The following is a 144,179-nucleotide window of genomic DNA, read 5'->3' as shown; positions in this document are numbered from 1 at the left end:
TTTGCCATGTTTTTGCTTTGGTGATGCTGTCATGCACTTATAGAAAGTTAGACAAAGACCAACTACATCATTAATTTACATGTATTTTTTCTGGTTATTTTTTATAATATCTCAAGATACATGTATGATGACAAATAAAATACATTTTATGTGTTATACATAAGACCAAAGCAATTGTGAGTAGGCTTAAAAAATTACAGTCAATATTTTACAAAACATATTCTGCCCTTTTTAGTTTAAGAAAATAATGGCTGCATTATTGTCCCCTACCGGTTTCACGGTTTGCGCTCGGTGAGTCTGTCACACTTTTCAGGATCCTGCGATAACTTTGAAAGTGCTTCATATTTTTTCATGAAACTTGAAACATGGATAGATGGCAATATGGTGATTATGCACCTCATTTCATCTTGTTCCTACGTCAAGAATTATGGTTGCTATGGCAACAAATAGACTAGATATATTAACAAATAGATTAGGACTATTGCTGAAAATATTGGATCCTGCGATAACTTAAAAAGTTCTTCATATTTTTTAATGAAACTTGAAACATGGATACATGGCAATATGGACATTATGCACGTCATTTCATTTTGTTCCTATGTCAAAAAATTCTGGTTGCTATGGCAACAAATCTTTAAAAAAAATAATCTGACATTGGTGGAGTCGGAAGGGGACATATATTGCTTGGCAATAGTCTTGTTTGTGAGCAATGTCCTCTCACTTGTAAATTAATGTCAGTGTAGACCTCTTGTAGTTCCTGTTCTATCAGCTAATTATTACAAGTTATGAAAGTTTGATATGATTTAGTTAACTCTTAATTTCTAGATACAGAAGTAAAATAAATATGAGCATCACTCTGTGAAAAGGGGGTCTAATGCATGTGCGTAAAGTGTCGTCCCACATTAGCCTGTGCAGTGCGCACAGGCTAATCAAGGATGACAAGCAGTCAGCACAGGCTAATCAAGAATGACAAGCAGTCAGCACAGGCTAATCAAGAATGACAAGCAGTCAGCACAGGCTAATCAAGAATGACAAGCAGTCTGCACAGGCTAATCAAGGATGAAACTTTCAGCACAGGCTAATCAAGGATGACACTTTCAGCACAGGCTAATCAAGGATGACACTTTCAGCACAGGCTAATCAAGGATGACACTTTCAGCACAGGCTAATCAAGGATGACACTTTCAGCACAGGCGAATCAAGGATGACACTTTCAGCACAGGCGAATCAAGGATGACACTTTCAGTCAACACAGGCTAATCAAGGATGACACTTTCAGCACAGGCGAATCAAGGATGACACTTTCAGTCAACACAGGCTAATCAAGGATGACACTTTCAGTCAGCACAGGCGAATCAAGGATGACACTTTCAGTCAACACAGGCTAATCAAGGATGACACTTTCAGCACAGGCGAATCAAGGATGACACTTTCAGTCAACACAGGCTAATCAAGGATGACACTTTCAGTCAGCACAGGCGAATCAAGGATGACACTTTCAGTCAGCATAGGCGAATCAAGGATGACACTTTCAGTCAGCACAGGCGAATCAAGGATGACACTTTCAGTCAACACAGGCTAATCAAGGATGACACTTTCAGTCAGCACAGGCGAATCAAGGATGACACTTTCAGTCAGCACAGGCTAATCAAGGATGACACTTTCCACTTTTATTGTATTTTTCCTTTACAAAAATCCAGTTTCGGCGAAGTGTTATCCCTGATTAGCCTGTGCACGTGCATTAAACCCCCTTTTCACAGAGCACGACCCATATGTTTGTGATGACGCATTTTGTGTTCAGCAAGCAGTTTGCATAATATGCCCAATAGTTGTGGAAGCACATCACATATGTAACTTCTTGGACAGTAGCAGCAGTTTGTATCAAAAGTCTATTACATATGCAGCCTTTTAATCATGTCTCACGCTACATGTTGCATTGCACAAGCAGTTCGTATTAAAAGTCTGATAGCCTTGGAATCATGTCTCGAGCCACATGTTGCACTGCACAAGCAGTTGGCATTAAAAGTCTTATTGCCTTTGAATCATGTCTTGAGCCACATATTTCAATAAAAAAGTAGTTGGTATTTAGAGTCTACCAATGACTTAACTGTGTCTCATTTTCACATGTTGCACTTTCAAATAATTTGCATTGAACCCCCCCCCCCAGTATTTAAATTGTATCCCTTGTGTTCCATGTTGCAATTGCCTAAAAACTCTAGCAGGGTTTCAACCCTATCTCACCTATTACATGTTGCATACATGTGCCTGTTTTTGCTGCATGGTGCATGTGCCCAGGAGATCAATGAGCTGCAGTTTGAGATCATCTCAAGGGACAACATGCTTGCCACCAGCCAGCAGGTCTGGGCACAGAGATATGACAGGTACGTGCTCAAATGACATCCCTCTTCCCTCCTTACAGTTCCCTTCATTGCTGGTATGTAAATCAGTGGTTTCACATTCATGTGGGATGAGTTGACCCTTTACCACTTTGATACCTATGTTAACGCATTTGTTGTATCTAAGTAAGTTAACTTTTATTTAAGACTGTTCTTACTAAATTAAAGTTTTAAAGGCTTCATTTCCAATCTTTAGATGCTGATGAGCACCAAACAGCATAAAACCTGAACATACTACGTGTTACTCGCAGGCTGCTCTGGTTTTATGCTGTTTGCACATAGCCATTTTCACTTTGCTTCTGGTTGGGAAAGGGTTAATTTCAGCTAGATGAAGTCAATGTACAAATTTTAAAGTCAAGATCTTTGATAATTTTTAAATATTTTTTTTGTTATTTCAGTTTTATTATTTATTGAATTTGTATCTGAGATGAAAAAGCATGAGGCATCAGACTAATCAAACAACAGAATGCATTAAAATTAAAGCAGGTCATAACGGTTTAACTCTGTTCTCTACCGAGATTTATTCAATGTTAAAATTATGTATGAAAGATAAATATGCTTGTTCCTGGGCTTGCAAATCTTATCTGCGCAGCCAAATAACTTTTATTTTTTATTTCCATTTTTGTTTGTTTAGCTAGTTGCTTAATTAGTTGAAGTTAGTCAAAAGTTGTAGATTGGGGAAGGGACTTATATAGTTATTCTTATGTGGTTTTATAGTTATTACAAAGTAACTGTTTTAAATTAACATGAACTTTCAAAAATAAATTCACAAGAGCATTTTTTCACAATAATAACGTATGTGAATACATGTATTAAAATTTTATATTTAGCTGAATTTATTTGGTAACTACTGGCAAGAAATTAGGAATTTGTGTCTTCACTTTATTGCTATCTTTGCTTTTATTTTTTTCCAATAACTTGTTTATTTTTTCTTCTTAATAGGTAGAATGTGCACTGTTGATATGCAATGTCTGATGGGCCTCAAGATAAGATACTTTTCATGTTTGTAGTGCATACAAATCTGGATAACTGATTATTAATTAATATCTAACATGTGTGACTGTTAATTGATACAATCTAGGTTACCAATATTATTTCTTTGCCATGTATAGAGGAAATTAATTACTAACAGTTGCATGTTTTACATATCCATTATAATATCATATTCATGTAAGTAGTGTTTACAAATCTCGATCATTGATTACTAATTAATAACAAATGTGTAAGTCAGACTAGTTATTATTACAATCTAGTTCACCAAAAGTTTTTATTTCCTTTTCAAGTAATTTACTTATTGCAGAAGTTAGTATAGGCTTAAAATGAGTGTCTAGAATTTATTTTTTCATTTACAGGCTTTTTAAAGTTGTCAACAAAATTATTCAGACTTATACTCCAATAATCTTTGAAATTGTAAATTACCATTAATAGCATGTGCATATTAGAATTTTATGTTGTTTTCTGGTAATTTATTTTGTAGGTTCTTGTTTGTTCTGAGTTAAACCCTAAAATTAATTTACTCTTAGCAATTGTACATGAATGTTAATTGTAAAGAATTACTTTTACCTTTTTATTTAAATAATTATGTAATACAGTGTATGATATAAACCATAATAATATTATTGTAAAATGCACCTTTTTTATAATGTATAACATATTATATTAAGTAAAACATTTTGTTTGTATAGTCATGTGTACTCACCCAGCAATTCTAATTTTACGTTTTGGTCAAATTTGAGGTCAAATTTTATTAAATGAAATATTAAATACTTAACTTAATTGTTTGTATTATTATATATCTGTTTATAACCCAACTTCGAAAGTAGTACCATGTGAGTGTTCAATATTTTACCATAATTCACAGGGGTCAAATGTTTTCAACAATACACAATCCAAGTTTGAACGCTCATTTCCAATCATTTCTGAGTGAACTCTGAATGTATCCTTCATGAGAAATTGAAAGATACGTCATTATTATGCCCCCTTCGAAATAGAGGGGGTATATTGTTTTGCACATGTCGGTCCGTCCGTCCACCAGATGGTTTCAGGATGATAACTCAAGAACGCTTAGGCCTAGGATCATGAAACTTCATAGATACATTGATTTGATCATGACTGGCAGATGACCCTTATTGATTTTCAGGTCACTAGGCCAAAGGTCAAGGTCACTGTGACTCGAAACAGTAAAATGGTTTCGGGATGATAACTTAAGAATGCTTACGCCTAGAATCATGAAACTTCATAGGGACATTGATCATGACTGCCAGATAACCCCTATTAATTTTTAGGTAAATAGGTCAAAGGTAGAGGTCACAGTGACAAAAAACGCATATACGCAATGGCTGCCACAAAAACTGACAACCCTTATGGGGGGCATGCATGTTTTACAAACAGCCCTTGTTTTGAAATAAGACCTATCTCAGATATGCAAATAATAAGCCAAACATTTAAAAGTGTTTGAAATAATTTGTGCAAATATTCTCTGAGGACTTTTTACTCTTGAAACATCTTGTTTACAGCTTACTTCACACAACAGCATTAATGCCATGAACACTCGCCCTCTTTCACAGACCGTTGCAATTTCTATAAATGCACATAGATTTAAAAAATTAAATTCATTATTTCTATTCATACAAATATTGCATATCATATTGGACTTTCCTATGGGCTTGTCAAATATTGTAAGTTAGCTGTGTGCTCTTCCAAATAAATGCCTAAATGGAGACGTTTTATTTGCATGTCTTTGTCTTCATAACAACATTATTGTTTGTATAATTATATACTAGTATCATATACATGTATAATAGTAACTGACCTACTATATAATCAACATTGTATTTACAATATATTTAATAGTTATCTAAATCTATTCAAGAACTGTTTAATATAAACAATGTATGCCCCTTAACCTGTATTTCTGCTTGAACATATATAGGTTAGTCTAGCCGCTGGTGGTGGTGATACTAGAGTGGTCTCTCTTGGGCCAGATGACCTTGATTTAGGAGATTTGACCTCTAGCTCTATACCCCGTTACCATGGCAGTTGGAATGTCTCAGAGAGAAAAAACAAGAATGTTTCTTATGAGGTGTATAAAAGGTAAAACGGTTTTATCCCACTTTTACAGCGAATTCAGATGATTAAAGCCCTGTTTATTAAAGTTCTGCTATAAACCACGGCACGAAATGATGTCATTTTTTCGACAAAAGGGTGTCATAAATCCAGCGAAATAATCCAGTTAAACTAATTTTGTTTTAATAAAAAAGGTTTACTGAATACAAAATGGGATAAATAGAATAATGTGTTAGTGTTGATTATAGGTCAGGTTTATCATTCTAAGCACGAAAATGAAAGAGAGAAAGCCAAGGCTCGTGCTTTTTGTTTTCTAAGCCTCGCATGATAAACCTGATCTATAATCAACACTAACCTTTTACTCTCTATGTAATGCTGTGCCTTTCTTTCTTTTTCTTTTTACTTCTATTTCAATGGTGAGCCTTTTTTTTTACACATTTGCCTTCAATTCTAACTTTATACTGGGTGCAACATTACCTTGATTATATTATTACTCTGAATATGTTATATTGAAATAGGTTATTAAAATTTTGAGCTGTCTTTACCATATTTAATTAACATACACAAATCAAACTTCAGACCTGTTACCTACTTTTTAATTAAATAGAAATCTTTGAAAATTCGTCTATTTGATGGAATAAGGCTAATGTCTGCCAATTTGATAAATATTTATTTAATTTCTGAATATCCTGCATACGTACCTTATTTGTTGTGAAACATCTTTATCTCGCACAATGTAGTTTTGAAATATAAGAAATACTTTCGAATTACTCATTGTTAAGTTTGCTCACAATTTTAATAAATTTACAAAAAAGTGTATATACCAGGTGACCATGCAGTGAAAACATTATTTACTACACCAAAGTATCTTTTAAATGTGCATTTAAATTGTTGCTTATGTATCTGTAACCTCCTAACTTGCAGATATTATTTCTCCTTACTGTCTGATTGTATCCATATCAGATATTTATATGCCTTTGTGTTTGATACTTGGAGTATATTTTAATAAATTTTCTGATTGACTTTTTTGCACTTAGTATGTTTAACAAAGTAATATGCAATACCCGTACACAATGTCACAGATATAATATATGATAATAGCAAGACATCTGAATACACATCCTTGTAAATGTTTTGCAGTTTCATAAATATTGCAGTTAAAAAGCACTTAATTGTTCAAATATTTTTTTTCTATTTTAAGCATGCCATTTAATGTCCTACATGTAAGTTGACAGATTGTAGAATCAGCTCTTTGCAACTTACGTCTTATTACATGAACACTATTTATAAACAAGAAAAGACAGGTTGTCCCAAAGATTATACAAAACAAGGTTTCTTTTTTTTCTTTTTATTTTTCTCTGTTTTGATATAAGAGCTAAAAAGTTGCACAATATTAATATTTTCATCTGTGTACATGTTGTTGGAACTCATTTAAAAAAAGAAGACGGTAAATTCAAGTTAGCTGAAGCTGAATTTTAACACTTTGCATGCAGGGAAATTTGTCGTCTGCTAAAATGTCTTCTGCTGAATTTCTAAAATTAGCATTTTCTTCGATTTTTTTCAAAGAATATTATCAGAATAGCAAACAGTTTGGATCCTGATGAGACACCACGTTCTGTGGCGTCTCATCTGGATCCAAACTGTTTGCAAAGGCCTTCAAAATTCGGTTCCCGCACTGAAAGGGTTAAAGATTTCCTGAACTATTCTGAAAATGGAAAACACAGCCACTTATAAAATGGAATAAATAATACAGCTTCAGCTTGAGTATAAGATATCAACCTTATACTGAAAGTAATTGCTACACTACATGATTCACTTTACCCTTTACCACTTAGATATGTATTTTGATGCATTTTAGTCTCATGGAAAGTTAAATTAATTAAAGACCTTTCTAACTAGATTCAGGTTTTAAAGGCTTCATTTGGAAGTCTTAGATACTGATGAGCAGCAAACAGCATAAAACCTGAACAGACTGAGATTTACTCACAGGCTGTTCTGGTTTTATGCTGGTTGCAAAAGCCATTTTCACTTTGCTTCTTATTGGAGAAAGGGTAAACCATTTGCATGCAGGGAAATTTGTTGTCTGCTAAAATGTTGTCTGCTGAATTTCTAAAATTAGCATTTTCTTCGTTTTTTTTTCAAAGAATACTATCAGAATAGCAAACTGTTTGGATCCTGATGAGACGCCACGTTGTGTGGCTTATCATCTGGATCAAAACTGTTTGCAAAGGCCTTCAAAATTTGGTTCCAGCATGCAAAGAATTAAATGTTCGTTTGTATTCAGGATGTGCCAGGAAAACATGACCCTTCAAGACAGTCTACATCTCAGAACAGAACAGCTAAGAAAGGTCACCTCACAGAAAATGGGTAAATGTTTCTGGGTTCTTGCTTTGCTTATCTTGTTATCCCCCGCCATAGGCGGAGGGATATTGTTTTGGCGTTGTCCCTCTTTCCTTCCGCCCGGCACTTTTGTGTCTGGAGCCATATCTTGGAAGTGCTTTGGCGGATTTCATTGAAACTTGGTATGAGTATATAATATGGATAAGAGGATGGTGCACGCCAAATGGCACTGTACAACATCTGTTAATAATTGACTTATGGCCCTTTGTATCTGGAAAAAATGCTTTTTCACGTGTGAAATATAACACTTTTGTGTCCAGAAGCATATTGGCGGGTGGATATGAATTTAAAGAATTTGCTTGTTAAATTTAACTTTCTAAAGGACTACAAATGCGTAAAAATACGTATCTATGTGGTAAAGGGTAAAGGTCATTAACAGTACTGAAGGGCATTGTACACCATTGGATAATAACGGAGTTATGGCCGATTGTATCTTGAAAAAATGCTTTTTTGTGTGTCCGGAGCCATTTCTTGGAAGTGTTTTGACGGATTTCATTGAAACTTGGTACGAGTATATAAATGGATAAGAGGATGATGCATGTTGGGGTTGTCCATCCGTCCAGAAATATTTGTGTCCAAAAGTATATTGGGGGAGGATATCAATTTAACAAATGTGCTTGTTAATCATTATTAACGGTAAACATGGTAAGGGACCAGAATGGCAAAGTATGCTTGGTCCTAACATCAAACAGTTGGCTTGAATTATTGCCTGGTGTCAAAAAGATACGCAATTACATAAAGTACTAAAGAAATGTCTTTCTATTATTATTTGGTTATAAAAAATACTTAAATAGCATAAAGAAGAAAGAAAATAAGTAGCTTTTATTGAAAATTATAATTGAATTAAAAACATAGATACTAATTTGAACAACACCATTGACTTAAAAATATTAACATAAATTAATGAAATAGGTGATTTAAGATGTTTATTTGTAAACCAGTCTAAATTACTTTTGAGAAATTAGGGTCAGGTATTACTTTCAGTATTTTAAACTTTAGATTTTAATACAGTTTCTAAGACGATGAGAAATAAATAATCATTTAGGGTTAAAGAAAGAAAAGGAATTGAATGCTTTTTGAACCCATAAACGATAACCACAAAAGCAATATACATGTAACTCCAATATTTTAAGCTGTGGAGCGAGAGAATGATGAGTTACTGGCCCTGCTGGACATTCAGGAGAGGGCCAAGTACGAGCTGACAAGGAGCAGCTCCACCGAGGAGATGTACAGCTCCTACTCCAGCACTCAGGTATGAAATAGCAAACACATGTGTACAGCTCCTACTCCAGCACTCAGGTATGAAATAGCAAACACATGTGTACAGCTCTTACTCCAGCACTCAGGTATCAAATAGCAAACACATGTGTACAGCTCCTACTCCAGCACTCGGGTATCAAATAGCAAACACATGTGTACAGCTCCTACTCCAGCACTCAGGTATCAAATAGCAAACACATGTGTACAGCTCCTACTCCAGCACTCGGGTTTCAAATAGCAAACACATGTGTACAGCTCCTACTCCAGCACTCGGGTTTCAAATAGCAAACACATGTGTGGCAGGCTTGAGTGGAGACCAGCAAAGATATACATGTACATACAACAAACGCTTTTATGAAGCAAATTAAAAATTTTGTAAGTTTTATTTTACAATTAATGAGCTGTAAATTTAAACTGTTAAAGTAGTTCATATCTGCATTGTAATCAGGATGTTTCAAATTTTATTCCTGCTCTTGGAATTTCTGTTCTTATGTTATCCCCGAAAGACTTCCAAGTACAAGACACGATTCAAACTCGAGATTCTCATGAGACCTTTTCATCTTTCTATGCAATTCAGGTGAATATGCTTTAATACATGTTTAACACTTCCTGGATGCTAGCTGGCAGTGCTAGGCGCGTGCAGGTGTCGTGTGTCCACCCCAGACCCATGTGGCTGTGCCCTGGCAGCGGCCAACCTCAAGAAGGATATCATCAACATGAAGCAGGAGGTAGGATACCTGTAGGCAGGAAATGGATGTAAATGGATCGAGGTCGCTGTGGCTTAATGCATATGGTGTCTGCCTAGCGAACGAGAGGTCACTGTTTCCATTCCCACTGTGGGTGTGTTCTTTAGATTTCCCCATAGACATCAAGTACTGGTTCTAGTCCCAGGAAACGGACTCGAGAGCGTTTCAAATAAGCCTTAGGCTTTTTATGCATATGAGCTAAAATAAAATGGTTTAAAATACTGAAAAACCATTGAATTTTGTGTGGTACGAATTTTCGTGGATTTCGTTGGTCCACTGAATCACGAATTTAAGTACCAACGATTATTTATACATTTTTAATCCAAAATCGGTCATTTCCGAATGTCATTTCCGACATTTTCTTGTGTTGTCAGTTATCCAAGATATTTGTTTTTGTAATAGTTACTTCACTTCAGTAGGTCACATTACACTAAATCAGTTTTTCGTTTTTTAGCTCATCTATTTTTTGAAAAAAAATTATGAGCTATTGTCATCACCTTGGCGTCGGTGTCTGCGTCGGCGTCCGGTTAAGTTTTGCGTTTAGGTCCACTTTTCTCAGAAAGTATCAATGCTATTGCATTCAAACTTGGTACACTTACTAACTATCATGAGGGGACTGGGCAGGCAAAGTTAGATAACTCTGGCATGCATTTTGACAGAATTATGTGCCCTTTTTATACTTAGAAAATTGAAAATTTTGGTTAAGTTTTGTGTTTAGGTCCATTTTATTCCTTAAGTATAAAAGCTAATGCTTTCATACTTGCAACACTTACTAACTATCATAAGGGGACTGTGCAGGCAAAGTTATGTAACTCTGACTGGCATTTTGACAGAATTATGTGCCCTTTTTATAATTAGAAAATTGAAAATTTGGTTAAGTTTTGTGTTTAGGTCCATTTTATTCCTTAAGTATCAAAGCTATTGCTTTCATACTTGCAACACTTATTATCTATCATAAGGGGACTGTGCAGGCAAAGTTATGTAACTCTGACTGGCATTTGGACGGAATTATGGGCCCTTTATACTCAGAAAATTGAAAATTTGGTTAACTTTTGTGTTTTGGTCCACTTTACCCCTAAAGTATCATAGATATTGCTTTCATACTTGGAACACTCGCAAATTATTATAAGGGTACAGTAAAAGGACAAGTTGCATAACTCTGGTTGTCATTTTTACGGAATTATGGCCCTTTTTTGACTTAGTAGCTTTGAATATATGGTTAAATTTTGTGTTTCGATCCACTTTACTTCTAAAGTATCAAGGCTATTGCTTTCAAACTTCAAATACTTTCATGCTATCATGACGTTACTGTACCTGGCAAGTTGAATTTTACCTTGACCTTTGAATGACCTTGACTCTCAAGGTCAAATTATTAAATTTTGCTAAAATTGCCATAACTTCTTTATTTATGATTAGATTTGATTGATACTTTGACAAAACTACTCTTACCTGACATACCACAATAGACTCCACCCAAACCATCCCCCGTGCCCTTCCCCCTCCCCCACCGAATCCCCCCCCTAATTTATTTTTTTATTTTTTTTATTTTTTTTTAAGATCATCTCACAAATGACCACCACACCCTCACACTATACCCCCCCCACCCCACCCACCCCCATTTTTTTTTTGAAACGGTTAAAAAACACAAATATTTATTTTTATTATTTTATGTTTGAAATACTGTCCAACCATCGCACCCAAGAATCCCACTCCCCCCCCCCCCCCCCTCCCCCCCCCCCCGAATTTTTTATTTTTTTGCATTTTTTTTCAGCATTGGTGGAAGATAATGTAATAAATGTCCACACACCCACACTATACACCCCTCTTCACTCCACCCCTCACTCCTTTGTGATTGAAAATGAGAGTCTCTTCACCTTTAAAAAGAAAATAGATGAGCGGTCTGCACCTGCAAGGCGGTGCTCTTGTTTTATTCATCATCGTTAATGTACATTTTATTAATCATGGTGAATAAATATAATAAATAGCATTACCAATTGTGAAGAAAAACAAATTTCTTTTACGTGACGTCGTAAAATTAACAGTTTGAAGATTTATCATAAATGTCAATATGCGCAAATTAAATTTAAAAGAGACATTACGGTTTTCACACATGTATTTTGGGGACCTTATTAATCAAGTGTTTCTACTAGGGGACCAATTGCGCTGGGAAGTGCAAATATTGTCAAAACAACATCCATGGCAATTAGCGAGCTGGGACCCACAAGTGCGCCGCTTTATCGCTTTTATCGACAATTATCAGCAACACTTTCATGCTTCAGTACACATTAACCTCAAGTCTTGCTGTCAACACAGATTAGCAGATTATGCTTCGTTATTACTCTGGTTGTTTTAATAAAAGTATAATTATTATGACAGTCAGTCTTCCCTGAAAATTTGAAAGCCACGAAATTACATGTCAACGAATTAGTTGTTTTTCATTAAACCACGAAATTTCATACCGACGAATTTCTATCTGTTTACAGTAAATGGATGTACAATCTTGTTATGCCTCATCCTTCTTAGGATGGCTTATCCTTCTGTCAGATTTTTGTTTCATGCTTATATAAAAAAATATTGCTGCTAGTGATGAAACTTTGCAGAAATATTGACCTACTTGTAAACTTGTACACCATCATATTTCAGTACAGTCGTATACATCAAAACCAAAGTTATGAACCGTATTTAGCATACACACACAAAACATATGTTGCTATACTTTTCACCTACTCAACCTAATATTGGATCTTGGTCATCATTAATGCAATGTTGTTATTTTTTAAGGCAACATCAATATCACTTCGTCCACTATGTACACCACTTTCGTTCCATAACTTAAAATTTAGCTGCATAAAGCCACTGTTTTGTTATTACTTATTAGAAATTAAATTAAGATAGAAGTGCAACATCTCCATATACAGCATCAGTTTCCACTACTAGTAGTCCATTTAAACTTAACATGTGTTCAGGATCATTGTGTTAGATCACTGACCCAACTGGAGTGCAATTTTGCAGAATTCAGCCCCGTTTTTGTAACTAGACAATTAAGATTAACCTTTGTGTACAACTACACCGTCATCTATTAATTTTCTCCATATATTGAAACAAAACCTTGCACATGTGCTCAGGGCCTTTACCTTAAAAGCAATGACCAAGCTTTACAACTGTTATCAGTTTCTGATCATGCTTAGGCCCACTACTGTACTTATAAAAGGTTAAGGTTTGCATTCATGCTGACATTCAGGTTGAAGTTTTCATGCAACAAATACATATCTCCGCAACTACTACAGATTTTCCATTGAAACCTCACATAAGTCTTTGTTATCATCATGCAATGTCACTGACCAAATGCCCACAATTTTGACCTGCAATGTAGCAGTTTTATGCCCCTTTTTGTGCGTGGAATATTAAGGTTAATATATGCACGCAACTGAATAACAACTGAATGCCTATGTATATTTCTTAAAAAGATGACAACAATGCAGCTTAAGATTTGCTTGGGATTTGAAATTCAGGATGAAGTTTCCATGCATCAAGTACCGGTACATACTTCTGTAACTTCTGCAGCTATTCAATCAAAACTCTACAGATCTGTTAACATTAGTGTTTAACCCTTTTCCACTTAGAAGCAAAGTGTAAATGGCTATGTGCAAACAGCATTAAACCAGAACAGCCTGCAAGTAACTCCTAGTATTTTCAATTTATATGCTGTTTGCTGCCCATCAGTAACTAAGGGTTGAAAATGAAGCCTTAGTAATAAAGGGTTGGAAATGAAGCCTTTAAAACTTGAATCTTGTAAGAAAGGTCTTTTATTATCCCCCGCCATAGGCGGAGGGATATTGTTTTGGCGTTGTCCGTCTTTCCGTCCGTTCGTCTTTCCGTCCGTCTGTCCGGAGCCATATCTTGGAAGTGCTTTGGCAGATTTCATTGAAACTTGGTATGAGTTTATATATGGATAAGAGGATGATGCACGCCAAATGGCATTGTACACCATCTGTTAATAATGGAGTTATGGCCCTTTGTATCTTGAAAAAATGCTTTTTCGAAAGTCAAATATAACACTTTTGTGACCAGAAGAATATTGGCGTGGCATATCAATCCAACGAATTTGCTTGTTAAATTTAACTTTCTAAAGGACTACAAAAGTGTAAAAATTCGTATCTATGTGGTAAAACGTACTGAAGGGGTCATAAATGCATAAGTTTTTAAATGGTCCTGTACATCCTACAGTTGTGCCAGTACAAGACACGTCGTGACGAGGCTTACCACACGGTGGATGCCTACAGACAGGCCTTTGAGGAGCAGCTGCAGAAGAACAAGGCTCTCACCACACAGCTGGCCAACATCGGGTCGGGGAGGTCACCCACTGGGACCATCACAGCAAAGTCTCGCGCTAAACTCGCCCTGCACTGGCTGATTGGCAGTCTCAATGATGAAGGTAGGAACTGTCAGTGGCTGATTGGCAGTCTCAATGATGAAGGTAGGAACTGTCAGTGGCTGATTGGCAGTCTCAATGATGAAGGTAGGAACTGTCAGTTCCTGATTGGAAGTCTCAATGATGAAGGTAGGATCAGCCAGTGGCTAATTGGAAGTCTCAATGATGAAGGTATGAACAGTCAGTGGCTGATTGGCAGTCTCAATGATGAAGGTAGGAACTGTCAGTGAACCAGCTACCTATACCTGTGGTAAAACAAAGTTGAAGGTCTTACTCTTCCATAGCCAATAGCTTTAGATAAGGAAACTTGGCTTCCAAAAATCCATTTGACGACAAGGCTTTCTACATTATCATCCATTAAATATCGAAAATAATAAGAATAAAGACATGAAAAGGTAAATTTGGCTACAGAAAAATTTGAGACAGAGAGAGCCCTGAAGTTGTGAAGGCCATTATCCTGTATTTAGCTTGTCTGCCTAACTGTTGGACATCCTATGTGGAGCATAAGGAGAATATTTTAAAATGTATCAACTTTAAAACTGCACAGGTTAACAGATCTCATTTGTGGAAAGTCCAGTGCACATGACCCATAACTCTTTCCTCCATATGTTCAGAGTTATTGTCCTAAGTAAATTGTTGTGCCCCTATTTGGTCTGGAGCATAACATGTTGATATACATGTAGCTCGCTCACATTCACCAAATACTTGCAATCTGTATTAACATAAATTGTAAACATATACAGTTAAAACTGACCTAGCAGTAAACTAAGAACAACGGTCAACTGCAGACAATGTAGATTTGTGTCCTATAATATTCTTAATTGGTTTTGGTGGTGCATATGCCTTATAAGATATATTATAATTTAATAGTAAGAGAGTGGGGTATTTTATTAAATATTTAAGTCTTTCACTGCTGGAACCAAATTTTGAAGGACTTTGCAAACAGTTTGGATCCAGATGAGACGCCACAGAACGTGGCGTCTCATCAGGATCCAAACTGTTTGCTATTCTGATAGTATTCTTTGAAAAAAATCGAAGAAAATGCTAATTTTAGAAATTCTGCAGACGACATTTTAGCAGATGACAAATTTCCCAGCATGCAAAGGGTTAACTTAAGCCTGATTGCCTATTAAACTAGTGTATTAAGTATAATAGGTTATATGGGCCGTGCTCTGTGAAAAAGGGCGTTGATGCATGTGAGTAAAGTGTTGTCATGGATTAGCCTGTGCAGTCTGCACAGGCTAATCTGGGACAACACTTTCCACTTTTATGATATTTTATTATATATTATTTTTCAAGAAAGTCTCGTCTTAGCAAAAAATCAAGTTTCGGAGGAAAGTGTCCTCCCTGATTAGACCATTAAACCACCCTTTCATAAAGCACGACTCATCAATTCATGCTTAAAGGTACAATTTTGAAGAATGATTATGTGATCTATATATATAGGGAAAGCACATTGTTCATTATAACAGTAAAATGAATGTCAAGTAAATCTTATCTCTGTATTATTGGTCACTCCCACTTGTTATCTTAAATATTAATGACAAAATGTGATCCCTTTACGTACCTTTATAAGCATACCTGAGCACAATGTGCTCATGGTTTTGTGATCTCCTTTTGTCCTTCGTCCGTCGTGCGTTGTGCAGCGTCAACATTTGCTTTGTTAACACTCTATAGGCCACATTTATTGTCCACTCTTCATGAAATTTGGTCAGAAGATTGGTCTTAATGTTACAATGTATCTTGGATGAGTTTGAAAATGGTTACGTTTGCTTGAAAAACATGGCTGCCAAGGGGCGGAGCTTTTTTCCTAATATGGCTATAGTAAAACCTTGTTAACACTCTAGAGGACGCATTTAAGGTCCAATCTTCATGAAACTTGGTCAGAAGATTCATTCCAATAAAATGTTGGACAAGTTCGAAAATGATGCCAGTTGGTTGAAAAACATGTCAGCCAGGGGCAGGGGCATTTTTCCTTATATGGCTATTGTAAAACCTTGTTAACACTTTAGAGGCCAGATTTATTGTCCTATTGGTCAGCAGATTGGTCTCAATGATATCTTGGACGAGTTCGAAAATGGTTACGTTTGCTTGAAAAGCATGGCTTCCAAGGGGCGGGACACTTTTCCTAATATGGCTATATTTTGCTATAGTGAAACCTTGTTAACACTTTAGAGGCCACATTTATTGTCTAATCTTAATGAAACTTGCTCAGAAGATTCATCCCAATAATATGTTCCACAAGTTTGAAAATGGTTCCGGTTGGTTGAAAAACATGGCCGCAAAGGATGCGGAGCATTTTTCCTTATATAGCTATAGTAAAACCTTGTTAACACTCTAGCGGCCACATTTATTGTCCGATCATCATGAAACTTGGTCAGAAGATTTGTCCCAATGATATCTTGGACGAATTCAAAAATGGTTCTGGTCTGTTGAAAAACATGTCCGCCAGGGGGCCATTTGTTGTTCATTCTTCATGAAACTTGGTAAGAACATTTCTTCTATTGATATCTTGGGCTGCAAAGAACAGGTCATTTCTTTTTATTTTAGGTGAGCGACTTTGGGCTTTTCAGGTTCTCTTGTATGTAATTAGTTCTGTCTTTGTGGTGTCTATTATGATTCCCCCCCCCCCCCCCCCCCCCCCACTGCCTGCTGCTCCTCTAGACTGGTCGTCAAAAAGAGGGTGGAAGTCTCTTTGAATTAAATAGAGAATGTCCCAAGGCTCTATTATAAGTTTTAGACTCTACAATTTACTGTATTCAAAAAATTAGTAGTTCATGTCAACAGACTGATCCAACTTTCAAGTCTGTCCCTTCACAAAGAAGTCTTGTTTGAGCCTATCATTTACCAAGGTCCAATCAATTGTGCCACTTTCCTTTTATACTTTGCACTGACGGATGCATGTTTTATTTGATACAGAGTTAACAGAAGAGGAAGGTCCTGGCTGCAACATGACAGAATATGAACTGATAACCTACCTTACTGATATGGTAAATGCTTGCAACTCTGGCTGTTAGATAGATTATTCTCCCCCAATTTGCTGTAAAGGTTTTTAACTATCATCACCATGGAAGTCAGTCTGTCTGTCTCGGTCTGTCTGTCTCGGTCTGTCTGTCTCGGTCTGTCTGTCTCGGTCTGTCTGTCTGTCTGTCTGTCTCGGTCTGTCTGTCTCGGCCTGTCTGTCTCGGTCTGTCTGTCTGTCTGTCTGTCTGTCTGTCTGTCTGTCTGTCTGTCTGTCTGTCTGTCTGTCTGTCTGTCTGTCTGTCTGTCTGTCTGTCTGTCTGTCTGTCTGTCTGTCTGTCTGTCTGTCTGTGTCTGTCTGTCTGTCTGTCTGTCTGTCTGTCTGTCTGTCTGTCTGTCTGTCTTCTGTCTGTCTGTCTGTCTGTCGGATTTCTACTACACTTTTCAGTGTGCATGATTCAAAATTACTGTGATAGTTCATTATGATTTAAAGTGGTGCATGTGCGGTTTGTTTTGTCATGTGTTACAAATCACAACTCTGCTTTTACATATCCTACTTTAATACTGCTAAAGGTATATTTAAAGGTTTTTATTAGCTCGACTATTATATATGAAATAGTGGAGCTATCCTACTCACCCCGGCGTTAGCGTTAGCGTGCAAATGTTAAAGTTTGCATACTACCCCAAATATTTCCAAAGTCCTTTGACATATTGCTTTTGTATTTTGCATACTTCTTTACCAACATACCTAATGTATAAACAAGAGCAGACAACTGTATCAAGCATTTTGACAGAATTATTGCCCATTTTATACTTAAAATATGCATATTATTGATAAATCGATGTTGAAGTTTGGGTACCACCTCAAATATTTATGTCCTTTGACATATTGCTTTCATATTTTGCATACTTCTTTACCAACATGATCCCAATCTATAAACAAGAGCAGACAACTGTATCAAGTATTTTGACAGAATTATGGCCCATTTTATAATTAAATAATTGAACATTTTGCTTAAATTGCCATAACTTCTTTATTAATGATCACATTTGATTCATACTTTGACAAAACAACACTTACCTGACATACCACATGCACTCTACCCAAACCATCCCCCATATGCCCCCCCCCCCCCCCCCCCCCCCAGAATCCCGCCCCCCCCCCCCAAAAAAAAAATAAATAAATAAATATTGTTTTTCCTTTTTTTGAAAGATCATCTATTAAATGACCACACACCCACATTATACCCCCCCCCCCCCCCTCTCCATGGTGGCTTACGTTATACTGTCAAGCACTCGAATAGTCGAGCGCGCTGTCCTCTGACATCTCTTGATTTTACTTTTATTTTAACATGTTTTGGTTGTTTTTTAATGGCATAATCAATAGTAAATTTATTGTTTTGTTGACAGCTGAATGAGAAAAAAGAAGTTTTGGCTCATCAAAAACTAGCTACACAGATACTTGCAGATCGTGTAAAGACTCTTGAAAGTCAGCTGGCAGTGTTTGAAAAAGACGGCAGTAAGGTTGTGTTGTAATGTCTGACATTTCAGTGGAATAAGAAAGTGCAAAATATGGGAGTCAGAAATGTACCAACATGGAGTGTTATCTCATATTGTAAAAGTTATGCAACTATGATACAGCGTAGACACAGAGATAACTTCAAAATACTCAGGGATGTGTTTTGTTTGGATCTTTTCAGAACATTGATGAAAAAACAGCTTGTGGATGAAAACAGGTGTATTTACACTATGAAATACATGTATAGCAATCACACGCAGTATAATGACGAATAGGTTCAGAATCACATACAGCATTATGACGTCATATGTTCAGAATCACATACAGCATTATGACGTCATACGTTCAGATTCAGATACAACATTATAATGTCATATGTTTAGAATCACATACAGCATTATGACGTCATATGTTTAGAATCACATACAGCATTATGACGTCATTTGTTTAGAATCACATACATCATTATGACGTCATATTTTTAGAATCACATACAGCATTATGACGTCATATGTTTAGAATCACATACAGCATTATGACGTCATATGTTCAGAATCACATACAGCATTATGACGTTATCTGTTCATTGACAGTAGGTTGTGCATGTTATTTAATTCATTTAATAAAGAACTGCAAGAAGGTGTAACTTTCTTAGATAAATAGAATTCGTATTACGGTTAGCAAAAATAGATAAAAAGGTTTATTTCCAAAGCCAGCTAATGCTCATGTTTCTCAATTTCAATAAGTTGCTCAATAATCAGGATCGTATTTCAACACTTACTTAGTATTCTTTAAGTTTCCCCGGTTAGTTAAACTCCACAATATGTTATCCAATCATACATTACAAATTTGTATCTGTACATTATTTGAGCCAAATTGAAGAAATTGACTTTAAGAAATGTATTAAACAATATGTGTATTGATATTGTGTAAATAGGATGTGACACGTGGATTTATGAGGATGACATTTCAGCAGGTGTGTGAATGTGAATTTTGATTAATTGTTACTCTGAAGTAAATAAATAGATTTAATTACGATCCATAGCCAGTATATTGTGCCATGACTTTGTGCCAAACAATTTATTAGGATTGTTTTGTCATTACCAGGGAATTGTGCCTTTTGTTTGCATGTAACATTTTAATAGTTGTAAAACATAATTGTCTCATTCGCCATTGTATTTACAATAGTCAATATTAAGTGTTATGAATTAAATATGGATAAAGTTTTTATTTATTTGGTGTACAAGCTCAAACTTAAGTGGCCTATTAGTATACCGGACTATCAATTCACGATTTGAATTTATTGAGCGAGGTTTAAAAAACCGGATTCCCGAACCATGGTGAGCGGTGTGCGTTATGTGCCACTAAAATACATACATGTGTTTTTGACACTTACCTGGCATTTTATTTGCCCCATCATTTTCTAAAGTAAATCGCGCCTTCTTTTGTAGGCAAACAAAATAAATTGACAGAAGTTGCAAAAAAATATGATAACAATCGAATGCCGTCAAAACAATAATAAAAATAACGGCCATGTTCTACCGGGATGTCTTTATCCTGGCAATTTTAAAATAAAGCTTAACTTATATAAGCGGTGTTTATTTTGACAATCCTCGCAGGATGTATGCATAAGGATAATATATATAATATACACACTTTTGAATAACAATAAAATTATACAAAAGATATATCAATAAACATGTTTGTATAGATCCGTGATACTCCAGATTGTTGTCAGGTTCTCTATCTGTGACCGGGTCCGCTACAAAACTTGGTCGCAATGTGACGATGGAGATCATTTAGCCAACAACATTGTAACACCGAAATCTAAGAACTCTTGGTGAACGCTATGCCGACAGACGTCAGGCCGTCATGCACAATGTGACCATGCAGCTATACGCTTAACAGAAACGAGTTGTGGAACCGGTATATTGAATGTGTTGATTAAATGTAACGATGCAGGTAGACGCTAATCAGGCACGCATAATAACACAGACATCTTTTTTGCGCGTTCACTATGTGATGATACAAATAAACGCTAGTAAGTAATGCGTTGTTAAACCCTTTGAAACATGGACTCAATGGAAAGATACAGCTAGACGCTTAACAGTAACACCTTATGCAAGCGCCGTCTTGAATACGTGGACTAAGCTGTGAAACGCATGTCTCACGTGCGTACATGGTTCACCGTAGCGTTGAATATATTCGTGCGCTACGTCGTCCATGCGTGGCGATACCGACGCCTGATATGCGTGCTCTCCGTGTGAAAATCGACAGAGGATGAGTTGTGACATGCATTGTGACTACGTCATCTTGGATGCCCGATTTCCATGTGAAACCCGTATTAGGAAGTTTACTAGTACAGTTATTATATGGTTAACACCAAAATGGACATTTTATTACAGGACATACTCGTTTCTTAATATTTTATCTTTTGCACTGACGTTAACATTACAATACATTATTTTTTAAGCTTTGAAGATAACGTTCATGTAGTTACTTCTGAAAACATGCTTTCGCTTAAATACCGAAGTGTTTACATACAGTCCAGGTTTCGTCAAAATTAATTAGGTTTTATACGTGCATTACGGTGATAAAAAGCCTTTAAGATGAATAGATTGAATTAATTAACTTTCTTTGTAGAGTTACATCAACGTGTGCACATTGAAGTCCATTCAACCGCGTTAGCAAGCAGCTGTGGGATGTGTGTATGATTAGGGAACTGAAAATGAATATTTGATGATAAATGAGCAGTGCTCTGTGAAAAGGGGGGTTTAAAGTATGTGCGTAAAGTGTCGTCCCAGATTACCCTGCTCAGTCCGCACATGCTTGTTGGGGACGACACTTTCCGCCAAAACTGGATTATTGTTAAGAAGAGACTATATTTAAATGAAAAAAGCATAGGCGCGGAAATTGTCGTCCGTGTGCGGACTGCACAGGCTAATCTGGGACGACGCTTTACGCTCATGCATTAAACCCCCTTTTAACACAGCACGGTCCGAATACATTGATCCCAGTGATTTGGAAATCTTTAGAAGTTTTGTCTTTGAAGTTTGAGTTTTACGTCTGAGCGACCTTTCTCTGCAAATAGATATAAACAATGTAAAATATACCGTGAATATACTTACCCATTGATGCAAAACCAAATGTTAACTCGCCCTGTATATTCTCGGAGAAAGCAATACCGAAACTGGAAAATTTCACTGAATGGTATTTGCTACATTTTACAAGTGGGAAGTTTCTTTGTTAAAAAGAGTCGTTATTTAAATGAACTGATGTTCAAGAGGGCTATTTTTTGTTATAAGTACACGCGAATCCCGTCAACAAACGTGTCACAGTTCGACATTTTCTATATGTCCGTTTTTACCTATATTGAATTTGCATGCGCCGTTCCATAGTTAAAGAGCACGCGAACGTATAATTGTCATCGCGCATGCGCCGACTTTTTCGTTTGTCCTCGTTTGTCATTGTCAAGGTGATTTGTCATTGTGTCGTCTGCTGTTGTTGGGTGAATCGGAATACTTCGGATTTATAAATTTAACAATGTATATCTAGGAAGTCGGCCGAGGCTATCCAACTGCTGCACGTGCTTTCGTGTGAGCACTGTTTACCGTATCCGTCCAATTGTTCTTTATTTTTTATGTTTGAATGAAAGAAAGATTGGGAGAAAGATTCCTATTGGGTTGTTCGTTTACCCTTTTCTTCCTTCCCCGCAAAATTCCTTCGTCCCTCACAACCCTTCAGAACTTTCACAAGTTAAGAGGTTTAGAAATCTGTAACTCTTTATATTAACTATAAAGGAGAGTTATTATTTTTAAATAATCGGACACTGTGGTAAGCTATTTTATATTATTCTTTATACTTTATATTATTAATGTATATGTATTGTTTTCCGCAGCGCGTCCCATTAAGTTTTATTGTGATATTGTTATGTGTAATCTTTGTATTGTGTGTTTATGTTAGATTGTTTTTTTTATATATTTCTAACTAGATGATATATCTTTATAGGCCCATTTTATACGGATAAATATAAGTAAGAACCTACGCCAGGACTTAGTTGATCATATAAAACACCCCTGTGACATTGGTGGCCATTGGGATTTCCGTTGGGTTATAGTGTCAGGGAAGGCAAAATCGCCGCCGCCGAGGATCGGGCCGGACAGACGTCGGTCCGGAGGAAGCCTCAAGGCTGAGGCTGAAGAAACCAGGCTACGGTTTTTGTGGCGTTTTTCTGGACTTTGATCTGGGTACCAGCGGATGCAGATCCATAGGCGTACACAGGCTCGGGCCGAAATCGGCGCAAGATAGAAGTCCGTATTCGGAGATACGGAAGAGCGAGATCGGGATTGCACGTAGTCAGGTTCGTCAATCCTTCTTCTTCTTACTCCATTAATGTACAGGTCCCCTCTGGGGCAATTTCGTACATGGGGTATATGTACAGGGACGTGTGCACGGCGCGCAACTATATACAGTGCTGATTAAAAGGTTAAAAACATCTGTTTCTCGGGCCTACCGCTGCGCCGACAGGCCCCTCTTGAAGGCCTCTACGCTGTCAGCTATGGTGCCCGGCGATGGGTGCTGGTTCCACAGTCTGATGGCGGAGGGGAAGAAGGAGTACTTGTAGACGTCTGTCCGACAGAATGGTAGCAAGAAGCGTGAGCAGTTGCCCCTTGTGCTTGTGGTAGTCGGGTGGAAGAAGGTCTCTGGTTGGATGTCAATGAGGAAGTGTGTTATTCTGTACACCATTACAAGTTTGTCGTTGGAGCGTCGTTCGGCAAGGGGCTGCCACCCTAGGTTTGCCACCATTGGGCTGGTGCTGCTTGTAGTGTGGTAGTCTCCCTTGACGAATCTGGCTGCTCGGCGTTGGACAGCTTCCAATTGGTTGATGCTTGTCTTAGTGTGGGGTTCCCAGGCAGTTCCTGCGTACTCTAGGATTGGCCTGACAAGTTTCTGGCTACGTTTTAATCAGACGAGCGTATAATTTTATATATTGTCCGTATTGATTAGCACAGCGGTTGTGCGGCTCCATTATTTGGCTTTTGCGCCTGAAAATATTATCGCGTGATATTATTTCGTGTTGCAACGAAGGTCTGATATAAATATTATAGCAGATTTTCTTTGTATTTGTTGTGCTTGGTAAGAATACCATACACACGTCTTAAATTTTGGTAGTATTTAAAAGTTGTTTCATTGTGGTATTATTGCAGTTAGTTGTTGACTGAACACCATGTAATTGGATTGTTGATACAGTCAGTGTGTTGTGTGTACTTTAATAGGGCACTGCATTTGAAGATAGTTATTTAAGTGGAATTTTGTTTCAGGGATATTATTTAATTTCTATAGATATATAAATTGTTGAGGAATTCTTCAAGGAGTATATTTTATAGTGGTGGCCAGGTCATATTTAATTCTATTTTCAAATTTCAGCAGCAGTAATATTTTTTCCTATTGCAGCTATGTCCTTAGTGTTCACACATGTACTTTGAATTGTTTATATTTATTTATTTAGTGTATTTTGTGTTAAACTGTTTGTACTCTTTGAGTCATTGACGGTATAAACAATGGCAGACAAGAAAGGATCCGATGGATCCGGAGCAGATGCTGATACCTCTTTGTCGGAGGCACAATTAAAGCAGATTTTAGAGGCACTTAAGAAAAGTGGTGATTATGTTGTTTTAACTAAAGAAGAAAATGCTTCTTTACAGAAACCGTCGTTTACGACAAGTACACCTGGATTTGGGACACATGGTCATGCAGGACCTAGGAAGCCACTTACAGAGTTTATTAAAGGGATTAGTTCACCATCACATTCTTTAAATAATTCTCAAAATGGTTCACATTTACAGGTGCCCAGGTATGAAACGCCAAAGCTACCTTATTTTTCAGGTGATCAACAACCTATGAAGGGCGATGAAACATACGAAGTATGGCGGTTTGAAACCAAATGTTTGATTTCAGAGAATTTACCTGAACATGTTGTTTTACAGGTTATCCACAAGTCTTTACGTGGTACTGCCAGACGTGCTCTTATTTCACTTGGTGAACATGCAACCAGTCAACAGATATTAGACAAACTTGAGATTATTTTTGGTGAAGTTTCATCTAATGAATCTGTTATGCAGACTTTTTACAATGCATCTCAGAAAGTTTCAGAGAATGTTACCGCGTATGGATGTCGGCTGGAAGCTCTACTACAAGTTGCAGTAGAAAGCGGTCATGTTTCTTCTGTTGCTAGAAATGATATGTTACGTTCAAAACTTTGGACAGGTTTACATGACGTGAAGCTGAAGATACTAACCAGAAATAAATATGACTCTATTTTTTATTACCATAGGTTATTAAAAGAGTTTCGATCAGTGGAGCAAGAGTTGTCAGCTGCTTGTAGTATTTCAGCAACAGTTAATACAGCTCAACAGTCCACAGCAGTAGACAAGAAAACTGTTGATGAGCTTACCAGTAAAATGGACTTATGAACAAAATGCTTTCTCTTGAAAAACAGATGAAAGAGAAACCAAAGGATGCTGCAGGTTCCAGTAATAATGATTTTATTGTAGGGACAATAACCATAACAGACAAGGTGGGTATACACCAAATCGTGGTAATTACCATGGTGCAAATCGTGGTAGTTACCGTGGTGGAAATCGTGGTAGATACCGTGGTGGAAACAGCCAGCGAGAGGGTAGTTATAATAACACATCTCAAAATAAACAAAAGCCTAGACTCCTCAGTTGTTGGGCAAACTGGGGAAGTCAATATTGGGAATCGCCCTACAGCTATAGCAGACAGAATGGAAGGAAAAGCCAATGAGGGCTCAGCAGTTATTTGTGGTGTTACAACAAATGTACTTGTTGATAGTGGGTCAATGGTGACATTAGTTTCAGAGTCGTTCTACAACTCTCTTGAACCAAAACCAGAATTATGCAGTATGTCATGTTTCAATTTAGATCTTATTGGAGTGTGTGGTACATGTTTACCATATTAAGGTTACATTGAGGGTGACATTTTGATTCCTTCTATTTTAGAAACCAGCATTATTGTACCTATTTTTATTGTTCCAGATACAGAATACCGACAGAGTGTACCCGGTATTATTGGTACTAATGTTTTTGCAACAGGGATAACATTTCAGAAGATCCTTACAGCATTGCTTTAGATGCAATGAATTGTACAAATTATGTTTCAGTGAAGACAAAAAACAAGTTTCCAATAGTCATTCATCCTAATGAAGTTTCAACAATTTCAGGTTTTGTTCGGAAACATAAAGGTGTCAAAACAGGTCTTACAGAGGCAACTGACAAACCTCAATTATCTGGATTGACTGTATGTCCAAGAGTTGTTTCCCTTGATGGTGAAGGTGCTACAGCCAGAGTTCCTGTTCGTGTTTGCAATATTACTTGTAAACCTATAAGAATATTACCAAACACAAATATATGTTCTCTTTCAGAAGTCAAAGTTGTTGACTCATGGAAACCTGAACCAGTGACTACTCCCACACCTGTTAATAAATCTTTTGAAAAATTACAGGAATTAGGTATAAAAGTCCATAAAGAGAACTTAACAGAAGAACAGTACGTTCGAGCACAACAAGTGTTAGGAAATTGGGAGAATATCTTTTCAAAATCATCCACAGATATTGGCAAGACAGACTTAGTTACAAGCACCAAATCAAACTTAATAATGATACACCTTTTAAACAACCATACAAGAGAATACCACCATCCATGTTCGAAGAGGTTAGACAGCACTTGCGGGAGATGATTTGATATCGGAGCCATCAAAGAAAGCAGTTCACCATATTGTAGCAATGTAGTTTTAGTAAGAAAAAAAGATAACAGTTTACGATTTTGTTTAGATTTAAGGGAACTGAATAAAAGAACCATCAAAGATGCAAACAATCTACCGAGAGTTGGAGATATGCTAGATTCACTTGCAAATTCAAAATTCTTTTCAAAATTAGACTTACGCAGCGGATACTTGCAGGTTGAAATAGCAGAGTAAGGCAAAGAAAAGACAGCCTTTGCAGTAGGAGAATTGGGGTTCTACCAATGTGAGCGGATGCCGTTTGGGTTAACAAATGCTTCCAGTACTTTTCAGAGACTCATGGAAATGGGTGATCTGAACCTTAGAGAATGTCTTATTTTTTTTTAGATAATGTCCTTATTTTTTCATAGAATTTCGAAGATCATGTCACCAGTTTAGAAGCTTGTTTTGAACGTCTTCAACTCCATGGTCTTAAACTTAAAGCTTCTAAGTGTGAATTTTTCAGCACTTCAGTTTGTTATCTAGGTCATGTGGTATCCTTTGACGGAATTCATACAGAACCTGAGAAAACAGAGTCTTGACTACTTGGCCAGTTCCACAAGAAATAAATTCCTTGAAAATTTTCCTTGGTTTTACAGGGTATTACAGACGATTTTTAAAGGACTATGCAAAGATTGTCAAACCGCTGAATGACCTACTTGTTGGTCATCCCACCAACAAAGCTTCCTATAAGTCCACGAAGAAGAAAACACCATGGATATGGGGAGATGACCAACAGAAGGCCTTTGAGACTATTATACAAATTCTAACTAATCCACCTGTAACTTGGATATGCTGATTTTTCTAAACCTTTTCTTGTCTCAGTCGATGCGTCTACAGAGGGTCTTGGCGCCGTACTATATCAGGAACAGAACGGTTTGGAGCGTGCCATCAGCTACGCCAGCAGAGGTCTTCGTGCCAGCGAGAGGATCTACCCTGTGCACAAGCTGGAGTTTTTGTGTCTGAAGTGGGCCATCTCAGAAAAGTTCCACGACTACCTGTATGGAAACACCTTCATCGTGAGAACTGACAACAACCCGCTCACCTATGTATCGTCAACAGCCAAATTAGATGCGGCAGGACACAGATGGTTAGCCGCACTGGGCAACTACAACTTCAAGGCCGTGTACAAGGCAGGCGTGTTGAACCGTGATGCAGATGGATTGAGTAGAATACCACAGCAGCAAGAAGAAGAGCTGATGTTAACAGATGTCATCAAAGCCCTGTGCTCCGAGGCCATAGCCAGGTCAGATGGACATCCACTGGCAGAGTCTTTCGTAATTACAGACAATGGTAACCTTGAGACAGACACAGAGGATTCTACCTACCAAGCTACAGACATAAGCGAGGTCAACTGGAAGAAGGAACAAAAGAAAGACCCTACCATTTCCAGGATTCACCTTATCATTGATAACAGACTTCTACTACCGAAGGACCAACTGAAAAAGGAATCCAAGGACATACAGAAGTACCTGAGACATAGGAGCTCTTTTACCATCAAAGACGGTATTTTATACAGAAAGTGTCAGATAGACGGTTAGGATGCGTTACAGCTAGTTCTTCCAGAGAGCTACAGAGACTGGGCCATGAAAGGACTCCATGATGAGGTAGGTAACCAAGGGCGAGATAGGATACTTTGGTTGGTGAAGCAGAGGTTCTTCTGGCCAGGCCTGGAGAAGGATGTAGTGAGGAAGGTTCAAACCTGTCCCAACTGCCTGAGGAGGAAGTCATCTACCAAAGCCCAAGCACACCTGGTACCATTTACAAGTACTCATCCCATGGAGCTGGTATGCATAGACTACCGTTCGCTTGAGAAGTCCAAGGGTGGATACGAGAACATCCTCCTCATCACAGACCACTTCACTCACTACGCCCAAGCTATGCCAACACGCAACCAGACTGCACAGACCACGGCTAAAGTCCTGTTTGAGAATTTCTTCTCCCACTACTCATTTCCAGCAAGACTGCATAGCGACCAGGGAAAAAACTTCGAGAGCAAGGTCATTAAGGAGTTATGTAACATAGCAGAAGTGCAGAAGACTTGGACTACCCCCTACCATCCTATGGGGAATCCAGTCACTGAGCGTTTCAATGCGACACTACTTGGGATGTTAGGCACTTTGAATCCAACCGAGAAGTCAAACTGGAAGGATTATGTCAAGCCCATGGTTCACGCCTACAACTCCACAAGACATGAGTCCACAGGCTTCTCACCACACTATCATTCTTCTCTTTGGATGGCACCCGAGACTGGCCATAGATGCGTTCCTTGGTGTGAAGGACTCTACAGCTCCATCCACCAGCAAGAACAACTATGCAGCCAAGTTGAAGAAAAGACTGGACTTCGCCTACCAAACAGCTAAGCAGAACTCCGAGAAGCAGTCTGGGCGCCACAAGGCAATATATGACAACAAGGTTCGCCATTCCACGCTCGAGATTGGTGACAGGGTACTCATCAAGAATGTGACGCCTAAAGGGAAGCTGGATGACGAGTGGCAGCGAGAACCATACCTTGTGATGGACATCCCAGACCAGAAGATACCAGTCTACAGAGTGAAGAAGGAGAGTGGCAAGGGACCAGTGAAAACCTTACATAGGAATCTTCTACTTCCCCTGCACTCTATATCTTATGAAGACACTATCCCGGATATGACAAAACCACCCATACCAAAATAGAAGAGACCAACACCGGAAGTCGACACGACCAAGGGAATCAACTTTCCATCAGATTCGGAGTCAGACAGTGGTTCTGAGACAAGTGAAGAAGCCCGAGGTATATCATACCACATAGGAGAAGACCGTTACCACAGCCCTGTGTCAATTTTTCCCGACCAGAGTTACCATCTAGCATCTAACGTGCTACTTGTGATGGTAAATCCAATAATAACTCTACTGGTAGGTCCAACTTAGCGTTAAATTTTCAGCGGGACACACCTAGCTCTAATAACTCAAGTTTCTCTAGGTCTCAACCTCACAGTTATACTGATTATAATTTTTCAGGTAATAATATGTCTAATCAGAACCAATCTTTATCCTTAGGTCACAGGCTCCAACGCCGGTGTTACTCCAAAGACCGCACTCTGCAGAGCCGGTGTTTCCACAACGACCACAGGCTGCAGAGCCGGTGTTACCACAACAACCACAGAGGTCAAGGAGAAGCCAGATTGGTATGGAGATTGGGTTCAACCAATTACAGCTCATGTAGAGACTTTCTCCCAGTGTGAAATTTATTATGTGTGACAGAGGAGAATGTCACAGTTTCAATAAGTTGAAAATGTATTTTCATTTGATTGTATTATTGAAAAGTTGTAAAATGTTTTCAGATGTCTTATTTTGTAGGTCTGATCTTTATTAAGTTTCAGATTAAATACAATTATTTTGTTTCAGTTTGAAATTTTAATGTATTGTTTCATTGCAGATGTTTCAAAAGAATATTTGCACATTATGTTTATGTGATATGTTTTTAATATTAGCATTACAATTTATTTCAGAAAAATGAGTATGTACCTTTAAGAATAAGTGAATAACGATCTTTAATTTCAGGTACTATGTGTTACCACATTTAATTTCATGTGTTTGTGTACCAGAGATTTGTGTCATAATCTCAAGTTGATTAGTTAATCATAAAGTCATACTGGGTACTGTATAGTTGTATGTTGTGTAGATATTGTAGGTATTTTATTAGTAAAAGAGTCATGAAATGTCAGGAGACATTTTTTCTCTTAGCAGAGGAGAATGTCACAGTTTGACATTTTCTATATGTCCATTTTTACCTATATTGAATATGCATGCGCCGTTCCATAGTTAAAGTGCACGCGAACGTATAATTGTCATCGCGCATGCGCCGACTTTTCCGTTTGTCCTCGTTTGTCTTTGTCAAGGTGATTGGTCATTGTGTCGTCTGCTGTTGTTGGGTGAATCGGAATACTTCGGATTTATACATTTAACAATGTATATCTATGAAGTCGGCCGAGGCTATCCAACTGCTGCACGTGCTTTCGTGTGAGCACTGTTTACCGTATCCGTCCAATTGTTCTTTATGTTTTATGTTTGAATGAAAGAAAGATTGAGAGAAAGGTTCCTATTGGGTTGTTCGTTCACCCTTTTCTTCCTTCCCCGCAAAATTCCTTCCCCGCAAAATTCCTTCGTCCCTCACAACCCTTCAGAACTTTCACAAGTTAAGAGGTTTAGAAATCTGTAACTCTTTATATTAACTATAGAGCGGGTGCTTCATAATCCGACCATGTTCCTGATTCCAAACACAATATAAATTTCTTATCCAATCATGTGCCGTAAAAGATATCAGGAATCTAACGTAATTAGTTCGACATCACTTCCTTTCTCTTTCTTTTCGGTGCAATTTTGAGGTAAATGTGCAGCCAGTTTTTCTGAAAAATACATTAGCCGATATACACAGCCTTCCGGTAAGTGAAATTATTTGATCGCCATTTTTTTTACACTTATTTGCGTAGGTTATATCAAAACACATAATTTCGTTTCAGTAGCGTTCTATGAAAGATAATAATCTAGTAACATGTTCTGATCATGTGTGACCCTCATGATCAAGATGTAGGGTTGTGTAAAGGAGGAATTGATAGTGTTCGGAATTACATACCACATTCAAGGACTGATCCAAATACCGAACGATTGACTAAATTTGATCCTTTTTTATGTTGCATGTCAAATGACTTATAATAATTGTTTTTGTTTTTCTTTTGCAGTAATGAGCCGTCAAGTTCGAGAGAAGAGGCAGTTATACGACCCCTGTATGACTGATCAAACTGCCGAGGTTGTAAGAAGTGGAAGAATGTCTCTTTGTCAATCCTCTAAAACATATAACCTACTTTTCCCTCTTTATTAACTAAAAAACTTTTTCCAAAATTGACTGAGTATGTTAGTGTAAATGATTGGCCTAATATCTTTTTCTAGGTACAATGGGTTTCCAAGCTGGACTAATGAAACGGGAAATCACTGGACAATCCAAATGTGTGCATTTAGGCCTGTACCATATTGTTAAAGCTCAATAAGAAATACTTTACAACGACGAACGTGAATATAACCATATTTTACGCGAGGATATATTAAACCATCTTCGTTGGTGTTCAAAAACAAGCATGGATGCCTCAAGAAGTATTTTAACCTTTTGTGCGAAACAAGAAATAGCCTTAGACCAGAGCATTGTGTATTTACTAAATAAACAATAGCCAGAATGAAAGCTAGATGTGGTATGGTAACAGAGATTTAACAAGATACATTGTTACCAGACCACATCTAGCGTTGAAATTATGGCTATTATATACGGAACACAGATTTTTTATGGGTTAATTTTATTTTACGAAATAATTAACGAAATATTCGTTGATGTTGAGTGTTAATGGGGCTTTAAAATGATCTGTCTTGTTTTGATGTTTACGCATTGAGTCGCAAAGCACATTAACTTATCGGGATGATATAACTATTGTGATTAGTCTACATTAGCGACACGGTAATTCACATTGACCAAAGTGTGGTGCAACGAAGCACTACAACGAAACGAGCACGTAATTTTTAAAACATGTTGTCACAAGATTTATTATCGAATACCGGGTGAATACAGTTTCATGCTTTTGTACATAATTTCACGAAATTGATGATCGAATCCCGGCTGTATTAAGTTTGAAGAAATAAAAGTGTGCGTTTTGCAACACTGCGTTTTGCAAGATAGAATCCATATTTGAAATATGAAATGAGTAAAATAGACATAAAATAATTCTTTGGAACGAAATCACTTGCATTGAGTATCAAATTAACTGATGTTTGTATTTAAATAGCTAATTTGTATTTAATGCTCATGCCATTTAGCATTAAATATTGGGGACTTAAAATGATACATTCATTCGTTTCAAGTTACCGAAATTATAAACGTAACATCACTAAAATTATGTTTTACACTTCCAGATCTATTGCTCTATATTACTTTTTTTTAACGACATTGTCATTTATCGAACTTACATGTAATCGTTTTTATTACAAAACTTATTTCTAAGTTGGTATTTTTCAAACTGTGTCAATTAAATGGAATCAGCGGGATTTTTATTTTAAAAAGGTCATCATATTCGGAATTACGAACACTTCGGTTCGGAATTACGAACATATGTTCGGAATTAGGAACAGTTCGATGTCCGCATGCTTTATAAATAATTTCTTTTTGGTTGGACCATTATATAATTCTATATTGGACTAAAGTATATCATATGCACATATCTAGTTGATTGTTGTCTCCCTTTTATTGAAAGTGATCGTAATTCCGAACATCATTATAAGTGGCTTAAGTGTTCTGAAATAGGTACACCCGCTCTAAAGGAGATTTATTATTTTAAAATAATCGGACACTGTGGTAAGCTATTTTATATTATTCTTTATACTTTACATTATTAATGTTTATGTATTGTTTTCCGCAGCGCGTCCCATTAAGTTTTATTGTGATATTTGTATGTGTAATCTTTGTATTGTGTGTTTATGTTAGATTGTTTTTATATATTTCTAACTAGATGATATATCTTTATAGGCCCGTTTTATACGGATAAATATAAGTAAGAACCTACGCCAGGACTTAGTTGATCATATAAAACACCCCTGTGACAAAACGGAATAATGTTTTAAGATGTTAACATAATAAAGCAGGTTTTGAATGTCTGAGGTCAACTAGGCAGAAAGGTAAGCAGTATTTAAGCGTCAATTTAAATGCAAGTGTAAAGCAAATAGGAGTGTTAAGCGCGTGTAGATCGCAATCACTACTTTTTTGTTGATCAGGATTTAAATGTACACATAAGAAAGTGATAAAGGTATGTTTCATTTTTATTTTATTATAAAAAAAAAACATTTTCATTAGCTCTGTGTTCGGATTGTTTGTACGTGTAGTATGTAGTGTTTGTAATATCTGCTAAACTGTCACTCGTTTTATTAACAGGTACATGTCATTGAGTTTAATTGTCTATTAAGTATGTTGGGTAACAGAGTGTATCTTCATAGTCACAAAGATTAATGGAAGTTTACGTTGATTATTTAAACCGAATTCTTTGTTGATCGGGATCAGTTTAGTGCGACAATACAATTATATTTATTAAAAGGCCACTTAACAAATAAAATTAAGGTTTGTGAACTGTTATACGACATTTTAATTTTCATTTCTTTCTTCACATTATTCCTATTGACATGGGATTCTACATCAATAACCCAAAGTAAAAGAAAAAAATATAAAAGTTTTAAGTATTCACAGAAATACCAACTTGGCAGTCCGCACACTTTTTCTCCATTTTTTTCATAACGAGTTCATTAACACTTTTGAGCATAAATATTGATAAAACATTTTACACGAATTCATGTTATAAATAATAGTACGAGTTGGATAAAAACACCCAAATATTGTTATTGTCAATGATGCATGATTGATCGGAAATGATTTAAAACAGTTAAGTTTCACCAAACAATATTTAAGTTCTAGTTTCACTTCACGGGATACCCACGTTTGCAGAAATGAATATTCACTAACCTTTGTGGTGTATAAAATTTTAGATTGCGCAAGAACCTAGGAAACATAGCATAGTTAAATACATCCATCATAACTAGTTTACAATTGTGAATACAATTTAATACATCACTTGTACATGAAAGCATAATATTAATATTGCTCAGTTTATATGTTCACCTGCGCAATGATATCCCTGATAACATAGTTTCCGTAGAGTTAGTTCAATTGTGAAAGCGAATGTCTAAACAAATTATAATTATGGAGTTTTAATAATAGACTCAAAGTAATTTCTAACATAGACCTTGGAATTTAAAATACGTTTTCCATAATGTACAAGGAAAGTGAAATTTTGACTTCGGAAATAAATGGACTTGTTCCAACTTTTTGATTTTTGTTCAAATGTTTTTATTTAACAATAACATATTTCAAACAGTCTAAAATAGGTTTAAAAGCTAAATAAACATGTTGATAAAAAAGTCATCTCGCCGCCGGAAATCGAACCTGGAAACTCTCGATGTCCATCGTTACATATCAATGTACAACGCAGAGGTATTTCTTCTTAAGATTGCGTATACGAATCGCTACTAGTATTTTGTTTGTTGTAGACCAAATTATCTTTTTTTTTGCACATACGCAAAGAAGTTTTGGTTTGACTGAAATTAACGAAATAAGGTAACATTACATATTTTAATCCTTTAGTATCAGTGTTTGAATTGAGAATTAAATGTAACAATGACATTGTCAACCGATTGCCTAAATCATCATCCTTCATCATCATTTCCTTGACCGGTTCGGCCGTTTGGGGGCAATGAATGACGACAAAACAAAACTCATCCTCCGGTTAGGTCTGTTGTGTGCCGATAATCCATGGGAAAGGATGTTCAGTCAACTCTTTCAAATTTTACATCCAGCTTATCTTCTGACGGCCTCGACGTCGACCTCCCTCTAGCGTGTCCTAGAGAACAGTCTTGCACAGATAATCGGGCCTAGTGACATGTCCAAACCAAGCCAGCTTTAATCGCTTGACGGTCGCCATTAGGTGCTCTTGTGGGTTAACGAGTGTTGCAGTCATGTTCCGGACGTACTCGTTGGTCTGCTCCGTGCAGGAGATGCGGAGCAGTCTTCGGAAATAGTAATGTTCAAATGCCTGTATCATGTGTCCACGTGGAGCGTCCGGGTCCTGGGGCCGTAGAGTAAGATGGAGGCTACGAGGGACTTGAATAGCCGGTACCTGGTTTGAAAGCTGGTGGATTTGCTTGCCCAAAACCTGCTCAGTGTGGCCATTGCATGGCAATTCTATTCGGACCTCAGCGGTACTGGTACCATCCTTGGGCAGGGTTGTACCCAAGTACTTGAAGCTGGTCACTTCTTTTAGCTTCTCGCCGTTCATGGTGATGCCTGCACTGGTGTTGCTCTTGCTGTTAACCATGATCTTTGACTTCTCTCTGCTGACCTCTATCCCGTATGCTCTCCTGCTCTTTCATAGAGTCTGTTTGGTGAGATCTTGAAGTTCATTAATGGTGCAAACCATGAGGTTAATGTCAACAGCGAATCTCAAGTTGGAGAGGTGTCTTCCACCGATGGAGATAGAAGTGTGGTGGTAATGGAGAGTTTCCTGCATTATCTTCGCAAGAAAACGGTTTAACAAGACATGAGAAAGCAGGTATCCCTGACGGACGCCCACCGATGTTCTGATGAAGTCCCCCTGCTGTCCATTGAGCATTACTGCGCTGCTTGCGTTTCCATATAGCTATGTTTGTACACTATATGTTTTACTCTTTTCCAAAAAATGTAAACATGATCAACATCATTTATTGGTCCCAAAATGAATACTTGTATCATTCAACAACACACAGATCTTCGAACATCCATTCGCCTATTTCTGAATTTTACATACTCCAACTTCCAATCTTGAATGAAAATAATCTGGTCTTTCACATTCATTGAGATTCTGAATCTTATTTCGACTTTTAAAATATTTTTTAAAGCAAAACTTGCTGAACTAAAATTTACATATTAGTATTTTAATTAAAAAGCAAATGTATAAAAACACAACGAGTCTCACCATAGTTAAACCATTTATTAATATCGGTATTGTTTGTAAACTACTCATATTCTGTGTGCACAATTCTGCTCAATGTAAGCGAATGATCAACCTATCGCTAATGGTAAACAAATTTGATTCTATGTAACCTCCACTTGATTTTTGAACCTACCAACTAGGCAGTCAAAGGAAACAACTGGACAATTAGAAACATTTTTCTCTAACAACTTTTTGACCGCGTCAGTATTAAGTATAACTGTAAAGCTAGACACAGTATACTGTACATGTATTACTGCTAGTTCTACGCTTTTTGTTAAAAAAACAACACCAGCAACGCAATAACCAGGCTCAAGTCATCTTCATAAGTATGGATGTTTACAAACTATAATATCACTTGTTTACATCTTATTCAGTAATAACGATCCTGGTCGTATTGAAATGATGATTTGCTTCGTATTTTCTAAAAGATGATTAAACTTTTTAAAAAGCAGTGTATAAATATAAATATACACTTTCAAAAACTAAATTTAAGCGCTGTAAAGTAAACGCCATTACATAGGTAAAGCTTTAAAAAAAAAGATACTCTCCAGAAAATTCAAGGGTTAACTTAATTTATGTCAGTTATACTTGACAAATATCTGCAACACAGTGCATTAGGCTAATTGCATGTGCGCAAAGTGTCGTCACAGATTAGCCTGTGCGGAATGCACAGGGACAACACTTTCCGCTTGTATGATATTTTTCGTTTAAAGAAAGTCCCTTCTTAGCAACAATAGAAGTTTAGGTGGACAGTGTCGTCCCTGATTATCCTGTGCAGATTGCACAGGCTAATTTGGGACGACACTTTACACACATGCAGTAAACCCCCTTTTCACAGAGCACGGTTCATATGTTAAATTCACAACAAAACCGCGATTGAAGCTACAACGCTTTGTGAATAGTATTAACTCATTAGAACTGAGTTTACTCTTATGAACAGATCTCTTCAAAAGCAGTTTTATTGCTGTTTTATTTGCAATACAATTAAATTTCAGTATTACGCTTTTTGTATTTAAATGAGAAATGTGTATTTTCAAAGATGTCCCTTTTGAAGACAACTTTTTTTCTCCTTTTTTGTAATAAAATGCCTGTTATTCATTACATTCAAACACATATTTGCTTGCATACTGAATACTGATTTTTTTTATTTAACGTCATGCCCCAAACAGATTACCTTGCTGTGCACTGACGATGTATCTGTATAAAAAACATGTTTAATTTCGTGAACTGACAACGATCTATCCCTAAACAACTTCCCATAGCGTTTTTTTAATGCACATGAGGTCTTGTTTCCACCCGTAGCTTTAAGATTTATTGCTTATTTTTTCGAATTTCGAATAACAATAAATTTGGCCGCGCTACGCCCTTTTCGTGGTCCAATTTCGATCGACCTTTATCTCTTTGTAAATCGCCTGATATGCACACTATCGATCACATATTCAATCGAAAAACATGGCGTTGTTGGCAAATAGTTTTATGCATAATTTATGCTTTGTATAACTTGATTTTCCACGTTGTCAAAATGTTTCTGTAATTCAATAGAAAGTATTTACGCCTGCTGAAGCGACACAGAGCATCGACTTTGTATGACCGTATGTCTCAAGTTCATCACGGTATTGAAATCAACTTTTTGGGGCTTTAAGTAACCCGTTTTGAATTGACTACTGAGCTATTCAAGCAGTTTAACCCTCGTCTTGTTATTTGGGTCTTCTTTCAAGGTTTATTTATCTTATGACTTAGCCAATTAGGGCAAATATCACTGCAGTTAAGGAATGTCGCCAGATCACCCTGGGTGAAGAGGGTTTGTCGGTAGCAAAATGTCATGTCACCACGAGCTCGCTTTGTCTTGTCTTGCGGACAGCATCAAGTTCACAGGGGGTGGCATTGCATGGTAGTGTCTGGTGAAATGTTTCGCCCCTTTTTTATTGAAGAACAGACATGATGAAAAGTTCACCGGAATCTGATTTGATGATTCAAAGGGTGTTATTGTCCTCAATGTGTTGAACTTTACCAGTGATCGTAAAATTTGTCCAGTCATTGATTTTAAAGTTAACACAACGTACGTCTTCACTCGCTGTTACATAAAAAAATGCAAATAAAACAAAAGCAGGTAGGATTTGCTACTTAATGCAAATCATATGAACTTTGCGCAAAGTAGGGCTCTGTGTCCTACTTAACCCTTTGCATGCTGGGAAATTTGTCGTCTGCTAAAATGTCTTCTGCTGAATTTCTAAAATTAGCATTTTCTTCGATTTTTTTCAAAGAACACTATCAGAATAGCAAACAGTTTGGATCCTGATGAGACGCCACGTTCTGTGGCGTCTCATCTGGATCCAAACTGTTTGCAAAGGCCTTCAAAATCCGGTTCCCGCACTGAAAGGGTTAAATTGCGGGGTTAAGATAACAGTGCCTATTTCGTTAGTAATTGACAAAGGACATGAGTCTAAACGTTCTTTTAGAAGTTCGCAAGGTATATAGAGGATATTTGTCGGATTTGGTGGAATATCGATTTTATTTCACGAGTGATCATAGAAAACAATATTGTCACGAGTGGCGAAGCCACGAGTGAAAATATACATTTTCTATGATCACGAGTGAAATAAATCGATATTCCATCGAATCCAACAAAATTTCTTTTTATTTTATGCTTTTTTTTACCGTTTATTTACATTGTAAATGAGTTTAACTGGATAATTTCGCTGGATTAATGACGTCATTTCGTCGAAAAAATTACGTCATTTTACAGTAAAACAGTGAAAAATATCGATGTTTTCCACTGTTATTTTTCACTGTTTAAAACAATGGAATACCAATTTTATTTCACTGATATTTCTCTATAAACCACCGGAAAGAATAAAATAAATAGGTTTATATGCATGCAAAACACTTGTTTTTATGATGACAATTACCATATATCAAGATGAACATTATATTATGCATCATGTGTTTAATGGCCCTGATTCTATGACTTGACGATGTTCATGCAGTATACGAATTATATGATTTTAATATCGACATTATTTATATAGTGACATAATTATTTTGTAGCGCTTTTATGTTCTAAAAAAGTACACTACTCTTTATTGTGCAAAATCAAATTAATGTTTTCTGGTACGTATTTAGACAAGGACCGAAAATGTAGGTAGTCAATTATAACACAATTGTTCTTATTTAAACTGTTTGCATTGCAGGAATCAATAAATCTGATCTTTGTGCAAATGTAAAATCATTGTACAAACATGGGGCTGAAATTTAGATTTTACGGTTTATGAACATGTTTTTGTGCATTTTCAGAAGCTATATATTGAATCAGTCTGAAGCAGAGGGAAACTATAAAAAAAACTCACTGCTGCATCGGACATCTTTATAGTTGTATGACATGTCCTCTTTACTCAACAAACACGGAATATAGTTTTTGTCGCTACACGTTCAAAATCAGAATGTATACATTACATAACATTTTAATTAACGAAGACATAAAGAATTACATAATTGCTTTACACGTCACATTTTTATTTTAAAATTAATCAGTTCAGATTCGAATTTGTACAATACCTTTTACATCAAAACTAACCAGTTTGTAATTACACGTAACATGTCGTACTGATAAATTTGTAATACAAACATATTTTCCATCTTGCATTTTCAAAGACGTTTTGCATAGTGCAATTTTTTTGTATAGTTTTATATTCTTATGAAAAATCTCAATGCATAATATATTAAAAATATAGTTCTTACTGTAATAAAGTATACTTTATTAGGCCTTGATATAATTATGACAGTTTGTTTCAACAATGATTTTAGTGTGATTAGTGACAATACTACTAAGTAATTCTCTCTTATTTAATGCTTCTATTGAAGAAATATGATTTATCATACCTTGAACTTAATGTTTTCCTGTTATTGTCATACTATTTTGACAAATTGTTCTTTATAAAGCTGGACCTATATAACAGGAACTGTCTAAGTGAAAATACTCAGTGGGGAAGTTTATTTTCCTCCAATTCCCAAATCACGTCCCGGGTTATTCTTTAACTGACAAATGCCAGTTAGTATTGTCCATGTTATTGAGTAAGACCTTGCATTGTATTTTAGCCGTGCTCTGTGGAAAGGGGGTTTAATGCATGTGCGTAAAGCGTCGTCCCAAGTTAGCCTGTTCAGTGCGCACTAATCAGGAACGACACTTTTCGCATAACTGGGTTTTCGCTTAGAAGAGACTCTTTAAACGAATAATATCATAAAGGCGGAAAGTGTCTTCCCTGATAAGCGTTTGCGGACAGCACAGGCTTATCTGGGACGACACTTTACGCACATGTAATAAACCCCCTTTTCACAGAGCACGGCTCATATATACAGAAATCATCATTTTGAATGATAAATAATCATATTATAACGAAAAATTAACTTTCTGAAAAAAATGTATATATTTGATAGTGAATTTCTTTTCAGAAAAGTTAATTTTTCGTTATAATATGATTATTTATCATTCAAAATGACGTTTTCACTAATTAATATCATAGCCACACGCTAACCACCTGTGTTACAGACGTATAAAGCTTGTCAGTTAACAATTTGCATTATGACATTTCTATTGTTAAGAAGTTTGAACCAGTTTCCTTTTGTAATTTTAACAAAGTTGTTTAAATACAATACATTTCTGCCTGAATCTCCTTAAACAGCAATCTTAAATTGTATTTATTTTAACCTGAAGCAATTGTTTGAAAAATTTAAGATATACATGTTTGCTCGCACCTATCATAATACTTTTTGAACCTCCATATTTATGATGCATAATTTAGCTAAGAACTCACGCAAGAGCCAAACAAATGACAAAATATTGTTAGTTTAACCCATTTATGCCTAGTGGACTCTCCCATCCTTCTAAATTGGATCAATTTATTTCCAAAATAAGAGATGTCTCGTATATATTTATTTCTATATTTAGATTTTTTCTGACAGATATTCCTTACAGCAAACAGCGCAGACCCTGATGAGGCGCCGCATCATGCGGCATCTCATCTGGGTCTACGCTGTTTGCCAAGGCCTGTTTTCTAGACACTAGGCATAAATGGCTTAATGTATAAGACATTACATAAAGTCAACAATGCATTCATGACCGTAAGGTCTTTACCAATCGAATGTTCTTGGGTTAATTAAAAACTGTAAGAATAATTCAACACTGTATTTAAATATTTAAAGCTATCAACAACAATGAATATCAGTACGAATTTATGCCCATTTTTGTTTTCTTTATCATAATCATTGAATTTGCAGTGTTAACATTAAGTCCACTGAAATTGCTGTACAAATGTAAGTTATCAATATGTTATTGAACTTAAGCAGGTGAATTTCATAAAGCAGTCATGTAATCATTACATATAGTAAAATCAACGAAATATCATCTATACTCAAACAAGAGTAAATGTTATCTTAAAATTAAGGTTCAAGGTCTTCCACATATACACACACAAAACGGCAACATGACTGCCATCGTCTCAGTTCAACCGCAAACCTCAACTTTGTTTAAGATTAACATGATTTTAAAGTACGGAATACCGTTAGAGCCATCGTGGTTACACATTAAAATCCAGAGGGCGACAATGCGATAGTGCGATAGTACGGTGGCGACAATGTGATAGTACGGTGGCGACAATGCGAAAGTATGGTGGCGACAATGCGATAGTACGGTGGCGACAATGTGATAGTACGGTTGCGCCAATGCGATAGTAAGGTGGCGACAATGTGATAGTACGGTGGCGACAATGCGATAGTACGGTGGCGACAATGCGATAGTACGGTGGCGACAATGCGATGGCGACAATGCGATAGCACGGTGGCGACAATGCAATAGTACGATGGCGACAATGCGATAGTACGGTGGCGACAATGCGACAGTACGTAGGCGACAATGCGATCGGTAGAACGATGGCGACAATGCGGAAATCCAGAGGGCGACAATGCGATCGATAGTACGATGGCGACAATGCGATAATACGATGGCGACTATGCGATAGTATGATGGCGACAATGCGACAACGCGATAGTACGATGACGACAATTCAACATGGCGACAACGCGATAGTACGATGACGACAATGCGACGTGCGACAATACGATGGCGACAGTGCGAAAGTACGATGGCGACTATGCAATAGTCATATCGTACTGTCGCCATCGTATCATCGCATTGTCGCCATCGTACTATCGCGTCATCGTACTATCGCTTCATCGTACTGTCGTCATCGTATTATCGCATTGTGGCAATCGCACTATCAAACTGTCGCCATCGTATTGCCTCTCTGTCGTCATCGTATTATCGAATTGTCGCATTGTCGCCGTCGTACTATTGCACTGGCGCCATCGTATTGTCGCATTGTCGTCATCGTATTATCGCATTGTCGCCATATTACTATCGCGTTAACGTCCCGTCGTCATCGTCTTATCGCATGGTCGCTATCGTACTATCTCAATATTGCCATTGTAATGTCGCACTGTCGTCATCGTATTGTCGCACTGTCGCCATCGTACTATCGCACTATCGCATTGTCGCCCTCTGGATTTTACTGTGTAACCACGATGGCACTTACGGTATTCCGTATAAACGTGATTTAACATTCTCATATATATCCTTACTGTTTTAAGAAAGTTTCCTTGTAAACCAGTCTTAAACATTTAACCATAATGCATGCGGTATTTAATATCAAACAATTTGCACATATTGATTTATATACAAACACGTTCATTTTCTTTAAATAATTGTGTGCAGTTGACTTTAATATACAAATAGCATCAACAGTTGATTAGCCTTTACTAAATCCGAACTGCGCATACGAAATAATCGTGTTTTCATTACAAAAAAGTTTCAAATCGCCTTTTTTATTATAGTAAGTAGGTTTGAAGTGACTACTCGGCCATCCGTGCTCATACAATGAGGGATGTATTTTATAATCATTATAAGTAATCCTCTTAGTTTCACAAAATATAACGACAGCAACAGAACTTTCCATTTTATTCAATGGTTTCGCGTTGCAAAGCATTATAACTTTCAGGTTTTTAAATCGTCAAACGATGCATATAATGGATATTTTAGAGCATGGTAAATGTTCAGTATTACTGTTTTCTAACAAAAATCATAACTAAAACGAAAATTTGCGAATCTGAAACATTAATATATATATTTTCAATTTACAAAAACGTGAAAAGGCCGCTTTAAAATTCGCTCTATATCTCGACTTTACTCACAGGTGGAAGTAACGTAACCAGGATAGTATTTTTCATATATATATTTTTAGGAGCCCAATATATTCAAATAAATATATAAAATCATGTTTAATGAGAAAAAAATTGACAAAGAGCCATGAAAAAAAATCCCCATCCTCTGATATTGGAATCATAACAAGGTCATTAACTAGAATTTATCATAGACCTGTCTTCGCGGGCCGCAAAAATGTCAAAAGTAGCTTTAATCAAAAGCATCCATTGATCCTTCTATGGGCTATTGGACAACCTTTAAAAAAAAGTTCACTTTAAAAAAATCTGTCCAGCCGTTAACTCACAGTCGGTCGAAAACCGAGCAATATTTCGAGTCCGTTTGTCAACCCGAATAAATCTTCTACAGACTTTCAAACAATATTTTTAAGTTTTTGGCCCCTTAATCGATAGCTCGCGTCCTATTCCTTTGAAACAACGAAGCGTGTCAAATAATGCATGCATATGCAACCACTTACCCATAAAAACTAATTCCAAAAGTTTATATTTTCTTTGCAACAACTGTTTTAAGTCTAAATTTGATTTACTTGAAAACGAAAGAAGCCATCGCTCTTGAACCCGGCTTAGCAGTGAATTACACTGACAGAGCCAGGCACATAAATATCCAATCAACAACAACAACGATGTTTTAATAAATGTAAATAAATGAAAAATACTTATCATTCTGATTGTATTGGAATAAGTTTTGAGGGGTAAGTGGTTGCATATGCATGCATTATTTGACACGCCTCGTTGTTTTAAAGGAATAGGACGCAAGCTATCGATTAAGGGGCCAAAAACTCAAAAATATTGTTTGAAAGTCTGTAGAAGATTTATTCGGGTTGACAAACGGACTCGAAATATTGCTCGGTTTTCGACCGACTGTGAGTTAACGGCTGGACAGATTTTTTTAAAGTGAACTTTTTTTGAAAGGTTGTCCAATAGCCCATAGGAGGATCAATGGATGCTTTTGATTAAAGCTACTTTTGACATTTTTGCGGCCCGCGAAGACAGGTCTATGATAAATTCTAGTTAATGACCTTGTTATGATTTCAATATCAGAGGGTGGGGATTTTTTTAATGGCTCTTTGTCTAAAAAAATTTCTCATTAAACATGATTTTATATATTTATTTGAATATATTGGGCTCCTAAAAATATATATATGAAAAATACTATCCTGGGTCCGTTACTTCCACCTGTGACTTTACTCTGTACGAAATTTCTTAGCGAGATAACAAAATTACGGCTCCCGTTAGAAAATTCGTAATTACATGTATATAATATTAATACGAAATATTCGATACTCCTTTTCTTACTGATATGGCTGGAACGTGAGTGGCATTTAAAAAACTAAACAAAAGAAATAAAGGGTGTAATGCGGCGAAAATACCTTTCTCGGCATGGAGGTTGCCATCTTGACTATGATGTGATCTCCTCCTCTGTAACCGATCGTGACCGTAGCCGACGTGATTAAAGTGATTTCGACATCCGGTCTAGGAAGGTTATCACGGTCTGTTCCGGTAGAAGGCCGTGTTTTGAATTTTGATTATAAGTTTTCCAATTGTACGCATAATGTCGGAATTCGGATTATCGTGACTTCGATGACATATTTCTTTTATCAAGCAACGTCGGAATTCGCAAACAGTATATAGGGCGTTTTACTTTAAGTACTAGTCTTATTTATAAGACGCACACAGAATTTAGAGATACTTTGTATATGGGCTAAATTCCAAATATTACCAAGATAAAAAGTAGTTTAATTTTGAAAGCGTCAACAAGTTGGACAACTTTAAATACATATTTTTTGTTGCTGAGTAAGTTGATGTATATGATATTTTACTGGGTCAGGATGAACTTTCCATGTTGTTAAGTGCCAATACATACTTTACTGAAAAGAAAATTACGTGCAATGGTTTGCGTACGTTTTTAGACGCTTTTATTTTAATATAATATTTATAATAATTACCGACTTTGTGTTCTTTTTAGTATTTTACGGAATAATGTGATAAAAGCCAGAAGGTATACATGTTTTGGTTAGTTCTAGATATATAATTTGAAGAGTGCATTTCAAATAATAGTACTTGTTGATAGTGTTTAAACTGTTATACAATACACTGAGTTATAATGGACACCATGTTGTTTCTTATATTAAATGCGTGCATATGTAGTTAAAATAAATGAAATTTTAAGTTAAAGAAGAGCTGAACATTAATTTGAAATTATAATAGTAAATATTTAATATTAATTGAACACTTTCTTTCATTTTATTATGAAATGTTATTGTGTTGGTAATTTTGGTAAAGGGACCTTTTCACAGATTTTGGCATGTATTAAATGCTTTATATTGATAAATGTAAAAAAAAACAATTAAAGAAAGAAAAAAGGTAACCCTCAACTGGGCTCGCACCACTGACATCTAAAGTACACGTCTTACGCTTAGACAACTCGGCCATCCGTGCTCAAATAATGATTGATGTATTTTATACTTTACATAAGCAATCCTCGTAGTGTCATAAAAAAAATACGACAATCACATAACTCTCCAAATTATTCAATCGTTTCGAGTTGCAACGCTTTATAATTTTCAGTTTTTGAATCGTCAAAAGATGCATATAATTGATATTTTAGAGCATGGTAAATGTTCAGTATAACTTTTTCCTCACAAATATCATATCTACAACACAAATTTGTGAACCTGAAACATTTTTTTAATATTGTCTATTTACCAAAACGTGAAATGGTCCCTTCAAACGTTGAGTGTTTATTATAGAGGTAAGCTTGAACGTGAACTTGAAGGTATCTTATAATTGGATACAACGTTACAATAATTGCTATAACCATAAAGGTCTGCATGTACGTTGTCGTTTGGAGAGTGATTATTGTTAAATTTAGTAAACGGTGGCCGATCTCGATTTGGTTTATAAATATGTGTTCTTTATTCACTGATTTGCAAAATGGAACATGCGTTTTACTTTAGGCGTGTAACGACTTATTAGATGGTCAATAAAAATTGAATTGTATTACGAAACTTATCATTTATTGTCAGAAGTATTAAGTTTTTAAATGAGTTCTTCCTTGGCACATTTTTGTTCGAAATAATTTATCAAATCATTGGCAGTTTAAGAAGCACAAGTTTGAAGACATTGACATACCACAATTTTGACCAGAAGTATTTGATTTTAGTGCACTTTTCACTTTGCAAAAAGTATTTGTCACTTTTTCGGCGAAATTAATTCTATTCATTCGCCTTTATTCTTGATAATAAAATACAAACGTCCGAAAACGTAAAGCATACATATCATATATTTACAAAGCGGAAGAATCAATTTGAACAATTTACGCTCATGCAGATAAATTACAAACATTTCAATAGTCGTAATGCTATTTAAAGCCGTAACGATCGTATTGATCAAAGAAAATGTAAATGGCAAAATGGAAACTTACATTCCACACGTGTACGGTAAGCTGATTTATTGAAAGCAGTAGGTACGTTTTGACAAAAACGGAGTTCACAATTAAATAAATTTCAGTACTTAAAAGTCTTCTTTTATTTTCACCATCTTTGCCCCGTGTGGGACATAGGGGTCTAACCAGCTTCCTCCAGGCGTCTCGGTTCTGGGCGAGAATCTCCGGCTCGCCCATGTATTGCCCATCTACTAAGCATCTACCTAAAGGCTACGACACCAGGTGTTCCTAGGCCGCCTTATCTTTCTTTTCCCTAGGGAGTTCCAGATTGCCCTGTTGTATGGGATGCAGGATTGCGAAGGGTGTCGCCTATCCATAGACAATGTCTATGAAGGATCTCTTCTGCAAAAGGCTTCTGCTTAATTCTTCTCCAAAATTCTTCGTTGGAGATCTTGTCGGACAAACGGATCGTTAGGATCTGCCTGAGGCAGGTGTTGATGACCTGTATTCTTATGGTGGTGACAGTGGTTACTAAGGTCTCTGCGCAATAAAGGAGGTTTGGCTTCAAGAAGGTATTGTAGAGCCTTATCTTGTGGATGCTCCCCAAATGTACTTCAGCTGATGGAAGACTGCTAATGCTTTACCGATGCGGGTTCGGACAGCTGCATCCGCTCTACCATGGTTAACCAGAATGCTTCAGAGATAAGTGAAGATGTCCACCTCTTCCTTGCTTAGGTGTCCACTACCATGTTTTTTCTTCATCTGTTGCTAATAGTGAGAGAGAAGATCCAGATCATCGACAAAGTCGAGGTCTTCCAACTGTCTCCAGAGTGCCTTCTGAATTCTATTTCGCTTCTGATCCGCCGAGTTCTTCATGGACCCAGTCTATGGCCAGCAGGAACTGGAAAGGCGAGATTAAGCAGCCCTGCCTCACTCCGGTTCATACTTCGAAGGCTCCATTGTGCTGTCTTCCATGAATGATTCTGTAGGTCATACCTTCAAAGAGTTCTCCTGATGATGTTGGTGATCTTTCTTGGCTTTCTTAGTGTCTCAGAGGTCATCAGAGGGACTCCCGGTCAACGCTGTCAAACGCCTTCTCATAGTCGATGAAGTTGATCTACAGGAGCGAAATTCACTTCGGGGATTGTTCCAGAATAATGCGCCGGGTTGCGATCTGATCCGTGTATGATCGCATGTTTCGGAAGTCGAATATGCGGGACTTCTGCGTTTTTCAGTTGGTTCAGCAGAAGACGATTAAACACGTGAGGTATCCAACTTTCCACTCTATTCTGGAATTTGTTCTTCTTCCCATACTAGTATCTTACTGAAGAGCAGGTAGAGTAGCTCCACAGTGATCTCCACTTCAACCTTAAGTGTTCTTTAGCATAAACCCAATGTATTTGTAGACACTTTCTGAAAGGAGCCAAACATACAAAGAATTATTTGTGCGTTTTTTAGCGGATGTTTGTTTTTATACATTACTGACGAAATACTTTTTTATAACTATCGCTGTGAGTTATTTGCTTTACATGTAAAGTGTTTATACCCTTTTAAATTGATTCGAAAAAAGGTCAATCTACCGGACCACCGCTTATTTAAGCTTATTACTGTTTATACACTGTTCATGTTTCTATGCCCATTTATCATGTGATTGAGAAGTTTAATATTGTGTTCAATTGGTGCACACTACGTGGACGTATACTGCAAACCAATTCTTCTGTGAATAAGTGCTTATCATGCGTGCATTCTGATTTACATTCTAACAAGGTCGATTTCAAATCGCGTCAACGCTAGTTTAGACACGTTCGAGACATTGAATATAATTAGGGGGGTTAGGGCGGGCTATATTTAGGGGACGATTGGGTGGGGTGAAAGGTAATATGGCGGAGGTGTATAGGGGGTCAAAGGCACGGTGGTCGTGTCGATTGGATACGGTAACACAATCATATTTGTTGTTTTCGTATTTGTTGCGAAGCGTATTCGCACCATAGGTGCTCGATGGCAATGTTTTCTTATTTTTATTTTTTAAGGTTACCCGTAGTTTATTATAATGCATACGCATACTTAATCAATAAAAATCTTCCGACAAACGTCTTCTTAAAATAATGATAGTTCGACTATGTACACATATATTAACAAGGTAAGCCACTCTCCATTTTCTCAACCAACGGAAGTGCGTCATTATCCATAATTAAATCGCTATCACCCGCTCGCCAAAAGGAAATGCGCGCGCAGGCCGGGAACCTCGCTCTTTCTCTATCTACTTTCAGTTTCAACAGAAACCTCCACAGACGATGCGATGAATCCCTGTAACTATTGTTTCACTTACTTAATGGGGTAATCAACAAAATATAATGTAAATTGCATACACATAAATCATTCCTTACAAAATGTTTAACTTCGTCTGCCATGGTGATTTCCAGAAAAAAAATCAGCTCAGCGCGGTGCAAATTAAATCTGTCGCCCATAGTGTGTATTGGCTGTTGTTGTAGAGAAAGAGCGAGGTTCCCGGTTAAAAAATTGGTAAGGAATGATTCACTTCCGTTGGTTGAGAAAATGGCGTGTGGCTTATCTTGTCAATATATATGTACATAGTCGTACTATCTTTTTTTAAGAAGACGTTTTGTTGGAAGACTTTTTATTGATTTAGTATGTGTATGCATTATAATAAACAACGGATGACAAATAATAATAATAATAATAATAATAATAATAATAATAATGATAATAATCATAATAATAATAATAATAATAATAATAATAATAAAATAAAATAAAAAGATTGCCATCGAGCGCCCATGTGTTGATTTTTCATTCTATAAATTTGTTTAAATATTTTTTGAAATTCCAAATAGCAACACAACACAACAACACGCATTTATGAATAACATATGAATTATGCTTAACGCTGTATTCCCTACCTTACCTTGATTTTTTTACGGTTGACCTTTTATATTAATGTAATCGTTATATAACAGTTTCTAATTTATATAAACTTGTAAATCACCACATAACAATGCAAGGTATTGCGAGGAGACCGAAAATAATAATATGTCCATAAAAGAAATAAAATACCAATGGGTCCTTATTTCAAACCGATTGCAAGCAAATATGTTGGACAGCAACGCTTTCGGCGACGCATTTCATTGTACGAGTATGGTTACTTCCGAAACTTCGTTAGTGGTTTCTTTGGTGTTGAAGAACGCATCTCATACAAAACTTCCATATTGGACCGTTATCGTCTGGATAAGGGTATATGTTTATTCCAGTTGTTTTATTTTGTCCATGACCGCAACATCAGCCCAGCGATAGTTATTGAATTGTACATCACGTCGACACTCTATCATAGATGTAATTAGACTGTGAGCATGAAGCTGCCTAGGGCAAATAACATGAACTGTGCTCGGCGTAAGTAATTTCGTACACCTCAATCATGCAAGTGTTAACCTTTTTCTCAATAGTGTGGTGGGGAATGTTTCACGTAAATATTATAGTGGACAGGGTTTTAAATGTGTTTAAATGATTTTAGCTCCACTTTGCAATCGTAATGAAATTTTTATACCATATATTCATATTAAAATAACACAATATGTGTTTGAGGGATCGGAAGCTATAAGGATAGGTTTGCTATTTTATATTTAATTGTTGATATCCTTTACCTGTTAAATGAATTTATTGATCTTTTAGTGTTCAATTATTTATAACAATTTGACTTTTCCGTTGTTGTCTATTTGTCTGAGATTATATTAAACAATGTTTGGGCTCTACATTTGTACATATCGTCAGTATTGGGGTTTTCATTTCTGAGTTGATCAAAGGTTTATTGACCGAAAGATCTGAAGCATAGTGCAGACCTTTCCTTCGGGAGAATAAATTCATAGATAGTATTTGAATTACGCATAATTTAATGTTTCATTAAATGTTTATGAACAATGTAATTTTCCGTGTTGTATTCCAGAAATACCTACCAAATATATAGTATACGAGGACGATAATATGAGCCACACGCGATAATATGAGCCACACGCGATAATATGAGCCACACGCGATCATATGAGCCACACGCGATAATATGAGCCACACGCGATAATATGAGCCACACGCGACCAACTTAGCCCCTGACCAGCCTGCGCAATTGAAGTCGAAGTAAAACAATGTTTTTTTTTATTGAAGCATGCTTTATTAAAAACCAATGAAAGTGAATGCAAAAATATCAGCACGTATTTTGAATGTGATTCAAATGTGACTTTGAGATTTTCAAGGACATTTCATCGTTCTCTTCATTATCATCATTGAATGCTTTGTTAAAAAAATTCGACACCTTCAAGTGGTCCGTTAACGTCGTATTTAGAATGTTCTGGTTTAATTATAATGTAACAATACCAAGCAGTGCAAAAACATGGAGATACCTATATACATTTTGATGAAATATATAACGGTTACTTCTTTTAAGAAACTCAATTAATCGTGTAATTTATTCATTAGAAATTACCAATGCATTAAGCTTACTTATCGGTTAATATGGAGTTCTCATGTTTCCTATGTTGTTGTCATGTTGTAATAACGTCGAAATTAAAAAGAGTAAAAGGTAAATCAATTTCAACTCTGATATGTATAATACACTGTTTTTGATAACAATATGCAGTGCGTCACGACGAATAAACTTAAAAGCATACAGTTTCATAAAACTAAATTCACGAGTTCACTAACGAAATACAACGTTTTAGTTCAATACATGCTGGCCAAAGGTTAATGATGACTTATGAAAGATGCGTCTTATGTGAATACATTATCTTTTAATCATATTTGCTGAATGCAACTTAATTTATAAGATTACTTTTTCTAATTTGATAAATAATTAACATCACTATACACACATATAGAAATTTTCGTTATTAAGAGATTTGCCATGACAACATGTCAAACAACATATTCCAAGTTAACCGCTTTTTGTTTTCACGACATCCACACGGATAAAATGAGTCGCGTTCTTGAAAACTTGGCATAATGCTTGTGCGTAAAGTGTCGTTCCAGATTAGCCTGTGCAGTCCGCACAGGCTAATCAGAGATGACACTTTCTGCTGTTATAATATTTTTCGTTTAAATGAAGTCTCTTCTTAGAAAATCAAGTTAAGGCCGAAAGTGTCGTCCCTGATTAGCCTGGGCTAATCTGGGACGACACTTTATGCACATGCATTATGCCCAGTTTTCTCAGAACGCGACTCAAATAAAGTCACAATATTGAACGTTTGACCTCTTATACTTGTCAATGTGGTAGCACTTGCACTCGTTGTCAGAATTTTTTTAAAGATTTGGTATCTTATGTTCGTCTTGCCATTCGTGTCGGATTCAAAATGTATCTGGAAAACTGCAATACTATCGTATTTTAACTTGAAAATTACATGCGTGAAAAGTCGGAGAATACTTTCAAGTGCATTTAGTGTATTTGCATAAAACATTGTTCGCGTTTTATTGGTCAAAATCTGTGTAATAAGCATTCAAATTAAATAACTTATTTTACAAATACCTTAGCTGTTTTAGTTTTACTTACATTTTAAACATATACACGGCCGTGAATGTGACTTTGCATAGGATATACATTTTATTTATAACTGCAGAATAAATAATATGCTTATTTATATTTGAAGGCATATACAATTATATTTTTACGTCGCCTGTTTTCATTTCACAACCGTGTTAAAATATGTGAGAGTTCATTTGAACTGCTTAAAGGGCCCTTTTCACAGATTTTGCCATGTATTTAAGTTTTTCATTAAATGTTATATATTGATAAATATTAACATTGGATATAAAAAGCTCCAGTAAAAAACAGGATTCTATTAAAGAAAGAAAAAAGCAACCCTCAACTGGGCTCGAACCACTGACCACTTGAGTAAAAGGCTACCGCTTAGACCACTCGGCCTTCCGAGCTCATACAATGATTGATGTATTTTATACTTTATATAAGCAATTCTAGAAGCATCACACAATATAACGACAACAACAGAACTCTCCAAATTATTCAATCGTTTCGCGTTGCAACGCTAAATATGATTTTCGGGTTTTTAAATCGTTAAAAGATGCATATAATTGATATTTGAGAGCATGGTTAATGGCCAGTATTACTGTTTCCTCACAAGTATTATAAATAGACAGACAATTTGCGATTCTGAAACAAACAACATTATTTTACCAAAACGTGAAAAGACCCCTTTGATTTTAGTCTGTCTGCTTAAGTATGCACAAAATTGTTATGTCCTCTTTTTATATTTCATTTTTTTATACATGGCTCACACGAGTAGGCGACTCATCTCTAACTCTAGACGTATTTCTTGTTATATTACATGTACAAGGGATCTTCAGCTCATGTTCGTTAGTTTTTTTCTGTTTCACGTTTCGACATTTTCCGGTATACTAAATTGTTTGAACTTCGTTTCGCCGCAAACATTAAGCAAACGTTAAGATGTAACACCAGATATGTAAACAGCGGACAGGAATACAAAAAATACTCTTGTCCGTCTGTTTGAACGGCGACACATTTGGTGTGTTGCTTGATATGATAGATACGAAGAAACGTGTGGACCTTGTCGCCAAAAATGAATGATAACGCACTTTCGCAATTTATGAAGAAGCTAATAAAATAGGTTCATATCTTACATTGCTAAGATAGCTTTTGATACAATCATAAGTAACTCTAATTAAGAAGGAACCTCGTGCGTGCGTTTTAATCGATAACACGGCATCGACGCTTAAAGCCCCATTCGAAAAATATTAAAAACAAAACAAAAACAAAAAACTTGCACTAATGGTTTTATATGGATATCTTACCAACAACAAATAGAAAAACTAACAAAAACACACGCACATATACCGGAATTGCAGATTTTCAAGATTTATTTACATCATTTCCAGAAGATTAATCGATCATGTAGACACATTTTAGTACATGCAATATGAAACAATATAATTAGAGATATATACATGATTATAAAAAGCAATTTAATGATAAGTAAGTAAGGGTACTAAACATTATTAATTATACATACATAAATACTATCATTAAATTATTAGCAGTAGTTAATGCATATTTACCGTACCAAAGTTAATAATTAGAGAAGTAGCCATACTTATCACTACGTAGTGCATAAATTAATTATATTCGTCACACAAAAACTAACTTGGGCGAAACTAATATAGAACACAAAATACTGACTAAACAGGTGACGCTGCGTTATACAAATGCCATTTAACCCATTCATGTCTAGCGTCCTGAAAAAAGGACATTGCAAACAGCGTAGACCCAGATGAGACGCCGCATAATGCGGCGTCTCATCTTGGTCTGCGCTGTTTGCTGAAAGGAATTTCTTTATAAAATATTCTAAATATAGAAATAAATATACTTGACATCCCTAATTTTGGAAATAAATTGATCCAATTTGGAAGGATGGGAGAGTCCACTGGGCATAAATGGGTTAACATTGTTGTATATTTCAGATTTGTATTGAACGTGGTAGATATTAAGATACTTATCAAGTAAAATATCGTGTGTATAACTTCAGAAAAATCCCCTAATCGAAACAAAGTTTGTATAGGTCCCTGCTATAAGGTAGATTGTTTGTCATAAGACATATGTAAGTAAGATCATTTAAGCGTCAGAAACCGTAAATATATATACCGTTCTTGTATGACAATCTCTTTAGCAGTACATATGGATACAAAGCATTATATAAGGTCGCCGTGGTGTAACGGATATGGTGTCCGCCTAGCGACCGAGAGGTCACGGGTTCGATCCCCACCGAGAGAGCGTTCTTTAGATCTCCCCCAAAGACACCAAGTACTGATTCTAGGCCCAGGAAACGGATTTGTTAGTGTGTATATAAGCCTTAGGCTTTCTATGCAATCGAGCTAAAATAAATAGATTTAAACTAAGCATTATATATGTTAGTAGAGCGGTAAAGTTCAACAAAAAAATTGGGTAGATGGCACAAGTGAGTTACATCGTATAATTAAAATTCATAAAGACACACATTTAATACATATTATGGTTAACAGAAGTACTATGTAAGCTGTTAGCGCCCAATTTCGCGGTATATAACATAGTTTTAGGACTTCTTTAAACACTCAGACTTTTACAAAATTGCAGATGAAATTTGTTCTCAAGTATCGCTCTTGACAAAACCCCAAACTTCACGTGCTTAATGCAGAATGGGTGATCAAATCTAGTTTGTGTTTCACAGTAATATTGGTAAATTTGTAAAGGTATTTACAAACCAGTGGGTAGCACTTTTTTTAATTTTTTTCTTGATTTTTTACTGGAGCTTTTACGATCCAATGTTTACATTTATCAATATAAAGCATTTAATGAATAAGTTTAAAAAATGCCAAAATCTGTGAAAAGGCCCCTTTAATTGTAGAGTTTCGATCCATGCGATAGTTGCTCAAACTTCACAAGTAAATCGAGTTATTTTTATTTTTTACCAATCGTTGTTAAGCATAAACAAAACGAGTAAAATAATGTATATGACTTTCATAATAAGCCTTTGAAGTGTATTTGAATAGGTCGGTTAAGTTGGACTTAAACAATCCCAGATAAGATCACAGATGTTGATACCTGCGGGTGTTCAACCTTCGATAAGAACGTCTTTGTGACTGAGATAACGCTTCTGATTTCAGAATATCTTACCATATACTCACAATCAGCTATGTTTTTAAAGATTGTGTTTCATGTGACCAGACCATTTGGCGCTTTTGAAAATCAATCGGAGCAAACCAGCCACACAAATGTAAAATTCGTCGTAATCACAACAAGTTCCAGTTCTTATTTCGTGAATGAAGATCAGGCAATTCAACGCATGACATTGTTACGATAACTGAAAGGGACTTCAATGAATTTAGTCATATAAACGACATTAAACGCAACCGCGATAGCAGGATATACCGCTTGAAATGAAAGAAGACGCCAACCCCGACGTTACGGACGAGAAGCCCGGATCGGTGCTGTACGGCGTCGAGGACGTGCCGTCACCCCCACTGACGGTCTTGTTCGCACTACAGGTCAGTGTCCTTGGAATAGAATGACTCTGTAAATGGGTAAGCCTTTTTTGACTACCAGGCAAGGGGGGTTTATTCAAACGCCAGGACATTCATGGATACGTGTAGTGGTGTTTGTTAAACTCCATGGCATTCGGGGATACGTGTATTCAATAGACGTATCCCGGAAAGTCCTGCAGTATTAAAAACAGTAATCTGGCGGTACAAACAAAGCTAACCCATTTACAATCTTATCATAATCACTTATCGTTTGAAACGTTATACTGGGCCAACGTTGTTTGTGTCTTGGTGTAAACTATGTATTCACATGCATCAGGAATATGTCTACAGATACAGGTCTCGTGACGAATAGTTTGAACCACCACCATATAATGTTGGTTGTTGAGAACCGCAAATATAGCTCATTTTACAAGAAATAATCACGAGCTAATTCCAAGTGCTAGTTTCTATGAAATTTTAAAAGCTTAACGCTAACATAGTAACATTTCGTTAGATAAAACATGAACCAAAATACGTTGTACATGAAATATATAATTAGCAGCTGTTTTAGTACGCATAGTTTAGGGATGTTAAAATATTAATGAAATATAACCGGTTAATTAAGCGACCAACTAAAAAAATCAAAACTTATTATTTATTTTCAAAAATGATTAATTCCACGTTCATGTACTCTCCTTAAAAAAAAAAGTATAAGTACCACTAGCATGAATTACATTATCAGCCACATCATTTTCGTGACATAAACGTATTGATAAGAACACTTTGAATTTAATTGATTTGCAAATGATATTTGATTGTGAAACATAATATAACTCGCAGCTCGGAAATATTTTCAAAAAAATCTTTATTTCAAGATTTTACTTACTTTATTAGTGTTATTTGTACATTAACCCTTACAGTGCGGGAACCGAGTTGTGAAGGCCTTTGCAAACAGTTTGGATCCAGATGAGACGCCACAAAACGTGGCGTCTCATCAGGATCCAAACTGTTTGCTATTCTGATAGTATTCTTTGAAAAAAATCGAAGAAAATGCTAATTTTAGAAATTCTGCAGACGACATTTTAGCAGACGACAAATTTCCCAGCATGCAAAGGGTTAAATGGGTTCATCGTTTGGTTTTCTTTATTTGAAAAATGCCACAGAAGGTGGTTGTGACATCATTACATTACTACTTATAATATCAAACGTAAACAGCTACTAATAAGTTTCAACTGACATAATAATTACGACGCTAACTAATGAATAATGATAATCTTGATTCAGTTGATATTTCTAAACACTTTATTTTCGCAATCGATCAGTCGTGTAAATTGGTTTACAAAACATCAAATAGGCTAACCAAAGTATCAGTCGATTGGTGCGCGAGTTGAATTAACTTGTAAATGATTAGTTCGCTTTAAGCGATCACTTACGATAACTGCCCCCCCCCCCCCCTCCCACTCCACACATTTAAAACATCAAACAAGGCCGAAGACAATATTATAGTTTATACATTTGTTTTCTTTTATTCATATGAATATATGTTTTTATCCAAAATATTTATTGTCGTTTCTTGTGCGTGTTTGACAGAGAAATTAGTCTGTCTTAAAATATTAAGAATAACTATAAAATAAAACAAAACTAATACAAAGTCAAATGAAGGAACGTTAATATTTCTCAGTCTTGTATTTTTTTAATCAGTTATTTCCACTTGAAGTATGGGTTTTATCCCAATTAGGATTCAATTAATGGAAAATGGTGGCGCCATGTTTCACACTGTTGTGTTAGTACACATTTTTCCCATACAAACGTTAAACAGCTGTTACACATCATACAGAAAATGGAATTCCGTTGTTAGGTAAAATTGTAACGGAAGAAAGTATTTTTTTTATATAATTAAGAAAATGTAAAATTAAACACAAATTACTTCTTCTAAAATAGTATGAATTATAATTACACTAACAAATATTTGTTATAAACTATAAACTTAAGTAAATTAAAACAACAAATGCCCTAAATATGTGCATTCTATTAATTATCTATATTAATATATATTAGATAAACATGTACTACTACAAAAAACTAGAACGGTATTGAACACTCAGTCGGGTGATGGAGAAAATATTTCATTCTTGCCCAATATACCGCGTATTAGTACCTATATGCAGTCAGGAATACCATTTCGTATCGTTCCTTTTCGTTTATTGGCCCAAACGGCACATCTATTAAATTGTGGCGTTTACAAACTATAGCAATAATTCTAACAAGCCTCACAAGTAAATACATACTTAAAGCTGTGCATTACAGCTTTACAATGCACAGAGTTCATCAACTAATCCAAAAATAGCAACACATGTGCACATGGTAAGCATTACATAATCTAGGCTTTTAAAACATGCTTGAAACAAAACAGACACCTGTTTACTGCTTTATAACTTTTAATTAACCTTTCAGCTTTAAACTACTATTATAATTGTTTATTGCTTTATTAATTTGTTTTCTCATCGTTTACCTTCACTTTCAAAAGTGTTTCTGGTTACCTGATCGTTCCATAGGTCACCATAGTGTAATAAAAACGTGCTACCATTACACATGCATATATTTAAAAATATGTAAGGCGGGTAACACCAATAGGAAAATTTATGGAAATTACATGAAATAAATCTTTTATGAATTACTCCATAGACGGCGGTTCCAGGGGAGGGGGGGGGGCGGACGCGGCGTACGCCCCCCCCCCCCCCTAAAATCGCCAAAGTAAAGTCAATTCCTTTGATGTTTCACACTTAACTAGATCTAAATCACCTATTTAAACTGTCAAAGCCTTCAAAATCACTAAAATCGTGGAGCTTCCGGGGGGCTTCGTCCCCCTGGATCCCCTAACGATAAACTATGCACTTTTTGGCATTATAAGAAGGTACTTTGATGAAAGCATATAAGGCGTGACATATTCGAGAAGTGGTTATCAAAGCCTTCAAAATCACTCAAATCGTGGAGCTTACGGCGGGGGGGGGGGGGGTAGCTTCGTCTCCCTGGATTTCCTAAACGATAATCTATGCACTTTTTTGGAATTATAAGAAGGTACTTTGATGAAAGTGTATAATGCGTGAAATATTCGAGAAGTGGTTGTCAAAGCCTTCAAAATCACTAAAATCGTGGAGCTTACAGGGGGACTTCGCCCCCTGGAACCCCATAACAGGGCTTTGACCTGCACCCCCAGCAAATCTTTCCATATCCCGCCCCCTATAACCAGAACTCCTGGATCCGCCCTTGTATTTGATATCAAAGTTTCTAAAAGAAATTAAAGAGATCATCGAACCGAACAGCTTTTAATACCTAAATATGTCAAGTATCATTAGGATAAAATACTAGGTCATGTTGTCTGTAAATATTACGTATTTTAATGGTATGGAGTCAATGATCCCGTAGCCTAGATTGGGGACACAATGCTATCTAATTTAATTTGTACTTTGCAAACATTTGTGATAAACGAGCTACTTTATTCCGATCCTTATCTGCATTTTGCGTTTTATCCATTTATAGTGATCGTTTTATCTAAAAAAACTGAATTTGAATTGGCGATACAGGAATTTTCTAATTAAAAACGTTTTGTGTTAAAATTGATGACTGGCCGGGTAGTTTATCTAAAAAAACTGAATTTGAATTGGCGATACAGAAATTTTCTAATTAAAAACGTTTTGTGTTAAAATTGATGACTGGCCGGGTAGTTGATGTATCAGTTTTATTTCTTATCAATAATACTTTTTTGGACACATTGAAGTACGTATGCTGCGGTTTTGTTATACATAGAATTGGATAATTTTTGGTATTTACTTAGAACCATCTATTGTGGATAGAAAAGTAAAAAAAAAATCTGGGGTCACCGTTGTTGTTCAATTATTATTCGCACTGAAATAACAAGACTATTTCAGTAACAAATAAGGTAATAGCATAAAAATTTAGTAAATTAAAGAGATAACTGTTATAAACAACCTCTATTTCTCTCAACATATTTAATACTGATTCAATTTGACTGCAAATTGATTTTAAAAGCAACATCAATCGAATGATTCATGTTTTTTATAAGTTTGTAAAAACAACATAAGCAACATAATTTTACATATGAAAATTAATAAAATTAACTCAAGTCATTTTTATTTTTACATGACTTCCCATATCTCATTTTTGTGCAAATTAAAATAAATGTGTTATGAGTTTTAACTTAAATAAAAAGAAGAACTTGGGTCACCGGGTCGTTTGTTCACTAATGCAGTGTTACTGCGTGCAGTAAAATACAATTAAAAACAAAACATCAGGTCAAAACACATACTAGTACATGTATTGCTGTATTCCAATGAAAAGGTAGATTTAAATGCAAATGAAATAACAGATTATGTGTAGCAAGATCAGAAAAAGTAGGTTAATATGGCATTCAACTGAAAAGTAGACATATACCGTACATTTAAAGGGGCATATTGGCGATATTAATTGTAATTCTTGACATGGCTTGACCAATATATTGCGGTATGCCAATTCAAAAGTAGGTTTAAATGCAAATGAAAACACACATTATGTGTAGCAAAATAAGTAAGAGTAGGATTATATACACCCCCCCCCCTCTCACACAAAAGATATATAGAATACATATAAAGTGGAATATCAACATCATTTAATTGAATTTCTTTAATTGTAACACATATAATAAGTAATATGCATCGATATCATTTAAGTTAGGTTAATTACGCTCGTTTCAAACTTACAACAAGACGTACACAATACACTTAAATGGGCATGGCAACGGTATAAGTTGTAATTCTTGCCAAGACTTGACCAATTCACGGCATTCCATCGGTATGCATAAAAAGTAGTAGCTGATTATTAAAATTGCTATGAAAATATGTATGCAACACATTTTTATGTTCACAGTTCGTGTACGATAAAAACATAATCCTACGCAATTATTGCACTTTAAAAAAAAACTTTTTTATTATGACAAAAAAATTTGCATGTGAAAAGAAATATTACAGAAGGCGATTATGACGTATATGTTAAACACTCATTCGCTTCCAACATGAACTTCGTGATATATAAGACGTTTTTGAAATTATAATAATTTAAATCTTTGACTGTATGTAATGTAATAATACTGAAATTAGTATTGCTTTTTTAACATCTACATTGACTCACATTTTCTTAAGCAATGATTGAAGATATTTGAAGGACGATCGCGGAAGTTTACATTATATTCATTACAAATAGAATATGTTTGACAGTTTGTTATTTTGTTAGAGCCATCTTTTGCTGATATAAAAATGAAATAAAAATCGTGGGTGACTGGTGTGACTGGTGTTGTTATTTTGTATATAACTAAATGGTGTTTCCAATTTCACAATTCGGGCCTTATCAAGTTCCCGTATGCTACACGTGGTTGCATGTCGCGTCTTTAGATGTTCAACGTGTCAAAAAATAGAACGAAACATTTAACAATACCAATGTTTCTTTTAATCAATTTCTAACCCAAAAAACCTAAACAAAATGTTTTTTTCTTATCGAATTGGTCCCATAGAAAAACAATATGTGAACCGAAATCAATAATATTCGCATATATGCACGTGCGGCAAGATGCAACGCCACCCGCACATGGTCCAGACGTCGGGGATAAATTATTTTAATGCATCAGGTATTCTGTGCAGTTAATGATCTCAAACAACACTTCACGGAAGTTGACACCTTAAGCCGTTGTCTGAGAAATGAAAATGATAAAAGTGTTCCGATTTTTTTTAAGCATAACATTAAATGTATATACAGATTTTGATTATTGGCGTCGCTCTGGAGAGCGGCGACTAGTATGTAATGTATTTTTTCGCTTATGGGAGGAGAAGTTATTTTACGGATCAATGTATATATTTTTGTTTTAAGAATATCTTGCATAGTGGTGATTTTTTGTGTAAATTAGTGTAAATAAGTACTGCATTTGTGCCTATTACATTTATTACATCATTTATTGCCAATAATGCAAAGCTACTTGTTTTAATTAATAACTGATTTACAACTGATCACAGGGGAAAGATCACAGGGACTGGGCAAATACGCGAAACTTTCTGGTTTTGCATAAAAACAAAACATGATCAAAATATATTTATTTTGTGGTTTTTCTAAATTGCTTATTTAGTGGGGAATCAATGAAGTACGATATTTGACAACCTATCGCGCAAGCAAGTTTATTGGAAGGCGTAGAGGTACGAAGAAGTACAATTTATTAGTTAGTTAATAGACATATAATAAAGATCGCTATACACAACTTCACCAAATAGCAGTACATAAATGATGTCAGCCGGAAAAGCTCAGTTGAGAGAGCGTTAGACTGAAGTTGTTTACGCAACAATCATCTAAAGGCCCTCGGTTCAATCCCGGGTTCCGGTACGAACGGAAAAGTTCGTCGGCTGACAATCAGGTTAAGATAATAAACAAAATAAAGCTTTATTTTTGTAGACATTTTAAAATCCATTTTACTACAATTGGATATTTTTATTAAAATTAATGGGTGCCGCGTGGTAACAACGTTAATTAAAATTTCTTACATCACTTAAATATCTTATAAAAAAATTACACGTGTATTTATATAAACAAATAAATGCAAACAACACATCTATTATCCATGATTGTTTATGATTGTCTATCATAGGCCCTAAGTAGTATCCCTACCACATATAGAGCGCGAAGCGCGACACGTATTATTGATTGTAACAATGAGTTGCGATAAAGGAAGCAGCCGCTTATCAAGGAGGAGATGTGTCCCAGCAACCCGTTTCCCTAGAGTCAAGCACTCCTCGGATTTTTTTTAAGAACCACATATAAAGCGCGAAGCGCGACACGTATTACTATCCAGGTGGTATGGGCCCTTTAGCATTATCCGACCATTACGTCCATAGTTATCTTCCTTAGAAGTTGAGAAAATTTGAAATCGTTGTTCGAAGTCCAAAATTTTCATCCGATTGTTCCCAAACTTGCACAGGTTTTTTTTATCAATGAGGACCCAGCCCAAACTCTATATGAGCAATATCGGACCATAAGTCCAGACTTATGTCTCTTTGAATTTAAATATAAAAGTGAAAAACTGCTTGGTTAGCTGATTATGTCAACATTTTTCATCAGATTCTTTCCAAACTTACAGTGTGTTCATATCAATGAGCATTTTACCTCATTTAAAATGAGAAACATCGGGACAATAAGTCCAGATTTTTTTCTATTAAATTTGACAAAATAAACAATTTCCACTTGTTTAAAAGATTTCACAACTTTCGTCTGAATCTTTCCAAACTTGTTAAGTGTTTTATATCAGTAGAACCCTATTGAAAATGATGAATATCGGAGTAATAAATCTATTATGATCTTTTACTGAATTTCAAAGTATTGTGAAATGCAGCTTCTTTATGCAATTTACAGTTTTCATTCAATTTTTTTTTCAAACTTTTACAGTGTTTTAATATCAATTAGTACTTAACCCGTATCGTAAATAAGCAACGTAAGAATAAGTTCAGAATCATCTCCCCTTGAAGTTGAGAAAAATATGAAATTACGCTTACAAGATGAAGCAGATGTTTTAAAACCTACACAGTTCTGTTCCATTAATGAAAACTGCACACGGATGCCAGTAAAAAAGGACACCAATGTAAATAAAATGAACTATGAAATATTTGGGGGTTACAGCACAAAATCATAGATAATGGTTATTTGGGGGTTATAACACAACATCATTAATAATGGTCATTTGGGGGTTATAACACAAAAATATAGAAAATGGTTATACCAGTATCTTTTTCTATTTTGTTTAAAATAATCGGCCAATATATTAATATTTACAGTAGAAAAAAATCGTTCCATGTAACTTCATTGAGTGCCTTTTACACTGAAATTCCCGACGCCCTTTGATGCTTTGCATCAATACTTATCTTGTAATGTGTATGTAATCAAATATATTTTTATGACATGGCTCAAGCATATGATGATTCAATACCAATTTGCTTAATTCTAAGGAAAGCTATCCGTTTTAAACAAGTATTTACTTGCAAAACACAAAGATGTTCAGTGTATCGAGTTTTCCGTGAGTAGACTCATGCTCGCCATTATAATCACGTGATAAAAAGGTCTGAGTGGTCATATAGATGATGGTTGATTCGTATTGTGTAGTTTAGGTGGTAAACATTGAATATCAATTTTCATGGCTTCATAATACTTAATTTCTTGATATTATTCCCTTATTTGACATACATCCCGTTTTTAAACGACTATCCGAAAAAGCATACCAATATTGCGCAACCGGTGTAATATTAATATTTTTATTATTATTATTATTATTATTATTATTATTATTATTATTATTATTATTATTATTATCATCGTCGTTAATATTAAAATTATCTACATACAGGTTCTCGTTAACACTTTAAGAAAGTCATGACTGATTAATTCTGCTGATTTTATGTACGCTCTTGTTCGTAAAAAATAGGTTATGACAAGAACGCTTAATATCTCGCACCAGATCTGTTTTGTGTCCATCAACACATTAATCACGTGCGTTTCAATTGCTTGACATACATTACCAGACGTCGATACACAACATTTGATAGATCGTGATTGATGGTGTCGAATTCGGGAAATCAGCACGCTGGATGACGTAGAAAAACGCTATGAGTAATTGTTAGTTAGTCGACTTCGGAGAAACCGCCATAATAATAATGTTTAAACAATCGATTTTTCAATGTGAATATCACATATAATATAGGACGCTGTATTGAGCAACGACTGTGATATGAAAGAAAATCAACTAAATCATCAATATAATGTTTTTATTTATGACCATTTCAAAATAAGCAGAACTAAAGAGCATTACAAACACAAATAACAACGATTAAAACTATTGTCACCCACTTAAAATCGTTGTTTGCTTCAATCTTTTTTTAATAGATTAAACACGAAAATCCCATTTACACTTCATTAAAAGCATGTGTATTTATCATTTTAAACCATTTTGAAAGGTTTACGATCGTCTTAAATTGTTTTGAAATAAATCCACATAACACTTAAGCAGAATGGTGCATGGCCATTTTATATTTTATTTCAGCAAGCAATTATGTGCATTGGCGGCGTCCTGTCCATCCCATTCATCATTTCCGGTCTGATATGCGCAGGCGATATGCCGGAAGTGACGGCAAAACTTCTAAGCGTCACGCTATTTATGTGCGGGGTTGTCACCTTGATACAGACAATGTTTGGTGTCAGGTATGCAGTTTCAACGTTTGCAATCACAAAGTGTGGATCAAAAACAGTATACATTTAGAGTTGATTAATCGCGTCAAATATCACGATACTCTATATTATATATGGGTCGTTCTCTGTGAAAAGGGGTTTAATGCATGTGCGTAAAGTGTCGTCCCAGATTATCAGAGACGGCACTTAAACGTCAAAATTTGATTTTTACTAGACTTTCTCCAAACGAAAATATCATACAAGCGGTAAGTGTCGTCCCTGATTAGCCTGTGCGGACTTCACAGGCTAATATGGGACGTCGCTTTACGCACACGCATTTAACCCCATTTTCACAGAGCACGGCCCATACTTTGAAACGAAGATGGAGTAATGGTTTATTTGGTATAATCATTTTTTTCTGGCACGGCTTCTTGTTTTGGTACATTATTTCCCAGTATGTATTTCAATTTTCACACTATACAGAATAGCCGTACCCCACGCGTTTAACAATTAAACGTCTTTAGAAGAGATTCCATAAGTGTATATTGTACCTTTTCTTTTCAGGCTGGGCATTATCCAGGGAGGTTCCCACACATTCATTGCCCCAATTGTTGCCATGATGTCGGTGGCGAAATGGAAATGTCCCAGCGATGGTAATACACTAATATTAAAAGCAATGCCAGGCTGCATGATCACGTGACTTTGTGGGGTTCACAATTAAACGTTAATGGATGTAAGCACACCGGTATGTGGTGCTTTTCTTTAAAGAACTTGCTAAAAAAAATTCAGCTATTGCATAAAAGACAGTTTTTTTATTCTGCTTATGGCTATGTGAAATACATGTACATCAAAATTACCTTATTTTATTAGCCCGTGTTTTTGGAAAAAAATCGATGCGTAGCGCATTTCCCCATTTATGCATAGTGGACTTTCCGATCTTTCTAAATTGGATCAATTTATTTCCAAAATTAGGGATGTCTAGTGTTTTTAGTTCTATATGTAGAATATTTCTTACAGAAATTCATTTAACCAAATAGCGCAGACCCTGATGAGACGCCGCATCATGCGGCGTCTCATTAGGGCCTACGCTATTTGCCAAGGCCTTTTTTCTAGACGCTAAGCATAAATGGGTAAATGTTTCCATTACTTAAGATACTTGCACAAATAAAGTTCTTAACGGTGTGTTGACATTCTGTTTAGCCCGTGTGTAAACCCCTGTGAACCCCTTTGATTCTGCATCCCGAATACAATCATTGATTGAATGCACATTCACTACAGTACAACTTTATTTATAATCATTTTAATGCTCCCCCCAAAAAATTGTGGGGGGAGCATATAGTCGCCGCTTCGTCTGTCCGTGCGTCCGTGTATCCGTCCGTGTCTCCGTCCGTCCGTGCACAATTTTTGTCCGGGCTATTTCTCAGCAACTAATGACCGGAATTCAATTAAACTTTTATATGGGAAGCTTCACAAGAGGAGATGAGCATATTAAAAGCGGGTTCTGGTCGGATGATTTTTCACAGAGTTATGGCCCTTTGAAATTTTCCATTAACTGTACATATAATGCAATTCTTGTCCGGGCTATTTCTCAGCAACTAATGACCGGAATTTAATTAAACTTTATGGGAAGCTTCACTACCAAGAGGAGATGTGCATATTATCAGCGGGTTCTGGTCGGATGATTTTTCACAGAGTTATGGCCCTTTGAAATTTTCCATTAACTGTACATATAGTGCAATTCTTGTCCGTGCTATTTCTCAGCAACTATTGACCGGAATTCAATTAAACTTTATGGGAAGCTTCACTAACAAGAAGAGATGTGCATATTATCAGCGGGTTCTGGTCGGATGATTTTTCACAGAGTTATGGCCCTTTGAAATTTTCCATTAACTGTACATATAGTGCAATTCTTGTCCGAGCTATTTCTCAGCAACTAATGACCGGAATTCAATGAAACTTTATGGGAAGCTTTACTACCAAGAGTAGATGTGCATATTATCAGCCGGTTCTGGTCGGATGATTTTTCACAGAGTTATAGCCCTTTGAAATTTTCCATTGTACATATAGTGCAATTCTTGTCCGAGCTATTTCTCAGCAACTAATCACGGGAATTCAATGAAACTTTATGGGAAGCTTCACTACCAACAGGAGATATGCATATTATCAGACGATTTTGGTCGGATGATATTTCACAGAGTTATGGCCCTTTGAAATGTTCCATTGTACAAATAGTGCAATTCTTGTCCGAGCTATTTCTCAGCAACTTATAACGGGAATTCAATGAAACTTTATGGAAAGCTTCACTACCAATAGGAAATGTGTATATTATCAGCCGGTTATGGTCGGATGATTTTTCACAGAGTTATGGCCCTTTGAAATTTTCTATAAACTGTACATATAGTGCAATTCTTGTCCGGGCTATTTCTCTCCAACTACTGACTGGACTTCAATGAAGCTTTATGGGAAGCTTAACTACCTTGAGGAGATGCGCATGTTATTAGTGGGTTCTGGTTAGATGATTTATTTAGAGAGTTATGACCCTTTGAAATTTGTAAGTTGCTAAACCATCCATCGTATTATTTTTTCCAAAGTTATGCCCCTCAAGACGTCTCCTTTTATCTGAATATATAGTGCAATATTGTGACAAAAAAAAAACCCAACCTTTGGGGAGCATCACCCGTCTCCGACGGTTTCTTGTTTTTGAATTATTTCCCCTTTTATATAATTTCAAAGTTAATTTGTTTCCGGAGCATATCTCTAAATCTACTGAAGGGCTTGACTTGAAACTTGAAATATAAACAGATGGTAAGTAGGAGAGGTGAAGTGACTAAGAACCATAACTCTATCTACCTTAGTTTTTGAATTATCTCCCTTTATTCAAGTTTAAAGTAATTTTTGTCCAGAGCATAACTCTTAATCTACTGAAGGGATTTACTTGAAACTTTAAATATAAATAGATGGCAAGTTGGAAAAGTGCAGTGACAAAGAACCATAACTCTATAAATTTTAGTTTTTATGCTCCCCCAAATTTTTTTGGGGAAGCATATAGTCACCGCTTCGTCTATCCGTGTCCTTCCGTCCGTGCACAATTTTTGTCCGGGCTATTTCTCAGCAACTAATGACCGGAATTCAATGAAACTGTATGGGAAGGTTCACTACTAAGAGGAGATGTGCATATTATCAGCGGGTTCTGGTCAGATGATTTTTCACAGAGTTATGGCCCTTTGAAATTTTCCATTTACTGTACATATAGTGCAATTCTTGCCCCCCCCCCCCAACTACTGACTGGAATTCAATGAAGCTTTATGGGAAGCTTAACTACCTTGAGGAGATGCGCATGTTATTTGTGGGTTCTGGTTAGATGATTTATTTAGAGAGTTATGGCCCTTTGAAATTTTTAAGTTGCTAAACCATCTATCGTATTATTTTGTACAAAGATATGCACCTCAAGACGTTTCCTTTTATCTGAATATATAGTGCAATATTGTGACAAAAAAAAACTTTGGGAAGCATCACCCGTCTCCGACGGTTTCTTGTTAAAGTCGGTTTATAAGCAGGCCACTTTTTATTACGTAACTTTACTTGTTTTACTGGGAAAGGATTTATCTTCATGGCCCTTATGCACACACAGCGGAGTTGACAAGTGTTTGCGAGCACCAGCTTTATCTTATTCTGCGTCGTAAATATAATTCAATTGAAGAAAAAACATAGCATAAATGCCTCCAAACTTAATGTCAATCGAGATACTAGTATTTAAAACATCAACCAAAGAGTGTATTCTTCCGTCCATGTTCCTTCTATATAACACTGTATTTTATAATATTGTACTCCACTTATATAATTCATTATTTAGACTTAGGAGATTCTTAATGTGAAACTAGTCATATGTCGCGGCTCTGTTTCTTTTCAGAGATACTGGCAAATGCTACGGTTGCAGACCGCGAGGAGATGTGGCAATCTAGAATGAGAGAGGTTGGAGACTAATTGCATTCAGCTCGCTAAATTACAGCTTTATTGTTCTCAAGACATAACTCGATTCAAAACGCATACATTAACCCATTTATGCCTAGTGAACTCGCCCAACCTCTGTAATTGGATCAATTCATTTTCTGAAATTAGGGATGTCTAGTAGATCTATATTTATTTCTATGTTTAGAATATTTCTTTCAGAAATTCCTTTAAGCATACAGCGCACATCCTGATGAGACGCCGCATAATGCGGCGTCTCATCTGGGTCTACGCTGTTTGCCAAGGCCTTTTTTCTAGACGCTAGGCATAAATGGGCTAACTTTATTTCCTTATGTCATCCTGTAACACAGTTTGAATATTCAGGATATTTTGGTAGTGACCGTGCAAGGAATACACTGACTATGTGACCCATTTAAACCTCACACACTATGCAGATTTTACGCATACCTTATTTCTCGTTTATGGAAAATCGCGCATTTTCACTGGATCTTAAATCTGTTGATTTCTTTAATGTCTGCTATATAATGCCTCGGACGTTGACGTATATTGAACATTGGATTTCGTGGTTGAGTGGACCCACGTTCATCCAATGAAAAATAGTCTAACGAACAATACTAGTTTTTACATAACTGTGATTGACTGCTTTGTTTGAAATCAGTTTTAACATAAGAAACATAGCAAATCCATAAGTTTCTGGTAGTAACTATCGACATCGCGCATCGTTTTTTATATTTTATTTATGTTTGACCTTACACGCATTGCAAATTAAACCGGCTTCATAGTCCCCCGTCTGACATTTGAGCGTCGGTATACATGTATGTAAAAACGGGGCTTAATGTATGTGCGTACAGTTTCGTCCCAGTTAAGCCTGTGCAGTTCGCATACTCCACAGGCTAATCAGGGACGACACTGTACGCACGTACATTAAGCCATGTAGTCACAGAGCATGGCTCATTTGCATTATTTTGTATCGTCAACTGCAGATCCAGGGCAACCTTGTAGTCGCTTCGCTGACACAGCTTATACTCGGCTGCACGGGCATCCTGGGCTTCCTTATTCAGTTTATCGGACCGCTCACCATCGCTCCCACCATCTCCCTCATCGGCCTCTCGCTCACCGGCGTCGTTGTCGGCTTCACTAGAATCCACTGGGGAATCTCCTGTCTGTATGTAGAGCCCGTATTATTTACATCACTGAGACTGCATTAACTGTTCAACAGTTAATTGTTTATTTCGAATAATTTCGAGTTTATGTCGAATTATCTTGATAGCTTTGGAAGAAAATTATTTATGTTTACATTATTATTAAATATTGTTTTAACCAGCGTTGTGAGTTTGCACATTTAAACTCGAACTTTATAACAAATATAATATAATAACGACTATAAAACGTAGAGCTTATTGACAAATGTGTGTACATTTTCGCTGCCTTTGAGGAAGTTCTGCGCCTGTGGTTGCATTATATTAGGACACGGGTTGTGTCCCAGCACTTTTAGCTTCTCATGAAAGTTGGGACACATTTAAAATTAGATTTATAAGCTTTTAAGTTTTTATGGAGCGATGTTTAATATTTTAGTTTTATTTTAAGTCGGTACATGTGTAACAAAGATTAGTGTCGTCTTGTTACTCAGAGAAGCCGGAGTGCCAAATGGAAACTTGAGCGCTCTGGTAAAGTTAACAAAAACATTATGTTAATGTTAACAACACATTACAGTATAATATTTACAGCGGGATGGCCTTGACCCTGCTCTTCACATTGTATCTCGGGAAGGTCAAGGTACCTGTTCCAGGATGGAGCCGAAAACGGAGGTGCCACATCATCCCATACCCACTATTTCAGCTTTTCCCGGTATGATAACTCAGTATTCCCAATTTGACGCAAATCGGTTAAGTTATGACAAACTAACTATTATTTATGCTGTCCGCATCGTTTTTAAATAGCTTTTTATGACGCAATATGATAAGATAAATTTAGAACAGAAATTCACCCGATATTTTTGTGTATATCATCATATTCAAAAGAATTTGCTAAAATAAGCACCGTGCATTTTTTTTCTTGATTTGGGGAAAGAACCTGGTCTTCAATTTTGGGGAAAAAATTTATCAACAAAACTAAGAATGGGAAAACATTAAGCATTGTAAGCTTGAAATTTGGGGGAAAATTGCATCACATCGGAAAAGAGGCCTTTCTCTTTTTGGGAAGGGGCATTTCTCTTGTGGAAGGGGCATCTCTTTTGTTTAAGGAGCATTTCTCTTGGGGAAGGGACATTTCTCTTGGGGAAGGGGCATTTCTTTTGGGGAAGGGGCTTTTCTCTTGGGGAAGGGGAATTTCTTTTTGGGGAAGGGGCATTTCTCTTGGGGAAGGGCATTTCTCTTGTGGAAAGGCATTTATCTTGGGGAAGGGACATTTCTCTTGGGGAAAGGGGCATTTCTCTTGGGAAGGGCATTTCTCTTGGGGAAGGGGCATTTCTCTTGGGGAAGGGGCATTTTTCTTTGGGGAAGAGACATTTCTCTTGGGGAAGGGGCATTTCTCTTGGGGAAGGGCATTTCTCTTGGGGAAGGGGCATTTCTCTTGGGGAAGGGGCATTTCTTTTAGGGAAGGGCATTTCTCTTGGGAAAGGGACATTTCTCTTGTGGAAGGGGGCATTTCTCTTAGGGAAGGGGCATTTCTCTTGGGGAAGGGACCTTTACAATGCCACGGCTAAAGAGGAAAAAAGACGAGCTGGGTAACTAAAACAAAGATCATATTGCACGGTGGCATCTATTCATATCGATATAAGAAACATATAACTCACGGATATATACTGACTTCAAACATTAAACGTTTGGTGAATAAGCGATATTTCATTCATGCATATAATTTCTCGCCCGATTTATTATAGTAACGTATTGTTGGTGTCATATATGCTTTTCTTATGAATGTTAATTTCATTCCACAGTGCGTATGAATATAAATATTACCCCCTTTCAATCAATCACTTATTGAAAACAGATATTTGTAATATCTATTAACGATAAGAAATATATAGTTACTTCTTTGAATTCTGTGCTCAGTGAGTGACACGCGGATTTAGCCGATTGATGTGTTCATTAATGAACACTGCTACGTCGTGTAAATTATATTTTACTTGCTTCGCACTCAGGTTTAACGGGAACCTGTTTCCGATTGTCTAGTATCCAAACTCTAGCTGATACTAAGTATCTGCCTCTATCCCCACTCTAGGTGATACTAAGTATCTGCCTATATCCCCACTCTAGGTGATACTAAGTATCTGCCTTTATCCCCACTCTATGTGATACTAAGTATCTGCCTCTATCCCCACTCTAGGTGATACTAAGTATCTGCCTATATCCCCACTCTAGGTGATACTAAGTATCTGCCTCTATCTCCACTCTAGGTGATACTAAGTATCTGCCTCTATCCCCACTCTAGGTGATACTAAGTATCTGCCTCTATCTCCACTATAGGTGATACTAAGTATCTGCCTATATCCCCACTCTAGGTGATACTAAGTATCTGCCTCTATCCCCACTCTAGGTGATACTAAGTATCTGCCTCTATCACCACTCTAGCTGATACTAAGTATCTGCCTATATCCCCACTCTAGGTGATACTAAGTATCTGCCTCTATCCCCACTCTAGCTGATACTAAGTATCTGCCTATATCACCACTCTAGCTGATACTAAGTATCTGGCTCTATCTCCACTCTAGGTGATACTAAGTATCTGCCTCTATCCCCACTCTAGCTGATACTAAGTATCTGCCTATATCACCACTCTAGCTGATACTAAGTATCTGGCTCTATCTCCACTCTAGGTGATACTAAGTATCTGCCTATATCCCCACTCTAGGTGATACTAAGTATCTGCCTATATCACCACTCTAGGTGATACTAAGTATCTGCCTCTATCCCCACTCTAGGTGATACTAAGTATCTGCCTCTATCTACACACTAGGTGCTACTAAGTATCTGCCTATATCCCCACTCTAGGTGATACTAAGTATCTGCCTATATCCCCACTCTAGGTGATACTAAGTATCTGCCTATATCCCCACTCTAGCTGATACTAAGTATCTGCCTCTATCCCCACTCTAGGTGATACTAAGTATCTGCCTCTATCCCCACTCTAGGTGATACTAAGTATCTGCCTCTATCCCCACTCTAGGTGATACTAAGTATCTGCCTCTATCCCCACTCTAGGTGATACTAAGTATCTGCCTCTATCCCCACTCTAGGTGATACTAAGTATCTGCCTAAATCACCACTCTAGGTGATACTAAGTATCTGTCTATATCACCACTCTAGGTGATACTAAGTATCTGCCTATATCCCCACTCTAGGTGATACTAAGTATCTGCCTCTATACCCACTCTAGGTGATACTAAGTATCTGCCTATATCCACACTCTAGGTGATACTAAGTATCTGTCTATATCACCACTCTAGGTGATACTAAGTATCTGCCTATATCCCCACTCTAGGTGATACTAAGTATCTGCCTCTATCCCCACTCTAGGTGATACTAAGTATCTGCCTCTATCCCCACCCTAGGTGATACTAAGTATCTGCCTATATCCCCACTCTAGGTGATACTAAGTATCTGCCTATATCCCCACTCTAGGTGATACTAAGTATCTGCCTCTATCTCCACTCTAGGTGATACTAAGTATCTGCCTCTATCCCCACTCTAGGTGATACTAAGTATCTGCCTCTATCTCCACTATAGGTGATACTAAGTATCTGCCTATATCCCCACTCTAGGTGATACTAAGTATCTGCCTCTATCCCCACTCTAGGTGATACTAAGTATCTGCCTCTATCACCACTCTAGCTGATACTAAGTATCTGCCTATATCCCCACTCTAGGTGATACTAAGTATCTGCCTCTATCCCCACTCTAGCTGATACTAAGTATCTGCCTATATCACCACTCTAGCTGATACTAAGTATCTGGCTCTATCTCCACTCTAGGTGATACTAAGTATCTGCCTCTATCCCCACTCTAGCTGATACTAAGTATCTGCCTATATCACCACTCTAGCTGATACTAAGTATCTGGCTCTATCTCCACTCTAGGTGATACTAAGTATCTGCCTATATCCCCACTCTAGGTGATACTAAGTATCTGCCTATATCACCACTCTAGGTGATACTAAGTATCTGCCTCTATCCCCACTCTAGGTGATACTAAGTATCTGCCTCTATCTACACTCTAGGTGCTACTAAGTATCTGCCTATATCCCCACTCTAGGTGATACTAAGTATCTGCCTATATCCCCACTCTAGGTGATACTAAGTATCTGCCTATATCCCCACTCTAGCTGATACTAAGTATCTGCCTCTATCCCCACTCTAGGTGATACTAAGTATCTGCCTTTATCCCCACTCTAGGTGATACTAAGTATCTGCCTCTATCCCCACTCTAGGTGATACTAAGTATCTGCTTCTATCCCCACTCTAGGTGATACTAAGTATCTGCCTCTATCCCCACTCTAGGTGATACTAAGTATCTGCCTAAATCACCACTCTAGGTGATACTAAGTATCTGTCTATATCACCACTCTAGGTGATACTAAGTATCTGCCTATATCCCCACTCTAGGTGATACTAAGTATCTGCCTCTATACCCACTCTAGGTGATACTAAGTATCTGCCTATATCCACACTCTAGGTGATACTAAGTATCTGTCTATATCACCACTCTAGGTGATACTAAGTATCTGCCTATATCCCCACTCTAGGTGATACTAAGTATCTGCCTCTATCCCCACTCTAGGTGATACTAAGTATCTGCCTCTATCCCCACTCTAGGTGATACTAAGTATCTGCCTATATCCCCACTCTAGGTGATACTAAGTATCTGCCTCTATCTACACTCTAGGTGATACTAAGTATCTGCCTCTATCTACACTCTAGGTGATACTAAGTATCTGCCTCTATCCCCACTCTAGGTGATACTAAGTATCTGCCTATATCCCCACTCTAGGTGATACTAAGTATCTGCCTCTATCCCCACTCTAGGTGATACTAAGTATCTGCCTCTATCCCCACTCTAGGTGATACTAAGTATCTGCCTATATCCCCACTCTAGGTGATACTAAGTATCTGCCTATATCCCCACTCTAGGTGATACTAAGTATCTGCCTATATCCCCACTCTAGGTGATACTAAGTATCTGCCTATATCCCCACTCTATGTGATACTAAGTATCTGCATCTATCCCCACTCTAGGTGATACTAAGTATCTGCCTCTATCCACACTCTAGGTGATACTAAGTATCTGCCTCTATCCCCACTCTAGGTGATACTAAGTATCTGCCTCTATCCCCACTCTAGCTGATACTAAGTATCTGCCTATATCTCCACTCTAGGTGATACTAAGTATCTGCCTCTATCACCACTCTAGCTGATACTAAGTATCTGCCTATATCCCCACTCTAGGTGATACTAAGTATCTGCCTATATCACCACTCTAGCTGATACTAAGTATCTGCCTATATCACCACTCTAGCTGATACTAAGTATCTGCCTATATCACCACTCTAGGTGATACTAAGTATCTGGCTCTATCCCCACTCTAGGTGATACTAAGTATCTGCCTCTATCCCCACTCTAGGTGATACTAAGTATCTGGCTCTATTTACACTCTAGGTGATACTAAGTATCTGCCTCTATCCCCACTCTAGGTGATACTAAGTATCTGCCTCTATCCCCACTCTAGGTGATACTAAGTATCTGCCTCTATCCCCACTCTAGGTGATACTAAGTATCTGCCTCTATCCCCACTCTAGGTGATACTAAGTATCTGCCTATATCCCCACTCTATGTGATACTAAGTATCTGGCTCTATCCCCACTCTAGGTGATACTAAGTATCTGCCTCTATCCCCACTCTAGGTGATACTAAGTATCTGCCTCTATCCCCACTCTAGGTGATACTAAGTATCTGCCTCTATCCCCACTCTATGTGATACTAAGTATCTGCCTCTATCCCCACTCTAGGTGATACTAAGTATCTGCCTCTATCCCCACTATAGGTGATACTAAGTATCTGCCTCTATCCACACTCTATGTGATACTAAGTATCTGCCTATATCCCCACTCTAGGTGATACTAAGTATCTGACTCTATCCCCACTCTAGGTGATACTAAGTATCTGCCTCTCTCCCCACTCTAGGTGATACTAAGTATCTGCCTCTATCCCCACTCTAGGTGATACTAAGTATCTGCCTATATCCCCACTCTAGGTGATACTAAGTATCTGCCTCTATCCCCACTCTAGGTGATACTAAGTATCTGTCTATATCCCCACTCTAGGTGATACTAAGTATCTGCCTCTATCTACACTCTAGGTGATACTTAGTATCTGCCTATATCCCCACTCTAGGAGATACTAAGTGTCTGCCTCTATCTACACTCTAGGTGATACTAAGTATCTGCCTATATCCCCACTCTAGGTGATACTAAGTATCTGCCTCCTTCTACACTCTAGGTGATACTAAGTATCTGGCTCTATCTCCACTCTATGTGATACTAAGTATCTGCCTCTATCTACACTCTAGGTTATACTAAGTATCTGCCTCTATCTCCACTCTAGGTGATACTAAGTATCTGCCTATATCCCCACTCTAGGTGATACTAAGTATCTGCCTCTATCCCCACTCTAGGTGATACTAAGTATCTGGCTCTATCCCCACTCTAGGTGATACTAAGTATCTGCCTCTATCACCACTCTATGTGATACTAAGTATCTGCCTCTATCCCCACTCTAGGTGATACTAAGTATCTGCCTCTATCCCCACTCTAGGTGATACTAAGTATCTGCCTCTATCCCCACTCTAGGTGATACTAAGTATCTGCCTCTATCCCCACTCTAGGTGATACTAAGTATCTGCCTATATCCCCACTCTAGGTGATACTAAGTATCTGCCTCTATCCCCACTCTAGGTGATACTAAGTATCTGCCTCTATCCCCACTCTAGGTGATACTATATATCTGCCTATATCCCCACTCTAGGTGATACTAAGTATCTGCCTCTATCCCCACTCTAGGTTATACTAAGTATCTGCCTCTATCACCACTCTAGGTGATACTAAGTATCTGCCTCTATCCCCACTCTAGGTGATACACAGTATCTGCCTCTATCCCCACTCTAGGTGATACTAAGTATCTGCCTCTATCCCCACTCTAGGTGATACTAAGTATCTGCCTATATCCCCACTCTAGGTGATACTAAGTATCTGCCTCTATCTACACTCTAGGTGATACTAAGTATCTGCCTATATCCCCACTCTATGTGATACTAAGTATCTGCCTCTATCTACACTCTAGGTGATACTAAGTATCTGCCTATATCCCCACTCTAGGTGATACTAAGTATCTGCCTCTATCTACACTCTAGGTGATACTAAGTATCTGCCTCTATCTACACTCTAGGTAATACTAAGTATCTGGCTCTATCTCCACTCTATGTGATACTAAGTATCTGCCTCTATCTACACTCTAGGTTATACTAAGTATCTGCCTCTATCTCCACTCTAGGTGATACTAAGTATCTGCCCATATCCCCACTCTAGGTGATACTAAGTATCTGCCTCTATCACCACTCTATGTTATACTAAGTATCTGCCTATATCCCCACTCTAGGTGATACTAAGTATCTGCCTCTATCCCCACTCTAGGTGATACTAAGTATCTGCCTCTATCACCACTCTAGGTGATACTTAGTATCTGCCTCTATCCCCACTCTAGGTTATACTAAGTATCTGCCTCTATCTCCACTCTAGGTTATACTAAGTATCTGCCTCTATCCACACTCTAGGTTATACTAAGTATCTGCCTCTATCCCCACTCTATGTGATACTAAGTATCTGCCTCTATCCCCACTCTAGGTGATACTAAGTATCTGCTTATATCCCCACTCTAGGTGATACTAGGTATCTGCCTCTATCACCACTCTAGGTGATTCTAAGAAACTGCCTCTATCCCCACTCTATGTTATACTAAGTATCTGCCTCTATCCCCACTCTAGGTGATACTAAGTATCTGCCTCTATCCCCACTCTAGGTGATACTAAGTATCTGCCTCTATCCCCACTCTAGGTGATACTAAGTATCTGCCTCTATCCCAACTCTAGGTGATACTAAGTATCTGCCTCTATCCCCACTCTAGGTGATACTAAGTATCTGCCTCTATCCCCACTCTAGGTGATACTAAGTATCTGCCTATATCACCACTCTAGGTGATACTAAGTATCTGCCTCTATCACCACTCTATATGATACTAAGTATCTGCCTCTATCCCCACTCTAGGTGATACTAAGTATCTGCCTCTATCCCCACTCTAGGTGATACTAAGTATCTGCCTATATCCCCACTCTAGGTGATACTAAGTATCTGCCTCTATCCCCACTCTAGGTGATACTAAGTATCTGCCTCTATCCCCACTCTAGGTGATACTAAGTATCTGCCTCTATCACCACTCTATGTGATACTAAGTATCTGCCTCTATCCACACTCTAGGTGATACTAAGTATCTGCATCACGTGGCTGTTCTGCCACATCCTGACGGTGACGGACGTGTTGCCTAACAACGCCACACTTCCGGCTTACAAGGCGCGGACGGACGCGCGTCTGGGCGTCTTGCAGCGAGCGCCTTGGTTTACATGGCCATATCCATGTAAGGTTGCAGTTCGCACAGGCTAATCAGGGACGACACTTTTCGCCTAAACTTAATTCTTGCTAAGATTAGACTTTCTTTAAACGAAATATCATAAAACCGGAAAGTGTCGTCCCTGATTAGCCTGTTTGGACTGCACAGGCTAATCTTGGACGACACTTTACGCGAATGCATTAAATCCCCTTTTTAAAGAGCACGATCCATTTATATAAACGCCAAGATGCAACTATACTCGTTTACATCATCCTTTAAATTCAACTGTCGAACTTCAGCTGTTGTTTTTCCATCAGTACAGCATACACAAGTTTTAATATAAAATGAAACTTAATCACCAGCCCTGGTATACAATAATGCATAATTTTACGATATGCCCATGCAATGTAATTGGCGGTTTAAAAGCTAAAGCATGGCTTTAGTGTAAACTAGATTGGCAAGAAGTTTGCTTAAGAAAGATTTTTTGTAGACAACAAAAAAGTGTATATACAGGGAACGGACTCAAGTGAGACTCGATAAATAGGTTAAAACTTCCGTTTGTTTTTAGTTATGTTCGGAACTCCGACTGTTAGTGCCGGCGGTTTCGTCGGCATGCTCGCCGCCACGATAAGTTCCATCATCGAGTCTGTAGGAGACTACTATTCATGTGCCCGGATATCCGGCGCTCCGCCCCCGCCGACACACGCCATCAACAGGGGCATCGCTATGGAGGGGCTCGGCAGCATCGTTTCCGGTCTGGTGGGAGCCGGTCACGGTACCACGTCTTACAGCGGAAACATCGGGGCCATCGGTATTACAAAGGTAGCATGAATAGCGTGTTTATTAACCCTTTTCCACTAAGATACGTATTTTGACGTGTTTGTATTCCGCTAAAATGTTAAATTAAATTTAAGACCTTTCTTACAAGATTCAAGTTTTAAAGGCTTCATTTCCAACCCTTAGATACTGATGAGAAGCAAACAGCATAAAACATGACCAGACTGCGAGTTATTCGCAGGCTGTTCTGGTTTTATGCTGTTTGCACAAAGCCATTTTCACTTTTCTTCTGAGTGGGAAAGGGTTAAATTTAAAGGATGTGAATGCGAATACTGCACCATGTTAACGAATTCATAATGTAGAGCGAAATGTGCCTTCGTTTCTCTATTATTCATGAATTCGAGTTGTCTCTCTTGTCTTCTTATTTTCAATTCAACAAAAAAAAACAACAACAATGATGTATAAATGGCGTCTAATATGCATATCATCATTAACAATTTTTTATATTCTTGTGTTATGACTAAACCGCTGGTAAGCTACCACACATGAATAAATCCACTTGCAGTCTGGGCTGGTATTCACCAATTTGCATGCGGGAAAATATTTTCTTCATTACAAAATTCCTTACAACTTCGCGTCCCTGTGCTTGTTTATGTAAATCGTAAAAAACATGTACCGGGTAGTACTGATTTGAGTTTAGAAGCTTCACCTTTTTTACCACTTTCTTCAAATATGCGTTATACATTCCTAAAACTCTATCCAAACGAATCTGCGGGTTTAAGTTTTAAAGAATAGAGTGAGGAATTCTTATTTCTAATAGTTTCCACATCAACAACTTAAACATATTTCGTCTTAAGTATTTAAAGGAATACGTTGTTTCGCGTTGTCGTTTTGGTGACCTTCTTCAAACCATCAAACACGCCAAAAAGATAATACAATAATCAACCACCATATACGATCTCTCTTCAAACTAGTTTGAACATACTATTTCCCTTACAAGTTGTGGAGATATATTCAATCTTATATAATTTATGGGCCGTGCTCTGTGAAAAGGGGGTTTAATGAATGTGCAAAAAGTGTCGTCCCAGATTAGCCTGTGCAGTCCGCATAGGCTAATCAGGGACGACTCTTTTCGTCAAAACTATATTTTTGCCACGAAAAGACTTTCTTGAAACGAAAACTATCATAAAAGCGAAAAGTGTCGTCCCTGATTAGCCTATGCGGACTGCAAAGGCTAATCTGGGACGTCACTTTACGCACATTCATTAAACCCCATTTTCACATTGCACGGCCAACATATAATTCCCAGGTCGCCAGCCGAGTGGTGTTTTTCACAGCCGGACTGATCCTGCTACTCTGCGGCGTGGTAGGCAAGTTCGGGGCGGTGCTTACTCTCATTCCAGACCCCGTTATCGGCGGAACTCTCGCCGTATTGTTTGGCATGGTGGCGGCCGTGGGCATATCCATCCTGAAGTTCGTTGACCTCGACTCCACTCGCAACCTGACAATCATCGGCATATCGCTGCTGCTTGGACTGATGATCCCGCAGTACGTCAACGACCCCGCAAACGCCGGCATTATCGACACAGGTGAGCTCATGAGCGGACCCGTGGTCTAGAGGTAGTCCAAAATCTATGGGGCCGCAGGTTCGATGATCCGCTCAATTCTATTCCTCATAACGTGTAATGCAAACGCGAAGTTAAACAGATGAGTGTTGCACCAGGAAATTGACCCTTAGTCCTATGTCCAAAGATTTTTGTTCACAGATGTTAAAATATTGTGAAGTACGTTTGTAGCGCCGTTAAATGTCGCAACGACGTTATATGTCGCAAGCTACGAGATTTGTCGCAACGTTGACGATAAATGTCGCAAGGAACGATAAATGTCGCAAATCCTACTGACGATATATGTCGCAACTTTAACGATAAATGTCGCAAAAATTTCAACTGCCGATATATGTCGCAACATTAACGATAATTGTCGCACACCTTTGTAAGTCATGTTAAAAACGAAAACTTGAAGTAAAATGACTAAAACTTTAAGGTTAGATTTAGATTACCCGACGAAGGTTAGATTTAGATTACCCGACGAGGTTCTTTGAGCCGACTTCCACCATAATGGTAAGTTTTTAGTTAGTATTGTCCGAAAGGGTAAATTGTGGTCAGTATTTTACATAATTGTCAGTTGCGGTCAGTATCGTCCGAAATGGTCAGTTGTGGTCAATATTGACCCAATCAATTCTTATAATTCTTGGCTTGAGTAGCCAGTTGTTGATTTCCCTGTGCTAAATGGACTGCTGTTATCAAGATTGGCCAAATGTTGTAAAATGTGATAAAACTGTAACATTATTACAGCAACAAAAAATACGATAAAATTGTATTGAATATTGTATGTCATCACCGCCAGCGCTCAGGTTATCACCGCCAGCGTTAAGGTCATCACCGCCAGCGCTCAGGTCATCACCGCCAGCGCTCAGGTCATCACCACCATCGCTCAGGTCATCACCGCCGACGTTCAGGTCATCATCGCCCGTAGGTGGATCAGTTTCCCACGTTACTTGTGCTGATGTGTCTACAATTCTTTCTAATACATGTCTATTATAACCAAGGGCAACGTAATGCTCACCGGCGCCCTCTGGGTAATGTCCAAGTATTATTAGAGGGTAACGGCTTGACAGACATGAACTCCCATCCGGACTTATCAATGTAGTGGAACTATTCCTAGTCGACACTATTAAAATCTGCATATTATACAGTTGCGACATCGCTTGCAATGTAATTTGGTCACCGTATTCATATTCTGTAGACATCCGCGACAAATAATTTCGTGGTTGCTCAAGTATTGAGTTCCACCAGTTTGCTCCACAAATCCTATTACCAAGTACGGGTGTTTGCCTCAAAAAGGTTTCTACGTCTTGTCTAAGCGTTTCTTCCGACCTATGTATTCCATACTGGCGTAGGTGATATGAAACAGCTCCAAACTGACAGTTTCCGATCCCAATAGGATCCATTACGACGGGCAATCCGAATTCCGATCTCAAGTTTTCAAGCAGAGACGATTTTGTTGTAGCTATGCAATATTGTTTTCGATGTAACTGTTTCTTGTTGGATGCACCAGTTGATGTACACGCATATTGTGTGAAGTTGCTTACGTGGTACCATTTTTTTTCCGAACGGGCAGATTGTCCTGCTCGAGCAGATTCGGGGACACGAAATTTAATTTTGGGCATGTTTGTTTTCATAGATCGCTTCTGTATCACCCCATCTACTGCCCATATTCTCCTATTTAATAAACCTTTTTTCTTATAGCGTAACAGCACTGAGTCTCCAATATTATAAATCGGTGTTTTGTTTGCCTTCTCTTGAGCTCTGGCGTTTCGCCTATTACACTGTTGTGTTGCGACTTTTGCGGCATCTCTTAGTTTCTTTATTAGCAGTTTGCGATTTAGCTTTGAATTGTCATTATAAGGATCCCTTCCATAGTAAACTTCATGCGGTGACTTCCATGCTAGCCATCTTTTGGGTCATTGTTTAATATACGTTGATACTCTGGTAGCTGTTTTGCCCAGTTTATACCAAAGCTATTCGCATGCGTCAAATCGTATGCAATCTTTTGCTTCAATGTTTTATGCATCCTTTTTAACTTTCCCCTGACTTTGAGGCTGATAAGGGCGACTTTTGATATTCTTTATATTGAGAACTTTAAACAACCGTTTTTTTTCCCCATCGAATTCACGTCCTCTATCATGCTGAATTTGTTTTGGTCTACAAAATTCTGCAAATATGCGACTCAAATGTTTAGTGATTACATCGGCTGATATATAGCTCGTAACCACACAAACCGACTAAATATATCCATTACGCTTAGAATGAAATTACACTTTTCTTTATTGTATATAACTGCATGTCTCTGCATATCGACGAGATCGATTTGAAGCATATCGTGCACAGAACTGCTGCACTCATGCTTTAGAGAGGCTTTTTTCGAAAACTTTGCATTTCTCTTCTGATAATCCGGCAGTTTAGAAATAACTTGTTTTATCTTTGCCTCTGAAACTCCAGTATACCGGTATCTTCGTTTTAACAGATGATATAACCTTCTCACACCAATGCCTTTACTTTTATGGTAATTATGAGTTATAACTTTGCTGCATTTTGATTCACACAAAAGCTCTATTCCCTTATACTACAGTCGATTATTTTCAATCGAATAAAACTCTTTGTTTCTGTCAAATCTTCGCAGTGTAGATCGTTCTAAGGGTGTCCTTTCTGCAACCGGTACATGATAGGTCCCTTCCGATACCGCTTCGGACATGATCCTATACTCTGTATCGGACATTAGCCCGCACGTCCTCCAGCCTTTTGCTAGCGTTATCACAATCGGCAACAGCAAACATATCAACCTGAAATAAAGCATTAATATTATGTAAGTTAACAACAATAAAATAAAACTCTGTTAACGGTTCTATTATCTTATTGCTTTTACTAATATGTTTTATCAACGTTAAACTGTTGTTATATTTTTAGAATACCTTTTTTCGAAAAATCGCAAAATACGGGAATTTCAATCTTTATTAAAAGACCTAAATCAACAAGCAATAGAAATCACTGTTTACCAAGCTTGACATAAAAGTACACTGCTGACATTATTCCAATTAAAACGTAATGGTTACGACGACATTTCCCCTGACCTGCACCGGCCGATTATATGAGACCTTAATTGTGCGTTCCCTGATTCCATAGCAAGCGAAACGTACTTTCCCCATGCGATCGCACATGTAATAAGCATTTGGTCATACGATGGATGGACAAAGTGTCAAGTAAATTCGTTAAGTACTTTGATAATGATTGAAACACTCTAGATGCTTTGGGGCTGACCCTCGTACCCCCTTATCTCAACATTTTACAGTATTGTTTAAATTAATGTATCGCGAGCCACGCGCACTGAGTTAAAGGGCGAATACTCTTATGATTTTGTCGGAGCAGAAGTCAAAATCTGCCTCCGGGGTGAATACTATCGATTGTTTCCATTGGCTTATTTAATACAGAGCGCGTGATAACGAATTGCGACGGCACGTGCGCTTCATTAAATTAGCCAATTAAAAAACTCGAAGTATTCAGTCCGGTGGCAGCATTTTGAGTTGACGTCATAGATGTCGCAAAATTTCCGCTAGAAAATTGAATAATAACAATATATGCATTCATTAATTAAAATATATTTCGCAATAGAAAAGTAATATTTCACCGTGGAGTAGGCAGGCGATGCAAAGACGTTCCTTTTCTGAATTTAAGATTTCTAATTTTCGCATTTAAACTTTATTAGAGTATGCTGAATCCAAATAGGAAATAGATAATGAAATCGGTCCTGGTCTCAATGCTTTAAGGAAAATACTAGTTGCGACAATAATACGTTTTTCTTATACATATACTGTTCATGTTAAATGCATTTTATAATAATAGTTAAACCATTTAGTAAATAGACAGTATTTATGTACCAATTTGAATATTTCGTTTAAAGACTATTGGCAAAGTCTTTATGATACAAGAAAATGAACAACCAATAATATTGCACCCGTGTTCTACGTTTTCAAGGAATTTAATGTTCGCCTCCGACAACAACAAGTAATTGAAAGCGTCATGTTTTTTCATAATCGCCTTTCAAAATTAAAATATCTTCTTTACTTAAAAAAAGTCAAAATTCGCCAACAAATTTCATGCAAATCACGTTTACTTTATGTATATGACTTTGCAAAGCTTTTTATGAAATCAAGGTATATAAAGGTATGCAATAGTTACCATGGTTTATTCACACGAGCAATCGTGGTATATTCATGCCCAACTTAAATCAAACATAAACAATAATTACCTAAAAATCAGCATCGCTGTCTTCATGGTTCTTTCTCTAGTAAGCGTGCCAAAATGAAATCCCAGATAATTCAACTGTTGGATAAGAATACTTTTTCCAACAAAATTTTATAATCGCGAATCGTGTTTGCATCTTGTAGAAACATGTCTTAACTAAATGTCAACCAGATGGACGATCTCATTTTGCTGCCATTTATTTAAGTAAATTGATTTGTCTGTTAAAATGATTGTTAGCAATAAGACTTTCGTACTGTGGCTATCATCTTAACATCTGTAAATTTGTAATATCATTTTTGTGACATCAAAGCAGGTGCGGATCCAGGGTTTTCGAATACGGGGAGGGGCGTAGGTCAAGTTTTACATGGGGCGGGTACTTTAATGAAATTTTTTTTACCCTAAAACGTTTGATAGTAGTTTATGCTATCCAATTCCATCGCCGAAGGCATTTTTTTTTTTGGTAAAGCAACCTTTGGCATTCGATTTTAAGGTCCAAATATGCACATTTTAATTAAAAAAAAATCTTGGCTGATTTAAGAGGGGGGGGGGGGGGGTACGCACGCCGCTTCCGCCCTCCTTAAACCGCCCTTGCAAAGAGCCGAAACGTTCAGGGGAGCACAAAAACGAAATATTTGTTTGAAAACTGTGAAGATTTGAATATAATCTGGTGAAATTAACATATTCAATAAATGCCATAAATATATTCCGATTTCTATGAAGAATTGTCGTTTGTATCTTATTTTTGTCAATGACAACAGTAATGTATGTGTCGTTAAAGAGACTTTTTTTCAGCTACTGAACTTATCTTATCGCCGTACAACAATATTGAATTGACACAGACCTTAGTGCAAAGTTCTTCAAATTTAGGTTGGAAAATCGTACAGCTTGTTCAGTTAACTGGTAATGACGACCGACACGGAGTCCTTGTCATTTGAGACTGATTACTGACGTTAGGTGTAAAGCCGTTCACACAGTAAAGTTAGCTGTAATCGGCGATAATTTGATAATGGGTGTAGTATCTAATGCATTGCGCAGCTGCACCCGCACGACCAACCGTTTCAGAAGCGAACCAGTATTTCCTGGCAGTTTTCATAGAAAGGCATTGTCCTTTGCCGGCCCCACAATGAGCCAAAGAGCTGAGCAGGTACCGGTGCGATTGACGATTCTACCCAAAAATATTCGCCGTTTATCGCTTATTCAAAGATGGCAAAGTTGTCGGTCTCCAGCAGATAAACTGAGGGATTCACATTTTGTTTTACCCAGACGGTTCCTGTAAGACTGACCTTATAAAACCAAACTTATCGATACGGCCTCAAACCCAAAGAAAACTTACGGGCACCTCTTTTTTCCGATTTCCGATTATTTCAAAACAATAATTTTTATCATTTTGAATAAAACTTAACGTTTTTGGTCTAAAATGAATAAATATGACCGCTTCGGTCGATCTTCACCGCAGCTGACATTTGTGGACAATACTGACCACAACTGATTATTTCGGACAATACTCACTAAAAACTGAGCATTCTGGTGGAAATCGACCCAAAAAACCCCGTCGGGTAATCTAGATCTAACCTTAAAGTCATTTTTACTTCACCATTTCATTTTTAACATGACTTACAAAGGTGTGCGACATTTGTCGTTAATGTTGCGACATATATCGGCAGTTCAAATTTTTGCGACATTTATCGTTAAAGTTGCGACATATATCGTCAGTAGGATTTGCGACATATATCGGTCCTTGCCACATTTATCGTCAACGTTGCGACACATCTCGTAGCCTGCGACATATAACGGCGATGCGACATTTAACGGCGCTACAACGTTGTTTAATGTCTTTATATCTTCGTCACAGTCATTAATGTGTTTGAAATGCAACCCATACTCAGTCTATCACTTGATCATATCACTTGTCATGAGCTACGTGCCACAGAACGTTTTGTGCTTTCTATCAATTGTTTTGCTGTGATCCATCATACAAAATGCACTCTCTTTAGACCCGCTGGGTTTGATCAAACTTTCATGAAAAGTGTTGGATGTGATATGCTGACAAGATAATAACCTGTACTTACCTTTTGATATATGACGGCTACAAATTGACCGTATAATGCTGTGGTCAGGGTGGGTCGACTTTCACTAACTACACCTGCTACCTGTCCAACCACCACACATGAATGATATCAAAATCTTTAATTTGTTTATGGCATTTGTTGCTTTTATCTTAAAGGGGTCGTCCAACAGATTTTGGCATGTATTGAAGCTTGTCATTAAATGCTTTAAATGCTTTATATTTATAAATTTAAACATTTGAACTAAAAATCTCCAGTAAAAAAAAACAAGAATACAATTTAAAATGATAAATGATATACTGCCTGATATATTACAAAAAGATCAGGCAGTAACCTGTTTTTCTGTTTTTAGCGATTTTTCATTATTTCTTAAAAATCGGGGACGTAGAGATATGATAAACAGAAAAACAGGTTAGTGCCTGATCTTTTGTAATATATCAGGCTCGGCACGAATAAAATAACGGCTCGGCAAGCCTCGTCGATATATTATTCTAAGCCTTGACTGATACATTACAAAAAGATCGGACAGTAACCTGTTATTCTCTATGAAGCAGGTGCCCGTAAAGCAAAGCAATTTTTTAAATATCAGCAATGCATCAGACGTATTTTGGCCATAAACGGTCTCATCGTAAAGAATATAAGTGTATTTATTTGTTTTATACCAAGATGGTCACGTATTTGCGCAATTTTCATTTATTTTCCCTTACAAAGTCAAAACTATTTACATTCTAACTTGATTTTTGGGCTGAAGCTGGCAAAAACAGATAGTTTCTATAATTCTATTTGCACACCATTGAAAATTCGGCAAAATTAATATATTTTCCTCGGACAAAAGGAAAAAAGATGTCCCAATGAACTGAATTTTCGGTACCAGGTAGCTGATGATTTATCTATTTCAACACTCGAATGTATTAATAAAGAACTCCCAACTACTTACGATATAAGTTTGATATGTCCACTATTAATTTGTCACACAGTTTTTTAAAAACGTTCGCGATAAAAAATGTTAAACTTTATTCTTTTCACGAGCACTACCTTTAGTGTGATGTTTAATTTCGCTTCGCTGGTTATCTATTTTCCTTGGGGATGATAGACAGTGTATAAGCAATCCTCGTAGTTTCCTAAAATATCATATCGCATCGATACGACGCTTTATCTGTTGGACGGCCCCTGTAATTGTAATTTGGCAAAAATAGAGCCGTTAATGTGATACAAAAATAAAAGGCATTGCTTGATATATGTTTATCTATTCTAATGTAGTTAATTGATACGATACAACTTTATTGTCATTGTTTGTTTTTGTCTTACTTATTCCGAGGTATATTAACCCATTTATGCCTAGCGTCCTGAAAAAAGGACATTGCAAACAGCGTAGACCCAGATGAGACGCCGCATAATGCGGCGTCTCATCTTTGTTCTGCGCTGTTTGCTTAAAGGAATTTCTTTATGAAATATTCTAAATATAGAAATAAATATACTTGACACCTCTAATTTTGGAAATAAATTGGTCCAATTTAGAAGGGTGGGAGAGTCCACTGGGCATAAATGGGTTAATTATTGTCAATCCATGTTCAACCGTACAAATGTGTCATACCATTATCGTGACATATTGTTTATTACTCGATTATATCCATAACTGATACTTAGGATGATACTTTAGGTGCTTATGGTGATGACCATGACGATCATTATGATGATGCTGCTGCTACTAATGATGGCGATTAAGAAGGATTTATATGATGATTAAGATGTTGATGATTATGATGAAGATGATGAATTTCATTGAAATACCCCGGTAATGCATGATTATTTTGATATGATAAAGAGATTTAAGATGAAGCTGGTGATTATTTGATTGCCTTGCTCGTACTAGTGTGTTTGCAGTAGCCATTGTTATCTTACAGGGTACAGCGAGTTGGACCAGGTGATATCGGTCCTGCTAGGTACAGCGATGTTTGTCGGTGGCGGGGTAGGCTGCTTTCTGGACAACACTGTGCCGGGTAAGCGAGCCAAGGAATTCTATGTGAAGTTTTTCAACGACGGACAAACATTTTCTGTAGTAAACTTTATGCAATGTTGTGTGTCGAATGTTGTATTCTCTAATTACTTTTATGTATCAGTATTGAGACTACAGCATTGTTAAGTGTTTGATAAACATGCCATTGTTTAAATATAATGCTAAAATGAAATCAACAGATTTTGAATATGCATAGTATAATGAAATTATAAAGTTTAATTCAATTATCGGATGTATTTACACGAACTGTAATTTATTATTCAATTTTGAAAGTGTTTATCAACGGTTTTAATTTTTATGTATTTTATCTTTGATCAATTCAATAACACAAATGTCATGCATGAGAAAAGGCAATTCACAGAAATATACGAATATCATCAATAAACCACTATATACCAAATCTTTTACATTCGACAGTATACCTTATACAAAGTTTGTTTTCAGGCACCCCGGCAGAACGTGGCATCCTTACCTGGCGTCGTAACCTCGCGGCGGAAAACTCGATCCATAATAAGGACTCGACGATGTACGATCTTCCGTTAGTTTCCGACCGTTTCCGGAGGACTCCGTTTTGCTCTTACGTGCCCGTTTCACCTTCGTTCAGCAAAGAAGTGCACTTGAATTGCCGAAAGTGTTGCAAGCGCAATAATACCTTAAAGAGTTCTGATAAAAATGGTACCAGTGTAGATAACCATGCTTTCGATAATGATATATCGATGAATGATTTAGCAAATGTGACTCATACTGGCACGCAAATGTGACAGGGCAAGTAAAGTCAAACGTTAACAATGAAGTGAGTAATATTTTACTTGAACTATTTATGGCAGTTCAACATCCACGAATGTCGTTACTTTCGCATTATAAGATTGTATATGCTTACAGTTCAACGTTAGCAAATCTAAACGGATGATATGCTTTTATGACCGAATATTGTTTCAACAAGAGCTGTCAGAGGACAGCGCGCTCGACTATTCGAGTGCTTGACAGTATAACGTAAGCCTTTATGGCGAAATTGTTTATATTCAATAATTTATTAGACGATCTTTAAAAAATATAAAAAAAAAATAAAAATATTATTTTTTTTTGGGGGGGGGGGGATGGGGGGTAGGGGGGTTGAGAGTGGGTTATAATGTGGGGTGTGGTCATTTATTAGATGATCTTTCAAAAATAAAAAAGGAAAAAAAAAAAAATTATGGGGGTGGGAGGTGGGGGGGGGGGGCAGGGAATCTTGGGCGGGGGGGGGGGGGTATTGTTTGGGTGGAATCCATTGTGGTATTCAGGTAAGTGTTGTTTTGTCAAAGTATTAATAAAATCAGCAGGGAGTGATATTTTGACACATCTTGAAAAAAAAGACTTTTTTTTCAAGATGTGTCAAAATCTCACTCCCTGCCATATTTACAAATGCTTTTGAAAATTCTCAAAAAACATTACGATACATTAAGATTCATTCACTAAGTCAAAATTCGAATATCATGGTTTTAATTGGAACCAAAACCCAGCGTATTAATGATACATTGAGAAGTGTTTTAGATTTTGACAAATTTCGAGAGTACACCAGAAAAACATATCGTCTAAAATCTTCGTTAGGACTGCGAAAACGGCTCATACAGACACCATGTTTGATAATATAAATTCATTTTTGCAAGAAATTCAATTTCCACAGACAAACTTTGCAATTAATTTGAGAAAAACAACTGAAACAAGTAAGAAAAACTTACCTTCACAAAAAGACAAGCGTGTATCCGAAACATTAACATTCGAAATATATTCACTGTTGAACTGTGTCCTACTGTATTCATCATATATTTAAACTGATGTTAATTTAAACCATAATAAATCAAGAGGAAATACGGAAAATTATCGATTATCGGACTTAGTTATATTGGGTTTGAGTAATCTTCAAAATGAAACAACAGTTAATTGCAAAATAAATGGTTGACAAAATACGCGAAACGGTAGTCACCACTTTAAGTCATTTTACTTGGAAACGACGTTAGCGCAAAATGGGTCAAAGTCTCGTTCCCTGCCACAGATATATAATTATGATTGCCCCTATCTTCTGTTTAGCCCATTACATCCGGTATCCGTACAATAAAAAATTCGTTTTTGAATATTAAAATGTATGTGACTATTAGTTCAATTACGTGTTATATGTCACATACTGTATATAATGTAAATTAGTACATGTAGTTTTGTATGTATATCATTATTTAAGAGTGACCTATATGTTGCACATTAGTATATATGGAAATAAAAATATTCGAAAATAAAATTCAACTATTTCGAAACATAATGATAAAGGTCTTTTGATCGAAGACTGAACAGATGGAGTTGGGAGGCTTTGTTACCATTGTGTCTTGTCGTTCATTCTGAACCAAAGGCTATTATTTACGTGGAATGGTGGGGGTAAGTCATAGGGTGTACAAGGTGGCGCATGGTCCGGGGATTATTACTGCATTCGTGGTGGCCACTAACACGCTTTACATGGTCCCAAATATGTCTGTTCTAAAAAAAACAAAACATTTCAAACAAACCCTTAAGTTTCTTTTTTCGACGTCTTGCATTTTCACGAACTTAAGTCTAACCATCTCATATATTTTCTTCTTTTGTACGGGCATGTATGCACACATACAGACGATGAATTAGAACTATTTTTTAAGATGAAGAAAAAAAATGCAATATGTTACGCAGAACATTTAATAAATCAATATTTAAGCAAACGTAAGGAAGCGTTCATTAGTGCTCAGTGCACTTGTAGTTTTAGAATAGTTTAGTTTAAAACTATTTATTTTAGCTCTATGACATAGAAAGCTAAGGCTTATTTATAAAGCTCTCCATGTCGTTTCCTGGGACTAGATCCAGTACTTGGTATCTATGGTGGAGATCTAACGAACACTCCAACAGTGGGGATCGAACTCATGGCCTCCCGGTCGCTAGGCGGACACCATATCCATTACACTACGGCGACCTAATTTTGACGGAAAAAATACGCCACGGCATAATTTTAGAAAAAGTGTTCAATGCTAATAGTACTTAATTGCATTTTATAAGAAAACACAACAACAGCATAGGGTTGGATATAAAAATCAAATGGTGTCTTGCAACTGAATTCAAATTAATAAATAAATAACAACTCAATAAAACCAAATGATCTTTGTATGAATCCTGTGACCGCTTTACTCAGACATGTGCGTACCTAAGAATACAACGTTCATTAATAACGAGTAATTAAATAAACAATACATGATCTATTATATAAGATTTAGAGTGCACATTGTCATATGTATAGGCTTTTAATTTGCAATATGATGTTTAATGCTTCATAAACATGTCATCTTATGTTATTTTACGTCCTGTTGGTTTCCAGTCCTACGCTGTGATTGCAATATAGGTGTGTCCTTTTGATAGCATTTTTGACAGATTTATTATCCATTGAGATTTAGTAGTAAGATGCTTTTATAATATCATTTACTCAAAATTATCTAATAAAAAATATGGAACCCTCATGTGAAAGCTATTTCTATCATTTATTACTTGGTTTGCAATTCTAATAAAAACTTGTATTTAATCTTGAATACATGTTCTAAAGTTTGATAAGTCTACACATAACTTCCTGGTTTCCCAAACGTACACTTGGAATAAAGAAACCAGACCAACTTTCATTAAAATATTCGTTTCTTCAAATTTTCAAACGTTTTATGGCTCCGTCTGTATTATTACGGAATACCGTTAGTGCCATCGTGGTAACACATTAAAAACCAGAGGGCGACAATGCGAAAGTACGATGGCGACAATGCAAGAGTACGATGGCGGCAATGCGATAGTACGATGGCGACAATGCGATAGTACGATGGCGACAATGCGATAGTACGATGGCGACAACGCGATAGTACGATGGCGACAACGCGATAGTACGATGACGATAATGCGACAGTGCGACAATACGATGGCGACAGTGCGATACTGCGATGTCGCCATAATACTTTCGCGTTATCGTACTGTCGTCATCGTATTATCGCATTGTCGCCATCATACTATCGCAATGTCACCGTCGTATTGTCGCACTGTCGTCATCGTATTATCACATTGTCGCCATCGTACTATCGCATTGTCGCATCGTCGCCATCGTACTATTGCACTGTCACCATCGTATTGTCGCACTGTCGTAATCGTATTATCGCACTATCCCATTGTCGAATTGTCGCCATCATACTATCGCACTGTCGCCATCTTATTGTCGCACTGTCGTAATCGTGTTATCGCATTGTCGCCGTCGTACTATCGCGCTATCGTACTGTCGTCATTGTATTATCGCCTTGTCGCCATCGTACTATCGCACTGTCGCCATCGTATTGTCGCACTGCCGTCATCGTACTATCGCACTGTCGCGATCGTACTATCGCACTATTGCATTGTCGCCCTCTGGATTTTAATGTGTAACCACGATGGCCCTGATGGTATTCCGTAGTATTATATACAGTCTTTAAGACCAGATATATTTTTCACAAAATCTTCATCGTCATTGGCGTCGCACTGAAGTGCGGCGACTAGTATGTAATACGTTTTTTTCGCTTATGGGAGGAGAAGTTATTTTACGGATCAATGTGTATATTTCTGTTGTCAGAATATATTGCATAGTGGTGATTTTTGTGTGTAAAGTATTGTACATAAGTACTGCATTTGTGCCTATTACATTTGCTACAACATTTATTGCCAATAATGCAAAGCTAATTGTTTTAATTAATAACTGATCACAGGGACTGGGCAATAATAAAAGATCATAGAGACTGGGCAAATACGCGAACCGGTGAAACTTTCTGGTTTTGTATAAAAACAAAACTTCTTTGTTCCACTATCCTAGCAACCACCTTGTTACTAATAAAGGCGCTATAGAGCGCGAAGCGCGACTCGTATTATTAATTAACGAAGGATTTTACGGGAACACCATTCACACATCCAACGTGCAAAGTAGTGTGAGCGACGTTAACCAATTCGCCGAGCCAAAGCTGCCTAAAACTATGAAAGGCAAAACGGGTCAGCACAACATGGGGCCAACAAACGCAGACATTAGTGCAATGCTTGGCACAATTGACTTGAAACTAAACGACATGGACTCACGATTAAAGACACTCGAAGGGCTGGAGAAAAATTGATAATTTCGATAAGGATCTCAAACAACTATGGGCACACATGGACACAGTAACCAAAGATACCAGGGACAAAGTGGACAGTGTGTAAATAAAATTGACTCTGTAGGCGTTGATATTGACGGAGCTAGAAGAAAGATATCAGACTTGAAAAAGGGCAACATTAAATTACGAGAGGACATGAACTACGTGCAATCCCAAAGCATGCTGAATAACTTCATATTTGGAAACATCCCTGAAGAACCAAATGAAACCCCTATCAAATACGAACAATTAGTGAGAGACTTCATGTCGGAGAAACTCAAACTGTCCAGGGAAGCGGTGGCTGCTATGAAATTCAAAAGGATGCATAGGATGGGCCATAAAAACACAACCGGCAGAGGAACCACCGGAAACGGCGGCGAGGAGAGGCACCGAAGCATTGTTGGCAAATTTTCATTCGTCGGCGACAGAGAGCAAGTTCGCGGAAGTAGCAAGAACTTCCGAGGAACGCCGTTCTATGTTACGGAACAATTCCCACCGGAAGTCGCGGCAAAAAGACGGCGTCTCTTCAGAACAGTTAAAGAGTAAAAGCAGGCGGAAAACGGGCGTGGGTGTCATCTGACACTTTGTACGTTGACGGCAGGCCAATAAAAGACGCGTAGGAGGGACTGGATGGACTTAAGTGTGTAGTCTGGAACTGCAACGGATTGAGCGCAGCCAAACGAGAGGATCCAGATTTCCTTGCCATTATATCACAGTATGACCTAACTATTTTTTTAGAATCATGGACATGTAAAGCAAGCAAACTCGAACTATCAGGATACGATTGCAACAATTTTTATAGGAAATATAGACATAGGCAAGCTAAGCGCAACAGTGGCGGTATATTAGTATATACACGCAATAGCATAACTAGTGGCATATCGGTTGTTAAAAAATTCATGATACAATAATATGGCTTAAACTAGATAAATCGTTTTTTAACAATAAAGAAGGTATATTTATTGCAGCGGTATATATATGGGGTAGTGATTCTCCGATGGCCAACTAGATAGATACGGACCTGTTCGAAAGTCTCGGTAACGATATTAACCATTTCCAATCGTTTGGCACAGTTATGTTTTCTGGGAATTTTAACGCTAGAACAGCATGTAAAAGTGATGCTATTCTTTCCGATGCATATGTTTACGATATTGACCCCGACTTCTATTTAGCTGATAGCACGTAACCAAGATTTTCAATGGACAAGGGAAGTAACTCTCAAGGAAATAGTTTACTTGATTTATGCAAGGCCACGACACTGAAAATCGCTAACGGTAGACTGGGCTCTGATTTAAGCATTGGTAAATATACATGTTTTAATACTCATGGCGCAAGTGTCATCGATTACCTGTTAATAAGTGAACATCATTTTAATACCGTAGATAACTTCGTTGTAAACGATTTTAACAATTTCAGTGATCATGCCCCGTTGTCTTTCAATGTAATATGCAACATGCGAGTTACAGTAGAAGAACCATATATATGCGAGTACGTTAAATGGCGGGATGATGAAAAACAGCATTTCCGAGAGGGATAAATAAACAGGGCTCCGGATTTTAACGATCTAATCCAAAGCCATATCGAACAAAGCGACACAAATACTGACACCATTGTAAACAATTTCACCAATATTGTAAGAGATGTTGCTGACCCATTATTTATTAAGCACGTCGTTAAAAAATATCAACAATTTGAACGACACACTATATCGGATAGCGATAAATGGTTTGATCAAGAATGTAGAGAAGCGAAACGATCATATAAAGATGCATTGTATATATATATAACAACTCACATAGTGATACAGATAGAGTAAAAATGTGTCAATTAAAACGTACTTTTAAATTAATCACAAAAAATAAGCGTAAGGCGTACAATCTCAGACGCTGTAAACAATTCGAGGATCTTAAACGGCACAAACCCAAAGACTTTTGGAACTACTTAAGATCACACAATCCATCAGGTTTTACTAGCAACACGTCACTTAATGACTTTAAGAATCATTTACAGCAAAAGTTTTCAAATGAAAATTTTAATGATAATGCCAACGCAGAAGATTTTAATTCAAACCATGACTTCGAAAATTTTGACAACGTATATGGGGACCTTGATAACCAAATAACGTATAGTGAAGTAATTAAAGCTATTGCCGTCTGAAAGACATGTAAATCACCTGGCGTAGATAAATTGCTTAACGAATATTTTATAGAAGCCTGTGATATTTTGGCGGGTTACATTACAACGATTTTTAACATGATTTTAAATACAGGCGAATTCCCGTTATCTTGGACTGAAGGGATTATAATCACTATACATAAGAAGGGTGATAAATCCGACCCTAGTAATTATAGAGGCATCACCTTATTAAGTCACTTCGCAAAGCTGTTTACATGTGTACTCAACCAGCGAATAACAACATGGTGTAAACAAGAGCACCGCCTTGCGGGTGCAGACCGCTCATCTATTTTCTTTTTAAAGGTGAAGGGACTCTCATTTTCAATCACAAAGGAGGGAGGGGTGGAGTGAAGAGGGGTGTATAGCATGGGAATGTGGACATTTATAACATTATTTTCCAAAAATGGGAAAAAAAATGCTAAAAAAAAAATCGGGGGGGGGGGGGGTTTAACCATGAAAAAAAATGAAATTTGGGGTGGAGGTGGGGTGTGGGATATAGTGTGAGGGTGTGGTGGTCATTTGTGAGATGATCTTAAACAAAAAATTAGGGGGGGGGATTCGGGTGGGGGGAGGGGGGGTGGGGGGATTCTTGGGTGCGATGGTTGGACGGTATTTCAAACATAAAATAAATATTTGTGTTTTTTATCGGTTTCAAAAAAAATAATTTGGGGTGGGGGGGTGGGGGGGGTGGGGTATAGTGTGAGGGTGTGGTGGTCATTTGTGAGATGATCTTAAAAACAAAAAAACAAAAAAAAAGGAGGGGGGATTCGGGGGGGGGGGGGAGGGCACGGGGGATGGTTTGGGTGGAGTCTATTGTGGTATGTAAGGTAAGAGTAGTTTTGTCAAAGTATCAATCAAATCTAATCACAAATAAAGACGTTATGGCAATTTAAGCAAAATTTAATAATTTGACCTTGAGAGTCAAGGTCATTCAAAGGTCAAGGTAAAATTCAACTTGCCAGGTACAGTAACCTCATGATAGCATGAAAGTATTTGAAGTTTGAAAGCAATAGCCTTGATAGTTAAGAAGTAAAGTGGATCGAAACACAAAATTTAACCATATATTCAAAGTTACTAAGTCAAAAAAGGGCCATAATTCCGTAAAAATGACAACCAGAGTTATGCAACTTGTCCTTTTACTGTACCCTTATGATAGTTTGCGAGTGTTCCAAGTATGAAAGCAATATCTATGATACTTTAGGGGTAAAGTGGACCAAAACACAAAACTTAACCAAATTTTCAATTTTCTAAGTATAAAGGGCCCATAATTCTGCCCAAATGCCAGTCAGAGTTACATAACTTTGCATGCACAGTCCCCTTATGATAGTTAATAAGTGTTGCAAGTATGAAAGCAATAGCTTTGATACTGTAGGAATAAAGTGGACCTAAACACAAAACTTAACCAAATTTTCAATTTTCTAAGTATATAAAAAGGGCCCATAATTCTGTCAAAATGCCAGTCAGAGTTACATTACTTTGCCTGCACAGTCCCCTTATGATAGTTAGTAAGTGTTGCAAGTATGAAAGCAATAGCTTTGATACTGTAGGAATAAAATGGACCTAAACACAAAAGTTAACCAAAATTTTCAATTTTCTAAGTATAAAAAGGGCACATAATTCTGTCAAATTGCACGCCAGAGTTATCTAACTTTGCCTGTGCAGTCCTCTTATGATGGTAAGTAAGTGTACCAAGTTTGAATGCAATAGCATTGATACTTTCTGAGAAAAGTGGACCTAAACGCAAAACTTAACCGGACGCCAACGCCGACGCCGACGCAGACGCCGACGCCGACGCCAAGGTGATGACAAAAGCTCATTTTTTTTTCAAAAAATAGATGAGCTAAAAAAACGATGTTATATCTGACGCGCAGTTTGGGTTTAGAAAATGCAGGTCAACAATAGATGCGGTTTTAATACTCCATTCAATTATTCAAAAATATGTTAATATGAATAAACGATTGTATTGTTGTTTCATAGATATGAAACGTTGTTTTGATTCTATATATTTAAATGCACTGTGGTAAAAGTTATACAAGTCCAATTTGGACGGCAAAATGTTGCGCATAATACGCAGTATGTACCAGTCGGTCAAAGCATGTGTTAGACATTGTAACACATATTCGGAGTATTTTTATATAGCAATCGGACTAAGACAGGGGGAGATAACATCGCCGATCCTTTTTTCTCTTTTCGTGGACGATCTTGAAATGTTTTTACAAAATAGACATAATGCTGGAATAAATATACAAGACATATGTTTAATTCTACTTCTGTTTGCAGACGATATGGTTGTCATAGGTGAAACGCCGGAAGACCTACAACAGTCTATCGACCGTTTATATGAATATTGTAATACCTAGGGTTTGCAAGTAAACATTCAATTTTTTTTATATTGTTTTCCGCAAACGCGGAGCTATCAAACGTAATGAGCGGTGGGTATATGGTAACGAAAACATAGACATTGTTAACGATTTTATTTATCTGGATGTAACCCTTAATTATACAGGGAACTTAAATCTCAATACAAATACTTTGCGTGGTAAGGGCTTAAAAGCACTCAACGTATTGTTATCCAACCTGAAAACTTATGATTGTAAACCAAAGGTAGCTTTGCAGTTATTCGATGCTTTTGTATCTTCAAATATTACATACACGTGTGAAATATGGGGTTTCTCAAAGTATAGCGAGTTGGAAAAATTGCACCTTAAATTCTGCAGAGCTGTTCTTGGTGTCAGAAAATCAACCTCAAGTGTAGCCGTTTACGGTGAACATGGTGGATACCCGTTGTATATTAACAGATATGTACGTATCGTAAAATATTGGTTTAAAATAACTAGAAGCGAAAACATTATATTACGATATATTGGAAGATGGTCTAATTGCCGTAAATAATAATACATTGAATTGGTTGGGGAAGGTTAGGGACTTACTATCTAAGTACGGATTTAATTATGTTTGGTCTAAAAACTCACAAATCAACGAGGTTAATTTTTGTCTTTGTTTAAACAAAGAGTTATCGACGAATACTTACAAGAGTGGAATCGAGATGTTAATGATAATAGGGTACCAATTGTATACAAAGCAATTAAAACATCATTCTCGTTCGAACCATATTTAGAGACGATTGTTTCAAGAAATTTAAGACCAGCGATTACGAAAATACGAATCTGTGATCATAACCTGAGAATTAAGACTGGAAGATATGATAGATGAGAACGAAACTTGCGACTCTGCCAATTATGTGACAGTAATGAAATAGAAGATGAATACCACTTTTTGTTGAAATGTTCTAAATTTGCCCAAATTAGAGAAAACTACATTAGAACCTATTATAGAGTCAGACCTAGTATGTTCAAACTCACACTATTATTAACTACAGAAAATAAAAATGAAATGCTAAAGTTAGGAAAATTCATTTCAGAAGCACTCAAGATTCGCAATCGTTATACCAATAATAATGTATTTGTTTTAGAGTTTAAAATGAAAATTGAATACAATATGACATCATGTGAAATGCTATATTTGAACATGTATTGTTTTAGTATATGATGATATAGATGTTGCATTCATATTAATTATATGTATTATCCGGTACTGTTTCGATACCTGATTTTGTGAGTGTGATTCGAATGTAAAATGTGTGCTCCTTCGAAAGTATAATTATTGTTATATTTTGAAATTAAAATTATTTTTATATTTTACTGATTATAGACTATGCCGATGTGTTATGATACAAGTTCAACTATAATTGTGCCGTTGCTTCTTAAATTGTATGTGGTTTGGATGCGCACTGTTATATTCTATGCTCCTTCAAATTACAATTAATGTTTTACCTTAATGATTACAAAAAAGTAAAAAGCATTCATATGTAGCAATATACACTGTTAACATGTGATTTAAAACGAGTTTTGTTCAAGTATCTGTAAAGTTCACCCATAACTATTATATAACATTTCTGCTAAATCCACTTACTATATTCATGTATTTTGTATTATTGTTTTTGTTTAACACTAGAAACTGTTAAGTTTATGTGTAATAAAATTATGTTTTTTTCTGTTCTGTTCTGTTATATAAAGGATTGTTATTTATTGATTAATTAAATAGCTCTTACTTATTTGATAATTCAAAGACGGATTTTCTCTAATACAATTTAAAAATATAAGGTTTAAATTACTGGCATTCGACAAGCAGAACTAGTTACTGATGTTTATATCAACTTTTCTTTATATTATAAATTATAATAATAAATCGGAAACCGTTGAAGTGATTGTATATTAACTCAAAATGACTTAACACCAAAACTAGTGTGGAAACGTCTAAAAATATTGCTTTTCCACTAAAAACACAGTCTTAATTAATTATACCGGTCGGACACGCAAATAACAATCACCAAGCGGAGTTGTCGTACCTTGTTCTCACATGCAATCTCTGTCATCACAAGAAAATCCAACCAGATATGGTAGGATTTTTTTTGTTTGTTTAAGTATTATGTTATGAAATGTTGTATCATTTTCATTTATACGTTGAAAATAGTGTATAAGTTTAGGTTCATGATAATTTTTTTTATATCTAAAATAAGAAAAGTAAAAATTAAAACGGTTACTGTAAGCTATCTACACGTGGTTGGTTATGAAGGCAGGGATATTGGTAGCGGCGATACTTTTCTCTGAGTTAAACACGCGCCGGGAACAATAATTTGGTTGATTTGAAGACTTTTCGCTTTGTTCGCCGGATTTCTTCATCTAATCTAATTGGTCGGGAAGACAAAACAAACATTTTATTATTTTTGGCCTAAAATAAATAAGCCATAACCTTTTTAAATTAAATAGGAGTAAATGTCGCCTCATTAACCATGTGACTGAATATGCACAATAAAACATGCCACTCCAATACAGTTATGTCATTATTTTTTGACGTTCATTGATAGCCGGCCGAAACACATTATAATGATTAATGACATGTCTACAATTATAATGTGTCTACATGCCGAGAGTTTTGTATACAACTTGAGAGTCTTTTATTTAAAACAAGGCAGATACATATTTTTCACGCTTAATTTCTCGATATATTAGTTATTTCCTAAAATTGTCCGCAAAATTACAGAACCGATGCAATATTTTCGTCAAAATAATATCGCAACATTAAACTTGCAAAATTGTTAACGAACAAGACGTTTGTTTGAAAACGTTTACATTTTTATAAACCACAAAGTCATCATTTGGCTAGAAGTATTGTATCAAAATAAACAATATTTTATATTTTCGGCAACTCTTGTGTTCTGAAAACGGATAGAAATAGTGAATTTGCATCATTTTAATAATAATTTAACATGTAGTAATCCATGTCTTAGGTTGTTATTTTTGGCTTATATCATTCAGTTTTTCATATTTTGTCTATATTTTTAGTTTGCTCATATGTTCAATTCCAATTCTTAAGCAATTATGTGCTTTAAAATCGTTTACTTAAAACTTATATTACTAGCAAAGATCTTGTATCGACTCCATGTTATCACATTTTCAAAACGGTATTATGAGGTGTATTGCAAAACAATTCATTCATCATAATGCATTTCATTTCCTCGTAAGTGATTTACAGGAACAGAATACCAAAAAACAAACGGTAAATCATTTCAACGAAGTGACCAATCTTACATATGTGGCAACTCGAAGATGACAAATTAATGGATATGAATATCCATTCATCGGTGTGGTAATTGAAAACATTCATTCGCCCTAATTATTATTGCATTACCTTGGCAATTTGATTGTTCGCTTTTTTCCCAATTTGACAGAAACAATATAAATTACAATGACATTTATTTCGGCCACGAACGTCAGTCAATTATTGTTTACATTTATGTGCCCACTTACTCACGCCAACCCATCGGCATCACTGGTATATAAACAACGCAATCAAACGAGCACTCTTTATTAATAAACGAATTCTTTTTAAGTACACCCAGAAATTTTATTTTGTCCAAATTTGGGGTGCAGCTGGAGTAACCAATCAAGGTAAAATGTTCTTTATCATTACAGATTACTTTTTATATAAACTAAAATTGTTTTCTATCATTGTTTATCTTCTCAAATCACTATAATACATGAGAAGCAAATCGTCATCTTTAAGCAAAGTTTTTACAAGTTTGGTAACTCCCATATGTAAAGCATATTAGTTGACACGAAACAGCGAGTAATTAACTACAAGATGGTCAATGTGTATATAATCAATAATAATTTAAGCGAGATTATACGATTTTGTCAAATATTTATTTATTGATATAAAATGTGTAAACAAACTTATTAAACATATATTTCAATATAAATTAAAATAAAAGTTAAGAAGAACATGTGTCGAAAAATGCGAAATAAGCCAGATATTAAATTCTGAAATCGAAAATGTCTGTACAGTCGAATTCGCCAGCATGTAAATCATGCATGTACGATGTGAATCTAAATTTAGTTTAACGGTTCATTTTAAAATCCTGCAACGATATCTATTCATACGGCACACGAACACTAACTAAAAAAGAAATGCTTCGGTTATTGTAGAAAACATATACGAAATTTCTTCGTCACAATCGGCTCGGGGCGCTAATTTGTGTATGCTGCATTTTATGAAATTCATCTTCAATGTATAATTTTCCTTGCCTTTTTTGTGTTATTGTAACATATTTTATCAATATATTATAATTTAACACATATAAAAAATCGTATGATCTCGCTTTAAATCATGCACATCGATATGACTAGGGTGATATTTAATTCATATACTGAAGTATGATAACAGCTCATCAAAATTTAAGATTTATCTGTGTTATTTAATTCCAGCATCATGTTCAGCCAACTCCTCATCAGGGCATGCCTCCTCTTGGCCATCATGACCGCAGTCACGCACGCTTTCATCATCTACCGGTCGGCCCCAAGCTACCCGCCATATTATGTCCGCCCATCCGTGTACCATACAGGATTCGGTGGTCCCGTAGTCTACTACGGAGATGGTTATGATTCGTATGACTCCTTCAACTTTAATTCGTAACCGGACAGCTGATGTAAGTGTAATGGCTTTGTTTCGTAATGCTTGGCTATCTTATTACATTATTGCTAACCATTTTAATACTAGATATTGGTTATGCTAAAGTGTTCGTGACTGTTTTGCGTTCTTAAAAAACAAAAATAAGTTTTAAAATAATTTATCGAATAATTAATTAATGCACATCACCTTTAGCAAAATATGGTGCTAATACGCACAGTATACACAAGATATATGCATACAAGTAGAGAGACCGCTGATTTACTTTTTGATCTTTCTTTCGTTAAATAGGGTTGAATTAATCCGAATAGTTTAATTTTAATTTATTTCAGGTTTTTGCCATTACTCCAGCCATATGCAGAACAACTGATTCAAATTGTTGCTTCTACAATTATTTGTGCAGACAGAATTGGAATGCTTTAGTTGACATGATAAGTGTACAGAACTCGACTAAATGGGAATCAAATATGTTTGATAGATCTGGACGAATCTCAAGTGTTATCTTAAGACAATATTTTTATTTAATATACCCTATTTTCTGCGTTTTTTTAATTGGTCTTGATAATAAGGCTGTTGCTTTTTTGTGAAACATAAGCATGAATGAATTCTGCATGAACTGATAGCCATGCAAAGGATATATGTTTTACGTGTATATTTGATAGAATTTGTTTGTTTAAAAACTTCAACCAGCGCTCATTCTAAAATATTATTTTTATAAATTGTATCACATTCCATATGAATTGCCATATTTTTTACTGTTTTCGATTTCATAATTTCGAGGTAATTATGAAAAATCACACTGAATAGCACGAATATATTTCTTCCTTGCTTATTATATTTATATATGATTTCCAGTGACGAGTTTTCCTAGTAAATAAGTAAATAATTCAAATAAGCGGTCACACATCCTCTGTTGATATTCATACACGCCTGTTTTTATTAACATGTTTGACACGCGCGATTACGCGTCAACGGGGCTGATGTATCAGGTTGAATATAAACCATTTTATTAACATATTTAATCATCTTATTATCTGCTTGCTAACATGCCATATATTTGTTTTGAACGCATTACTTCCATTGACACTGTTATTTATGTTTCCACGAAATAAATGTTTATTATAAAACTGTCTTCTATCATTTAATGTCGTGGATCGTAAATTGGATCCGGTAAACGCTTGGTAAATGTTGAATGTCAGACAAGCTGTTTCTTGTCCTAGCCTATTTTGAGCAATATTTTTTAATATTTGCTGGTTTTAATATATTATTCAAAATATGTGCATTTAACACTGGTAAATCGAGATACAAAGGAAAAGTGTGAGTAAATCGCCGTCATATGCCAGAATTATTATTTAGTGAGATAAAAGTTCTAAATAAACATTCACAACACAAACTTAACTAATTATTTAAAAACATTGAGCACATTTTTATTCAAAGTTATTTTAACAAATGATCCCTTGTAGGACTATATCAGCGGCGGCTTTCAAAAATGGGTCGTATGACATATGCGTCTAGCGTAGCTCCATATTCGCGAAGTATTGCACGGCTCAATACTGTGCGCTATAAAGACACGCACTATTTCGTGATCGAATTAGCGGACATTATGACTCAGATGCAGACGCATAGAGCTACAACTGGAGAATATGGCATAAGACCCATTTTCGCACGACGCGGCTCTTGTGGTTAAATAGCGGACTGCGAGAATATCTATATACCATTCGGCACTTCGTTTATCAATTTAGTGTGTCATTAAAGTTTTCATCTTAAAGCATTTATCATATTATTTTTTTCAATAATTGTATATTATATGTAAAGAACGACGTTTGCAACGTGTGCATTTCTATAAGGCTTTTACTTTTATGCCGTTGATTAATCGCATCACAGAACCAACTTGAAGATTAAATATTATTATTCAGTCAAACAAATGTGAACGGAACAGATAATACATGTACATTGTATATTGAAATATTAAGGGCATGTACACGAAAGTTGCCATTGACATTGAAACATGAATTTAAATGAGCTTATTAAAATGACACGACTCTCATCCGCCATGAAAATGACATGGGGCTGTCAGCCGCTAACTATAAACAAGGTGTTTAAAGAAGCAGTTCGGACGAATTGACTAAATTATCCCTGATGACCTCATTCGTCATGACGTCATCACAAAAATAGTCGGTAACAAACATCAAAGCGTCAAAGAAAAATAACATTCGTTATGGGTCTTTTATTTAAATAATGTTCATGTTTTGTTCACCAATGTTCCTTGTTTTGTTCTTAAGGATAAAGAAAGAACAGATGTTTTTGTTGCACCACACTTAAGCATATGTCGTTAACGTTTCGTTGTTGAAAAGATACGTGCATGTACCGTAGACTGGGACATTAACAAGCAATGAATAATTGTATCGAATTTTCTGGAATAAGTAGCTGCTGATGTTAGCCGTCTCTACAGCGTTATGTTACACATCGAACATTTGCTACTACGCGTGATTCCAAGAATTGGTTCTCTTTCTATTAAACTTGACAGTCAGAAGTTGTAAAAATGCGTTAAACGCTCTTATTGTTATTGTCAAAGATGCATAGGATCCATTTAAATATGGGCGTTGCTCTGTCAAATGGGGGGGGGGGGGGGGGGTTAACGCATGTGCGTGAAGTGTCGTCCCTGATTAGCCTGTGCATTCCACTTTAACAGCACTTCATTTCAAGGAAGACTCTACTTCACGAAAAATCGAGTTTAGGCCGAAGTGTCGTCTTTGATGAGCCTGTGCAGACTGCAAATGCATTAAACACCCTTTTCATACAGCCCGACCCATATGTTATTGGACAAATTACAGTTGGCTGTATTTAATATTTACAAAACATACACAATATAATAAAAGACCGAATGTTAGTGGTTAATCGTTGATCGAACTATTTAAGCCATAAAGTTTCCTATCACACAGATTCAGTAATCAACACCTTGGTTAATGAGATTCATTGAGCAACCACGATAACACGTTCATTGCTTCCCATTGAATAATACATTGTCCAACAGAATGACGGCGCGTCATTGACGTAAAGCGTTACGTTAGGTCGCCTGCACGTTGACAATCGCAGAAGATATTTCATTCAACATTAGGTAATTTAACAAGGTTGAAGAAACATATGAATTTTGTTTTCAGTCTGATATTTTGTTGAGTTTTCATTTCAAACAATACGGAAATCGCGAAAGGATTAGCTATTTGAACCGTCATGTACATATCGTGTGTACTTTTTAATAGTATGAAGACCTTCGGGACTGTTCTAACGCTCTGTGTTATGTGCGTTTGCGTAAATGGATTTTTATTCGGGCGACAACATCCTCTCTTTGGAAATGATCCGGATATGCTGACTGCCGCCCTACTGTTCGGCCTTGGTAAGAATCTTACAAAAAAATCAGACCGCATGTCAATTCTCAGAAGCCATGGCATGCTTCGATAATGTGAATACAAGTCTGTACTGTTGATGTTAATAAATCTAAATAACTAATAGCCTACATTGTTACACGCACTATTCATATATTTTGTTTTTAAAACATCCGATTATTGTAACATGTCCGTAATAAGCATACAGTTAAGAATGTTAGTTTTGTTTTTCACCCATACCAAGATTTTATGGTTGCTTTTCGCGTCACGGCTTGAAGCAACCGGGCACATACAATACTGGTATACGATTTGTTGTCAAGTATGTTTTCTGTTAAAGTATGCGTATTATAAGTTTTAACAAGTTTTATTTTAACGTCATTCTCTCATTTTTATGCGCATGATATTTTGATAAAGGGGATAAATGTTTGGTGTAACATTGTGTGCGCCTGCAAGATTGTAATATTGTTGAATATAACCTCACTTTTTTGCATTTCACTGCGTTCTTTAGTATATTGTCTGGTTTGTTGTAGCAGAACAGTTTTCTTTGTATGATATGAATACGTATGTAAGTGATAGTAATATAATGACCACTAATATCTTCATATTGCGAAACGTTGTTCAACTATTTCATCACTATTTTTCAATGCACGATTCCGCGCTATAGAAGAATCAATAACTCAATAATAAAACGTCGAGGTGACGGACGCCAATGTTAAGTATAGCAAATATTCATTAGACCGCGTGGGTGATGCCCGTCAATACGTATGTCTGACATCCATGTCATTGTTGAACGAATTAGTGTTTTCTTCCCCTTGACATGACAATTATTTGACTGATGTTCACTAAAATAACATACGTTCTGAAACAATTATTGACATGTGATCATTAGTTTTAGTCATACTAAGTGTCGAGTATCGCATGCGTCATGGTCACATAGGCCTGCTATTAAAATTGGTAATACGTATTTTCGATACTTCCATATTTACGTATTTCAAGTCTTTGAACATTGAACAGGTGTTTTACCTTTTGCCTTGAGTGAATTGCACATCAATCGCTAAAGCTCATGTCGTATACCCGTAAAACACCACTTTATTGTATTCATAAAAAAGAAAACAAGAACATTTATTTCAGTCGGAATGGCCATTCTAGCAACGAATGTTTGAAAATAAATCAAAGTGTTAACTTTAAAGACAAATGTGTTATTTTTAGATGGAAACGAGCTAATGGCCCTGCAGTCTCTTTCGCAGCCGGACGCGCGTGCACGAAGCCAGTTTCAGAGGGACATTTCTGTTCTCTCAATGCTGGGTCTCATTGACGGAGCGGACGCTCCGGACAACAAAGGACCCGGCGCGGCAGGAAGGGGAGGCGGGAAGAACGCGGCTGGTGCAGCGGCCGGCGGTGAAGGTGGTCCTGGTGGTGAAGGCGGTGAAGGCGGTGCCGCAGTTAAGAAAGCGGCGCCTAAAGAACGCGCAAGAGGAGCAGCTAGGGGCGGGGCAGCTCAACCCGCACCAACAACTCCAGCCCCGCCCCGCAGAACCAGACAGCCAAGACACTAATTTAGACCATTTTTTCTTAATAAGTATGTTTAAGTCTGTAGTGCACAATTAATTTAATTATCGATGATAATTTTATAATGTATGCGGTTTCTATCGTAAGCTCTTTTGCTGACATTTCGTTGACACAACATCAACTAAAAATCCAACTGTTTAGACAACATTTTATGTTACTTGTGCAAATTGCTACTAGGATATGTCACGTTTTCCTCAGAAAGGTCGGGGCTTGTGTGGAGCAAATGTATTAAATGTGTGTAGATGACAGCCATGATTCATCATTTGCATAAAGCACGGCCATTTCATCCCTAAATACGACCGCACTTACCTGACTGTAAATTTAACAAAAGTAATAAATAATGAGCTACTGACGCATTTAAAAAATGATATCTTGCGTAATAATGTTATTATAATTGTTAAAGTAATGCATATACATGTATATGTCCATAAAACAACTATCCTGTTATTTATATATAACTTCATGTTCATATATTACTTTCTTTTTTTTATGTTACAAAGGACCATCGAGAAGTAAGAGAGGGATGCATTCGTCAAAATACCTGGGCATGTTTCCTGGTTCAGATGCTTGATATTGGCGTCTTAAAATAACCTGGCAAGATATGATATTATAAGGCGGAAAAGTTGTTGTCTCCACTACCTTCTCAGACAATTAGCGTAGGTAGCTTGGCCAACCTTTTTCGATAGACATTTTTACTATACACGTGCTATTTATGTTGTAGTATTTTTGTCATGTGAATGTTAAGTTTATAACCGTTAATAATATTTTTTTTCAACTCAAAGACAAGGTTTTAATTGTAATTTCATCTTCGAATCTAGTTGACGATTTAAAAAAAAAACAATTTCATCGAAGAGTTAAATAACATGTGGATTTATATATTTTATTTTTATAACTCTCAAAAGAACATCAAATAGTACATTTTAGGCTTACCAAAACATATTGATTAATCCATAAAGTTACAAGGGCTTGTTAATTAACAGTTTGGCGAAATGACAATAACAAAACAATAGTTATCGCTTCAAAAAGCACCATATTTAAACAAAACGCTCCTGACAAAGAAGCATGTTTTAAATGTACGATAGTTAATTTAGAATCATCAATGGAAACCGTTAAACGTTTTAAGCGTTTGTAACTTTTTCCATCGATAGCTAAGCAAAAAAAGTGTTTTGTTAAAATAGAGTTTCAATATCGATTCAGATTCCTAGATCGACTGTAGCGAGTTAACTTTTGTTTCTAAAGGTCTTCGTTTCGATCCCCAAATGCAGACACATTCCATGTTATAGTAATTTCAAACTATTCCAAAATATTACTGTTTTGTTAGTAAATTAATTTAAGTAACTTAAACGTTATTTTATGTGTGTAAAGTAATTTCACCAAATGGTCAGCGCAAGTTAGATAAACAATATGTAAGACAATAAAAACGTTCAAAGTTGTATCCGTGTTGGATAAAAAGATTTGTAATTGTTGTCTTACATGTTAAACAATAGGTATGATATTATTAAGATAAAAATATTCGAATACAATATAATTGTTCAAACAGTTCACTACGTTTTAATACAATGTTATTGTAAGATAGGTGTTGATATTTATTGTTATTCCCTTTCTCAATCAATCCTTTCAATGCTATAATTTGTGAATTTAATATTTGTGTAGTTTATTTAGATAAAATATTTTTCTTACATATTTGTAGGAAATACTAAATTACAGCGCATATGGCTTCTAACACATTTTATGTTTTAATAACATACATAAACATTATTAAATTATTGTGCGTTAATCATAAGTAGAATAAATGTACCAACACAGTATGAACTGTCCGGAATTTTTCAATATGAACATTTAATCATTAATTATTTAATATAATAATTCTATTTTAAATATTGAAAACTCATCATATATATTTAACATTGATTAGTTGAAGTGATATTGATTCTTTAAAAACCGCTTAACAAGGCACACATCAGTATTTACTTTAGTTCCAAAATATTGAAATGATGGTCAGTGCCATGGTTTAACCCTTTGCATGCTGGGAAATTTGTCGTCTGCTAAAATGTCGTCTGCAGAATTTCTAAAATTAGCATTTTCTTCGATTTTTTTCAAAGAATACTATCAGAATAGCAAACAGTTTGGATCCTGATGAGACGCCACGTTCTGTGGCGTCTCATCTGGATCCAAACTGTTTGCAAAGGCCTTTAAAATTCAGCTCCAGCGCTTTAAGGGTTAACATTAACATACTAATTGTAAATAGATACAAAACAAGTGTGAAAGATGTGTTCTGTGTCTGGGCGATCTGTTACCAGTAGCCGAGCCTTCCTCTTTGAAAACGGGGTTAAATGCATGAGCGTAAAGTGTCGTACGAGATATGCCCGTGAAATCCACACAGGCTAATAAGGGACGACACAATCCACATAAATAGATTTTCTCTAAGGAGAGACCTCCTTTAAACGAAAAATACAAAAAAAAACGGAAAATGTCGTCCCATATTAGCCTGTGCAAACTACTCAATCTACTCTGGGGCGACACTTTACGCTCATGCATTAAGCCATACTTTCTTAGAGCTAGGCTGAATTAAATTGGTGTCCGTATACTTATGTGGACACTGTTTGTCTAAACTTTGTTATTTGTTGGTTGTCCATTAAAAGAATATTTATATATATGTATAAACATGGGGTTCTTGTTCAAATTATGTTTCTCATTTTCTTAAAGAACTGATTTGATTCGTTTAACTGAATACACGATATATACACATCGACTACATTACACAGGTTTTGTCTAGGTTATGATGGAAGTTTTCATCGCAGATCTTGACAGCTTGTATAAATTATTTAACTTTGCAGGATGTATTTATTAACCAACTTTCCACTGTACGCGATGTAAAGTTGTTTTAGTTTTCAATCGTTTGCACACGAGCACGAGTTTGATATTATAAATTACGTGTTCAATGATATAAAACATCTATAAGTCCTTATCCACAATATAAAAATGTGTAAATATGTTTGATTTATTTAAACTACATTAATTTGTCTTACTGAAATGCAAATGTTTAATTGTTTATACATAAGTAATTTAGACAATTACTGTGCAGGACTCAAACAAAAGGCTTTTAACTTTGGTTGACATCATCTTACAATCTCATTTGCAGAGTTGACGCTGTTTTCACTTTCTATTTAAAGTAAAACTGCAACTCAATGTTCTTTGACTAAGTATTGATTAATTGTAGTAGTCCTTAAATCTTACAAGAAGTTGACTGGTTATGTGCATACATTATCAAATCCCCGCCGTCGATACTAACCACACACGCCCCGTTAAATAAGGAGGAGGGGTAGGGCAAGCTGACCTTAAAGATTGTCTACTTATACTGTCTGTTATCTGTAATTCTCTTTCATTTTTAAATTTCAATAGGAAAATTACACTGTATATATTTTTCTACAAAACATGTGAGCATCTAGTCTTATAGTGGTGATTAAAAATGTCATGGCACCATTGCCTACAAGGTAAAGGGTCGATATATTCCATGGCACCATTGCCTACAAGGTAAAGTGTCTATATATTCCATGGCACCATTGCCTACAAGGTAAATGGGCTATATATGCCATGATACCATTTCCGACAAGGTAAATGGGCTGTATATTCCATGGCACCATTGCTTACAAGGTAAATGGGCTATATATTCCATGGCACAATTGCCTACAAGGTAAAGGGGCTATATATGCCATGATACCATTGCCTACAAGGTAACGAGGCTATATATGCCATGGCACCATTGCCTACAAGGTAACGAGGCTTTATATGCCATGGCACTATTGCCTACAAGGTAACGAGGCTTTATATGCCATGGCACCATTGCCTACAAGGTAACGAGGCTTTATATGCCATGGCACCATTGCCTACAAGGTAACGAGGCTTTATATGCCATGGCACTATTGCTTACTAGGTAAAGGGGCTGAGTGGGCTGGCGAGCCTAAAACGAATCATAAACAGTTTACGCGGATACTTTTGGGTCCCCTTATCTGACGAAAATCGCCATAAGTACGCATTTACGGCGGAGAATTAAAGGTATTAGACGGCGAACCACTAGGGGCACAAGCAGTTTAGAGGTTTGAAATTGATACATGCATTTATAGCGGCGCTTTAAAAAGGTCGTCGTCGGGATATAGAGGCACAATGTGCACAAATGTTGCTGTTTATACCACTTACCGTAGATCAATACGGCGCATCAATAACAACGCTTTGGGAGCCTTTTTTCAAGTTGCATCCAGTCGGCACATCCATTTTCTACTTAAGGATGGTATATGTCAATCATCGTCGAAAAACGCCCGCAATCACGTTATGAAATTTAACATAGACAAACTATATGATTAAACGTATTAAAAAATAAAACTTAAATTGTAAACATTGAAGTATCCATTATTCAGAAACATCTCCTTTCTCATCTTTGAAACCATCATTTAATTATCCTTGATACATCGATTATGGATTCTTCAATATACTAAATATTGGGAGTAATTTAGCAATAATTAAGAAAATAGTTTACTTTGATATAAATAGTATAATAACGCTGATTATATGAAAGCAGCAAAGCACTAAGGCGATATAAAAAAAGTAGAACATGTAGACAATAAATAAATAGCAAAACATGAAGATATAGACTTAGTATGGAGACCCATAAAGTATTAAAAAACAAAAACACAGACAATATTAATATATTAGGAAAACGCATATACACATTTGCAAAAGAAGGAAACAACTATGATAATAAGATATAAGAACACGTTGGCAATATATAACTTGTCAGAAAGCGCATGCGATATAGAAATAACGTGAACACGCAGCCGAGTTGAAACCACAGACGACAGGCGAGTAAAATGTGAACACTAACAAAAAATAAATAGTATAAAAACGCATCAAATATAAAACAAGACAGAAAACCTATGCGCAATAACATCAACATATGTCGTGAAGACATCAAGGCGATAAAAGATTACATTTATTGCTTAAGTAAGTTAATGTTTGTTGATTATTTATTACCTGCAAAATTACAGACATTTAATTAATTTGTAGATATGTCTTTGAGAAGAAATTATTTTGTAGGAGTTTTTTTAATGACTCTTATCTGTTGCCACTTATTCAAACTATTCGCTAAATAGATTTATTTATGATTAAAAAAAACAAAGCGAATATAAGTGTATGAAAATTTTCCAAAATACAAAAACATTTGTTATTTATAATAAGAAGTAATTTGAACAAACAAAGGAATAATAATTTAACATAGCTTTTTAGTTTTAATAACTTTTAAGTAAAATAAAGGGACGAAAAATTTTAATATGTTATACATATATATTAATATTATTTTAGCCTAAACTTTCTGTAATTTCGATACAATAAGTTATTTATTCATTTTAATAATACATTGCATTATGACATTTCTTGATGTTTCAAGAATTTTGATCAATTTTTATAAAACTCGTATCGCTTCTGTTATTTCTCTGTTCATTTCGTATTCGTACTGCATTCTTTATCTTTATCGCATGCGTTAACTTTTTGCGTTTTTGACAGTTCCCTTTAATAGCAAAACCCCGATGTGGACGTACGGTTCTCTGCGCAACCATCATAGAAATTGAGGGTACTAGTGTATCAACAGTTGAACAGGGATTTTTTTAAAAACAACTTAGATCATAGCATACATTGTTTTTATTCTTTATTATTTATCGTAATAATCAAACAAATTCAAGTTTCTAAATATATTGGCAATCCGGCATTCTGCCTTTTACAAAGTATATATTTACAAAAGAAATATGACCAAGACAGAGAATCATACAATAATACAAATTAAAGATGAGCAAATACGAAATCTTTACAAATAATATGTGTGACTATTAAATACAATTACCTGTATGCTTGTACGCATGCAAGTATACAACAGCTAGACTACTCAAATTTTCACCTCTAAGTTTGAACGCTTCGACCAAACATTTCGCAATAATTTTGAGCTTAAGAACATTAATATATTAACTTATGGTAGGCCATGATGTCCGGATATGATATTTATACGTACATCTTTATAAAATGGACACTATAATAAAAAGTGATATTCGGATTTAACAACATTTACAGAGTGAGTTTACACTCGCCTTCTACTTGGCACAATCTTCTGTATCTACTAACTTCTAATTCAAGACAATGAGAACTTACCGGTAATCGAAAAAGGATCATTTGGATTCTTGACTTTTCATAAGACATATTCGAAGCTTTTTTTTAATTCAAAGTAGAGCTCCATTTTGAAATGTGAAACAAAGTATCGTGAACAAGATGATCTTTAAATCTTTGGTTTATCACGTAAGCAATTTCGCACGTCAAATCAGTTGTGTAAAGCATATAACCCAAGCCAATGTTGTCTAAAGCTAACTTCAAAGCATGACGCCATAGATATTTTTCGTACAATTGAAATTTGTCAAAGTATTCATCTGTTAAATACAAACTTGGTATAATAAAGAATTTCGGTTATTTACAACTTTCATCCAATAACGTAACGCTTTAAGTTTACATAAAACGGCTAGAGGAATCTATGCAATTAACTAAGAACAGCATAGTAAGAAGGAGATTGTTTCAAACAAAGAATATAGTGCAAAATTTGTAATGTAATTTATCAATAGCAGAGTCATCATAAATTCCCCAGACTTCATAACCATACAGCATAATTGTTTTTTTCTTATGATTCCAATAGTTGTTTTTACTAAAGAATCCAATAGAACTAGCTGGTCTTGACATGTAATTCAGCCACAAATAGATATAATATGATGATATGCTCTAGATGCATGTTTATATAATATTTTAACAGTATTAGACATATGTCCTGTGTAGAGGAAATGTAAACCCAGATATACAAAACTGTCGTCAATTTCAAGACACTCGTTATTTTTTTGACCATGTGTTATTTCCTCTGCTTTTTCGTATGTCAAATATGCATATTTTCGTTTTATTAACGTTTATGTCAAGACCCCATTTAGAAGAGTAAAGGTATACATTGTTAAGTTGGTTCTGAACATTAATTATACAATCTTTAATATCATTTATAAACCAGACAGTGATCTCCCTGTTTAACACCAAGAGATCACTGGAGACGGAATATATCCTGTCTTTTATACATGACTTTACATTTACTTATATACTATTTATGAATGCTATCATTTTGCAACTAAAACCTGATTCAATTAATTTTATCAAAAATGCTTCGTGATAACTGTACCAAATGCCTTTTCATAATCAATAAAAGCACAATATAACTTATGTTTCTGCAAAAGAACATTTTGTATGATACTATGTATGCCAAAAATACAATCGGTTGTACTTCGTTTGTCCCTAAAACCGAATAAAAATGATGAAGTATAAATCATTAAATGATAAAGTGTGATTCCTTTGTAATTGGAAGGCTCTTTCTTGTCACCCTTTTTTTTTAAATGGGTGATATTTCACCTTTACACCAATAATCTAGATAAATACCAATTTCGAGAAAATGTATTTAAAATGTTTCATACGCTATAGATAGATTAAATAATATGAATCAATACAGAAATTGGCTACATTGCAAAGCAACTCACAGCTTTTATCACGCGTCATGCTAGCTATTGTTGTTTTAATGTCCCCGGTAGGGGGCATATAGCAGTTGAACTGTCCGTCCGTCTGTCAGTCAGTCCGTCCGTCCGTCCAAAAACTTTAACATTGACCATAACTTTTGCAATATTGAAGATAGCAACTTGATATTTGGCCAGCATGTGTATCTCAAAGAGCTTCACATTTTGAGAGGTGAAAGTTCAAGGTCAATGTCATCCTTTTAAGTTCAAAGGTTAAAAACACAAATCCAAGGTTAGTAACAAGCCTTAAAGGGAGATAATTTCTATTTATCATTTGGCAGGAACAGATCATTTTTACAAGGGAAGTAATATTTTTTAAAGGGATATAATACCAAAAATATTTAAATCAACGCGGCGCAGAAGGGGGCATTGTGTTTCTGACAAACACATCTCTTGTTACTTCTTCTACAGTAAATGCACACTCGAGAGTTTCAATTGAAGGCAGTACATTCAAGAAGTCATATGTGTCCTTAGTATTTCATGTATGTGCAGTATTCGATGATTGTTTAAAATGGTTTAAAAAAATTGTTCAAATCAGTTTAAACTTAGTTTTTGATCCAACTTGACCCAGGTTTAAAGATGTATTTGATTTTGTAGTGATAAAGATTCCGACCGTCTTTCATAAAGATTGACTTATGTATTTTATGTGTAGAGTGGTTAGATGTGTTCAAAAATGTCTTTGTGACATTTGAACGCTCGTGCCACAAATTAGATTACACCATGTGGTGTAATTGTTGGGGCCTAGCTCTAGGTATTGGTAGCGTATTAAAGTTAGGCAACAATGAGTTTATATCAAAATAAACAATGTCTCCAAGTAACTCATTTTATTCCACCACCGTTAAAATGCACATAGTTTAGAATAGCCTCAGCATTCGCGTCACAAGTGATGACGAATACAAAGCTTACACAGTTGTACGTATTCAAATGTACATGTAGTTAAAATACTTCGTCAGGAATAAATACTCTAAAGTTCCGTGATAAGTTGACAAATATTCTGTAAAAAGTCACAATAATGGAAATATGTTCACGTAAAAGTGTTTTCTTTACTAATTGTTCGGATTAATTCACAATATGGATTAGTTATTTACACTTATCGGGAGCAAGCTGATGTTAATGCTTCTCCCCCACAAGAAAAATCAAGAACGTTCGAAGTTTGGCCGAAATGTGGCCGAAAGGTGATCGAAAACTGGCCGAAAATTGGCCGCGGCCAAGAAACGGCCTCAGACCGGCCTTAAATCGGCCAAAAAACGGCCATAGATACAAAATGGCGGAGAATCGAACGCTGACTTCGTCACATAGTTTCACAACATGGATATTACGCTGAATACTTAAATTACCTAAGTGTAACGAAAGGATAAAACACTTAATACACAAATAACATACACATATGTGCTAAATGATATTGCAAGTTCAATGCACGGATATTGACATCAGTCTACTGAGTTATAATACACGTGAACAGAAGGGAGACAATTCTCGCTAATGAAATAAATCGTTAAGAGTGGAAACGGATTAAAGTGTTGCTCTGCATATTTTACGAGAAACTTGGACCAAGATGACAAGCAACAATGCCTTGTGTGTGCTTGTAAGTTATTGTCTGATAGTTTTCTTGGTCCAATACGACTGTGGAAAAACATCAAACCGTCGCAGAGGTAAGGTACTTTAATATTGTGCGGCTATTATCTTTTTCCCAAAATGTTTCTGGTGACCTAGTTTTTTAAAGCCCGTGACCCAGATTCAAACTAGGCCTAAATATTAAGCGAATAAACACTCTGACCAAGTTTCTTTAAGGCTGAGTAAATTTTGTCTTCTAGAGTTATAACAATCAATATACCAATATAATCTTATAAACAATTTTCTCAGACTTGATTTGGTCCCTACCTTTTTGACGCGCGAGGCCCAGATTTGACATTGGTCTGGACATTTTGTCAGATTAAAATTCTAGACAAGTTTCATCAAGATTGAGTTGCAAATCTTGCCTCTGGACTAATATCGTTTTTATAAGAGTTGACTTGGTGACCTAGTGTACTAAACGCATGAGGCTTAGTTTCAAACTCTATCTACATATTGTCATGATGAACATTTTGACCAAGTTCAGCAACATCGGATAAACACAATGTTATGTCTAGTGCGATAGACACGACTCAAAATGTCGGGCGCAGGACAAAAATAACCATGAGCACCAAATGTTGACGTGAGCTAAAAAGAAATGTCATCTTAATAACTTTAGTTTGTATGGAGGTATGGAAATGAAATGTTGTATGCATGTAGTTTGAATCCATGTCTAGCGTGTGATATCATGTGGTTACAGGAGGGTAAAGTTCTAGGAGGGTTAAGTTCTTTACCACCAGCACACATGTCGGAACGGGCGTCTGCGTGATATTGTGATTGAAGTAAACGTAGGGAAACATTTATTTCCACTAGATATATTCATGGTTAGATTAATTCGTGTGTTGAGGGTTATTAGTTTACGTGACTGACCAAGTTCCATAACTCTGACCTGCAGTTAAGCAAAATTATAAATCGGTTTTAACATGGAACATTTTGGCTAATGTTTGTGTGCAACTGCACCATATACATGCATATACCACATGATTTGCAATAAAACTTGGCTATGCGTTAAGGGTCCTCATGATAATTCACTGGTCACGATCTATAACTGCGACCAGCTTCAGCAGGGCTATGCCCCTCCCTCATTTGTACTCATACAAGTCCGGTGTTAGTTTACATTCAAGATTATTTGTGTTCAGGTGTACTTGCAACAAGTACATATTCCACTACAGATGTTGATCAGGTGCTTCTCATGCCACCATATACATCATGGGAGGTCAATAACACACGCCTAAAACTCTTACCTGCGTTATAGAATAAATATGCACCTTTATGTACTTTAAAATTCGGGTAAACGTTTGAGTGCGATAATTCCATATCTCTATGTCTACTACAAATACAACTTTAGACACTAGTATGTGTTCAGGATCTGAAGTAACAGTCATTGACAAAGACTTATAATAGTGACCAGTCTATTAGCAGCAATATATCCCCTACCCATTTTAACTTTATGCAAGTCAGGTGACTGTTTGCGAGTATGGTTAAATTCAGGTTAAAGTTTGTTTGCACTAAATGCATATCTCTGTCATTACAAGAGACATTCAATTGAAAAAAAACAACAACACGTGTCTTCGGAATCATAATTAGAGGTCACTGAACAATGTCCGTAAGTCTGACCTGCAATTTAGCAAAATTAATCTTAGAAAATTTAAGCGAAGATTTGCGTTTTGTAAGTTTCTATATGTAATTGTAATGTATAACTCTAAAATGGATGCATTTAAGGCCCAGGCATATCAAGGTCAATTTCATTTTTTCAAAAATTATATAATTCGCGTACAATAATTTTAATAAGGATGAAGATGACTAAAATTGGGTGTATTGATATGCTACAAGCTGAGTTAGGGATTGCATTTTAACCGATTTGGTCAAAGTTACGGTTATTAAATTTAAAAAAAATCCTTTCAATTACTCTAGTTTGTGTTGAGGAATGATTATGTAACTTTGTTATTATTGACCTGCTTTTGGGAACAAAGTATTCATGTAAATACTTGAGTAAGATGGACGCATTGTTCTATACATTCTACATGCAGACCTAGTTTGGGTTTTAATTTGGGTCTCTTGGGTCAAGGTCGCTACTACTAAAAATATATAAATAGTTTTTGATCATCTTTTTTATACAATAATTGTGTAGCTTGAATGAAAGTATTACGTGGAAATTGTGTGCGCAAGTACAAGTAGCTTCCACACAGGCCTAGCTTACAATGACAATTATTAACAAGAGGGCCTGAAAGGCCCAAAGTCGCTCACCTGAGATAACAAGATATTATTGGGACAAATCTTCTGACCAAGTTTCACGAAGATCGGAAAATAAATGTTGCCTTTAGAGTTTTAACAAGGTTTTACTATAGCCATATCAGGAAAAATGCCCCGCCCCCTGGCAGCCATGTATTTCAACCAACCAGCATCATTTTTTTTAACTTTTCCAAGATATTATCGGGATGAATCTTCTGACCAAGTTTCATGAAGATCGGACAGTAAATGTGGCCTCTATAAGGAAAAATGCCCCGCCCCTTGGAAGCCATTTTTTTTTCAAGCAAATATAATTATTTTCGAACTCATCCAAGATATCATTGAGACCAATCTTCTGACCAAAGTTTATGAAGATTGGACAATAAAGGTGGCCTCTAGAGTGTTAACAAGGTTTTACTATAGCCATATATAGTCATATAAGGAAAAATTCCCCGCCCCTGGTGGCCATGTTTTTTAAGCAACCAAAACCTTTTTCGAACTCATCCAAGATATCATTGGGACAAATCTTCTGACCAAGTTTCATGATGATCGAAAAATAAATGTGACCTCTAGAGTGTTAACAAGGTTTTGCTAAAGCCATATAAGGAAACTAGCCCCTCCCCCGTAGTGGCCATGTTTTTCAACCAACCGGCATCATTTTTGAACTCGTCCAAGATATTATTGGGATGAATCTTCTGACCGAGTTTCATGAAGATCGGACTATAAATGTGGCCTCTAGAGTGTTAACAAGATTTTACTACAGCCTTATATACCCATATAAGGAAAAATGCCTCGCCCCTTGGAGGCCATGTTTTTCAAGCAAACGTAACCATTTTCGAACTCATCCAAGATATCATTAAGACAAATCTTCTGACCATATTTCATCAAGATTGGACAATAAATGTGGCCTCTAGAGTGTTAACAAGGTTTTACTATAGCCATATAAGGAAAAATGCCCCGCCCCCTTGCGGCCATGTTTTTCAACCAACCGGCATCATTTTCGAACTCGTCCAAGATATTATTGGGATGAATATTCTGACCAAGTTTCATGAAGATTGGACAATAAATGTGGCTTCTAGATTGTTAACAAGATTTTACTATAGCCATATAAAGCCCTATAAGGAAAAATGCCCCGCCCCTTGGCAGCCATGTTTTTCAAGCAAAGGTTACCATTTTTGAACTCATCCAAGATATCAGTGGGACAAATCTTCTTAGCAAGTTTCATGAAGATCGGAAAATAAATGTGGCCTCGAGAGTGTTAACAAGGTTTTACTATAGCCATATAAGGAAAAATGCCCCGCCCCCTGGCGGCCATGTTTTTCAACAAACCGGCATCATTTTCAAACTCGTCAAAGATATTATTGGGATGAAACTTCTGACCAAGTTTTATGAAGATCAGACAATAAATGTGGCCTCTAGGGTGTTAACAAGATTTTACTATAGCCATATATAGCCAAATAAGGAAAAAAAGCCCCGCCCATTGGCAGCCATGTTTTTCAAGCAAACGTAACCATTTTTAAACTCATCCAAGATATCATTAAAACTAATCTTCTGACCAAATTTCATGTAGATTGGACAATAAATGTGGCCTCTAGAGAGTTAACAAGGCAAATGTTGACGCCGCACAACGCACAACGGACAACGGACGACGGACGACGGACAAAAAGCGATCACAAAAGCTCACCAAGTTGTGCTCAGGTGAGCTAAAAATAAGTAAATTGAAAATCTGCTTTAATGACGTTGCCATGTTTACTGTATGAATATGATCAAAATTTGAATTTTTTAGGATCCATTCAAAACATTGAAAAAAGTTATTATGCTATCATTTTCACACGTCTTACAGTTAAAGTGCTTGAACAATAATTAATACAAATCTCGTGCAGTAATTCTATTATTTTCAGAAAAAACTGAAATATTTTATATTGCCATAACATTCTGCGGTAACTAGATGTAAAGTCACTACATATAATGTTTTGAATAACCTAACGGATAAGACATAATGTTGATGCATACAACATGCAATTGTTGATATACAGTCGCTAAATTAATGTACCGTTGGTACTTAAAATATAAGTTTATACATATTAATTTGCAAAACGCAAGCAAGTGCTGACACAAATTCACTTTCATAATGCCATTTGGTAATTAACTGGTAAGTTATTACATACGCACTTGCATACTGTCAAGTCAGGACACCACCACGTTTGCTTATTACCAACATCTCTATAGTAAAATGAGAATAAGTAGTAAACAGAAAGGACATCTGAATAAAAACACGCTTACTCCGCCATTTTTATTTTTCAATAACTGATTAACTTCGCGATGTGCAAATACAATCTTGTATCAGGGGTTGTATTTTAATTAAAAGCATTATATGCAAATTAGCATGTGTTGCTATATATTGCCACAAATTACATGTGGACTTGGTTTAATCCTAATTAAATTAATAACATCATTTTATTGTGCCTGAACACAAAGTGATTTTCCATATAGCCAAACTGTTGTAATTGTCGGTCTTATCCATTGAATAAATCAAGTTCACTGTTTACAGTGTTATTGTTTATAATTGAAAACACTTTCTGTATGTCTTGAGTCAAATTTAGTGTGTACATGTTATTGTCATTTTAATGCCTCGTACTTCTCGAGATTCTACTTCAAATCGCTTTGGTGATTGTTTACTCGATATGTGTAAAGCGACAAATCAACTGATAGTGAATGGTCGGTGGCAGGGCGATGGAGGTTAATTTCACATGCATGACCCATAACGGCACAAGCGTAGTAGACTATTTAATTACACATAGTAGTAATTTTGATGTACTTACAAATTTTTCCGTTGGTGAGTTTCAACCGTTTTCAAATCATGCGCCGCTATCATTCTCATTAAAATCGAACACTGTGTGTCGGAACGGAATGGGAATAAGCTTAAATATGTTCTACTAATGCAAAACGAAAATAAAACTACTTTTAAAATGTTAGCAACATACTGCCAAAAAGCTTTCCAACTAAGCGAAACGTTAATGTCTACAGTTTAAAATTATCAAATCGGTGTCTTATACATCACTTAAAGCTTTCATTCACCCAAGTCTTGTTTAATATTCATGTTTATGTATGTTTTTTGCTGTTTGTCTTTTTATTTGCTTTTCAAATATTTAATTATTGTACAATTATGAAAGTAATTTTGACGCATACATACCCCTAGAGCATGTTTGTGTATGTTTTGTGCTGTTTGTCCTTTTATTTATTTTTCAAATACTTAATGTATTGTATAATTGTTGCGAAAGTTATTTTGTCGCATTCATACCCCTATATCATGTTTGTGTATGTTTTGTGCTGTTTGTATTTTTATCTGTTTAACAAATATTCAATGTATTGTGTAACTGTTACGAAAGTACTCTTGTCGCATACATACCCCTGGATCATCTTTTTTTTTCCGCATAATTGGTCGACGCTGGGGTATGATACAATTTAAATTAACTAGTGTATATACATGGAAATTTTACTTTTAGAACTTATAGATTGCCTCTCTAAATGATACGATTTTAATATTCACTAAGGAACCATATCCCTATAGACCTACTATAGTTTCGATTTTCGTATAGGTGGTCAACAAATGGGAAAGTACTAATATTAACACTAATACAATACTTAACTACAAGTAGGTGTAACACATTTTGAGGTATTATTTTCATAACAAACAGCTTTAAAGTTATCAGCATTCCTATCCCATATTTATACATTTCATTTGACTACGAATGAAAATAACATTCAAATATAAATTTTGATTTATGCGGTTATATATGCCCATCATATAACTTCATATTAATGTTTTTTGCTTTGTTAAAAAGACTTAAAGGTTTGAATGCATAAAAAATGAGTAATATCTTCCATATGAAGTTTGAAATAAAAATTCTAGTCACTAGTGAAACTTGTTGCAGAATAATATAATGAGTGCTGCAATTATTAGACTACGTTGGAAATTATGTTTTAGCATTCTCACGAGAACACGATAACATGTTTACTCCTTATATTGTAAATTGATCTTTCTTCGAAATGATTATATTTTTTTTGTATTTACTTCATGCTGTTATTGTATACGATTGTAAATGACGATGAGCTTGACATGCTTAAGTCTGAATAAACGATTCTGTTCTAAATATTCGTCATACATTGTTTTCAGTGCAGTTGCACGACATAATATCTTTTAAGCATTATAATCCAATGTTTTCTTATTCGTTTCAGTTGCCAAAACACTTATAACTTAAAACTTGTATTATTATTTGTTTTTTTTTAATATTTACAGTATGAAAACAACGCGAATCTGTTGAACCATAGATGGATAATATGCATAGACAACAGACATGTTCCCTGGCTGAAAAGTGTATAATAATTTGATGTTCTTTCGTCTCTACTATTTTTTAATCAGCATAAGCTTCGATATGAATCCGTTAAATGGAACAACACGACGGCCACTCAATCGTGTTATTTCGTAAACTTTGACCCAGCATTTGTAAAAAAATTTCAAGATATGTACATTTCCAGAACGGATATGTATTTCTGCAATGATTAAGACCAAGTTCATGGAAATCGATGCACATTTTATAAAGTTCTGGCTGTTTAAAGCGATGCACCCCGTTTTATATTTGATATTGAATTTTTTCTCTCGGAGAAGTTGAGTTTTCGTTATGATTAATTAACTAATTAATATCTTAGCCACACGCTAACCACCTGTGGGACACACGTATTTATGAGTGAAAATATAAGTTGAAAAGAGATGGTGTAATGTGTTCGTCGTTTAAAAATTCGTGATCCATATTTTGTTTTAGTAATTTTGAAACATGCATTTTTCCCCAGGACAAAAAAAGCGGTAAGTATTATCATAATCTAAGGTAATCACAAGATACAGGCTATAAGAACAAGTATTACAGACACACACTAATCCAACTCTATATACCTAAAAGGGCTTCGTGTTTCGCGAAGTACGCAAGTAAACCAAATGTTAAAGAGACTCCGTAATAAATGTGTATAACGTTATCCTGACGATAAGTCGGTGCTGTTCGACGGGAAATATGAGCCGTCGGAGCCGCCACAGCCGTCGGAACCTCCAAAGCCGTCGGAGCCGCCAGAGCCGTCGGAGCCTTCGGAGTTACTTTAATTCGAAGAAACATGTACCACGTGACTATTAACTATATGAAGGACTTACGTAGGATGGCTTGTGACCAGTAAAGTTATTGCATTTAGTTAAATTTACATCATGTTAATTGGTTAACGGAATATTAAAAATGTTAAACTGATTGAACCATAAAAATGACGTGTTTCCTATTTGGCAATAAATAAGTTACTCCAATGTGGTAAATCAAAATTACGGTCCACACACAATAGAAATAATCCTCCATATAGATTGGTCCCGCAAACCGGAAATCTGAACATTTGGAACCGGAAATCTAAACATTTGGAATACACGTGGTTGTGTTAAAAAGTTGTTGACTTGGATTAAAAATAAAGTGTTAAACAGAATTAGATTGATTTGTTGGACACATATCATTGACCAACTTCATCCAAATAAATTAAATTAAGATTAATAAACGAATAGAACTGAAATTTAAACTTCAAAATGACGGCTTTGAGGTTCGTTAAAGCAGTCAGTACAAGGTACATAAACAGCGTTGAAAAAGAAATAAATTTTGCCAATGATATTCTGAAACAAGACTTAACAAGTGTGGATATAATCAAAATAAAATATGAAGTAAACACGTGTGTTCAGATGTTAAAAAATATAGTGATAATGTTGAAATACAGTGTAAAAAGTACGGTTCTGCATTAAGTGACAGTGAGGACGATGAAAAAGAAATTGACAAAGTCATGGACGATGATATGTCTTTATGTGAGAGAGCTACTAGATACGTTAGTTTGCTGGAACAGTTACATACGAACATAGTTTCTCAATTAGCAAGTAAAAAAGATACTGAAGAAAAGGTACTTCCTGCACAAGAGGAGCTGAAGACCTTCATTTTGGAGCAGAGTCTCGGTCAACGAGAGTTCACCGAACGGCAAAGTGCACAGCAACAAAAGTAGCTGACGTTCCTATCGAACCACGTTCGACGTCAGTTAAATTACCGAAACTTGAACTGAAATCATTCTTCGGCGACAAAGCTAACTGGCCGGAGTTTTGGGATAGTTTCGAATGCACTATCCATAAAATTGCACATCTGTGCGATATAGAAAAATTTAGTTATCTCCAAAGCAAGCTCCGCGGAGAAGCAAAAAGAGCAAAAAGGGCAAAAAGGACAATTTCAGGACTTTTGTTGTGTAATGTTAACTATCAAATAGCTGCCGACATACTGAAGGAGCGCTTCGGAAAGAAACAGGACATTATTTACATTCTTTATTCGAAAATGATGAAAATTGCACAACCCCAAAATAACATACATAGTTTGCGACAGTGTTTGGATCGGTATGATCGGCATCTTCGCTGCCTTGATGTAATGGGAGAGAATACCGATCAGAATTTATTTGTGCCAATGATCAAGAGGAATTTTCTGAGAGAAGTCCTTGAGGCTCGAACAAAGTGGACCCTAAAAGATCTCCTTTGCAACTTACGGACATTTATTGTCGCAGGTGAGCGTTCGGAGCAAAACGATATTTCAACCAAAGACGAAACAAAGCAGGGGATCGCAAAACGGGTCACCTATGAAAGTCAAGCGTCAAAACTCGTCTCGAAAGGAGCTAATAAAGAGACTCCATTTCAACGGCGTACATCGGCGGAGACATTATTGACTGGACCCGCCGGAAAATAAGAATTATTTATAAAAAATGCCGATACTGTGAAAAAAGTCATTAGAGTGACGCGTGTAAAGAGTGCTAGACCATTGACGATTGAAAAATGATATTGCAAGGGTCTTGTCATAAATGGTTAAAGCAAGGACACAAATATGAGGAAAGAAGAACGAGCAAACTATGCGTGAATTGTGGCAAAAAAGACGCTCATCACCGTAGTTTATGCCCGAAAGGTTTGCTACAAATACAATCTTGGTTAATGAATGTGCAAATGTCACGAATGAAACAGAATCCAGTTTACTTGGCGAAGAAAGTATTTCTCAAAATGTTCTAGTATCGACATGAGAAATAGTTTTCATGCAGACGGCTGTTGACAGCGGAGGTTAGTTCGCCTGCCAATAAAAGCAGTTTGAATTTACGCCTGCTGTTAGACTCAAGATCACAAAGAACTTACATAACGACGCGCTTGTCGGAGAAATAAGAATTACCTAAACAGCAAGAAATAAAACTAGTTTCCTTTGGCAGTATAACACCAAAAGTGATGAAAACTCAACTTGAAGCTGAAGAACGGAGAATATATGACGGTAAGTGCGAATATTGTACCAGAAATAATAGGCTGTGTTGAACGCAAACGATTGAATTTCAGTGAGTGCCCAGAATTACAACAAACGTTGAACAACGTGGATCTAGCGGACAAAATACCAACTCAGAATGAGAACGTGACTATGGATATTTTTGTTGGAAATGACTTCTATCTTGACAGTGTGTTGTCGCAAAGAATAGAATTACAACCTGGGTTATACTTATTGAATTCGAAACTTGGATGGCTTCTAGATGGAAGAAAATGTGATAGTGACTTAACGCTGGAATCCGCCGGTATGCTTATACTTTCGTACGGGTAACAGTCGGGTACATTTACGACACTTGATACCGAAAACCGCCAGACATTAAATATTTTTGGACAATAGAATCTCATGGAATAATAGATGATCCGACAAGAAATTATGACGAAGTAGCAATGCAAAAATTCAAAGTAATATTGAAGTTTGAAAATGATCGTTATCAAGCAGCTTGGCCCTGGAAAAATGATACAGCTGAATTGCCATTAAACCGTGGCCTCGCACTAGGCAGGTTAAGGTCAACAGTCGGAAGGTTGCGTGATAAGCCTGAATAACTTAGACAACACGACTGTCATCAAAGAACAATAACAGAGGGGGTCATTGAGAAAGTAGATAAGAATGTAACAGACGGTGTAACACACTATATGCCACACCACGCTAGGGTCACACCTTAGAAACCAACAACAAAAATCCGCCTCGTGTACGATGCTTCTTCTAAAACAAACAGACAGTGGAAAAGTTTGAATGAATGCCTACTAAGAGGACCTGTGCTATTACATGATCTTTTGTGGTATTTTACTGCGATTTCGTTCTGATAACGTATGGGTGGTTGCTGACATAGAAAAAGCCTTTCATCAATAAGGAAAACAAAGGGATCAAAGAGATGTAACTCGATTTATATGGCTGAAATATTATGAAAACAATAACACAAACGATGACAACAAACAAGAGTACTGATCTGATTTTGTCGCGTACCTTTTGGCGTAATATCTAGTCCTTTTATCCTTGGTGCAACAATTTATCACCACTTGGAAAAATATAATACAAATCTTTCAGACAAACTTAAGAACAACATATATGTTTAAAACCTAATCACTGGCGCAGACGCAGACGACGAAGCTGTTAACATGTACGCCAAGGCAAAGGTCATGTTTAAAGAAGCAGGCATGAACCATAGGGAGTTGTCAACAAATTCAGTCTTTGTGAATAACATAATTCGAAGTGATTACAAATCGCCGATGACTACAATTAAAGTACTGGGTCATTACTGGAACACGAATCAAGACACATTATTATTGAAAGAACCGTCTCTAATGAACAGTTTGATAAGCAAATGAGCAATCACGAAAGACGTAGCCTCAGTAGTTGATCCGCTAGGGTTTTTGTCCCCCGTGATTTTGAGGGGGAACGTGCTCCTGCAAGAATTATGGAGCAAAGGACAAACTTTGGACGATGAGTTGCATGCAAACGATATTGAACGGTGGCTGCTCATTAAGGTCCCACTGGCGGATATAACGGGTGCTTTATTACCAAGATGTATAGCAATAAAAACACAGCATAGTGTAACATACAAACTAATATGTTTTGTGATGCATCTGCAAAGGCATATACAACAGCAATTTATCTGCATCAAGAATTGGACAATCATGCAAAGGCTGATTTGGTTTTCGCGAAGTGACGACTCGCACCAATTAAACAACAATACCAAGAACGGAATTAATGGCTGTTGTGATTGCTGTTAGATTTGCTACATTTGTGGAAACACAGTTACATATACCAATTCAAGACATTTAAGTTTGGAGCGACTCTCAATGCGTTTAAAATTGTAAAATGTTAGGAATCATCACTTCCCAGAGAGCGTTTATCAGTTAACCATTACAGTTGAGAAGGAAGATATGAAGCAACATCGCATTCCTCTCACTGATAGCTGTACATATTAGGATATTACGGAAGACTAATTCGATTTTGATAATTGGTTAGACAGTATTATAGTTAAAGAACCACCCGGGCAGCCTGTCGTCAATATGCATTACACATCGTCCACAACGTCGCATAATGACGAACAAGGCATTTCAGCGACGCCATCGCCACCTTCGTCTTTGCATACAGATAAGGGTTCGTTGTTTTCCGAGCCGACCTTGTACGAGGTATATCAATAGGCGGAGGCACAGACATCACCCGAACCATGCCTTGATTAAGTACATTTCCATATGATGGAACCCGATGAAACAACAGGCGTTAAAGATATACCACAGTATATTTGGCAATTAATAAGTTACACCAATGTAATGAAACAAAATTACAGTCCACGCAACATAGAAATTATTCGCCATATCGTGCGTGTCAAAATCTCGGTCTAAGTATAGCAATGATTTTAATATGGACATTTACAAACGCACACACAATATATATTTGCATCGTTTTTTATGACCTGAATATTAATACATGAATTGCCTTTCAGACAGGAGTTGAGTCTGGATAGTGTGACTATATTACATTATAAAAGAATGAAATTAGAAACGAAAAAGTGACAGTTTTACGTTTAACAGTTTTGAACTTTACACCACAAACGTTTTCTCCCCACTCTTATTTAAACTCTGCAATGTAATCAATAACATAATCTTGTTTTAGTCCTCGGCACACAAGCAGTCCATACAGCAGTGATAGACAAGATAAAATATATTTACGCGGTAACACCGTATCACAGCCACGGCATAGTCCTATATTTTTTCCAGTACTACAGCTGACCCATATTGGGTAGACCACCACTGCAAACAAACATCCGACCATTGACTGTGATCTGTTGCAGTGTAAGGACAAATAGCTCGGAATTTGGAGCATCATTGGATAACATAAAGCCAGGCTGTGTTTCAAACCAGGAAAAGATCCAGAACCGAACCGAATGCTAGCAAATACTGCGAGGTATTTCCAGACACTATCTATCCACAGAAATTACCGGGATGTAGGAACAGGTGGAGATGTTTTTAAAGCATCTCGTGAATGCATTGTATTGGACGCGTTACCTAACAAGTGAATGTGAAATTGTGCGGTTCAAGGTCAAAGTAAGAGACACTAAGGATATTCGTCTATGTTCCTTCTACATGCCCCATAGAAACATGAATGACATCAAAGAACTTCACATAGCATTCAATAGACTATCCAATTTCCAAAAAGAAAAACCATCGTTCTAGTATTAGACTTCAATTGCCCTAACATAAACTGGCCATATGAAACAGTAATGAAAGGCGCTCCAATCAGAGAGATCCAACAAACACTCATTCACTTCGCCATTGAACTTGGTCTCTCATGGGTACATGAGCAACCAACACGAAACGAGACATCTTAGACCTCGTGCTTACAGATAACCCTTCACTGGTTAAGACATCCACATCAGTGTCGGGTATTAGTGACCATGCCATGATTGTAACAGAACTTTATGGTTTTCCTCATGTTATCAAGCAACATACTCGGAAAATATACCAATATTCTAGAGCAAGTTGGCCTACCATATCTGAAGCCATAAAGGAACTATCAGCCACCTTATTAGTATCTAAACAATTATTACCCATTGAAAACCTGTTGGAGACACTAAAGATTGGGAGTCATAGGATTGTAGACAAACATGTTCCCTCCAAAATGTGTAAACACCCTACCCTGGCTCAAGAAAGATCTACACAGGATGATGAGACGCAAAGCAAGGCTCCACAAGAGAGCTAAGGTAACCAACCGACCTTACCTAACCTGAGAAATAAAGCAAATATATATCCCTATTGCGTATAACAGAGGAAATGCTAAAGAAACTATTCTCCGGTTTGCACGTTTCCAAAGTTTAAGGCACAGACGGTATTCCAAATATTGTACTCAAGAACTGTGCAGCTAAACTAGACCCAGCAATGCAATATATATCTTACGGAAGTCACTGGACCAAGGGAAACTACCAGCTGACTGGCGGAATGCAAACATTGCACCTGTCTTCAAGAAATAAAATGTCCACCTGGCAGAGATTTATAGACCCGTATCTCTAACATCGATGTCATGTAAACTTCTAGAACACATTATCTGCAAACACATACTTAACCATCTTAAACAGAACACGATACTCACTTCACACGACCACGAAGTTAGATCTAGTTACTCCTGTGAAACAGAACTAATAACAACCATCCACAACCTTCTAACAAACTACGATAAGGGAAGTCAAATAGACATAGCTATCCTCGATTTCTCTAAAGCATTCGTCACCGTCCCACTCAAAAAGCTCCTAAGTAAACTTGCCAGTTACGGCATCGATGGACCTCTGAATACATGGCTCCGAGACGTTCTCACAAACCGTCACGTGCAAGTTGTACTAGAGGGGGAGAATACCACATCTGCCCATGTTGACTCGGGAGTACCTCAAGGAACCGTCCAAGGCCCACTTTTGTTTTTGTGCCATATAAATGACCTCCCTGTTACAGTCAACTCACAAGAACGACTATTCGCAGACCATTGCCTTCTGTACATGCGTACATACGAAACACGAAAGACAACATAGCCCTTTAAGATCCGAAAGAGCTAGAAATCTGGACATCTTCATTGGGAATGCGTTTTAACGCCAAGAAATGTTATTTTTTGAGCATTAACAACCGATCTTCACACTTCTATGAACTAGTTAAACACATCCTCCAAGAAGGAGACGAAAATCCATACCTATGTGTATACCATATCTGCCATTCTAAATGGGGACACCCACATTAACTAAGTAGTTAATTGTACGCTAGGATTCATACGAAGAAATCTCAAACACAGTCCGATCGCCTGCAGAAAAGCATCATACTCAGCTCTAGTCCGATCAACACTTGAGAACAAAACCGTAGTATGGGACCCACATCTAGCCAATCTTATTGACAAAATCTAGCGCATCTATAGACAAGCGGATAGATTTATCACAGGGGATTATCGCTCACGGGATGAAGACTGTGTCACGTCCATGCTAAACAAACTGGAACGTCAAAATCTACATGACAGACGAAAGATAAACCGACTCACCTTCCTGTACAAAGTAGTCGGGGGGAAGGTGCCAGCTGTACCTTGTCATAACATATGAGTTAACACCAGCAAGAAATAAAAGTAACGTTAAACCTAAAGCATTTAATGACTACCAAGCTTTAAACATTCTAGACAACCAAATGACTAATAATATTAAATGTTATAGAATTTTCTCGTGTATATCTGAGCAATTTCAAAACTAGTTTTTCTACAGAACTGTGTTGTCCTGGAACAAACTTAATTACAGTGTTGTATGCGCGGCCACCTTAACCGGTTTCAGGACTGCGCTGATAAAGCAACAGTTGTACAAAAACGTTTTTCAGCTTTTATACACTTGTTATCCTTATTCATCATGTTTTATAGTCGGTTGTACAAGCTGCCTGAGCTTATGTTTGTTGTTTTATTCACTCTTACTGACTCAAAATAAATCTTATCTTATCTTAGTTGGAGTACCGTAATATCTCTCCCGTTTCGATCTACGCCCTACAAATCCCTGCAACGTATCGATTCTTATTTATCCAAGCAAGTGGACATTTTTATATTGGACTTTAAAAAAGCTTTCGACACCGTGCCTCATGAATTATTAAAGACTAAATTACACAAATATGGTGTTCCTGTAAAAAATTCTTCAGTGGATTGATTCCTTTTTAGTAAACCGTAAGCAATGTTTTGTGGTTAATGGTTCAATGTCCGAATCCTCAGTTGTTTAGTCTGGAGTACCACAGAGAATTGCGTTAGGTCCGATCCTATTTTTACTGCTTATTAACTACATCTCTATAGGCATAACTTCAGATATTAGACTCTTTGCCGACGATTGTGTTTGCTATAAGGAAATTAAAACATTGGAAGACTGTTTGGATTTACAATCGGACATAAACAAACTTGGTAATTGGGCCACTTCATGGGGAATGAGATTAAATGTAATACATGTTTGATGACTCTTTCACGTAAAAGAACATTAATTTTGACTAAACATTGAAAAATACTCGTCTAGATTTCTTATCTTGTATTAAATATCATGGCGTGAATATCACAAGTGATCTGAACTGGAGTAAACATATTAATGAAGTCTGCAACAAAACGTATAGAACCTTAGGTCTTCTCAAAAGAAATGTATATATGTGTCCTCAAGAGGTAAATCTTCGGGCATACAAGGGTTTAAGCCGCCCAGTGATAGAATACGCCAGCGCGGCCTGGGATCCGCATCAAATTTACTTAGAAGAACAACTTAAAAGTGTACAAAAAACGTTCAGCTAGGTTCATTACTTCAAATAATCGGGACTACGAACCTGTATCTATTACTAAATACTAAGGGACTTGGAACTTCAAACTTTGAAAGAAAGAAGAAAACAAAATAGAGTAATATATATAACTATGCAAAGGACTAAATTCACGGGCAAATTTGCCCCCAAGAAAAAGTTTTGGTTTTGTGTGGACTGTGCAGTCTTTTGATAACCGGGAATGAGTGGTTGTTAAAGAAGAAAAAATTATAAAAACAACAAAAAAAACAACAGAAAAACATGTATGATATGTGTTTACTGTTCTTGTAAAATATGTACATAACACTTTAGTACGATACTCTCATGCTTTGTAATTAGGTTTTGCTCCATATTCTTTTTTCTTGCCTTCATTTATTTACATTCATTAACATTGGTAGATTTATCAAGTTTTGTCAACGTATAAAGCTTTTTATTTTTAATTTAAATTCTTTTAACAGAGTACAGTTTAAACTTAAGATTTTTTACTAGTGTTATAAATAGGACTTTGATTTAATTTAGATCAAATTAAAGTTTTCTCAGAAATTTAAGTGCAATTGCACATGTAAATGCACAATACACATATATTCTTTTCTCACTTATATTTCTCTTTTATAAAAACAACTTATGTCAATATTAAACTATTTCCAATGATATTAGATCAGAAAATTAAAGTTCGACACATGTGTATCTACAACCTTCAAATGCGTATATTTCTTTCTATTCATTTACTAATCTCTTAAATTACTTCCATTTTCATTAACAAATCTCTTAAAATTTCTATTTGTTTTCATTAAAGTCTCTATTTATCCATATTTTACCTTACACTCAGATAGTTTTTATATTTTCTTTACTTTCGGACTTTTTTTCAAAATTAAGGGCCATGGACAAGAGCGCCTCCACGTGGTGTGGCCTGGATGTAGTCTGACATTAGTGCAATTATTCATTAAAAAAATATACTTGTTATATTTATTTTCTTGCACCTCATATGGTAACTATGTCAGACAATAACTGAACTATTTCCCATCCGTGAGACGACATCGCTTTCACTTATGTAGCAGTGATAGATTATACTATATACCATAACCGGTGTTCCTTGGTTAAATCGCTGACCTGGACAATGTAAACAAACGAGTCCCGCCGAGCGGATGAAGTGCATTTGATTTAAAATTAAGGTACCTACTTTGTTATTATTGATCTTACATAAGTGTGGAACAATTTTACTATGAAAAAGGGCACACAATATGTGAAAACGGGAGGTCCGTACCTGTTGCAAAAACCTAGCGATTTGGCTAGAGATACGGATCCGTACCTCTAGAACCAGATTCTAGAGGTACGGATCCGTACCTCTAGCCACTTCCATCAATCAAATTAGAGGGGGTGGGCACGAAAACTGAGTAATTTTACAGCTACTGACGCACGCGCGGTGAGTCAATGTTTTCAATGTTTCACCGTATCACATCAATATCAAGAAGGTCTCCATTCTCGCGACCGGTTTGACTTGAAGCCGTGCTGACTTCATTCATCTGTTAAATATTGTAGTTACTCGTAAATAATTTACTGACAGTTATGATTTACATTAAGATCGTCCTTGTTAGTTTATTTGTGCTGTTTCTTCAACATGCACTCAGAATCATGTAATGCCAATAATCTTTATTATTGATATTGTACTTTTGTGATATTTTCAATACATAAAACATATAAATTATGATTCATTCCCAAACAATTCGTACCTATCTGATGAAACTCATGAAGTTATTTACGCTTTGCTGTTAATTCTTTCTTTTTTAATTTTGCTTATCAAAAATGTGCTCATTTCTCGACCGTTTTTGAGTGATGTAAAATGACTTATTTCAATAAGCTTGAACAGGTATTCTAATTTTGAAATAACATGTAGCAGAACAATCATCTTCTCACCTGAAAATGTGTGATTGTTGTAAATACCCCAGCTTAGAAAATACCCAATCTCATCGATATGGCCATAAAATATGTTAAGTCAGATAGAGTGTTAGTTGCTTAGTTATGCTAGCATCGGGTCTTTCGCCCTAGGTCATCTGAGTCGTTTTGCCCTAGCTGGGTAGTTTGGCCCTTACAAGTGTGTTGTTTCGCCCTAATTTTAGTTTAAATTACAATTTAAGCCTATTAATTAACAACTACATACCAATTATCTTTAATTGAGTAATTTATTAAAGTGTGTTGTATATAACATCTTTCACACAGCTATATTACCCGTAAAATATACCAACCACAAGTGCGAAAGAGACGTTAATTGTGACAACCGTATATTTTGATAATTATAAAAAAAGAATATCTGATGTGTTATCTGATATTTGTAATGTCTTGTTGCTGTTGTTAGTAACTCAACACAATCTAATGCTTTAGAAATGTGCAGTGAATGGAATAACAAACATATTTATCTTGTCACTCTAAGTAGTATACTTTTTATATTGATTTTGTTCGTTGTGTATGTATCGGTGTCTTGTTTATCCTAATCTATATAGAATATTCGACACATTGTTGTCTGCAAATTATATGGTTAACATTGAAGGAAACAATACAGAAGATTGCAAGTGACGTGCTTCTTATTATCCCCTTATCTCCAAACATCGTTGTTAAAGTTCCAAAGGAATTATGATACCAGCTTGTGATAATCTAAAGATAAATCCTTTTGAATTGCTGTATATATAAAAACAAGGGCAAAACAACCCAGGAATTGGGGCAAAATGACCTAGGGCAATCGGGTATTAGGGCGAAGCGGCTCACGGGCAAAGTATTAGGGCGAAACAACCCGGATTCAGTTATGCCACTTGAAAAATCTGGGAATTGTCTTTTTTAAAGTTTTCATTGATTTCTGCACATTTTTAACTAATGTTTAAAGGCATGATTAATATTCGGGGAAATTTCAATTAACAGTCTATTGACCTCAGAAATTGCAAAATCATTGTTCCATTTTGGGAATTTCTATATGTTAAGTTCAATAGCTTGTTTATTTGGTCTTCACAGGGTGCAGGATCAACAGGGTTCACAGGGATTTACACTCAGGCTGGAAAAAATGTAAACCCGCCGTTAACAACTTTATTTTTGCAAATATCTCAAGTTATTGAAATATATTTGAAAATCTTTTGTGCTTAAAAGTTAAAAGACAGTTTTTCTTGCAGTTTGTGCCAATATCTTAAAGGGACCTTTTCACAGATTTTGGCACATGTATTGAAGGTTGTCATTAAATGCTTATACAATGAGTGATGCATTTTATTCTTTATATGAGCAATCCTCGTAGTTTCACAAAATATATGGACAACAACAGAACTCTCCAAATTATTCAATCATTTGGCGTTTCAACGCTTATCATTTCAGGTTTTTTAATCGTCAAAAGATGCATATAATTGATATTTAGAGCATAGTAAATGTTCTGTATTACGGTTTCCTCATAAATATCATTACTGCAACAAAAATTTGCGAATCTGAAACATTTTTTTTAATTTTGTTAATTTACCAAAACATGAAAAGGTCCCTTTAAGATTTAAAAATAAATCCTTGAATATGTCTGAAATCAGTGCCAAAATTTAACTTTGCGTGCAGCATAACCGTGAACATAAATGCTGTGCACATCAAATTTTTTACCAAGAACACAGACTTATTAAATAAATTAATTCTGATGTATCGTCATGAACAGCATAAACAACTGTGTTTTATGCACTAGTGGAAATTCTTAAGAAAAATTGTTTAAAAGCTATTTTAAAAAATGCATCACTTACCGATGTGTTTACATCTGTTGACATTTATTTGTTAACCCTACAAAGGCACGTGATCTTGCACCCTGTAAATGTTCCCATGTTTGTTTTATGATACGATACTTTAAACAAACGCATGCGGTCTTATAAACTGCCAAATTGGCCTTGGCATCATTATTGAGTAACTGCCATAAAATACTGTAATGTAAAAATAGCTGGTTTGAAAACAAAGCAGCTGAAATAAATCCTTTAATTTGCGTTCCATCTGTGTAAAAATTGCAGATAAATGCTTAAGGTTATCAAACCTTAAGTAGACAAGTTTGATGTTTGATTACTTTGCTTTAGGAGCTGCCGATTAAGCCCATGCAGATCCTGTTTATTCTTTTCAATAAAGTGTTGGTTCTTGCCCAAATATGATTCATAATCTTGCTCTCTCATTACAGATATCTTCTCGGTCTGCATGTGACAGTTCGCAGTCATGCACCAGGCCCATGCAAACTTGTACCAGGTGTTGGTAGGTGTAAATGCCCGGTAATGGTATACAGTTTTGTATGTGATCATGCTGGACTGTTTGCCCTATTATAATATGTCTAAGAGAATATCCACTCTATACTGTATTGTAGAGAATGAGTATATGTCAGGGCAGGGAGTCTGAAGCATTTGTTTTTTGGAAAGAAACAACATTTTTTAGTTCTGAGTAAAGGTGTGGAATTCATAGCTGGGAAATGAAAATAAAAACCGTTCAAGCGAAAATCGGCATGATTTTAAAGTACCCGGAATTTTGCAGATGTTTTTCTATAACAGCTTCTACTTTGTTAGTACAAAAAGTTCTGAAGGAGCTAAATAAAGACGTCATATCTAGCAACATTGAAAATCATTCACAGTCTCTTAACATAAACCATTTCATTGGTTCCAATTCCTTGGCTCAAAACAATCCCTCTTATGTCACTATCACAGTGCTCCTGTTCACATACATTTGTGTGTGAATCACGAACAAGCCACTGTAAACGGGCCAACATTTAAAAATATCATTTTATTGTAAACATGTTACAGAAAAGTTCAAATATCAGTGTTTTCATTGTCACAATCACAACATTTCCTTGTTAAATGTCAGTATAAAAATTGTCTTCAATTTTACTATATTAATGTTAAAAAAACCCAGTCCATCTGATATTTGTCATAACCTTTATATTCCACTATAAAGCTGTCTCATAAATCATTATTGAGAGCAAAAACTGACTAATGCCTTTTTCAATGTCAATCGATGAAAATCATCTTACAAGAGGTGTGATGTAAAGAATGAAGCAGCACTTCACTTCCTTCTACTTTTTATGTCCCCCACCACTATAGTGGGAGACATATTGTTTTTTCCCTGTCTGTTGGTTTGTTTGTTTGCCCCAACTTTAACATTTGCAATAATTTTTGCAATATTGAAGATAGCAACTTGATATTTGGCATGCATGTGTATATGTATCTCATGGAGCTGCACATTTTGAGTGGTGAAAGGTAAAGGTCATCCTTCAAGGTCAAAGGTCAAATATATAGCTTCAAAGTGGCACAAAAGGGAACATAGTGTTTCTGACAAACACATATCTTGTTATCAGGTGTTTTTATCAGTTAGTTTTTTTTAACGTTTTCTTGTTTATTTAAATTGGATATATGATTGAAAGGTAATCTAATTGTTTTTATTTTCATTTTAAATAATTCAATAAAAGAATATAAAAAAATGAATGGAAAGATAACTTCAAGATACTAGTATACTACCGTATTCTCCATTAAAAAGTACTTTCAGTTGGGACCAGATTTGAAATCAATAGTCCATGTAGGATTAAAAAACTCTTCGAAAAAGAAATCACATTGAATACTGTTGCAGTATTGCTAGGACTTTCAGATGCTTAACTATAGCACAAGTAGTTATGGTAGTCAAGGCAATATGTGATTTTGCCTGTTTTGATGGAGAGCAAACATAAAAGATCCATTTAGTGTAAATGCATTTCATATTAAAGGTGCATACATTGTTATGTCCATAAGTAATGTGTAATTTAAATTTTCAGAAACCATTTTCCAAATATTCATCTGTTCATCTGTAAACAAAATTGATATTAATTGCAAAATTACACAATTATTTTGCAATCTTTAAAATTTGATGTTTTTTTTTTACTTTGATGACACTTTTGATAGCATTATTCTAGCACAGTGTATAAGAGATTTCATGTTGTTTTTTTACCACATTTTACAGAGCATGGGTCAGAAGATATGGAGACGTTACCTGATGGAAGAACATTCATTACAAGTGTGGGTTACTCATTTATTTTCTAACTTAAATGGTTTTGTAGGTATGTAAAATTAAAATAAATATTTTTGTTTTCTATTGTGGTGCATTTAAAAACTTACATATTTAAAATTATATTTTTGCTGTAATACACATAATGTAATTAATAATCATATAAGATAATTATTGTCTAGATTATTTTTGTAGGGATTTTTATGGGGGTTGTCTTCCTCTCATATGAAAAGTCTGTACGTGGATCAAGGTAGAAAAGGGAAGGTACTCTTGTTTGACTTCAAAACTCCTGAGAAAGGGGTAACAGAACTTGAGTTGGATCCTGAATTTGACTCCTCCGATTTCCGTCCACATGGAATAAGTGTCATACAAAATGAGGACACTGGTAGGTAAAGTGCAGCCAAAGGTATAGAAAAAAATAGCGCTGTCTGAATAATATTAAATATAAAAATATTAACAATGAATTAATAATCTGCATACTTATATATTTGGTTCAGATGCATTGTATGAAGAAACTGTGGACCATACTTCACCAATTGTATTTGTCCTTATAATTATATCCCAACAAATTGACAAGGGCTTTACTGTAGTCACACTGTCAGTGGGTTGGTAGATTTGTCTGTCGACATTAAATGTTTTAAGTGTGTGGAGCAAACTTATTTCGCATTAAAACTGAAGCTTTAAATAAGTCATCACCATCAAGTGTAGATGTGGAAGACACAATTTTCAAGTGCCGTGATCAATATTTTCCCGAGTTATGTGCCATTAAGTGTAGCCATTTTTGTATGTTCAATGTTTTATTTTGTGGCGCTAATTAGTTTTACATTTGTCAAGCTATTAAATACGTTTCTATGTGGTAAAGGGTTAAATACATTTCTAAGTGGTAAAGGGTTAAATAAGTTTCTAAGTGGTTAAGGTTTGATTAGGTTTTCAAGTGGTAATTGGTTAAATACATTTCTAAGTGGTAAAGGGTTAAATATGTTTCTTAGTGGTAAAGGGTTAAATACGTTTTTAAGTGGTAAAGGGTAACTAAATATATGTCATCACACTGAAGTGTAGATGTAAAAGACAATATTGTCATGCACAGTGATCAACATGTTATGTACCCTTGTTGCAGATATATCTCTGGCAAAGTGATGTTATAGTACATATTAGTTTCAAAGCTCTTGTTTCTTGCTAGCATTTTGGATTACATAACTGTGGCTGGTGAGTGGAAGGTCTTCAATAATAATTTTCTATAAAATAGCTGTGGTACAGCTTCAAAGCACAGTGGGGTCATAATTGTGCTTCCCAAACGCAGGTCTTGTTTGTTTTGTATATATATATTTATTGGTAAAAAAAAACTATATAAAAACACACATTTAGTAATAGCAAGAAAAAAACAACATATATGTAGAAATTAAAACATGAGACAGTATCAAAAAACATAATCATTTAAGATTCAACAAATTGATAAAAGCACAAAAGTGCATGAATTGAGTACAATTATAATAAATGATTTATGTTAAAAAGCTTTTCCAAATTGTCCTAAATGTTTCTATTTGATCTTTATTGAACACAATAATTTCTCAAATTTTAGGCTATTATGAAGATGTGTGGTTAAATGATTAATATTGGGTCTGCTATTCTGCTTCTTTATCGAAATATATATTATATATATTATTTTGCCAACAAATATTCAGTTTTTCTGGGCGTGATCAGACAAAGTCTGGCAATATGTGTAACAAATGGTCCATTCTATTATAATTTACATATGGGCTGTGCTCTGTAAAAAAGGGGGTTAATGCATGTGTGTTAAGTGTTGTCCCAGATTAGCCTGTGCAGTCCACACAGGCTAAACAGGGACAACACTTTCCACTTTTATGATATAATATTTTTGTTTAAAGAAAGTCTCCTCTTAGCAAAAATCCAGTTTAGGCCAAAAGTGTCGTCCCTGATTAGCCTGTACAGTCCACACAGGCTAATTTGGGACGACACTTTACCCACATGCATTAAACCCCCTTTTCACAGAGCAGGGCTCATATCTATTGTCATGTATGAATAGGAGTTAAGATTTTAATAAAATATCTTTCACATAAAAGCTATTAACACTTATTCCAATCATATTCGATAAACATGGGTTAGGGAAGTAAATTTTATGCAACTTGATTAAGTTACAAATGTTTAATTCTTTTAAAAGTTTACCAATAGGTCTCTTCAACAATTTTGATTTAACTAATGGCAGTTCTGGATGAATATCTGAACATAGCAATTACCGGTACAGTTCTACAACCTTTAAATGCTATTTTAGCTAATGGAATATTGAAAATTTATTTGTATCATATCTTGCGGTGAGTTGAACCTAGTAATTGTGATAGGTATAATGATTCAGGTGAGTTGATTGCAAACCAGTGCTTCATGCAGCTAGGATTTGAAGAGGCCAGGGGGGGAGGGGGTTGGGAACTTGGGGCTATTTTGTAATATTACAGGTACTTTCGAGCTCGTGGTATGTTGTCAAAAGGGCATTTTCTAGAGTGTGGTTGTATATTATAAATAATTGTTAGATATATTGTTAAGATTATTTTTCAACCATGTGAATACGATGAGGAATAAATTAACAACAAATTAGTTAGAGATTTATAAATTATGCTACGTAAATTTAATTGTGCAATGTTTGGATTTAATTTTTACAAATGCAGTTACTTTCATCTGCAATAAAAAATTAAAAACAGTTCATTAAAACACAATAACACATGCAAAGACTAAATGTAATTGTCCACTTCGGTTTCACCGGAGGGGACTTATGGTTTGCGCTCTGTGCCTCTGTCTGTCTGTCTGTCACACTTTTCTGGGTCCTGCGATAACTTGAAAAGTTCTTCATATTTTTTCATGAACTTGAAACATGTATAGATGGCAATATGGAGATTATGCACGTCATTTAATTATTCTTACGTCAACATTCTGGTGTATATGGCAACAAATAAAAAAATCAACAAGAGATGTGTTTGTCAGAATCACAATGCCCCCTATTGCGCCGCTTTGAAGCCATAAATTTAACCTTTGACCTTGAAGGATGACCTTGACCTTTCACCACTCAAAATTGGCAGCTCCATGAGATACACATGCATGCCAAATATCAAGTTACTATCTTCAATATTGCGAAAGTTATGAAGAAGGTTAAAGTTTTGGTTAAAGTTTTTGAATTTGTTTTTTTGACCTTGAAGTTGACGTTTGACCTTGAAGGATGACCTTGACCTTTCATCACTCAAAATGTGCAGCTCCATGAGATACACATTCATGCCAAATATCAAGTTGCTATCTTGAATATTGCAAAAGTTATGACCAAGTTTAAAGTTTTGGGACACACACATACAATGACAGACAGGCCAAAAACAATATACCCCCGATCTTTCGATCTGGGGGCATAAAAAATCTGACAATGGTGGAAATTTCTGACAATGATGGAGCTGGTAGGGGACATATATCGCTTTGCAATAGTCTTGTTTTATGTTATGTTTATTTAAGGAAAGATCACTCTATTTATCGTCAATCATCCAAATGGTAGGGACACAGTGGAGAAATTTGAGTTTGAGCCAGAAACCCTCTCTCTCAGACATCTGAAGACCTTTGCAGATGAGAACATGAGAGTGTAAGTATCGCGGAGACCGTCTCCTGAACTGGGTATTGTGTAAGAAATAATTAATGGCTAAGTGTAGGTTATTTCAGTAAATAACAACAATTTGGAATTTGTTGCAGAAGAATTAAACAACATGGCTGATAGCCCAAGTATTTTGTTAACAAGCATTGCAACAAACATTTCAATCGTACCTCAAATTTTTATGCTCTCAGATCGAAAGATCGGGGGTATATTGTTTTTGGCCTGTCTGTCATTGTATGTGTGTGTGTGTGTGTGTTTCCCAAAACTTTAACCAAAACTTTAACCTTGGTCATAACTTTTGCAATATTCAAGAAAGCAACTTGATAGTTGGCATGCATGTATCTGATGGTGCTGCACAATTTGAGTGGTGAAAGATCAAGGTCAAGGTTATCCTTCAAGGTCAAAGGTAAAAAAAAATAAATCAAAAACTTAAACCAAAACTTTACTCTTCTTCATAACTTTTGCAATATTGAAGATAGCAACTTGATATTTGGCATGCATGTGTATCTCATGGAGCTGCAAATTTTGATTGGTGAAAGGTCAAGGTCAAAGTCATCCTTCAAGGTCAAAGGTCAAATTTATGGCTTCAAAGCGGCGCAATAGGGG

At 36.2% G+C, this 144,179-nt stretch overlaps 3 protein-coding genes and 3 long non-coding RNA genes across 10 annotated transcripts in view; all 6 read left to right on the top strand.

Annotated features, from left to right (window-relative positions):
• LOC127842240 (coiled-coil domain-containing protein 125-like) overlaps window positions 1-20,006 on the top strand; it is a 24,870-nt gene extending 4,864 nt beyond the window's left edge. For all 3 annotated transcript variants that reach the window (XM_052371653.1, XM_052371654.1, XM_052371656.1), the window contains exons 5-11: window positions 5,329-5,489; window positions 7,747-7,829; window positions 8,996-9,114; window positions 9,743-9,850; window positions 14,096-14,303; window positions 17,220-17,290; window positions 18,672-20,006. In XM_052371653.1, coding sequence (XP_052227613.1) covers window positions 5,329-5,489; window positions 7,747-7,829; window positions 8,996-9,114; window positions 9,743-9,850; window positions 14,096-14,303; window positions 17,220-17,290; window positions 18,672-18,797 — 876 coding nt within the window. In that variant the 3' untranslated portion in view covers window positions 18,798-20,006. The remainder of the gene's footprint in view (window positions 1-5,328; window positions 5,490-7,746; window positions 7,830-8,995; window positions 9,115-9,742; window positions 9,851-14,095; window positions 14,304-17,219; window positions 17,291-18,671) is intronic.
• A 12,853-nt stretch (window positions 20,007-32,859) lies between these two features.
• On the top strand, window positions 32,860-90,525 carry LOC127842601 (solute carrier family 23 member 2-like). Of its 3 annotated transcripts, none has more exons than XM_052372193.1 (12): window positions 32,860-32,956; window positions 55,562-55,881; window positions 64,979-65,136; window positions 65,668-65,756; window positions 69,014-69,075; window positions 70,056-70,237; window positions 70,800-70,920; window positions 78,595-78,751; window positions 79,293-79,546; window positions 80,811-81,090; window positions 89,333-89,428; window positions 89,890-90,525. In XM_052372193.1, the coding sequence occupies exons 2-12, from the start codon at window positions 55,774-55,776 to the stop codon at window positions 90,204-90,206; spliced, it is 1,824 nt and encodes a 607-aa protein (XP_052228153.1). In that variant the 5' UTR covers window positions 32,860-32,956; window positions 55,562-55,773; the 3' UTR covers window positions 90,207-90,525. The 3 variants fall into 3 exon arrangements, with proteins under 3 accessions (XP_052228153.1, XP_052228152.1, XP_052228151.1); XM_052372192.1 differs by lacking the exon at window positions 32,860-32,956 and adding an exon at window positions 44,066-44,134; XM_052372191.1 differs by lacking the exon at window positions 32,860-32,956 and having other exon boundaries at window positions 55,457-55,881.
• LOC127842602 (uncharacterized) lies at window positions 75,990-77,673 on the top strand. The gene is made up of 3 exons (XR_008031720.1): window positions 75,990-76,074; window positions 76,285-76,424; window positions 77,405-77,673. It is a non-coding gene; the product is annotated as an uncharacterized LOC127842602 (long non-coding RNA).
• A 12,179-nt stretch (window positions 90,526-102,704) lies between the features above and the next one.
• LOC127843170 (uncharacterized) lies at window positions 102,705-104,902 on the top strand. The gene is made up of 3 exons (XR_008032113.1): window positions 102,705-102,802; window positions 103,619-103,839; window positions 104,153-104,902. It is a non-coding gene; the product is annotated as an uncharacterized LOC127843170 (long non-coding RNA).
• Window positions 104,903-106,978: 2,076 nt separating this feature from the next.
• Window positions 106,979-111,428, top strand: LOC127842577 (uncharacterized). Its single transcript, XR_008031712.1, has 4 exons — window positions 106,979-107,214; window positions 108,413-108,782; window positions 109,273-110,781; window positions 110,991-111,428. It is a non-coding gene; the product is annotated as an uncharacterized LOC127842577 (long non-coding RNA).
• Window positions 111,429-135,415: 23,987 nt separating this feature from the next.
• Window positions 135,416-144,179, top strand: part of LOC127841843 (serum paraoxonase/arylesterase 1-like) — a 21,161-nt gene continuing 12,397 nt past the window's right edge. The window contains exons 1-5 of the mRNA XM_052370970.1: window positions 135,416-135,558; window positions 138,096-138,166; window positions 139,892-139,947; window positions 140,132-140,321; window positions 143,441-143,564. Coding sequence (XP_052226930.1) covers window positions 135,491-135,558; window positions 138,096-138,166; window positions 139,892-139,947; window positions 140,132-140,321; window positions 143,441-143,564 — 509 coding nt within the window. The 5' untranslated portion in view covers window positions 135,416-135,490. The remainder of the gene's footprint in view (window positions 135,559-138,095; window positions 138,167-139,891; window positions 139,948-140,131; window positions 140,322-143,440; window positions 143,565-144,179) is intronic.

This window comes from Dreissena polymorpha, chromosome 8, assembly GCF_020536995.1.
Source record: "Dreissena polymorpha isolate Duluth1 chromosome 8, UMN_Dpol_1.0, whole genome shotgun sequence".
NCBI classification, from domain to species: Eukaryota; Metazoa; Mollusca; class Bivalvia; order Myida; family Dreissenidae; genus Dreissena; species Dreissena polymorpha.
This window is presented reverse-complemented; position numbering and strand designations above follow the sequence as displayed.

Excerpts from the sequence above, each read along its gene's own strand:
- LOC127842601 (XM_052372193.1), top strand. The coding sequence starts at position 55,774 with ATGAAAGAAGACGCCAACCCCGACGTTACGGACGAGAAGCCCGGATCG. Across the intron at positions 70,238-70,799 it reads CACTGGGGAATCTCCTGTCT|CGGGATGGCCTTGACCCTGC; the intron begins GTATGTAGAGCC and ends TAATATTTACAG. Across the intron at positions 70,921-78,594 it reads CACTATTTCAGCTTTTCCCG|GTGATACTAAGTATCTGCAT; the intron begins GTATGATAACTC and ends TCCACACTCTAG.